The sequence below is a fragment of the Erpetoichthys calabaricus genome, chromosome 18 (assembly GCF_900747795.2).
Source record: "Erpetoichthys calabaricus chromosome 18, fErpCal1.3, whole genome shotgun sequence".
NCBI classification, from domain to species: Eukaryota; Metazoa; Chordata; class Cladistia; order Polypteriformes; family Polypteridae; genus Erpetoichthys; species Erpetoichthys calabaricus.
Window position 1 is genome coordinate 7,833,815 of NC_041411.2, and position 123,202 is coordinate 7,957,016.

At 40.4% G+C, this 123,202-nt stretch overlaps 4 protein-coding genes and 1 long non-coding RNA gene across 5 annotated transcripts; all 5 read right to left on the reverse strand.

Moving 5' to 3' along the window:
* Nucleotides 1-726: 726 nt before the first annotated feature.
* LOC114668311 (glutathione S-transferase theta-3-like) lies at nt 727-24,335 on the reverse strand. The gene is made up of 5 exons (XM_028823985.2): nt 24,022-24,335; nt 15,587-15,674; nt 8,456-8,606; nt 7,452-7,628; nt 727-1,558 (listed from the first exon to the last, which is right to left on the reverse strand). Exons 1-5 carry the CDS (start codon nt 24,131-24,133, stop codon nt 1,358-1,360), a joined length of 729 nt encoding a protein of 242 aa, XP_028679818.1. The 5' UTR covers nt 24,134-24,335; the 3' UTR covers nt 727-1,357.
* A 9,139-nt stretch (nt 24,336-33,474) lies between these two features.
* LOC127526247 (uncharacterized) lies at nt 33,475-36,713 on the reverse strand. The gene is made up of 3 exons (XR_007933902.1): nt 36,473-36,713; nt 34,283-34,501; nt 33,475-33,994 (listed from the first exon to the last, which is right to left on the reverse strand). It is a non-coding gene; the product is annotated as an uncharacterized LOC127526247 (long non-coding RNA).
* A 2,544-nt stretch (nt 36,714-39,257) lies between these two features.
* On the reverse strand, nt 39,258-50,507 carry LOC114668557 (glutathione S-transferase theta-1-like). The gene is made up of 5 exons (XM_028824353.2): nt 50,325-50,507; nt 45,989-46,076; nt 41,439-41,589; nt 40,998-41,174; nt 39,258-39,947 (listed from the first exon to the last, which is right to left on the reverse strand). The coding sequence occupies exons 1-5, from the start codon at nt 50,434-50,436 to the stop codon at nt 39,747-39,749; spliced, it is 729 nt and encodes a 242-aa protein (XP_028680186.2). The 5' UTR covers nt 50,437-50,507; the 3' UTR covers nt 39,258-39,746.
* Nucleotides 50,508-54,437: 3,930 nt separating this feature from the next.
* Nucleotides 54,438-88,016, reverse strand: ddx51 (DEAD (Asp-Glu-Ala-Asp) box polypeptide 51). Its single transcript, XM_028824040.2, has 16 exons — nt 87,689-88,016; nt 84,839-85,233; nt 84,172-84,437; nt 80,038-80,188; nt 78,648-78,793; nt 78,167-78,238; nt 76,257-76,363; nt 73,733-73,841; nt 69,457-69,602; nt 67,546-67,756; nt 63,042-63,157; nt 62,090-62,206; nt 59,246-59,347; nt 55,348-55,411; nt 54,796-54,930; nt 54,438-54,638 (listed from the first exon to the last, which is right to left on the reverse strand). Exons 1-16 carry the CDS (start codon nt 87,709-87,711, stop codon nt 54,612-54,614), a joined length of 2,187 nt encoding a protein of 728 aa, XP_028679873.2. The 5' UTR covers nt 87,712-88,016; the 3' UTR covers nt 54,438-54,611.
* Nucleotides 88,017-91,770: 3,754 nt separating this feature from the next.
* On the reverse strand, nt 91,771-113,745 carry slc2a11a (solute carrier family 2 member 11a). The gene is made up of 12 exons (XM_028824041.2): nt 113,408-113,745; nt 109,779-109,877; nt 107,622-107,782; nt 106,692-106,816; nt 106,244-106,373; nt 104,856-105,004; nt 103,210-103,397; nt 101,769-101,879; nt 98,337-98,438; nt 96,566-96,641; nt 96,326-96,453; nt 91,771-94,002 (listed from the first exon to the last, which is right to left on the reverse strand). Exons 1-12 carry the CDS (start codon nt 113,453-113,455, stop codon nt 93,799-93,801), a joined length of 1,521 nt encoding a protein of 506 aa, XP_028679874.2. The 5' UTR covers nt 113,456-113,745; the 3' UTR covers nt 91,771-93,798.
* Between the last annotated feature and the right edge of the window lie 9,457 nt (nt 113,746-123,202).

Sequence of the window (123,202 nt, forward strand, 5' to 3'; positions counted from 1 at the left end):
AGTAAGACGTTGGGGACTTTCAAAACTCGACTTGATGTTTTTTTGGAAGAAATAAGTGGATAGGACTGGCGAGCTTTGTTGGGCTGAATGGCCTGTTCTCGTCTAGAGTGTTCTAATTCTAATTCACTACTTTTCAAATCTAAACTTAAAACTAATCTATTTAAGACAGCTTTTCATCTCTCTGATTACAATTGCTCTTTCTGATTTTAAATTTTGTATTTTAGTTTTGTTTATAATGTGTGTTTGATCTACTGTTCAGTGTCCTTGAGCATTTAGAAAGGCGCATACAAATAAATAAAATGTATTATTATTATTAATTAGGTTGTTTTTTTTTTATCGCAATACTGGTGCAGCACACTAGATGGCAGCATTTCCAAGCAGAATGCTGACGTCAGTACAAAACAACCCACCTGGATTGTGTCTCACTCCGCTGCACCTGCCTACCCGTCGAGTCCTGGCACAATTACAGGATTCTGCAAAGGGGTGAAAAAAAAACAAACAGTCGCATATACTGGGCCCTACAAGGACACTGTATCTCCATTGTAACCAGTTATCATAAATTGGGATTTTGAATTCAGTAACAAAGAGTTACAAAAATATTCACCTTACTTTACTGGAACATTTGGATGACCAGAGTTAAATTAAAATGCCTTATAAACAATCAGAGCTCCAGCTATTCAGAGGTAAATTTTATAAGTTCAGTTACAAGATGGCAAAAGTACTACATTTTAATATTTGTGAACTACAATAGGTTTATTTCTCTTTTTGTGAACTACAGGGTGTTTATTACTCATTTTGTTTTATATTTGAAGTAATGTAGTAGACAGCAAAGGGAAGGATTAAATAATTAGAATGGAAAACGTAAGCTCTAATCATCACTTATGCCATTACAAATAAAAAACTGCTTAAACCTCAACAGGCAGTTCTACGACACCACAGTTGACACCCATATAACCAAAGTCTTAATTTCTTCACCAAAAAAGTCTCAAATCCCGGGCTAAATGGTATGCTGTATTTATAAAGCCTGCATATAATATCTTAGAACATCTTTAATTACTGTACATGCATGGTATTTTAGATTCATGCATTTAACTTATAATCTATATAGCCATATAACAACTAGTAGTAAATATAATTTTCATTTACATAAGTAAAAACCAAAAAACCTTTATACTTCGAGGTATGTATGCTATTCAATGTATATTTTTGTCAAATAGCTTTTTTTTTTTTTTTTCCAAAAGGCACTTATTTCTGAATTAACAGTCAAAATGCACACTTAGCTGAGAACTCTCTCTATCACAAAGGATAATGAACATTTTTACTTTTTAAAAAAAAAAAATAAAAGGATAACCAAATCTCAATTGAAAAGCTTGTGAATCTTGGGCTTCAGAAAATCCAGCATGCCATTCTTTTCAAAAGTGTCGGGAAGATTTCTGGCATTCAGGATGTCATTGTGGGCCTCGTCAAACAGTTTGGGGCCAATCTTGTTTCTGACTCTGTCCCGCCATGCAGCTACCTTTGGCCTGCCTTCAAAGACATCCAGACCAGAGCCAAGTGGCTAGAAAGATTAAAAAAGAAATAAAGACAAAATTACCAAATAAGACAGTACATCAAAAGTGGCAACAATGAAACGTGGTTTTGAAATTAAATGTTAGTAGAATCTAAAAACTTACAGTACTTGCTAGAAAACTAGATACATAGAAAAGTAATTCCAACCAACTCCTCAGAGTCGTTTCATGTATAACCTTTTGGTTTTATAATATCCTCTGAACAGATAAAAAGTCACAACGTACACCAGTGAACTTTCCATCAAGCCTATTACTTGAAGGAATATACAGATCAGAGACTGTGATTTTATTTCTAAGCCGAGATCTGCACAGTACAACTTACCATTTTTTGGAATGAGAAACGTAATAAAAAATGAAAATAAAAAAAAATACACAATCACTAATAAACAGTACAGTACAAAAATCAGAATGGTATTACTTCATGTTTAACTGCAGTTATTTTCTTCTGTGTTATTGTGACAAATGAACTATTATTTAACAATTTCTAGCCGAGTGGTGCTAATTCAAACCCTTTAATAGGGTGCTATAAAAACATCTTAGGGCACTATTATGGGCATGACATTTATTTTCCACATAACCACCCAGCTGCCTCTAGGCCTTTTCATGTTTCTAAGTCAAACTCGCCAGTTCATTTGTACTCCTTGTGGGCTTTTACAATTATGTTAGTGAAGTAATCCACTAAACTACTCGATAAACACACAGTACCACTGTAATCTCCGTGAACAGCTGCCTAATGTCTATTTAAGGGCTGTTTGGTATGTTTTCAATGTTTATTTAATGTGCAAACTGAATGCCAAGTATGTTAAATATACACTCTGTACTGCTCCACCATTATTATGTCCAGGGCAATGGCATAACATATATGTATCTCTTAATGGGCGCTTAGAGATGCTATATACCATCAATCCATAAAAAATTGTTAATTTACTATCACTTTCAAGAAAATGTTGATGCATCTGCACAGGTAATGCTGTGAGGGGATGTGTTGTGATGTGATATTTTGCATACAAGTTGATAAATATTTTGTATGTCTTTATTTGTAACTTAGACAAAACTGCGTCAGGAAAATGAATTTTTCGACAGAGTTGAGGGAAGTACATGAAACAAGTTTGGGACATGTTCCTCTGAAGTCTCTCAACCCCTATAGGAAAGCCAGGCTGCCTAACTGCCAAGCTTTACCTTAACATATGGTGTGGAGGGTGGCAGGTGTGAAGGTGTTCTATTCCCACATTGGTCAGAAGCCTTTAAGTACCACAACGTCCTTTTGGCTCTAGGGGTTGGACAGAACATCTATAAATTTGCTCAGATCTCACTCTCTCTCTCTCTTACCAAACTGATGCATGAAATGAAAAGGACACCACAATGAAGAGCACAGCTCGGCAGCCATATTGAGACAGGCATGTGGCCTGTTCTGAAGAAAGCTGACCACAAAATGAGGCCTTAACTAGAGACATTTTAATTAACTACAAGTCTGTGTGCCGCCTGAAACTACACATCAGCATTTATCAGGTTGTATGGTTGCCAATATTCAAATGAACTTTGCATATTGTTAGTATTTATGAATATTATCAATAATACATTATTTAAAGTGTAACTTAACTCCTGCTTGTCTTTTACTACACCTAATTCCCTGAGGTTATAGATGTAGGAGGGAAGGTGGGGAGAAATTATATGGTACAATACCTTAGAAACAGTGGTAAGTCTGTGAGATTTGAGGCGTTCTGACAGAGGCTACATATTAATAATACAATAGGGGAAAGAGAGTATTATAATAATAATAATTCATTACATTTATATAGCGCTTTTCTCAGTGCTCAAAGCGCTATCCACACAGGGAGGAACCGGGAAATAAACCCACAATCTTCCACGGTCTCCTTACTGCAAAGCAGCAGCACTACCACTGCGCCTCCTGTGAAAATATAATACTCAACCAAGACAAAACAGGCTGCCAACTGTTATTTTGGATATTCAAGTTTCACTCAGCAAGTGAATGTCAGTGCCAGTTTTTAAAACACATTAGGGGGCTTCACTCACCAACCCCTTTCCCCATCCCACCCCGCCAGCGGCCGATTCTCCAAAACCCCCTCTTAAAACGGTGATACAATGAGAAACAAATACTTTTTTGTTTTTTACTCCTCTTTGCTCGAGCAGCTGCTACCCTCATGCATGATCTATAATTCACTCGCCTACCTCTCCAACCCGCCAGCGGTAGGCGCCGTTGTGAAGAGGGGGGGGCTGAGCGCACCCCAAGGAGACGTGGCCGCTCCTCTGAAACCCCTCTTAAACGGTGATACACTGGGAAACAAGTAACAGGTGTTTTTTTCACCTCCACTTTGATTGAGAAGCTGCTGGCTTGCTGCCGTGCCACGTGATCTGCATTTCGTGCGGAGCTTCGAACATTTACAAGCCTGTACAGCACCTGAATATTCAATCTCTTTTCGCTGTTTCCGTTATTTCCCCCTGAGTAATAGTTTCACTTTGTTTACGCTAATGTGATCTTTACTCTCATTTTTGGAGACTTTCGAATTTTCCTGCTTCCATTCTCTCTAACCTGCTCTGCCTGTGTATCACGGGACTTGCGTCTGAAGGTTGTAAGAATGATGTGACTTGTCCGTCTCGCGGGGAAGTGAAAGTGTGTCTCCATCCATCCATTTTCCAACTCGCTGAATCCGAACACAGGGTCACGGGGGTCTGCTGGAGCCAATCCCAGCCAACACAGGGCACAAGGCAGGAACCAATCCCGGGCAGGGTGCCAACCCACTGCAGGACACACACAAACACACCCACACACCAAGCACACACTAGGGCCAATTTAGAATCTCTCTCTGAAAGATCTCTCTTCAAAAGATCAGGAAAAAGTCTTGACTCGGCGCAAGTTTTTTTGTTATAATAGAGTGATTTGTGCTGTTAAGGATCCGGCCTTTACTATGGCAAATATCCAGAGGTGAATGCATTGGCTGTCATTTACAATAAAACCATTCATCAAATGTTTGTATCCACACAACGGATGTTAAGAGAGGATGCACACCATTCACAAACTAATCTTTTGTTCCATACAATGCAAGACAAAGACAGCTGACAAGTAGATGGAGGATTAATTTAATCCCGTGTTTATTTTCTACATATAACACAAAGAGCCACCTCATCTCAATTGTGAAGATTGCCTTTGGTGTGGTCTACTGTAGCCCCTGTTCTACATCTGCAAACAGTTTTCTGCAAAGGGACAGAAAATCCAAAACGTCGTCATATTAAGTGAATTATTAACAGCCTACATTTTACTGTCTGCTTTAGTGTTTATCTGATCGAGTTCTAGAACACTTTAATGCGCAAAGAATTATGGGATAAACTGTCACAATGTGAAACCATTACAAAAATAACACAAACCTAGCTTGTTGTGCTGTACAGTATATTATGGCACCTTTTTCAAAACTCTTAGGAAAATCATATTGGTGGTCGTACTACACGACAGACCCAAAGTAATCATCTCGTTACAAAGGTCTGGTTATAGCGGAAAGTATTTTTGTCCTTACGACCCACAGCCTGATTGAAGTTATTAAAACATTTAAAAAGAGCCTAACATGCCCTGTAACCACCCTTATTATAAACTGACACCGATTTTACCCTTGCTTTTATTTAAACTTACAAATCACGTGAGAGAGCTCCTTAATAGGCTTCACTTCTAACTGAAATAATTGAACTCTGTCAGAATATCAGTGAGGTTTTAAAAAAGCTATCAAATGAGGGTACCCTCGTGAATAACAAGTATTAAAACAGACTTTGATATTATAGATCTTCGGACACTTTGGTAACTTTAAATTATCTATCTGCAAGACAAGAACTTAAGCTAAATATAAAGAAAGTTTAAAGCCGGTATTAACAAGACAGCCAAATTGCTACTGTTATGGAGACACTGCGAAAAAATGCTGGCCTGGCCAGGCCTTGGCATAAAGAAGAGAGGTAAGATACAAAGAAGAAGTGGTTGGTGGTACCAATACTCGGGTGGCATTGCAGTGGTAGTGCTGCTGCTTTACAGTAAGGAGATTGTGGGTTTGCTTCTCGGGTCCTCCCTGTGTGAAAAGCGCTTTGAGTAGTGAGAAAAGCGCTATATAAATGTAAAGTTATCCTCACAGGTGGCGCAGTGGTAGTGCTGCTGCTTTGCAGTAAGGAGACTGTGAAAGATTGTGGGTTCGCTTCCCGGTTCCTCCCTGTGTGGATAGCGCTTTGAGTACTGAGAAAAGCGCTATATAAATGTAATGAATTATTAGTAAAGAACTATTATTATTAATACTGTCTATTTTGGTTATGGTAACCCTCTGGAATGGTAATGTGGCTTAGAGGCTGCTGATGGCCACACAAGCTCCCTATGCAAGAGCTAAACAGTCCAGAATGGTTTATCTTAACCCCCGAGATGACAGTCATGCAGGCTAACAGTCTAACTAGAGTCCTGCTTTGCTCCTGAGATTCTATATGGAGCCTCAGAGATGCAAGAAAACCCGTGGCCACCAGAGGGAGCTCTGCCAGAGAGGCTACAGGACAGCAGGAAGGGGTTTCAGACTCCAGTTGCCATTCTTGAAACTACAGAGTTACATAAAAGTCCTGACTTTGGAGACAGAACGTCACATTGATCAATAAATATGTTTGGAGTTTTGTCTGTCCTCGTTTTTCCTTTGTATTAAATGTAAAGATCTGAAAGCATAGTCTCCTTTAAGACAAGCACTACACAGATGAGACAAGGATTCTTCTCACCTCATGTGTAAGGAGGTAATGGATAAATGCAGACTTCAGCTCAGACAGAAGTCAAGAACACTTAACTAATCCAGAATCTGAATGTGAGCAGAACTTCAAACCAAAAACATTGCACAGCAAAGAATTAAGCCATATATTTATGTCCCTTAATTTAAATATGCTTTAAAAGAAGATTCAATTATTATCAATCAAATTTCATACACTAACCATATCATGCTTTCTATACCACAGTTTCATAAATGTAAATGGGGGGAAAGGATGTGTTTAGCATTCAACATTCTAATAGGTTTTAGCCTTTAGTTCTTTTAAAAGGGTGGCGCAGTGGTAGCGCAGTAAGGAGACCTGGGTTCGCTTCCCGGGTCCTCCCTGTGTCTGCATGGGTTTCCTCCCACAGTCCAAAGACATGCAGGTTAGGTGCATTGGGGATTCTAAATTGTCCTTAGTGTGTGTGTGTGTGTCCTGTGGTGGGCTGGCGCCCTGCCCAGGGTTTGTTTCCTGCCTTGTGCCCTGTGTTGGCTGGGATTGGCTCCAGCAGACCCCCCTTCCCCTGTAGTTAGGATATAGCGGGTTGGATAATGGTTGGATGGATGGATAAGATATTTAAAAATACACATAGTGAATAGGGTGGCATGGGGGCACAGTGGTAACGCTGCTGCCTCGCAGCAACCTGGGTTCGCTTCCCGGGTCCTCCCTGCGTGGAGTTTGCATGTTCTCCCCATGTCTGCGTGGGTTTCCTCCCACAGTCCAAAGACATGCAGGTTAGGTGCATTGGCGATCCGAAATTGTCCCTATCTATCTATCTATCTATCCATCTATTTATCTATCTATCTCTCTATCTAGTGGTGTGTGTGTCCTGCGGTGGGCTGGCACCCTGCCCAGGGTTTGTTCCTGCCTTGTGCCCTGTGCTGGCTGGGATTGGCTCCAGCAGACCCCCGTGACCCAGTGTTGGGAAATGACTGACTGACTTTTTTTTAAAAATACATCACTGTGGTTAACAGATTACAAAAGAGGGACAGATTATGAAGTAACGAGTGACAGAGTTTCAATATATGCCACCAATTTCAATGATAAAACACACAGATTTTGTAGTTGCTGAAATCATCAATCAGGACTTCATTCTCACAAGCGTTCACATACCTGCATTATTTCCACAATTGCCACAACATCTGCCAGGGAGATTTCGTCACCCACAATGAAAGGGTGGTCCTGAAGGAATTTGTCTTCAAACAATTGCAGGGTGTTGTTCAAGTCTTCCATTGCTGAATCCATCTTGGGTTTGGGGACATCTTCACCGGTTATAACAGGAATCATCAGCTGTGGGCAGGATGTTCATTTTTAATTGCAGTTTCAGCCATTGCTCATAAAATAAGTAACAAAAGTGAATTCTTATGTTCATTAAAATTTCTTTACATTTCACTTAAGCAACTGAACCCATAATGCCAAAAAAATAAAAAAGTTAAATGCGTTCTTTTTATGTGCATTTATTTAGAGGTTATAACATTAAAACATTGGCAAACACGGGCAAAACAAAACAACTCAATTTCATAAAAAAAATACATTAAGCTTTTATCTTGCATTTACAAAAGTACAATATTAAAAGATCTTAGCATAACAAGACAAGCAGATAACGTGCTTCTTTTGGTATTCATTAGAAATAAAACTCCTACTGCATTCAGAACACACACTGGAAAAATTCCATCCATCCATCATGTAACCCACTTGCCAATAAAGGATTGTGGGCAGCCTGTGGTTTTCCCAGTAGCTTTGGCCAAGATGCCACTCTTTACATAATCTGAACAGCAGCAACTCCAGATTTTCTATACAGTTCAACAGCAAACAATGTACAGCAAAGAAAAGTAACCTTGTCTAACAAGTGAAGTTGATTTAGATTTGATTTATACAACTTATTTCTTCTTTTGTTACTCTATAAGCATGGTGTTACGGAGCACCATTGCACTAAAGTAGTTGTTCTTCACATTGGAATCACAGGGCAGTCTCTACAATGTGTGTGTGTGTGGAAAATATCAAAAATATGTCATTATTTTTAAAAAAAAAAGGTGAACTTTTGTACTACAAATAGTGTATTAAAAAACAAAAACAGCCACTAAGAGCACTTGACTCGAGTGACTCCATTTACATACCCTGAACCAGAACATCTTGGCTGCATGTGCCCGCATTGCTGAGTGCTGCCAGGACAGATATTCATCCACTCTTGCTCGTTTTATGGGATCTTCCGGGTACCAGTGATCTGGAGTCTGGTATTTTCGACACAAATACAAGAGAATTGCAATGCTGCAGTGAGGGGGGCAAAACAAAAAAATCTTAGTTAGAGTGAGAATAGTGCTGTTTATACTTCTTGTCCATACTAACAAGTCTAGCCCTGAAATGCTAAAATCTACAGATCGTAATTGGGTGTTTTTGTGTTTAACCAAACTCTTTATAACTAAAGATGCGCAATACCATGACTGCCCTGTATTATGGCCACAACTCTTTTACATTCCAACTTTTCCTATTCCACCCACATAAACCACATTAAGAAACCTCCTTACTTTCACCTTTGTAATATATTCCGTGTTCGCTCATTCCTCTCCTTTTCTAATGCTGAGAAACCTGTCGATGTGAATTTCCCCTTGGGATTAATAAAGTATCTATCTATCTATCGATTATTGTAACTCCATAATGGCAGGTGCTGATTCTAATCTTGTATCACAGCTGCAGTTGTTTCCAAACTCTGCTGTAAGAGTCCTTACACAGACCAGCAACAGTGAGCACATCACAGCCCTCCTGTTTCGTCTCCACTGGCTTCCTGTGTCTTACAGGATCGGATATAAAAATCTATAATTAATCTACAAAGCTTTAAATGGCCTTGCACTGGACTACAACAGTGACCTTCTCCATCCCTCTGCTCCTGTTAGCCCACTAAGGTCCTCTGATTCTAGCAATCTTGTTGTGCCCCACACTAACCTGCACTGTATGACCGGGCCTTCAGCTGTATAGCGCCCAGACTTTAGAATGACAGATCAGCTGACTCCATTCATTCTTTTAAAAAAAAACTAGCCCACCATAGGTTTGGTTAACCGGATATACAATCTAAAGAGATTGTTATTTTCTTGAGAATTGTTACATATACGATATCCACTTTTACTTTAAAACTTCTGTAAAAACAATACTGTACTTGTCCTTTATTTCCGGTCCCCGGGCGTGGTTAAATCTCTTTCTTGCAGGACGTATAACGATGCTCGTATTGGCGGGGGGATGGGAGTGGGGATTGGCTGTACGCACGCTAAGGAGAAGCGGTCGAATAATCTGCTGGCTTTCTGCTGCTGGTGAGCTGTGTGTTTTGCTCGTCACTTGTAGTTGTTTTAAGAGCTGGGACCACATGAAGCGTGTCTGCCAAAAGCATTCCAACAACTGCTAGGTTAGATGTCCGTGGACTTGTTTTAACTGATGTCTCACTGCCTTGTCTCGTGTGACGTTGTAACAACAATACTTGTCCTTTATTTCCGGCCCCGGACGTGGTTACATCTCTTTCTCACAGGACGTATAACGCTGCTCACGTTGTGATGGAGGGGGGTGTTTAAGAGATGCCGTCGGATCATCTGCTGTCTTTCTGCTGCTGCTGTCACGCTGCCCGTCGATCATTTTAAAGCTTGTACAGCTGCTGTCCTTTTGCCACTTTGCATCTCTGCCACTCGCGTTGTGAAGGGTTGTTTGGCTGTACGCATGCTAAGGAGAAGCGGTTGGATCATCTGCTGGCTTTCTGATGCTGGCGAGCTGTGTGTTCTGCTTGTCGTTGTTTTAAGAGCTGGGAGCACATGAAGTGCGTCTGCCAAAAGCATTCCAACAACTGCTTGACTAGATGTCCGTAAGGTTGTTTTAAGTGTTGTCTCACGGCCTTGTCTCACGGGACGTTAAAGTGTCTCTCGCGGGACATCAAATTGTCTTCCGAGAAGATCACGTCTCGTCTCCCTAGTCTCCCTTCCAAGAGAGAGACAACTAAAAACTCATCTGTTCAGGAAGGCCTTCAACTTAATGTGACATTTTACCCCTTCTATCAGTTTACCACTCCATCCAAATGCTCAGGATAATTTGAGTGTGTGTGTGGTATATTATAAATAATGCTATATGTTAGGCTTTTCTTTTAATATTAAATTTAGTAGTTTACTCATGTTTATTGTCTTTTATTCTTTTTAATGCTTTGTATATCCAGTATATATCTGTTTTAGTGTTCTATACAGAAAACATTTGAATCCAATGTTACATATACCTGCTGTTGTTTCGGAGACTCTGTGAAGCAAAATGAGCATGGGAATGCCAATACATAAATAAAATGTATTATTAGTAGTAGTAGTTAGCAAGGGTTTATAGTTGGAAAACACAAAAGTGATCACACATCCCTAATGGAAATTTCATGTTAACCTGTCTTGGTCTACTTAGTGCCGATGGGCTCCTTGTTCATTGGTTTTTTGATGCCGCTCTTACAAAGGTGACGTTGTGAGATTTGTGTAGCACCTGCACAATCAGGGCCGAGAAGTTGGAAGCAATTTTTGGGTTATAGGAGTTGGAATCAGAAAACATGCTGACTTACTAAATGTAAATATTAATATAATGTTTTAAAATGTCCAATTTCACTTATATTAACTGTGGTGGGCTGGCACCCTGCGTGGGGATTTGTTCCTGCCTTTTGCACCCTGTATTAGCTGGGATTGGCTCCGGTAGACCCCCGTGACTCTGTGTTAGGATATAGCGGGTTGGATCATGACTGACTGACTTATATTAATTCAACTATTTTTTTCTTCTATCCTTTTGTAAAAATATAGTCTCTTTTCTGTAATTTTTTAAGTATTTAATAAATAATATAAAAAAAAGCCACAGTGGCTTAACTTTAACTAGATAGGGTGCTAAACAGTAGCCCCATGATTCACAATGGCAGTGATGAACTGCTTTGTACCTTGTATGTTGTGTGCTTCCAATCAGCATAGTAAATACATTAGTCTGAATACCAACAGGGGCGGCACGATGGCGCAGTGGGTAGCGCTGCTGCCTCGCAGTTAGGAGACCTGGGTTCGCTTCCTGGGTCCTCCCTGCATGGATTTTGCATGTTCTCCCCGTGGGTTTCCTCCCACAGTCCAAACACATGCAGGTTAGGTGCATTGGTGATCCTAAATTGTCCCTAGTGTGTGCTTGGTGTTTGTGTGACCTGCGGTGGGCTGGTGCCCTGCCCGGGATTTGTTTCCTGCCTTGCGCCCTGTGTTGGCTGGGATTGGCTCCAGCAGACCCCGGTGACCCTGTAGTAAGGATATAGCAGGTTGGATAATGGATGGATGATTACAAACAGAGGAGTCGGAGCAGAGGTATCATAAATTGAGGAGTTGGAGTCAGAGCATTTTATGTACAGACTCCGCATCCCTGTGCACAATAGTAATGGATCTGAATTGGGTGTCTGCTAGGTCTAATATCTTTCCATATTACCAGTTTGGGTTCTTGTTTTTCTAGAACATATCTTACTGAAGTTCTAGATGGGAATGTAAACTAACAATACACATGTAGTGTTTTTAGCAGAAGCCAATCTGGGAGAGTGAAATAGATACAAGTGACCAATTAAGTATCTTAAATAAATCGGAATAATTTTTGAATGATTAATACACATTGAATAACTCCATGAATCTCAAAAAACACAGAACAACAGGCACCAGGACAGTAGTGCAAAATGTACGCACATCAGCAGTAGCTGCGCCCAAAGTAATCAGATCAGACCTAGTAACAGACAAGGACGATGACCAAAGACAGCAGGCACTGGAATAAAATTAACATTTCATAACCCACTAGCAATGGCTCAGGATTTCAAAAGAAGAAAGGGAAGCATTGCTATCAAATGGGTGGCAGGAACAACGATCCTAAAGAAAATCTGGTGGATTTGGGGAACAACAGCTTGGTTGTAGAAGTCTGATTGGCCAAAAAGGACTTGGAAGGACACAAAAGGTTTGGAATTATCCATTTTAAAAGGACATGTAAAATAAATAATAGAGCTAAACTCTACACAGTAATGCCAAAGTGCTGGCATAGGAGGAGAAGGAATACGTGGCAGGAGAAAAACTGTATGAGAGTACGACCAAGAGCGCTGTAACATGGACGCATTTCAAAATGCCATTTTTCTAAAAGTTTCCTATTTGGCTCGCGCAGTTTCTCAGTCAGGAGAACAGCTTGTTTACAGAACAAATTCAAGGTTACCTGAAACACAGAAAGAACGAGGAAAACGGCAATCCATCAAAACATAAAGCCGAGGCAGTCAAGGATTTACTTAAAACAGATCTTTGCAAAAATATGAAAAGGTTCCAGTACTCAACCAGCAACCATTAACCGATTTTGAAATTTTCTTTACACATGTTTTAGTATCTTTCTTCCGTTTTAAGTACAGTACAGCAAGTCAGCCACGTCACCACCAGATGTCACTTAGTGGGTCAAATGTGTCACAGTGATGTATCCAGATTGTAAAGGAGTGCATGTAGACTTTAATTTCTGTGCCAGAATAAAAAACAATGCAAATGTCACTCTATCTGCAAAGCATTCAAGTGGAGAAATTGGATTTGGAGACGTGAAACTGCAAGCATGTTTTTAGGGGGGTAAGGTTAGTTTAACTGCATTAGAGGATATAAATTCAGCAGAACAGCCTACCCTAACTTCTGCACAGCACTTACCACACAGGATCGTTCTTCTGCTCCTAGTGGCACCGCTTCAGGGCTGGGCTGGCGCTGGATGTGGAAACTCCACCAACACTACAGAGCCTTTCAATTTTAAGTAACCCCTAGTGCAGCAAATAGGGAGTTCCAAGTGTGACTCAGCACTCAGCTATTGTGAAAAACAAGGGTGTTTTACAGGACAACCAACATGTAAACTACAAATATTTAGCTAATCTAACAACAAAGGGCAACTCTAAACATCCATTCAGAATATTTAAAGAAAAAGTAGGTGAGACTGGTAACACTGGTCTACAAAAAATATTTTTTGTTTGCTACTGGGAACTTCAGAGAGGCTCTTTATTAATTTTTTTACACTGATCTCAAATATGAAATTGGAATTAAAGTAGCACGTCAGGTTTTTGAGAAACACATCATTGATGTTTTGACACTTTTGAATATCAATATAATATCCATCCATCCATTATCCAACCCGCTACTACAGGGTCACGGGGGTCTGCTGGAGGCAATCCCAGCCAACACAGGGTGCAAGGCAGGAAACAAAGCCCACCGCAATCAATATAATAAATCAGCACAATATCTGGAGCTTGGACTCTGTCCCACCAAAATTGTTTTGATGTGTTTATTCGGAAAACAAACCAGAAGACAATACCAGAGACACGCGAAAGCATATTTATGTCAATTTACCTCAATATAAAAGTGAGGTCAGCGTGCACAAAAATGTTGGAGGCACTCACTTCTGCGTTTGTACTGCACATCTGTCTCTCTTTGTAAGAACCAACAGTAGTCACCCATCATGCTCGGAGTGAATTTTCCCCGATATCAGTTTTCCGTCACCTTTATATCTTTATGACATCTTTCCCCATGCTCATCTCTGACGTCGCTTAGATTTGGTGGAAAAAAGTCGAGATGAGAATGTAAAAAATGCGTCTTCAGTGACATTCAGGCTCCCGTAAGCTAATATACTTTCAGCATATTCTCCATAAGCTCAGCATAATTCTCTGCTCTATGCCTGTCAAGAAAATTCTAGACAACCTGCACGAATGAGGGTGCTGATTCAGTTGGCTTCAGTTTCTTTTCAAACTCATCGTCAAGCATCAGTTCACGGATTTCAGGACCAACAAAAACACCTTCCTTAATTTTGGCTTCACTTTTCTCGAGACCAAACTTATTTCTTAAATGCTGAAATGCATCGCCTTTACTGTCCAGTCTCCCTAGTTGTCCAAGAGCTGGAACATCCATCCATTCATCCATTTTCCAACCCGCTGAATCCGAACACAGGGTCACAGGGGTCTGCTGGAGCCAATCCCAGCCAACACAGGGCACAAGGCAGGAAACAATCCTGGGCAGGGTGCCAACCCACCGCAGGACACACACAAACACACCCACACACCAAGCACACACTAGGGCCAATTTAGAATCGCCAATCCACCTAACCTGCATGTCTTTGGACTGTGGGAGGAAACCGGAGCGCCAGGAGGAAACCCACGCAGACACGGGGAGAACATGCAAACTCCACGCAGGGAGGACCCGGGAATCGAACCCAGGTCCTCAGATCTCCCAACTGCGAGGCAACATCATAACTAAAAAAAGAGACGTGCTGCTAGACGAAAACGGTTTTCAGATTTGAAGTCAGCAAGTAAAATTTGTTACAAGTGCAGGTGAAAGAATCCCAGTAGCAAAATGCTTGTTGACCAGTGAGATTCAGCAAAATAACTGCAACTTCTACACTAGGTCAAGAGTTTCCCCCTTATTGATGTTTGTGTCTTTTCCCAGTTGCTTTTTCTTCCATTTTGTTTAATTAATTAAAAAAAAAAATCGTTTTCCAAAACAAGAAAGATACACTCTGAAATTGTCTATTCTAGAGAAGAAGAAAAAATTAATTAAAAATTACATTAGTCCTATTCTGTCCGACTTTACCATTAGCTGTTGAACACATTAAGCCTCACAGTTAGGAGACTTGGGTTCGCTTCCCGGGTCCTCCTTGTGTGTATGGATGGATAGATAGATAGATACTTTATTAATCCCAAAGGGAAACTCACAAATGGAGTTTGCATCTTCTCCCCGTGTCTAAGTGGGTTTCCTCCCACAGTCCAAAGACATGCAGGTTAGGTGTATTGGCGATTCTAAATTGTTCCTAGTGTGTGTGCTTGGTGTGTGTGTGTGCCCTGCGTTGGGCTGGCGCCCTGCCCGGGGTTTGTTTCCTACGTTGTGCCCTGTCTTGGCTGGGATTGGCTCCAGCAGAACCCCGTGACCCTGCATTAGGATATAGCGGGTTGGACAATTGGACAATGACTGACACCTTAAGCTGAATAAACTACAGAAAGAAACTGAAATAATCTCAATGATTTACCCTGTTGAAATACAAGGGTAATGTAACTAAGTTAAAAGCCTAATGGCCCGCGTGTGAGCAGTTCAGTTAGTCTCATGGTCTTCTTTAACGTACACATTTTATTGATTGCCCGATTCTGTGCACCATATGGTGTCCCATATCACTCCACTAATTCTAAAGGATATGAATAACTGGACAACATTCCGCTATTATTACCAAACAAAAAACAAAAAAAAAAAAACCTTTCCGCAAGGGTGAAATCCCCATCTTTCATGGCAGGTACTTTTCTCAATAGATTAATCTTGCCGAATTCTTCTCCATATTGCTGACCTGGACCATATTTAAAAAAAGAGAAAAATTATTTTTATTACAACAACATTTATTTATATAGCACATTTTCATATAAACAATAGCTCAAAGTTATATGAAAAAAAAACATGAGATTAGCCAATAATATTAACGACTAAGTAACAAAGAAAATGGTAAGGCAGGTATTATAATATTTATATTGGAAATGTACACAAATCCCACTCCTGGGAACCCGCATTTCAACATCAGGTAACTGAGAGCACAATAGAATTAAAAAACTTCTTTATGTGAACAAAAAGTGAGAATATTAGAGAAGTGAATGTGCACTATGATGGTTTAGATCTCTCCCAGAGCTTGTTTTTGTCATACGCTCAACAGAAAGAGCTTTGACTTCCTACAATCTTGAATTGGACTAAGTCCATCCATCCATCCAACCCACTATATCCTAACTACAGGGTCATGGGGTCTGCTGGAGCCAATCCCAGCCAACACAGGGCGCAAAGCAGGAAACAAACCCCGGGCAGGGTGCCAGCCCACCACAGGACACACACACACACGCACACACACACTAAGGACAAATTAGGATCACCAATGCACCTAACCTGCATGTCTTTGGAATGTGGTCAGCTCAGAAAATGTAAGAATGGAGGCATGAATCCTCACAATATGCCTGACAAAATACATGTATTACAGCGGCGAAGGAGTAAGTCACACAGTACCAATATCACAGACTGTTGCGAGTGGTGTTTACTGAGACCATAATGTATTGATTTACAATCTTTGTTATTTTTTGGGAAGTGTACGAAACAAGTGAATAAAAAAAATTAAATAAAATCGGGAGTGGTCTCCCGTAGACTTTTTCGTATACTCAGATATGGGGATGGATATTGAAGGATTAAACCACAAGACAATGATTATATTTTATGCACATTGAAGAAACATCAACAACAAAGTAAAATCAAATTTATAACATATTGAACAATTATTATAAAAGTACAGTTGAATAAATCAGACTCTGTAGCTGCCTGAATAAAAGGTTACGTACTACTTCTGGTTAGTGGATATAGCACAAAAGTTGATAGAAACCTACGTTTTGTACCTAATACTTGTATGCAAAATTTGGTTGACCCACACAGAGACAGACACAGAGGCAGACGAACAGACAGAATTTTTAAAAAAATGGTACTTTTGGACTCAGTACATTGAGATTCACCAAAACGTCGAAATGGGATTTTTAGAGAATTCCAAAACTTGCCCTATACTTCGTGTACGAGAAAGTCAGGGAGGTCTAAAACGTTGAGATTCATCAAAATCTCGACATCAAATCTTTGGACGATTACAATACTTTCTCTACACGAGAAAGTAAAAATGCAAAATATACAGAACACAAATTAAAAATACGGGGACAAAGACTCTTCTCCTTCTTTCGGCTGCTCCCGTTAGGGGTTGCCACAGCGGATCATCTTCTTCCATATCTTTCTGTCCTCTCCATCTTGTTCTGTTACACCCATCACCTGCATGTCCTCTCTCACCACATCCATAAACCTTCTCTTAGGCCTTCCTCTTCTCCTCTTGCCTGGCAGCTCTATCCTTAGCACCCTTCACTCTTTATACCCCTCATCTCTCCTCTGCACATGTCCAAACCAACGCAATCTCACCTCTCTGACTTTGGCTCCCAACCGTCCAACTTGATCTGACCCTCTAATGTCCTCATTTCTAATCCTGTCCATCCTAGTCATACCCAATGCAAATCTTAGCATCTTTAACTCTGCCACCTCTAGCTCTGTCTCCCGTGCCACTGTCTCCAGCCCATATAACATAGCTGGTCTCACTACCGTCCTGTAGACTTTCCCTGTCACTCTTGCTGATTCCCATCTGTCACAAATCACTCCTGACACTCTTCTCTACCCATTCCACCCTGCCTGCACTCTCTTTTTCACTTCTCTTTCACAATTCCCGTTACTCTGTACTGTTGATCCCAAATATTTAAACTCATCCACCTTCGCCAACTCTACTCCCTGCATCCTCACCATTCCACTGACCTCCCTCTCATTTACACACATGTATTCTGTCTTGTTCCTACTGACCTTCATTCTTCTCCTTTCTAGAGCAGATCTCCACCTCTCCAGGGTCTCGTCAACCTGCTCTCTACTATCGATACAGATCACAATGTCATCAGCAAACATCACAGTCCAAGGGGACACTGGGACAAAGACTGGTTATGTTTTTTTTTCAGTGCCCCTTATGGTGTTAAGGTACCTGGAAAGCATTCACCATGATAGTCATCATTCATAATTAACAAATATGTCACAGATAGATAGGATATGAAAGGCACTATATAATAGATAGACAGACAGACACTATACGATAGATAGATAGATAGATAGATAGATAGATAGATAGATAGATAGATAGATAGATAGATAGATAGATATGAAAGGCACTGTATAATAGATAGATAGACAGATACACAGATAGATACTTTATTAATCCCAAGGGGATATTCCCATACTCCAGCAGCAGTATACTCATAAAGACAATATTAAATTAAAGAGTGATAACAATGCAGGTATACAGACAGACAATAACTTTGAATAATGTTAATGTTAACGTCCCATTTGATGGGACTGCTCATATTATATAACTCTTCTTATATCTCAAAGCCTAACAAAACAACATATGCCATTTACATTATAAATCTGTTTAACTAACAAAAGAGCCAAATTGATGTTTCCCAAGCTGGAAGCCGGCAACCATTTACGTCACCTTGCGTGTCAAGGTCCTAAAATGTAACTCTGTCTATCCCATGTGGCGTCCCCTATGCTTAGACTTGGGCCTTCCTGAATTTAACAATAAAATCACGTCATCTGTTATATAATTTACTTTCCTGTACTTTACTTGCATTCTTCCTTCTTAAACTTTATCCACAATTTACTACGTCCTCCAACCTTCTTACTTCAGCAGATTATAAGATTTGCGTAATTATTGTTCTGTACATATGAATGCTCATATTTCCTTCAATTCAAGTAAAGTTATTTTTATATATGCGTATGTACAGTATGTGTGCGTGAGTGCTTGCGTGCAAGCCCAGGAACACACGGCTACTCCTTTGTGGAGACACCGCTTTCTTGCATAAGTCAGGAGGTTCACTCTGCGATGGACTGGCACAGCTCTCCAAGGACTGTTTCTGCCTTTGGAAAATGGAGGAATGGATGGACAGAACAGAAGAAAAAAAGCACCTGCCAAGAAGAGTTTCAGCTGGGAAACCTGCCATCCTGTCCTAGAAAAGTCACCTCAGGTGTGCCAAACACCCAAAAGATATTTGATAAAATAATTAGCTCTCCAAATTGTTAGTGAGACAGCGTTACATCCCAAGAGAGGCAAACATAGTGTGGAAAATGCTCTAGAGGCCTAGCAGCTGTTAGGTTGGCATACTGTAAAATGATAAAATTATATTTAATTATGAAGGTTGGTCAGAAGAGTTCCTGTTTGACAATCATTTTGAATTGGAAACAATAATAATAAAAAACACACACAACCTTTACCATGAACTGTACCCTACTTATCAACTTTCCTTGTCCAACACAGAAACTGTGCTGTAATTACGTTGGCTTAGGAGTATACAAAGGTTTGTAATTAAGTAATAAATATCAATTTGACTTCCTATTAAATCAAGCATTCATTTTTCAATTATTAATTAAAAAAAAAATCTACAGGGCAAACTGGATTGTTTAGCTGCTTGAGGGGAATCAAAGCAACCACAAGTGAATTACCTGCTGGAATGAAAGAAAGAGAAGTGAGCAGACGCCTCTCACCAAAAGCCACAGCTCCTCAGTTCACGCCATAGTACTGCGGCCCACTATGGAGGAAGCCTCTCATTATCACCCCTGCAAGCAGCTGCTGACAGGCTGATGGAGTTTCTTGCGTCGTGTAACTTCTCATTTTCTAGTTTGTGTACCGTGGCTGTAAATTCCGACTTAACTTGGGGATATGAAACTTGTCAAGGCGGTGTATGCAAGCAAGCCTGTATTCCCATAGTAGTGGTCATGTGTAAGATATATTGATGCAATTTTTATGGCCAAATTTCTGGTGGTGTGCACTAAAGCAACATGGATATGACAATAAGCTGACACTTCAGCAGTCGCACTCATTTCCACATGCTGAAATTGCACAAACCGTTTCACAAAGTGGCAAATACACAGGCAGCGGTTTACTTTATACTGACAGAAAACTCACTCACTCCAGCAGTAATACGTAACAGTGCATAACATTAACAAAATGATCATAACCTAGAATTACGCACACAAGGTAACAATCATAATGATATAAATTATGCATATTTTCCCTGTGCCAGCGTGCCTATTATAAAAGTCTAGTGTGATATTCAGCACAATGGAAGGTGACATTTTATAGTCTGACAGCCTAAGAGCCCCAGCAGCGAGTTATAGAGCATTAAATAGCACTTATGTAGAGATGAAATCAGATAAAGTCTTTTGTGTCCAGTCAAATAACAATTGATGATCACTTGTATAATTTCACCTCTCCAGAGGAAGGTAAAGGAGGATTTTTATAGTCTTTAAAAGATGGGCACTCTGAAGGAAGGGGCAAAGTTGTGTCTATGGTATGCCAATAAGAATGTAAGTACAGTGGACCCTTGACTTACGAACTCAATTTGTTCGCGAGGGTTGGTTGTAACTCAAGTTGGTTATAAGTCAAGACTACTTTTCCCATAAGAAATAATGGAAATACCCATAATGCGTTCCGAACCTCCCACAGCAACACTTACTTAACCTTTTCATAATAAAAAAGGGTTGTATAATGTGCATAATTTACCAAAAACACCAATAATTTTTATAATGTACTAACCGAAAAGTTATAAAAAGTGCCTAGCCTACCAGAAACAACAATTTCATAGTGTACTCACCATTTAATTTGACATCTTTGGGTTGCAGGAAGGGAGGAGGAGGAGAATGAAATTGAAGGCGGTTATTGTTTGGAAGGAGTTTCCTTATACAACTTTTTCTTTGTAAAATTGTCGAGATGGTGGATTTCGACAGGCTGTACATATTAGTGAGATCGGTCACACGAACGCCACTCTCATATTTCCGCACAATTTCCTTCTTTGTTTCGATTGTGATCGCTTTCTTTACCTTCGTTGCCTTCTTTTCCTTCCTTAGCAATTATCGAAATAAATTATATAAATCACTGCACTGACCGAAATTACGTCCACAAACACACGTATCTGGGCTCCGACTGACGCTTATGAACGTTCTCGGCTGTTTGTTTACAATCGCACAAGCGGATACATGTGACCGCATTCGGGTCGTAACGCAAGACGTTGGTCGTAATTCAAAACAAAAATTTTGGTCGTAAACCAAGTTGTTCGCATGTCAGGCCGGTCGTATATCAAGGGTCGACTGTAATATGAGAGAGCTTCATTTAAGGTAGAATGAGCCAGTTCCTACGCAGTGTGGTGTAGTTTGGACTTCAAATTCTGATGTTAAATTCATGTGCGCCTTGTAAATGTACTATTCATCTTCTCCTTCTCTTCCAAAACACAGAGAAAGATGAAACGATCCTGGGACGTCTCTGTCTCAGACCGGTATACTTTGTAGTGCTATGTCTCAATGAAAAAACAGTAGCTGATGACACATTCGCTTAACTACGACCAAAATAAAAAAAGAAGGCGTGTCCTGAGTTGAAGAGAGCGGTGTTTTGACGACGGAAAAATTAGGAGTTTGATATTCTTTGCAACCCACAGCCTCCAGCCTGGAGCTGCAAGTATGTGGAGCTAACTTACTTCATAATATTTGGCATTATTTGATTCATATAAGCCCTCTAAAACACTAATCTTAACCACAGTGTAAAAGGGCGGAGCTCTGGAGGTCTACAGTTTGACTCTATTGGTGCCCGTTGCAGTCAACCCCGCCTACTTGACTGCCCATTGCAGTCAACCCCGCCTACTTGACTGCCCATTGCAGTCAACCCCGCCTACTTGACTGCCCATTGCAGTCAACCCCGCCTACTTGACTGCCCATTGCAGTCAACCCCGCCTACTTGACTGCCCATTGCAGTCAACCCCGCCTATTTGACTGCCCACTGCAGTCAACCCCGCCTACTTGACTGCCCACTGCAGTCAACCCCGCCTACTTGACTGCCCACTGCAGTCAACTCCGCCTACTTGACTGCCCATTGCAGTCAACTCCGCCTACTTGGAGCTCCGGGCTGCAGTTACTTAGAGTAATTGAAAATGATAGAGGATGAGAGGTCAGAGCTGCGACTCCATCAGCATCCACCTTCAAGTAGATACCACTAGACCACTATGGCAATTAAAGTTTGGACTTCAAATTCTGAGGCTATGGGTTCCTTACTAGTAGCACTATGTGGCCATAACAAAAGTCCTTTCACCTGCCTGTGTTCCAACTGGAGAGAAAAAGAAAAAGAAATGTAATCAATTGTATTTCTCAACTGTTGTAAGTCGCCTTGGATAAAAACGTCAGTCAAGTAATAATAACCAGGGAGGTCTTTTGAAATGCTCAGTCCAGGCTGAGTCACTTCTCAGTTCTCATCTCACATAATGGCTTCAACAGAAGTCACCGTCCTCCCAGTGAAAATGGAAACAGGCAACTGCCACCATGCATGGACTGAGAGGAGACTGCCGAGCGTAACTCACAAGTGCTGTGCTTGACCCAAAGTATTTAAGAGGCCCTGAGGCTGAAGCATTCCGCGAGTCTAAAACTCTCTGCTGCTCCATCATCTTTCAGGAAGGAAATGGTTTGTTTGCATTTTCTGTCTGTTAACTGTAATGCTGTTCTTGAAACCTCTTTAAATTCATTCTAAAAATATTAAATCATTTAAAAATCAATTTAAAAAATATTAAGCCTCTCCCACACATAAGAGTACAGTACAATATGTATGCATGCCTGGAAAAATATATTCTTAAGTATATGTGGTATCTGTTGACAACACCATTCTGTCCATTTCGGACTGTTTTAATTGTGTATTGTATGTTGTTGCACAAAATAACTGCACACATTTTTTACTCTGCATTTGCTTTACACAATTTTATAGGTTTATTGGGTCATTCTTGTCACATGCACAGAGTCATATGTTATAGCTGCTATGCCTTTCTTATCTGTCAATGAGAAGACATGGCAAATAAAAACTTTGAACATAAACCCAGTTTAAAGGTCATAGGTGGCTTAAACAAATAAAACTCAGTTAATAAAGTGCTTTTCTCTACCGAATATCATCCCAAGCCACTTTATTGGTACACTACAGCTGCTTACTTGTTATCTTTGTGCGCTTGAAACAAAGGCAAGCCGGCATTGGAGCCAGAAATTGAAAACTGTGCTTTAAAGTCCACACAATGACCAGAGCCTTGTCAACTCCTGACAGTTTACTCTTGTACTGTGCGCTCAGCCCCCCCCAGCCACATCCCCAAAGGCATACATGGTAAGGCTTTTTGGGAGGAAATGGAGTTCCTAGGTACCTCCTTTCATATTTTTACAAACCGAACAAGAATTCCAACTTGTTAATTACCTTCTATACTCCAACCCTATGACAGAGGAAACATTTAACCATTTTTCTGCCCTTCAATTGGACACAGCCTATAATATCTACAGACACTTAAGTATTGAAATGTAAAAATGTAAAGACTGAGTGTTCAAGTATGATTTCAATTCATTCCAGCACAATTAATGCTTCTCATAATTAACCTCCACGTCAAAAGGTACAACAAGCACAAACTGTAAGGCAAAGAGGATATGTGTTTAATAAACAAGTCCTGCGTGAAGGTGCTAAAAACACTACTAGGGAGTGTTAGACTGATTAACTTTTATCAAATAATGCTTATTCTGTACAAAGAAATACAGGCAAACACAACTTGGTGTTTACTTTGTTGAATCAACGCGGTGAGGCGCACCCAAAAATCTGAATATAGCGAGTCAGTCATGAAGTCCACCGGCCCACTACAAAGCAGCAGGTGACAGTTCACCTCCCGTTTATTAAACTGAGCCAAAAGGATCTCGCATTCAAGTGGTGTACATGTAACGGTGTACCGGGAGTTTTCAGACCGGCGCGGGGTCCACGTTTGCAGTCTGCCGATCCACCTTGATTAATCATAACGCCCAAGTATTGTCAAGTATACGCTAATCTTAGTTCCGTCTACTACCGCTTTTGTTATTTTCAATCGATACATACAAATAACTTCTACTTGCCCTTATCAAGACATCTAAATTGTAGCTGCGCCGCACTTGGCACACTTACAAGGTTGTGAACACAGAAGAAAAGAGCAGGCTGAAAGTGCACGGACAGGTCAAGTGAAGGGGGCAGCGGTGGGGTCCCCTCTCGCAGGACGCGGACTTACCCTCTGCTAAGGCCACCTTCTTGAAGTCGAATTGTATCGAATTAGCCTTTGCGAAGATGTAAACGGATCTGCAGGGTTGGGAGAGTAGATCAAGGTACAACTCGAGCCCCATTTTGTCAGCGGTCCCCGGCTCTCGTGCGGCTCTCTTCCAAACCAGACTCACTCGCTCGCGTCTTCACTTACGCCTTCTGAGGCTATGAAGACTATTCGTCTTCTTCTCGTTCTCTTTCAAAGCACAGTGAAGGATGAAAGGTTCCTGGGACGTCTCTATCTCAGACCGGCATACTTTGTTGTGCTGATGACACATTGGCTTAACTACAACCAAAAAAAAAAGGAGGGCGTGTCCTGGGTTGAAGAGGGCGGTGTTTTGAGGGCGGAAAAATTACGAGTGTGGTATTCTTTGCAGCCCATAGCCTGCAGGCTGGAGCTGTAGCTATGTGGAGCTAACTTACTTCACAATATCTGGCATTATTTGATCCATATACGCCCCCTAAACCAGTGGCGTAGCTGGGGAGGGCAAGGCGGACATCTGTCCCCGGGCGCAGCATCCAGGGGGCGCCAAATTGATACACTATTATTTTAAATACATTTTTAAAATTTTTCTTTCCCTTCCTCATTGCAATTTTGCATCTGCCTAAAACAGTAATCTTAACCACTGTGTAAAAGGGCGGAGCTCTGGAGCTCAACAGTTTGACTCTATTGGTGCCCATTGCAGTCAACTCCGCCCACTTGACTGCCCTTTGCAATCAACCCCGCCTACTTGGAGCTCCGGGCTGCAGAGTTACTTAGTAATTGAAAGAGAATGAGAGGACAGAGCTGCGTCTCCATCAGCATCCACCTTCAAGTAGATACCAGTAGACCACTATGGCAATTAAAAAAAAATGACTACTGCGTAATGGAAATAACCCAAAATATTCTTCTGTCGCAATATGGGCTGTAAATAACTAGATATTAAAACTAATAATTCTAATAATAATAATAATAATAATTCTTTGCATTTATATAGCGCTTTTCTCATTACTCAAAGCGCTCAGCAATTGCAGGTTAAGGGCCTTGCTGAAGGGCCCAACAGAGCAGAGTACCTTTTGGCATTTACGGGATTCGAACCGGCAACCTTCCGATTGCCAGGGCATATCCCTAGCCTCAGAGCCACCACTCCAATTACAGTACACAAGGAAATGACTTAATGTTTATATTGACATTCTTCCATCCATATCCTGAAAGCATAAATCCACCACAGGACAACTACTTCTGCTTTCTTGCATCCATCCATTCATCATCCAACCCGCTATATCCTAACTACAGGGTCTGCTGGAGCCAATCCTAGCCAACACAGGGCGCAAGGCAGGAAACAAAACCAGGCAGGGTGCCAGCCCACCACAGGGCACACACACACGCCCATACACCAAGCACACACTAGGGACAATTTAGAAGCCAATGCACCTAACCTGCATGTCTTTGGACTGTGGGAAGAAACCCATGCAGACACGGGGAGAACAGGCAAACTCCATGCAGGGAGGACCCGGGAAGCGAACCCGGGTCTCCTAACTGCGAGGCAGCAGCGCTACCCACTGCGCCGCATTGTTCCTCTATTTGCAGATCTCCATCCCAACTACTGGCCGAAGCCACACCACTGTGAGACATTTAAATCTAAACCAAGGATTGAACCCAGCATGTCCATGCAGTCGTCGCCTGAATGCCTCTCAACTACTGCCATGTCCGATGGAGACACTGGCCTTCCACCTTTCTCTTTCCCTTGCCTTACGAAAAATTTCACTGCAATTGATGTTGTGCCCAAACCAACATCTCACAACATTCCTACTGATGGCATTTCTCTGCCTCTCCTTTGCTTTTGTCCCATTGATTTTCCCCAACAATGCAAAAGTTTCAGCGCCTTCAGCTCTGATGATGTGTCCATAATATTTTTATATTGTCTATTCTTCACTTCACTTAGTCTTTTGACCTCTGATCTCTTTAATACTCTTTTTCATTTGTTACCTTATTTGTTGGCAAAACGTTATAGCATTCTTCAAAAACATACATCTCACAGCTGTCTAGTCTACCAAACGTCTAGAATGTCCATCCTTGTTTTCTTTGTCATGTGTTGGTTTATAACGAAGTGATTTTGCTACATAAAAGCTGCTTTTGCCATAAAAGTCCTTTCTGTTGGTTTTTCAGATCACTTTTGTGCTACCTCGGTAACAAAAGTGAGCCACTTGCATGACATTTTCAATTTTACTTTGAATTGGCATTCTGGCACTAGTTCTCCTTTGTAAACACCGCACTGTTTTCGTAACGTTCCATGTTAGTCCCTTCTCTTTACTGTCTTTTACTCCCACATTTAACATTTCCAGTACTGCAGTATCATTTATTAATGACACACTGGTAACACTGGCATCTCCTACTACCCTTATTTTTTTTCCTATGCCTCTTAAAAATGATGAATGTACAGTAAAGCAAATTATTAAATAATCCCCCAAGCAGGACTCCCACATGAGCACTCTGTCTAGATAAGCCGCTGACACAAATTAGTGGCCGTCATGAAGCCAAGATATTCCGTACAATAAAGGAATACAAACTTCCATCTTCTTCTTCTTCTGGCTGCTCCCGTTAGGGGCTGCCACAGCGGCCATCAAACGTAGAATTCCTAGATGCGAGTATAGCCCTAGGACTACCGCCTTCCAGGATGCAGCTGCAAGATAAGCTTTAACCTCAGAGCCTACTACTTGATCTTAGTCTTTGCAATTTTAGCAATTGTGTAATCCTGTTTTGTTATTTTGTTTGCGGATTCCGTATGTTTTATTTTTTTGTCCTGAACTAGTAAGGTGTCATAGAGCTTCGGAGAGACTCCTAATGTCTATCCATTTGTTGGCCTTGTGTCTGTGTGAGCGTATTTTGCATCCAACAAACATTTAAGTTAGACACATATTTATGAGTTGTGCATTGGCGTCTAACTCGATTTGTAAAATACATTAAGAATATGCTGTGTGAAGATTCTTCAGCTTGCATACAACATTCTCAGATCTGTCTGACCCAATTCAGAGTCACAGTGGACCTGACCCTATCGCAGGAACTTGTCATGGATAAAGTGACAGTCCACCGCAGGACCTTTTTATGCACACCCCCACACTCACACAACGCCAGTACAGAACTGTCAGTCAACCCAGGAACTCTAAAGAACACTTTGGGGATGGGGGAGCAAAAGCAAACTACACAGAATGTTGGTTCAGTGTTTTATTTGGTGCTTTGAATCTACTTTTCTGCTATATGGAAATGTAACATTCTGCCTGTGAAATAACATATTTTCAGAGCAGGAATGTTCTCCTTTTTATGACTAACAAAATAAAACACGTATTCTTGTATTCCTCGGGCAAATGTCTGCCATCAGGAAAGGGAAATGAATGGTTTCACTTAAGATGAAAACACGCAAAGCAGTAATTGATGTCAAATAGCCGCTCAGGGCGCCTCGGACCAAATGTAAATAGTTTTAATAAACATATTGTCCCTATAAAGGCACTTAAGCAATTGTCAATGTTTTGTATTTTTGATAGAAAGAAAGAAAAAAAAAATCTATTAAAGAATTATTTGTATTTAGTTAAGGTGTTAAGAATATGTAGAACTCATGTGGTGCAGGACTGGATACACATCATGTGTTGTTTGCTTGACTTTTTTTTCCTTTAGTTCACAAAATATGTCCAGATAAGGGGGCTCTTTAACAAAAAAGACTAGTTAGCTTTTAGCTTAAAGCATAAAGAGCATCTTGGAGCCCGCGCTCTGTGGCAGTTACACCACTAAACCTTCTACTTTTAAGATTAACAGATGGCTTCAGGGCTTATTTTTGTCCAAGTTAACTACATCGGGTCGCTAACATCCTTCACATGCTCTATAACTCTGTGATGGCCGGCGCTCATAGGACAGCTTTCAACACCCAATGAACTTGTACTGGATAAAATGGATTAGGACCTGAGAATTCCAGTACATAAAATTGCAAAATCAAATATTAAGACACAATTTGTGACGATGTGGCCTAGAAATGGTCCCCCTTTATCCATTATGGGGTTAGGGGGTCCAAGCCAAACCTAATAGAATAGGGAGTGGAGAACCAATAATGGACAGGACACCTGTCCATCACTGGACACTCACATACATGCAGAAGACAGATAGATATGAAAGGCACTACATAAGATAGATAGATATTTTCTATATTATATACTAGACAAAGAGCCCGTTTCGACAACGTAAGATGAAACGGGCACGAGTGGAATAGTAATAAGTATAAGCACCACAAACCTGATATACAGTACGTGTATTAAATTAATGCGTAATTGAATCAGAATACGTAATTAGGCCTCGAGCTGTAGTCGAAATCGCCTTTCAGGCCTCTAGAGCTTTAATCGAAGTCGCCTTTCTCTTTGAATTTTCGCGGCCGTAAATCCGCCACCTGCCGCAATGTCGGTCTTGTAAGGTTTTTCGTGCAGCTGCGCATTCGGCTTAGGACAGACGTGAGTAAGTGAGTGAGTGAGTGAGTGAGTGAGTGAGGAGGCTGGCAAATTACCGGTATGTATTAAGATTAGTAAACCTTCAAAATAATGTGCAGTTATATACTCAGCAGCATTTTCAGCATTTCTGGAGCTAACCAGAGCCAGATAACTAAGAACCTTCACCAAGCAGCTCTAATAATAATAATTCATTACATTTATATAGCGCTTTTCTCAGTACTCAAAGGGCTATCCACACAGGGAGGAACCGGGAAGCGAACCCACAATCTTCCACAGTCTCCTTACTGCCAAGCAGCACCTGCTCTGAAAATGTCTCCTTTGTTTGGGTCTCCATACCTCTGTGAGTCTGACATGAATGTCATGAAATCAAAGTTCAGAACAAGACTGACAGATGAACATTGAAACGACTCCAGCAGAGTGAACATCTCAGGGGCTCCACTCCACCATACACCTCAGTGCCAGTCATGTGACTAACTAAAAAACACATCACACGTGCGACTAGACCGGTGAATAAAGTGACACAGTGACATGTGACAAAATGACAAATGAAGAAGTCATATCTGTGGATTTGGAATTGCATTATTTTGTTTTGACAGCATTCCTTTGTTAATTCAATAGTGTGAGATACACTAGAAAATGCATACAGACATACAAAATACACTTGCAGGTGAACTAAATATTTTTGGGGATGTTTTAATGCAAAATGTGAGTTGTGGACACCGATATTTTGTAAATGTTCAGGCAAAACAAGCTTATTCAGTTTGTTTGGGTTGAAATAAGCTATGAGAATAAATGTTAGAAAACACAAAGAGCTCTCGGCCATTTTCATTATTGTAAAAGTAGCTCTCAGGGGGGAAAAAAGGTTGGGGACCCCTAGTCTATACAATAAAGAGTAGAAAGAGAAGAAAAACATAATACTTGGTGGAATCACGTCTTGGACGTAATTCTGTTTAAATAGTACTTAAACTAGATTTGCCATTACAATCCCAAAATTGTCTGTGACCAATCAGGTTATGAGGAAGCCCGCATTTGCCAAGTCATTGTGCAGATTTTCAGCGAGGTCAGAGCTGACCGGATCACTAAACAGCTGCTGTGTACTTAGGGTTAAGGCCATACTGATCCTTCCTTATTTCAGGTTTCCTGCGGAGATTCCCTTTCTGTGCTTTGGCCCATCCAGTTTCCCTTAAACGCACGCTGAAAAGGTGCCATTCCATGGGGTGGGGAAACACATGGGGAAAGAAAAAGCTACATTCATCATATTTACAGTAGCGACTCAATTAAAACCTATTTTAAAAAAAAAATAGTCCATAAAGCTTTTTATAGTAAAGAACACCATATTCAGCTCAGCCTAACAAAGATGGACGTTCTTGTTATCCCAGGTCATCCAACTATTTAACACCCCATTGCTGTTCTGCTTGGCTCATTATCACCAACATTTGCTGTCTCGAGGTGGTGACTCTCTTGGTCACACGGATTCACTCTATACTGTGTTCGCCAAACCAGACCATATCTTACAGAGTATGCAGCGCAGATCTTGGTCCAGTCTTTGGTCCTGTCAAGTCTGTACCACTGCAACACTTTGCTACATATGTCAAGAAGCCACTGCAGTTGATTCAAAATGCAGCTGCACATCTGTGTGCACATATCACTCCTCTTTTCAGATCACTGCATTAGCTTCCTGTAGTGGCACATATTAAGATCAAATCAGTAGTCAATGGACCAGACCAAACTGGATGTGAGGTTCAACGTTTCTTCTCAACATCTCACGTCTGTTAAAGCAACACCTCTGGGTTGTATCAAATCTCAGTCCAGACTCTATTCATGTGTAGCACCTGGCTAGTGGAACAATCCACCCACCGCCTTTCTTAATGTTGACTCTCTCAAAGTGTTTGGAGAATTTCTGTCTAATCAATATGTTTAATTTTGCAAGCTAGGAATTATAACTTACTCGTTTTGTTCGGAGTGCTTCACTTGTGATGATCAATTTGGTAACCTTCTCCTGGAACACTTGTTCCTACACAGACCCCCAAAGACTGATGTTAACTTGATTATGTTTACCTATTTTGAAAGTTGCTTTGGATAAAAGCGTCCATTAAGCAAATAAATGTAAATGTAGATATGAACCAGGTGGTCCAAATATCTCAGATGTCTCCAAGAGCCATAAAAGTCCAGTAGTACAGGATTCGGCACTGAGCTTCAGATTCCTATATTCTCACACAAGGTCAGTGCGGTTCACATACTCTCAATTTGATGTCCTCAAGGAGAAGTGCAACGCTTATATCTGCTGTCTGACAGACACATGAACCCAAAGTTGTGCTATTCATGCAAATGTCATGTATATGGAGTAAATTAAAAATAAATTTACATGTCCTTCCACTCTCCAGCATCATAACAAACAAGGATTTTACTTGATAGAAAACACAAATCAGCGTTTAAAGAATTATTATATTGTAAGAGCCAATCTTAGAAAGTTCTTGCTTTAGAGAGATAGATAGATAGATAGAGAGATAGATAGTGTAGTTGGCAGGATTAGATAGATAGATAGAGAGATAGATAGTGTAGTTGGCAGGATTAGATAGATAGATAGAGAGATAGATAGTGTAGTTGGCAGGATTAGATAGATAGATAGATAGATAGATAGATAGATAGATAGATAGATAGATAGATAGATAGATAGATAGATAGATAGATAGATAGATAGATAGATAGATAGATCCCCAAGGGGAAATTCACAAGTTAAGTTAAACTCTTATTAGTGTTTGCTTAATTTGAATAGAATATAATTTTCTTTCATAGCTAGAGATTATGGTATAGTTTTTAGCCCCTGTAGTTAACATGAAATAGAACTTTCTTGGCTATACTTGTAATACAGAGTGTTAATGAAGTCAGTTTTGGAAGGCACAGTTGCTGTTAAACCCAGCAGGTCTGGCAGGCCAAGAAAAATACAGGAGGGGCATATGGGCAGGATTGTGAGCATGGTGACAGACAACCCACAGATCACCTCCAAAGACCTGCAAGAACATCTTGCTGCAGATGGTGTTTCTGTACATTGTTCTACAATTCAGCGCAATTTGCACAAAGAACATCTGTATGGCAGGGTGATGAGTAAGAAGCCCTTTCTGCACTCACGCCACAAACAGTCGCTTGTCGTATGCAAATGCTCATTTAGACAAGCCAGATTCATTTTGGAACAAAGTGCTTTGGACTGAGGAGACAAAAATTGAGTTATTTGGTCAGAACAAAAAGCGCTTTGCATGGCGGAAGAAGAACACCACATTCCAAGAAAAACACCTGCTACCTACTGTCACATTTGGTGGAGGTTCCATCATGCTGTGTGGCTAGTTCAGGGACTGGGGCCCTTGTTAAAGTCAAGGGTTGGATGAATTCAACCCAATATCAACCAATTCTTCAGGATAATGTCAAGCATCAATCACAAAGTTGAAGTTACGCAGGGGTTGGATATTCCAACAAGACAATGACTCAAAACACAGTTCGAAATCTACAAAGGCATTCATGCAGAGGGAGAAGTTCAATGTTCTGGAATGGCCGTCACAGTCCCCCGAATTGAATATCATCGAAAATCTATGGGATGATTTGAAGCAGGCTGTCCATCAAATTGAACTGAACTGGAGAGATTATGTATGGAAGAATGGTTGACAATACCTCCATCCGGAATCCAGACCCTCGTCAAAGGCTATAGCAGGACAGCGTCTAGAGGCAAAAGGAGGCTCAACTAAGTATTGATGTCATATCTCTGTTGGGGTGCCCAAATTTGCACACCTGTCTAATTTTGTTATGATGCATATTGCATATTTTCTGTTAATCCAATAAACTTAATGTCACTGCTGAAATCCTACTGTTTCCATAAGGCATGTCAGATTTTAAAAGGAAGTTGCTACTTTGAAAGCTCAGCCAATGAGAAACAAAAATCCAAAGAATTAAGAGGGGTTCCCAAAGTTTTTCATATGGCTGTATGTGCCTGATGGACCATCACTATTATTTTTGAGTGGTAGAGGTGAACCACTAGGTACAATTGTGGTGAAAATAAAACAAAAGTCCATTAACAGGAAATCCTTTACCCACATCAATATGTTTACAAGTTGAATTCAAGGTTTGCAAAGGCAGAACCAAAAGTCAGTCATAAACGCAGTCACGCACATACTGTACTTTTATAAAAAAAAAAAAAAAAAAAAAAAAAAATTTTAAACTTTACTGTTAATACTGAACATCTCGGAATAAAGTTGCATGGGTGGAACAGCAGCATAGTGGCTCTGCCATTGCTTCACACGTCCAGCCTCACCTGTTTGGAGTTGGCACATTCTACTCATATATTTGTGCCTCCCCCTTTTGACACCAAGTTGCGAGTGTGTTTGTCCTGCAATGTACTGGCACCCTGCTCAGGTCTGTCTCTTGCTTATGCCCATGCTACAGGGGTTGACGTGGTCCCTCCAAACTCTAAGCAGGTTTGACAGTGTTGCCATATTGCTAAATATCTTTGTTCAGTGTCATAGCGCCCCACCCATTTTTCTATGACCCCTATAATTCTTCTTAAACTGATAGATTTAATTCTTCACAAGTATTGATCTGTTTTGTAGTATTTCTTTTTCGCACAAACAGCAGCTAGTATCTCTGTGAATCTCAGCCCATGTGAGTTACTGCAGCCTCCTGGTTTCCAAATGTGTGACCCCGAGGTGGGTAAACTTTCCATGGAAGGGGGTTTTGAAAGGAAAACCACCACTTTACTGCTGACCACAGAGCCTTGGTTCATCATAATGAAAGAATTTGTGCAGTGGAAAAAAACAAAGGCATTGCTGGAGTAAGTAAATAACGTTTAGCAGACAATGAGGTAAAGCAATAATGTGACATTGCGAGGGGACAATGATAATAATGATGTCATGTTGTGCAACTGTGTGTACAAGAGACGGGCGGTGAGTGTTCTTTAAAGGCCACTCACAATTCAAACAATTAAGTGGGACATAAGTGCCTTTACATCGGGCGATTCCTTAGCAAGAGGCTTAATGCCAGTCTGATATACAGACACACGTACATCTGACTGCACACCTATACACACACACACACGTTAGTGAAGAGATTTACTGAAAGTCAAACCAAAAAACGTCAGTTCAACCCAAACCCATCTGTACCCGTGACCGTTTGTACTTGTATGTTAACTATAACTACACCCAGTTTACACTTCCTCATGCTGTGCAAGTTTCTTTTTACTTAATATTTAATAAATTCCCAGTCCTTAGGAAAGGATAGATGATTTTTCCACAAGGATTTTATTTGCAGCAACTTGAGAGTCATGTGTTGACATTCCAGCCCAGTGACTCACTAGATTTAGAAATACCTTTCACTGAATTTAATCCCACAACCTACAGATGTACATGTCGGGGTGAATGTGCCCTGCAGACTGGTACCCCGTCTAGACTTGCTTCTTACCTGATGCCTCTTGCCCTCTGCCTCCTGTATACCTGTAAGAGAAGAAATGGGTGGATATGAAGAAAAACAGAACCAAATATAAAATTGACCACACATAGCCCCTTTCAAAGAGTACACCAGTGTCATACATTGTCCGGAAATCCATCCCTGGAATAGCTATTTTAGGGCGGAGTGGTGACTCTGAGACTAAGGATCTGTGCTGGTATCCGGAAGGTTGCCAGTTTGAATCCTGTTACTCTGCTGGGCCCATGAGATAACCTTTTGTTTTCTCTGCTTGTTGCATTTTATACCTTTACGATTAGAAAAATCATTTAACTTACCTGCAACAACACGACATCTTGATGAGTCAGATGCTGGTGCAGTGTTTCTCCTCTTTTTGGATGCACACTGACGAAAAGACTTCATAAAGCACAAACAACTTGCTGATATTGAGGTTTCCTTGTGTGTGCCCATTTACACTTGGTGATGGAGGATTGCCATCCCACGCATGTGCAAACCACCAGGGACCGTGACTTTCGTCCCACACAAGCAGTCTGCAGCTATCGGGGGTGAAAAAAATGGAAACTGTACAAAATCTACAAGTGGGGGAACCGAAATCAAAAGAAATACTTAATTAAAATGCTTTTACGATAGATGAGTTCGTCAATGCTTTTCAATGGAACACTTTGAAATTTTAAAACTGTGTATAGCGCAATCTGTTCAAGGTATCTAAGACACAAATTGTACTGTCTTGACAGATTTTCTTGAAGAATAAGTGTGCCACTTTTCAACAAGTTTAGTTCACAGGGGGTCGAGTTGTTGCATGCCAGCAGACATGGGCTACCGCAACAGGTGCTTTATGCAATATACATTATATGCATGCCAACGCACCTAAAAAGGAAATAGTAAAAGATTAAACAGCAGACTTTCATTTGAAATCTACACTTCTCTCATTTAACTTCCATCCATCCATTTTCCAACCCGCTGAATCCGAACACAGGGTCACGGGGGTCTGCTGGAGCCAATCCCAGCCAACACAGGGCACAAGGCAGGAAACAATCCTGGGCAGGGTGCCAACCCACCGCAGGACACACACACAAACACACCCACACACCAAGCACACACTAGGGCCAATTTAGAATCGCCAATCCATCTAACCTGCATGTCTTTGGATCGTGGGAGGAAACCGGAGCCCCCGGAGGAAACCCACGCAGACACGGGGAGAACATGCAAACTCCACGCAGGGAGGACCCGGGAAACGAACCCAGGTCCCCAGATCTCCCAACTGCGAGGCAGCAGCGCTACCCACTGCGCCACCGTGCCGCCCCTCATTTAACTTGTGTACTTTAATTTAAAAAACACACACTGCACCTTGCCTTATGTCCCCGGCACGCCATTTATCAGCTCGTTTTATCAATAGTCAAACGGTTGGCTTCTGGCGTATGATAAAGAACTTCATGCAAGTGATGCCACACAGCTATCCTGATTTGTCTGTAGGCTGTACCTACCTTTTTAAGATTTCCGCTTTATGACGTTGTTACACAGGGAACACTTCATCAAGCCTTTTAAAGTCTTGTCTGGAGTAGATCCACACTTCACTAGTCGCTTTGCTGCGCTTTCTTTCAAATGACAGGCATATCTGTTTCATTCATAAAGAGACACTTCCACTTTTTTAAGCGACAAGTCAGAGCTGCACCAACATGAATTTGCGTCTCTCACTATCTCGCAAGAGTTTAATGACCCACATGTTAAGCCACCACACATTAAATTAATGAAGTATTGCACAGGATACTTTCCATTAAAATGCATAAAGATTACACTTTCTACTATAATGTTCTGTTAGTCTCTCCAATTTTATTATCTCGGCTGTAAGATAAATTCTTCAGCTCGTAACTGCAGGGTACCATCAATATTTTCTTAAACCCGTTATGACCACAGGTGTCCAGGAATTGTCCCTGCCTTGCATTCTGTGTTGCTGGGTTAGGCTCCCACTCCCCTGTGACCCTGCTCAGACTATGTTACAGTATATCTCCATCGGGATTAATAAAGTATCTATCTATCTATCTATCTATCTCAGCCCCAGCTGCTTTGTAATCCTTACATGTCCCACGGCCATTCAAGCATGAACCCAAATATTTCTGTAAAGGGCTCTTGTTTGTCTTCTAGATTTAGTCACTTTTTCTTGTTGTGGTTGTCCTTGGAAAAGAATCTCAAATCTTTGTTTAAATAAAGATGTCTTTCTCATGGCCTGCAGCTCCTCCTACGCTGCAACTTTTCATAAGACTGTCATTTAATTACAAAGGGGGTCCTCGGGTTACAACACAGTTCCGTTCCTACGACAGTGAGGTAACCCGATTTTTGGTGTAAGTCGAAACACACCCTAGCCGAAGTCACTTACCTATCCTAACACATTTGTGAAATCATAATCTAGAACATAAAAACACAACTAAGCCAAAAGAAAAGGACATAGATATACTGTACTCTACACTGTACTGTAGTAACAGAAAAAAATGACAAAAAACCTTCCTTACCTTTATTCCTTCTGATCTCTTTACAATGTCTAATTTTACTTCCATCGTGATGGCTTTCCTCTTCTTCGAAGCACTACCATCTGAAGACTCTGACTTTCATTTAGGAGCCATGATAAGGGCCACAATGTCGCCAAACAAAGCAACACAAATGGAACACTTGTGACGAGCGCAACCAAACTAGTTCGCCAACTCCCTCACTCATACACCACGTTACTGCGTATTCTTTTGCTGCGCGCAACCAAACTAGTTCGCCCACATAGTCTAAGTACGACGCTAACGGTGTAAGCCGAAACACTCACGTCTCAATTTTTTTACATTTTTTATGGGAGTGAGAGTTGTAAACTCAAAACGTCGTATGTCGAGACGTTGTAACCCGAGGACCCCCTGTATAAGAGTTTAAAAACAAATTAAACACATACATGGGGTTGATGCTAATGGAACTGAATATAAGCCTGCACAGTCAGACGCTTTGGAAACAAAGAACAATTGTCATTGATTGTTGGTGAGGAATTTGCACAATTTCCCAATTTCAATGAGACTTTTCCTCCCAGGTCCTAAAGAGTATACATTTGCAGGACTGGGTCCTACCGGTGGCCATTGCTCCCAGAGTAGACGTCAGCTCCCCGAAGCCCTGAACTAAATTACGCAGTTCATTGCCCCCCTACATACCCCGCCAAGTTCAGTCTAGAGTTTCCGGCCCTGCTCCTCTGGGCTCATGTGGCTGCTGGCTTTCTTATAAGGCAATTATTTATCAAAGGTTGCACAGTTCATTAACAGCATATATTATGATAAAAAACACTCTGTTTCTGGTCTGCTGCTTTAGTAACAAGGCCATAGATAGGTGGTGACACTAAGCTCTGTGACATATCCCACCACTAATTTGGCTGTTTAAGACCCCATTAAGATCTTTGCGATAATAAATCACTGTTTAGCATTGGAAATTAAATCTGTCATCCAAGGAATCTGGATAGAAATCTGCCAAGACGCTTCCACTGACCTCCATGATTGTTTTTCTATGATTGCTTCAGGATGATGCTGATTATGTGTTATTCAAGTTATCCATTAAGTGCATGTGAAAAATTAACCTCCCTCTGGTAAAGGAATGACAGACTTCACTATGAGGAATAAATGAACAATTTAGTTCAGCAGGTTGCGCATCCCTCATGCTATTTCTTTTCGTATGTAGTGAAAATTTTATTAGAATTAAAGACAAATTGAGCAAAAGTGGCAAGGTTATAACCAGTGGAAGCTGTGGTGGACAGCCGGGTCCCAGGCTTCACTGGTCTCTACACACGTGACAATTCCTTACCATTACTGTAACGACTAATACTGAATCAAAGTGCCATGCATACCACATCACTACCCCTCAGTTGTGACCTTCAGCAACATCCACCAGAGCTGGCACACTTCAAATAAGACAGTATTTGCACTACAAAGTATCTATAAGGCACACTGAGGTACTAGTCACCATAGAAAGGCAGATCTGAAGACCCATGAATTCTCAGGTATCTAGCTAGTGCCGTCCTACTGTTGACACCAGGCAGTCATAATCTAGCGGAACAATGTCCTGGGGTACACAGGCCCTGGTCCAATGGTACCTAAGAATGACAGTCCTAAGGCTTTCACTGTGAAGGTTGTCTCATTATGTTGGGGAAACACTAGATCAGGGGTCGCTGGAGGACCAGCGTGGCTGCAGGTTTTCATTCCAACCCTTTTCTTAATTAGAAACCTGTTTTTGCTGCTAGTTAACTTCTTTTGAACTCATTTTAATTAACTTGTTCTTGAAGACTCAGACCCCTTAATGGTTTTGTTTTCCTTAATTAGCAGCCAAACAATAATGAGATACAAAATGAGCTAAAACAACTGGCGTCCATCATACAATATCTGAAAATAAAGAAAGATGAAGGTCTCAGGAATATTGATCTACTCAAGTATACAAAACATTTTAACAGTGCTCTTAGAAAAGAGTAAATCGACAATTTCAGAAATGTCTGCTAATGCACAATGAGATTAAAGAACGTGTTTAATTAATGACAACAATCGGCGCCTAATGAAGCAGTTTGAGGTCCTGACTTAGTTGGTCTTCTGTTGGCTCACTCACTTCACATTTCACTTCTGTTTGTGTGCCATTTAAGGAAAGAAATGAAGCAATTCAGAGGAACGATTGAGAAATTCAGGCGACCAAATCTTAAAAAAGCAATTCAATTAAAATTAATTCACGAGAAGTTAATTAGCAGCACAAACAGGGCACTCATTAAAAAACAGGGTTAGAATGAAAACCTGCAGCCATGGTGGTCCTCCAGGACTGGAGTTGGGGACCCCTGCACTAGATAGTCAAGTAGGCCCACTCCAATGGAGAAATTGTTTAGTTTTCCTGTTCAAATACATTATGTTGTGGGTTAAGTCAGTTATTTCCATTTTTGTAATGCAATTTTTTTTTTTTTAACAATTTCATTATGATAAAGTCCTAAATTTCTCAGATCTGGCCACAATCCATTTATTAGTTTTTCAAACCCAATTACTTGGCCAGTACCTACCCCAGACTGGATGCCAGGGCATACACATCCACACTTGGCTACTTATCTTGCACATTTCTGGGATGTTGGGAGGAACCTGGAGTGCCGGAAGAACACTGAAGACTGTAATATTGATTGCAATGAAATATTTCATGGGTGACGTTTCATGCATTTTGAGTCCATTATTTGGCTACTTAACTTGCAAAAGTTCTGGGATGCTGGAGGAACCAGGAGTACGTAGATGCTTTGAGTTACCATGTGCTTTTCCCTTCCTCTTAAGCAAAGGCTCCTCGAGGACATTAGCAGGAAACGGCTTGAACTTCTTACAAGCATAAGCAAACTACATGAAGCTGGCTTCTGAAATATGACCTTCGCACCTTGTGACCACAACTAGCAAATAGAAAAATGGAAACTGTAAGGTGTACTGTATTTCCATTTAATAAACATCTAATGGTACTGAAATGTAAATCAATTACATAACAAAAGGTCAAATAAGGGCTGAGAACATGACAGTGCTCACAAAGTTGCTACACACTAAAGCAATGTGCTTTGAAATTTTATACACACATGCCTTGATTAGCAGTCGCATTTTCTTATATAAAATGCTAGATTTAAGGTCTCGATTTGCTACATACACTTCAAATTGGCGTACATCATCTTGCAGTACATTAAAATGTAAGCTTGGAGGACTACATAACATGTTCAAGGGCAGCTCCATTATACCCTTAACAGAAATCCAGTGCCCAAAGTAAGACCACTTAGCTTGAGACTCCACAGAGTTTTTCACAAAATGCTATCAGGTGACTCGGACGTTGAATGGGGGGCTGCAGGTCCTTGAAGGAGAAGATTACTCTGTGAGTGTCTTCAAACAGCTGCCTTCCCAAATGGTCCACAACTCTTCTTTTCCACTCATTTAATCGAGAGCGCTTCACTAGGACATCTCGACCAGCTCCTAGGGGCTACCACATTAACAGACATAATACAAATTGATTCAAAGTGAGGTCCAGACAGAAAACATTTATCACATTTAAAGATTTGGGTACAACCTGCAAAGTTAGTTGTGCTCCACTTGAGATCTGAAAGTTACCTATTGAGACTCAGTATGCATTCATATGCAGTGTTTTTGAATTTTTACATTGTATTTAATTTCTGCATTTAATAAATTAGCCTGATTTTTCCTTTACACACTTGTAATGACTGCACTACTTCCACCTAGTGGCCTGGAGGAGCCGTGCAGGCCTCCTCTGCCAGACTCTCAAGGCTATTTTTTCTTTCTTGCTTGTGTCCCCTCAGAATTTACCTTACATTGACGGCTGTCACCAGCAATTAACTGCTCAATGCCCTGACCCTCTGAAGTCTACATCCTCATGAGGGGAGGATGGCCACAAAGCCGGGGCTCGAAGTCAAAAGACACCTTAGCCAGCTGCACTAAAGGAGAACTCCCTTGGCACAGTGGTAGAGAAAGCTGCCCAGTAATCTAAAGGCCCAGTGGCTGAAAGAGGGCATGGCACCTTGAGCAAATGTACCTGATGGAGAGTGTCAGGGGTTTTGGCATTCAGAAACCCAACTGGACGTTTAGCCGACAAAATTTTTCTTTAACACAAATGTGTGGAAATGCTGTTCTCTAATCTAAAGGCCTTCTACTTCACATCCAAAGGGGATGAGCCGACGATAGGGGTGGACTGCCTCAAAATAAATTCCTGAGCAGTGACAACTTGTCATACCACCCTGGCGAAGGCACTGTCACATTGAGGGGTTAGATTCACTCCTGCATAGTCTTCTTGTGCTCTCTGGTATCAAATATTGTCCTGCTATACCCTATCCTGTAACAGACCTTAAATGAGCCACCTGATTCTGACAGTTCATTCATGCACTTAACATAATTTGTCCAGCACATCACTTTTTATGGCTTCATTTTGCAGGTGGCACAGCACGACAGGGCATGTTTGGTGCTTGTAACCTTAATAAAGCAATACCAAAAGCCTGGACCTCAAACCTTCTCTCCTTACCTGCATGAGCTCACAGATGGCCATTATGTCCGCGATGGAGATGTCATCTGCACACAGAAACTTCTTACCCTTCAGAAACATGTTTTCTAGCAGGTCCAAGGTCTCCTCCAGCTCTCTGAGCGCACGTGACAAAAGGACTTCTTTCACTGGCTGCCCAGTCAGCTTTGGCAGGAGGCCCTAAAAGTGAGGAAAATTTCAGAAGTTATTACTTATAGCCGCAGCATGATGAGTAGAACACTGAGGCTGTGCAGTTGAGTCTTACTTGGTAAAGTGGAAAAAGCCTATTTCAGTGAAAAAGACTAAAAGTTTAGTCAAAACCCAATTCGTGTTTGTTGACAGCACTACCGACATCAACGAGCATTGAGTGAACAGCGGTAATGGTCACTCTGAGGATGTCCCAGCCTGTATTATGCCACATTAAGTTACATGCACCCCACATACCTCAAGGTGGAAGACCTTCATTGCGTGTGGCCGTGTGTGAAAATGCTGCCATGCAAGGTACTCGTCCACCTTAGCACGTCGTTGGATGTCTGCTGGATACCAGTGGTCTGCTGCTTTGTATCGGGCAGCTAAATACTTCATGATGGCAACACTTTGAAAGAAAAATGCAGATTACTTAGTATACCCACAGTGTCAGGACTCATTTGGAACATTCTGTTCTGTCCGTTTACTGGACCCACTTATTGCAATCCAGGATGGTGGGAGGCTGTCAGCATCAAACCCCGGATGGAATGCTAGATTTCTTCATAAGGCATACATGTACACACACACACACACACGCACACTTAAAAGTCATCATTCATTATAGACTGTATGTCTTCACGCAATGAGGATACAAGTTGTCAGGCCTGGGAACGGACCTGAGACCCAGGAGAAGAAAGGAACTGCTATATTTCTGAGTGTCTGAGACAGAACCAAATACAAACAGGATCAGAAATGTTTAATTTGACACCGTGGTTTTGGGTGGCATTTTTTAGTGTAGGATTTATTTTGTAAACCCACCTCATCAAGGACAGGGCCTAAAAGAGGCAGGGCCACCCATCCGAGTAGCTTTAGATGTTTGGACAGAAGACACCATCCCACTACATGGCCTTTCGCACACCAATGCTTAATCACACTGCTAGTTTTCATGGACTGTGGGAGGAAGCCACAAGTCTCCCTGGACCAAAGCCCATTGGCATAACTCATGAAGGGGCAGGACACTTTCAAAGGAATGGATAATAAGGAAATTTTGCATTTTAATGATGTAGCAGTGAACAACTAGAAATACAGTTCATATAAGAACGTTTTGAAGAAGCGATCACAATGTAAGGAGCTTAACAAACTGATTAATGAGCTGATGTTTTGTTACTTATTTCTTAGGAAATTCTACAGTCCTGAAACAAACGAAAAGATGAAGTTTGGCTATTAGGTTACGTTATCTTTAGGGACATGCAGGCTAACAGGTTCACCAGATATGTGCGCCAGAAAGGACAACACACTCACATATTTACATTAAACTGAGTCTGCTCTTGCAGGGTGTGGTTTAAAGCTTCATGAGAAGAATGTCAGTTTTGATGTCTTGTCACATTGTATATTTTTGGTCACTACATTCATGTTGCCTTTACTTACGCTTTGCTTACAAAATGAATTGGTATTCCTAAAAGGGCAAATTTCCTTCTTGTTTTCAAATCCAACAGACCTGATAGTTTATACTAGCATTGAGAAGTTTCAAATTCAAAGCCCTGCGACAGCCTGGATGTGTGACATAATGTCAAATATGACCTCAGGGTCCACACACAAAGGCATATGTTGAGATCAAGAATTCTTCCTCAAATTATAGTCAGTCAGTCTGTTTCCAACCCGCTGCATCCTAACACAGGGTCACGGTGGTCTGCTGGAGCCAATCCCAACAAACACAGGGCACAAGGCAGGAAACCAGCCCCGGACAGGGCGCCAGCCCACCGCAGGGCACACACACCACTAGGGACAATTTAGGATTGCCAATGCACCTAACCTGCATGTCTTTAGACTGTGGGAGACAACTCCTCAAATTATATCTCATTTCAATTGTGAATTTCAATTTGGATTAAAAGGTTCAAAGCATTACAATGCAATACAATAAAATTTATTTTTGTATAGCCCAAAATCACACAAGAAGTGCCACAATGAGCTTTAACAGGCCCTGCCTCTCGACAGCCCCAAAAGCCTCGACTCTCTAAGAAGACAAAGAAAAACCCCCCAAAACAACCCATGTAGGGAAAAAATGGAAGAAACCTTGGGAAAGGCAGTTCAAAGAGAGACCCCTTTCCAGGTAGGTTGGGTGTGCAGTGGGTATCAAAAAGAAGGAGGTCAATACAATACAATACACAGAACAGAACACAAGTCATCCTCAATGCAAATATACAGTGCATCCAGAAAGTATTCACAGCGCATCATTTTTTCCACATTTTGTTATGTTACAGCCTTATTCCGAAATGGATTAAATTCATTTTTTTCCTCAGAATTCTACACACAACACCCCATAATGACAACGTGAAAAAAGTTTACTTGAGGTTTTGGCAAATTCATTAAAAATAAAAAAACTGAGAAATCCTATGTATATAAGTATTCACAGCCTTTGCCATGAAGCTCAAAATTGATCTCAGGTGCATCCTGTTTCCCCTGATCATCCTTGGGATGTTTCTGCAGCTTCATTGGAGTCCACCTGTGGTAAATTCAGTTGACTGGACATGATTTGGAAAGGCACACACCTGTCTATATAAGGTCCTAGAGTTGACAGTTCATGTCAGAGCACAAACCAAGCATGAAGTCAAAGGAATTGTCTGTAGACCTCCGAGACAGGATTGTCTCGAGGCACAAATCTGGGGAAGGTTACAGAAAAATTTCTGCTGCTTTGAAGGTCTCAATGAGCACAGTGGCCTCCATCATCCGTAAGTGGAAGAAGTTGGAAACCACCAGGACTCTTCCTAGAGCTGGCCGGCCATCTAAACTGAGCGATCAGGGGAGAAGGGCCTTAGTCAGAGAGGTGACCAAGAACCCGATAGTCACTCTGTCAGAGTTCCAGAGGTCCTCTGTGGAGAGAGGAGAACCTTCCAGAAGGACAACCATCTTTGCAGCAATCCACCAATCAGGCCTGTATGGTAGAGTGGCCAGACGGAAGCCACTCCTTAGTAAAAGGCACATGGCAGCCCGCCTGGAGTTTGCCAAAAGGCATTTGAAGGACTCTCAAACCATGAGAAAGAAAATTCTCTGGTCTGATGAGACAAAGATTGAACTCTGGTGTGAATGCCAGGCGTCACGTTTGGAGGAAACCAGGCACCGCTCATCACCAGGCCAATACCATCCCTACAGTGAAGCATGGTGGTGGCAGCATCATGCTGTGGGGGACTGGGAGACTAGTCAGGATAAAGGGAAAGTTGACTGCAGCAATGTACAGAGACATCCTGGATGAAAACCTGCTCCAGAGCACTCTGGACTTCCGACTGGGGCGACGGTTCATCTTTCAGCAGGACAACGACCCTAAGCACACAGCCAAGATATCAAAGGAGTGGCTTCAGGACAACTCTGTGAATGTCCTTGAGTGGCCCAGTCAGAGCCCAGACTTGAATCCGATTGAACATCTCTGGAGAGATCTTAAAATGGCTGTGCACCAACGCTTCCCATCCAACCTGATGGACATTGAGAGGTGCTGCAAAGAGGAATGGGCCAAACTGGCCAAGGATCGGTGTGCCAAGCTTGTGGCATCATATTCAAAAAGACTTGAGGCTGGAATTGCTGCTAAAGGTGCATCGACAAAGTATTGAGCAAAGGCTGTGAATACTTATGGACATGGGATTTCTCAGTTTTTTTTTAAGTTTTTTTTTTATAAATTTGCAAAAATCTCATGTAAAACTTTTTTCACGTTGTCATTATGGGGTGTTGTGTGTAGAATTCTAAGGAAAAAAATGAATTTAATCCATTGTGGAATAAGGCTGTAACATAACAAAATGTACAAAAAGTGATGCACTGTGAATACTTTCCGGATGCACTGTAAATATTACAAGTACAGAGCAGAATTTAACAGTAGATGATATGACATATGATTTGGATTTGTTTAGAGTCCTGGAGACCTCAGCCATCAAGCTGCCTCCCCCATTTGGCCATTCCACAGCTGAAACAGCGCTGGGCCAGCCAATCCGATGAAAGGACCCCTCTAACCCAACGATTCCTGCGATCCTCCATTACTGTACAACATGGCAGTAGAGAGTTGAACTAAATGTAATGAAAACGGTGTGATAAGCTGCCCGGACACAGACAGACGGACACCATGTTTAAGTCCACCACACGTTTATTGTACATTATAAATAAAGTGCACAAACCCAGTGCCAAAGCACCAATCTCCCCAAAGTCCAGGCTCTCACTCAGTCTCTGCCTGCTCGTCAGGCCGCCTCCTCTCTCCTGCCTCGCAACCTTGTCCACTCCTCACCCGACTCCAGTCCTTCTCTGCAGGGAGGCGGCCCCTTTTATAAGTGCCCGGATGGGCTCCAGGTGATCCCTGACACTCCCTAGACACTCCCTTGTGTGGCGGAAGTGCCGGCTGTGTTCCCGGAAGCCCTCCGGGTGTTCCCAAACTTCTTCCCCCCAGTACTTCCTGGTGTAGCGGAAGTGTTGGGGTTCCGGGTCCTTCAGGCATGGGGGCGCCCCCTGGCGGAGACCACGGGCCCCTACAGGGTTGGGCTTCCAAGCCCTGCACCCGTGGCCCTCAAAGGAACCAGGGCGGCCGCCCCCTCGTGGTCCGGAGGAGGAATGAGCCCTCCTCCTGTCCTCCTGGGCGTCCCGGCTGGGCACCACCCCCAGCCGCGTGCCACAACGGATAAACAGTGTAGAGTACAATAAATGCCCTGGCTGCTCAAATGATTCACAGACAAACAGGCCAAACTGACAGCACCTTAGCCACTAGGGGTTACACCGCTTGCTGTGTTATAATGTGTCTAAGTAAATGTTGAGCTTCAACTTAAAGAAAAAGTTACCTTTCGGTGAGAACAAAACCATCATCAACAATCACTGGGACCATCATCTTGGGATTTAGACTGGAAAATTGTTCTGTCCTGTTGTCACCTATCAGTGGCAGAGAAAATTCATGATTACCTATCATGAACGAGATCCACATGATTAAAAAAGTGAGGATCCAATGCAGGAGATGCTGCTTTATGATGAAGTTTCCCTTAAAATATTTAATATTGTACTTACACATCCTTGCCTCACACTATGCACCAGATATGGGCTCAGGCAGAGAGAATGGGTTTATTTCAGCCCAAAACACAATGAAGAAGGGTAACACATGGGAGGAAAAAAGCACACAACACATGTAGGTGGTTTTACCATGCAAAGCACATTTATGTACAGATTTACTCTTCCATTCCACTTAATGATCGAACTATTATACTCACATTATTTCTTCCAATGAAGGTAACACCAAGTCATTGTTTTCACTGCTTAATAATATTTACCTTCTCACTTTTATTCAACTGATTTTTGCAATTCCCTTATATCCTTTTGTAATGAAAAAATCCAGAGGATACATCAGTCTTTCTGTACAGATTCTTCCAGTATTTCATTTGAACTTCACCCACCTACTCACCCATTTTCTTCTTTTCAGTTTCCTACTTTCTCAGAAATCTCAGATCTCGTCTGTAAGTCTAAGCCATCCACGTGTCGACTGGACCCCCTCCTTACAGTTCTGGTCAAAGCCCGCCTCCCCTCTCTGGTCCCCCTTATTTCTATTATAATCCACTCTTCTCTCACTACTGGTACTGTTCCTTCATCTTTTAAAACTGCTGCAATAACCCCAATACTGGAAAAACCTGGTGCCGATCCGACTAATTTCAGTAATTTTCGTCCTATTTCTAATCTACCCTTCATTTCCAAAATTCTTGAAAAAATAGTCAGCATTCAACTTCACTCTCATTTATCTCAAAGTAATCTTTATGAACAGTTCCAGTCTGGTTTTCGTCCCCTTCACAGTATAGAAACGGCACTTATAAAAATGACTAATGACCTCCTTATGGCAGCTTACTCTGGTTTAATTCCAACTATCATCCTTCTTGATCTGAGTGTCTGAGTGCAGCCTTTGACACGATTTGTCACACTACACTTCTCAATAGATTATCTTCGACTGGCATTACCCACACTCCACTAGATTGGTTCAGATCCTACCTCTCAGGCCGCACTCAGTTTGTTCAGCTTAAAACTTTCACATTCCAACCCACCTCTGTTACTTCAGGTGGGCTCTGTCCTGGGGCCCCTCCTCTTCATTATTTACCTCTGTCCCCTTGGTAATATCTTTCGTAAATATAAGATTAGCTTCCACAGTTAAGCTGATGACACCCAGCTCTATCTCACTAGCAGACCTACTGCTTCCTTTCCACCCTGCTCACTTATTGATTGCATAGCAGAAATCAAATCCTGGTTTTCTTCAAATTTCCTTAAATTAAATAACAAGTGACAAAACTGAGGGTCTCCTCATTGGTACAAAATCAACACTATCCAAAACTGATTATTTTTCGTTTGTTTTTGATAATTCCTCTGTCTCCCCTTCCCCACAGGTGTCATCCTTGACAGTACTTTTATCCTTTCAGTCCCACATCTCCCGGTCTCCATATTTCCACTTGTGTAACATTAATCGTATTCGCCCCTCCCTCACTCCCCACACCACTGCTCTTTTTGTTCATAGTCTTTGTCGCTTCTCGTCTGGATTATTGCAATTCCCTTTTCTTTGGTCTTTCTCACAAATCTCTTTATAAGCTTCAACTGGTCCAGAATTCAGCTGCCCTCATCATTACTAGAACCCCCTCTACTCACCATATCACTCCTGTCGTGGAGCAGATTCATTGGCTTCCAGTTAAGTTCCGCATTCAATTCAAAATTCTTCTGTTAACTTTTAAGGCTCTCCACAACCTCGCCCCTCCGTATCTGTCTGACCTCCTCCATGTTGCTATTCCCTCCCGTACCCTCAGATCCTCTTCCTCCATCCACTTGACTGTCCCCTTCGACCGTCTTACTACCACATCAATTGCTCTGTTCCCCAGTTCTGGAACTCGCTACCATCTGACTCACTTTTCAAATCTAAACTTAAAACTCATCTGTTTAAGACAGCTTTTCCTCTTTGACTACAATTGTTCTGTCGGATTTTAAATTTTGTATTTTAGTTTTGTTATAATGTTTGTTTTATCTTGTTTGGTGTCCTTGACTGTTTAGAAAGGCGCCTATGAATAAATAAAATCTATTAATTAATTATTATTATTATTATGATGATGGATTACTTCTTGCCTGAAGGCTGTGGCCTCCCAGCTCTCAGGTCACTGCAACACTAACATGTAGAGAGGCCTTCAAAAGCACATCTACAAATCAAGCAAAAAAAAATCAAATCAAATCAAATGATGTCTAGTGACAAATCGGTTCCTAGGGCACTGCACGGTTCCTTCTAGAATGTTCACATGGTCAACAAGCTTTCATCTTCTTTTTTCGGCTGCTCCCGTTAGGGGTCACCACAGCGGATCATCTTCTTCCATATCTTTCTGTCCTCTGCATCTTGCTCTGTTACACCCATCACCTTCATGTCCTCTCTCACCACATCCATAAACCTTCTCTCCGTCATATCTGCTAACTCTCTTCCCTTACCAGTCATACTGCCAACATTCAAAGTTCCTACCCTCAGTAGGACTCCAATATTTCTCTCTGGGGTTTTTTAACTCTTTTTGTTATGGACAGATAACACATACCTTTAACTCTTTGGAGCTCCCTTGTTGATTTCTTCAATAGAAATTCCCTCCACATGCTAACTGCAGCCCCCTGTTCTCATCTCTCTTTTGCTACTTTCCACACTTCATACCAATTCATACACTTGAATGTTCTTTATTGTGGCCTCAAACTGGTTAAAAAAAAAAAAAAAAAAAAACTTGAGAAGCAACCCACAGATTCATCCATCCATTCATCACCCAACCCGCTATATCCTAACTACAGGGTCACGGGGGTCTGCAATCGACAGATTCATACCCTTCAATTCAAGTTGGAGAACAAATCTACCAATGTCCACAGATTCACCCATGTGATCATGCTAGGGTCCAAATAAAACACGATCTGGACAAGACCTCAATGTGAGATCACAATGCAGTGATCTGTACTGGCCTGCATGTGTGACATCTAATCTTCATGTGTAAGTTAGCACCTTGGAAGACCATGGCCATGTCACTAGTGGAAAACACACCTTTTAGTGACTTTGGTTCCTGAAGAATGCTAGCAGAGGTTAAGATTCTTTCACTACAAACACACAATTTCCAACATGTACAATACAAGTATGAATATGCTGTTATAGAGCTGTTAACTCTCAACACCTTCAAGGAATGAAGTTGCCTGTGGCATGAAGTGTGCACTTGTACAGCTTCAGGGGCATCGCAAGACCAGGAAGTCTCTATTCCCTTCTGAAGTATAACTAATGATTTTATCCCATTTATTATGGTCTCCTTAAAACCTCAAATTGTCACCCAAATTAACACGTACATCATAAATTTTGTTTCTTTTCTCGGATGAAATGTAAATACGATGCCGCAATTCTTACATGTCAATAAGTGAAGAAAACACAGCGGCCAAAAAGTGTGAAGTGGGTGTAAAAGCAATGCAGGTCTTGAAGCCCAATGGTTTCCAACAACCTACAAGAAAAAGCCACGTCAACTCCTGCTTATTTTTCCGATCCTCTGATGAACATGACCACATCTGTCGCAAATTAAGAAACATCTGGTAAGTGGCATGAGGGAGGAAAAAGCACAATCGGGAGATTCTGCTATGGTTTTAGAGCTCTTGTTTGTTTTTTGTTTTTGTACAACAGTTTCAAGTCCCATCCAGCAATTTTAGGTATCACAATCCTAATGAGAATACAAGAAGGCGCTTTACAAACACCACACTCCTTATTGACAAGAACCTACGTCCGAGTCACAGGTAGGAAACTGAACTGGCAGCCATGCGATGTCAAGTCCAACACCCCAGGCACTAGGCTACACTGCTCAGTTGCTGCAAAATTAAACATAAAATCCCAATAAAAATATAACATACATTATTTCTGCCAATAGTTGGCATTTGGAGAAGTCATTTTAATTAGTTTTTGATGCGTTTAAATTAGCATTTCTTGTATACAAAAAACTGAAGCACAGAATGCGTCAGCAAGCAGCACCTTGTCAAATTACATTTATTTAGGTATTTATCTTTAAATACTGCATATGATGTAGTCCCCCAACGTATCAGCTGCTTTGAGAAAAACGCTCAGTTTGACACCCTCAAGCCAGCTAAGCCTTCAGGAGCTGTCAGCTTTACCTGTCAACAGGCTGATCTCCATGGTGGAGAACGGCACCTCCAGGGACCTGAGGAAGAGTATGATGGCTCTGCAGGGCTGAGACAGTAGATCACAGTAGACTTCCAAAGCCATGTTTCTCGGCTCAGTGATCACCACAACATCTGCGCAGAGGAAATCTTTCACATTCCTTTCGGGTCAGCAGAGGTGCTGCATACACAAACACACAAATGGGCATGAGAGAAGAATAAAATGACAGCAAGAGTGCTATTTCAGATGTTTTAAATCTTACTGTGAACAAAATTGTTATTTACTTAAAAGCATTACATACAATGCAAAAAAAAAAAAAAAAAAAAATGCTTACTAAAATCTATCTGATGTCCCAGCTGGGATTTCAAATATTATGCCATTTCTGCCAGAAACAGGAAAACAGGGCCTCTTAGGTTGTGGGAGGAAGCTCTGTAAAAAATGTTCTGCTTCAGAGGGAACATTTGTTGCAAATACATTTTCCAAGGCAGTTCCTTTAAGCTACAGTATAATATTAAGACAAAACACATACACACCAGAATAAGAACCCGTCAGTGCTGTTGAGAACAGTGACCTTAGCCTTTCTTTTTTTAAAGAGAACAACACAAGAACCCAGCTTTATATAAAAAAAAAAAAAAGACGTAAATTGTTACTTTTTTCAAATTCGAGCTCATTTTCCTTATCTGTAGTAACATTTCATAAAGTTTAACACATTAAGAATACATTCAATCAATTAAATCCTGATCAATTATTTGTTGTCTCATTTTATTCTGTCAGTCAATTCCTCCTTTTCCAGAGAAGGGATGTGAAGAGCTCTTTTAGGTGATGCCTCAAAAATCAGCCTCACAAAAACCGCACTGGAACGGATACCAGTCCGTCACAAGGCCCAGTCTATATCCTCGTCTAACTTGGACTAGTCCAGTGGTTCTCAATCTGTGGGGTGGGCCGCCCTAGGGGGGCACGAAGATGTAAAAAAAAGAAAACAAGAATCAAAAATATGAAAAATACATCTATTGAAACCAAAACAAATAAACTTAAACTACATTCTGATACTAGAAAAATAAATATAGAGTTAGATAAATGTCAATAAACATAGATAGAATAAAATATGCATCTATGATATATCATTAATTAAAAAAAGAACAAATTGGTATTAGTGGGCTCCTTTCAAAAAAACATTAGGGGGGGCATGATTAAAACTTATGAAAACTCGGGTCGCAAATACTTAAAGGTTGAGAAACACTGGACTAGTCAAACAACATATATTAAAAGCAGAGTCTTCGCAATAAAGCATTTACAGAATTGAACAAAGACTCAAAGAAGAAGTAGTAAGACATGACTGTTGTCTGCTGTGTCACTCTGCTGTCAACCATTCAGGACATAAAAGAGATGTTAATACACAAGAGTAGAAAATAAATATAGAAACAAAAACCTTTGTGTCCAACATGTTTTCCCTTTGTACAGCTGGGATTTTAGAAGTCAAATCTTATAAGACAATAATCATCACCCTCATTAGAAGGGGAAAACCTACTTGAGCAATTCTGTCGAGAGTCAATAGGCTTCTAATTTTGCTCTGCTTCTTACTGTGTCAAGATTCATTCTAACCGAGAAGTTAATTTTTAGTTGTCATGTTCATAAATTCACATCTTGATAAACAAACATAATTGTCATGATGCCAAATGGGGTCCAGTTCTGCTCATGAATGTATTAACTATGTAATTCAGTGGTGAGCTTGTTACAACAGCTTTCCTGAGCTATAGTATAAATTGTCAAATGTGCCTTATAGAGGGACCAACATCAATGGAGTGTGACACAGCCTTTTGCTTTGTGCCCTCCCTCGCTATAACTTATTGTCTATGGAGGAGGAGCAAAAGCTTTAAATTTGTCCAAATTTTTGATCTCCAGTTTGCGATGTTTTAGGGTCCCCCCGATACCAAAACCTTCACTATCTCAACAATGGGTGTGTGTCCATCTGTGTGTCACAGTTTCTTAAGGACGATCTAGAGCTAAAACGTCCAGATGGAAAAATCCCAACCTCGAAACTCAAGCCTGTTATTGAGAGGATGACATGCCAATTAGTGTTTGAGCAAAATCGTGCAAGAGAAAGAGGCACCCTAGAGCCTGGAGGGCCGCAGTGGTGGCAGGTTTTCATTCTAATCACCTTCTTAATTAGTGACCTGTTTTTGCTGGTCACTGATTAGGAAAAGGGTTAGAATGAAAACCTGCAGCCACTGTGGCCCTCCAGGCCTGGAGTTCGACACCTGTGCCCTAGAGGAACCCTCAAACAGCATAACTCTGCAATATTAATTATGAATTCTTCTTGTCAATTGCTATTATAAAGACCTATTTTATGATTGGAAAGATTAGCATCAGAGCTGTAAATAATTACTGAAATGTTATAGAGTAGTTCGGGTAACCTGTTTCCTAGGGCACAAAGCCTACTGATGCTCACGTCTGAATTTTTTTGTTATTATTTCACCACCGGCCTTGCCAAAGACACAAACCATTTTCCCTGCCTCTTCCAGGTTTCACAACTTCAATTTCCCTCTTCAAAAGAATTCTGGCTCATTTGATGCTCCGCCATGGAGAAGGCACACTGGTGATTTCGGATTCTGTGAAGTTTCCTTTTTATCTTTATTTCAACATTCCAACACCAGTGGCTATTAAAAAATAGTCACCTGCTGTTACCCACAATTCTTTTTATGCATTTATCTTTTCTCCTACACAAACCCTGATACACAGTACACACGAAGACTGAAAAAACGTGCAATATTATTAATTACAATCATTATGAAAAAGTACAGTTACCTGCTTGAGTGCACCAAGGACATAAATTATAAAGCCACCTTAACCAACAACTGGGAGCAAAGAGGAGAAACGGGCATAACCTACTCCGGCTTGGCAATGCCAAATAGAAAAGAAACCATTTTTAGCTGACAAATGGAAAAAAAAGCCTTACTCAGGTGAGTTGCTAGTTGAATACTGTATTACAAAAACTAATAAAATATTTAACACCTTTTTAAAACATTTACAGCACCCATCACTGGAACCATTATTTTGTTGTCTCCCTTTTGTGCTGGTCTGTAGTGGAGAATTAATAGCACAAAAGAAACATGATTAATGAAACAGCACCATCTTAAGAATAAGATTAAAGCAGTCCAGGTGCATGACATGAAAGAGAAATATAAACATTATAGAGATTATTTTTCACAGACTGTGTTAAAGAATTAAACACAATGGACGAGGGCATTTACACACCTCACATTCTAAATGATATCAACTTAAGGGCCGTAGCCTAATAGATTTGGCTCAAGAACTGTAAACTAAAGCACCATTCTAAAAATTTTAAATGAATATTGGGTATCATACTGGGAAACTTAATAAAATTCTAAACATTTGTAAGCGATTCTTGAGTTTATAATTCCATCCATCCATTTTCCAACACACTGAATCCGAACACAGGGTCACGGGGGTCTGCTGGAGCCAATCCCAGCCAGCACAGGGCGCAAGGCAGGAACAAATCCCGGGCAGGGTGCCAGCCCACCGCAGGACAGACACACCACTAGGGACAATTTAGGATCGCCAATGCACCTTACCTGCACGTCTTTGGACTGTGGGAGGCAACTCCTCAAATTATATCTCATTTCAATTGTGAATTTCAATTTGGATTAAAGGTTCCAAGGATTACAATACAATTTATTTTTGTATAGCCCACCGCAGGACACACACACACACCAAGCATGCACTGGGGACAATTTAGGATCGCCAATGCACCTAACCTGCACGTCTTTGGACTGTGGGAGGCAACCCTCGCAGATATGGGGAGAACATGCAAACTCCACACAGGGAGGACCCGGGAAGCGAACCCAAGTCTCCTTACTGCAAGACAGCAGTACTTCCCACTGCACCACCGTGCTGCCCGTTTATAATTCCATTCACAGTAAATGACTTAATCGTACGAATAATATATCAGGTTCAAATAAAGTTGCAATACTATACACTACATTCCTATTACATCTTAACTTACATAATTTTAGAGGAACTTCTTACAGGTACCTCCAACCACATTTATACATACCACCCATTAAATGACAAAGTTAATGCCAAAGTAAAAATGGATAAACAAATAAGGTGCTCTTTATTTTTTTTTTTTATCAGTCATATATACAAAGAGGTCAAAAAGCTTAAAAATGAGTACAGCAGCACCAGTGCGTTTTGATGAATCGAGGAGTACAAATCTTTTGCATCTGATCTTCTTACATATCCTGCTCAGCTTCACCAAGTCACACTCGCTTCTGAGCCTTTTCTTCCTGTTAATGAAATAAGCAGGCGAGTCACAAAACGGCTAACTGCAGTTTTGACTTAAGCTTACATCCTGTCTTAAAAATAAATGTTCATTTGTCGATGTTCACTTTTAGCAGACACAAAAAGAAGCATTTCCTCTGCCAGTGTTGCATAACCACATACCTTAATAATACTTTGCAGCTCAGCCAAAGCCACTTGGTATTGAGGGATGAGTGGCTTCAAGTTTTGTGCATCAACAAACTGCTTCTCTATACCAGGGCTTCCAGCATCTTGTAACATTTTAATAAAATTGTGTTCCTGAAAAAAAAAAAAAAAAGTATATGGAAAGGATAATACAGTAAGAAAGAAAATTTCAGAGATGTAAATGTCAGTCAGTCATTATCCAACCTGCTATATCCTAACACAGGGTCACAGGGGTCTGCTGGAGCCAATCCCAGCCAGCACAGGCTGCAAGGCAGGAAACAAACCCCGGGTAGGGCGCTAGCCCACCACAGGGCACACACACACCAAGCACACACTAGGGACAATTTTAGGATTGTCAATCCACCTAACCTGCATGTCTTTGGACTGTAAATGTAAATCATCAAAATTATATTTCAGCAGCTTTCTTTTGTAAAATCATGGCAGTACATGATTATTTAAAATAACAACCGAACTGAACTTGAATGCCAATTACCAGCTGCACCCCACTGTTTTTTTTTCCCTTTTACTCACCTGTACTCTGAGCAGAAGAGTAAAGGCAAGGCCAGCTTTGCCTGCACGTGCTGTTCTTCCAACTCTAAAAATAAGACAAAAGACACCCATCAGCATTCCTGTTTGCCATTCAGCATCACTTCAGTTTGGTTACTTTCACACGAGAAAATCCCTGTCTGAACTTTAAATGACCTCCTAATGCCAGTATGGTGGCACGAACAACTCAGAAACATGACACTTGAGACTCATTAGATAGCATTTTACCTTTAAATAAAATACAGTCATATGAAAAAGTATGGAAACCCCTCTCAGCCTGCATAATAATCGACTCTCCTTTCAACAATAAAGATAACAGTGGTATGTCTTTCACTTCCTAGGAACATCTGAGTCCTGGGGTGTTTTCCAAATAAAGATTTATAGTGACGCAGTACTTAGTTTTATGAAATTAAATCAAATGCGAAAAACTGGCTGTGCACAAATGTGGGTCCCCTTGTCATTGTGCTGATTTGAATGCCTGTCACTGCTCAATGCTGATTGGTTGGATGAGCTCATTAAGCCTTGAACTTCATAGACAGGTGTGTCCAATCATGAGATATAAAGGTATTAAGGTGGTCGATTACAAGTTGTGCTTCCTTCCCTTTGACTCTCCTCTGAAGAGTGACAGCATGGGATCCTCAAAGCAACTCTCCAAAGATCTGAAAACAAAGATTGTGGAGTCTCCCGGTTTAGGGGAAGGCTACAAAAAGCCATCTCAGAGGTCTAAACTGTCAATTTCAACTGTAAGGAATGGAATCAGGAAATGGAAGGCCACAGGCACAGTTGCTGTTAAACACAGCAGGTCTGGCAGGCCAAGAAAAATACAGGAGTGTCATATGAGCAGGATTGTGAGAATGGTTACAGACAACCCACAGATCACCTCCAAAGACCTGCAAGAACATCTTGCTACCGATGGTGTTTCTGTACATCGTTCTACAATTCAGCGCAATTTGCACAAAGAATATTTGTATAGCAGGGTGATGAGAAAGAAGCCCTTTCTGCACTCCCGCCATAAACAGAGTCGCTTGTCGTATGCCAATGCTCATTTAGACAAGCCGGATTCATTTTGGAACAAAGTGCTTTGGACTGATAAGACAAAAATTGAGTTATTTGGTCAAAACAAAAAGCGCTTTGCATGGCGGAAGAAGAACACCACATTCCAAGAAAAACACCTGCTACCTACTGTCAAATTTGGTGGAGGTTCCATCATGCTGTGGGGCTGTGTGGCTAGTTCAGGGACTGGGGCCCTTGTTAAAGTCGAGGGTCGGATGAATTCAACCCAATATCAACAAATTCTTCAGGATAATGTTCAAGTATCAGTCACAAAGTTGAAGTTACGCAGGGGTTGGATATTCCAACAAGACAATGACCCAAAACACAGTTCGAAATCTACAAAGGCATTCATGCAGATGGAGAAGTACAATGTTCTGGAATGGCCGTCACAGTCCCCTGACTTGAATATCATCAAAAATCTATGGGATGATTTGAAGCAGGCTGTCCATCAAATTGAGCTGAACTGGAGAGATTTTGTATGAAGAATGGTGAACAATACCTCCATCCAGAATCCAGACACTCATCAAGGGCTATAGGAGGACAGCGTCTAGAGGCTGTTAGATTTACAAAAGGAGGCTCAACTAAGTATTGATGTCATATCTCTGTTGGGGTGCCCAAATTTGCACACCTGTCTAATTTTGTTATGATGCATATTGCATATTTTCTGTTAATCCAATAAACTTAATGTCACTGCTGAAATCCTACTGTTTCCATAAGGCATGTCATATATTAAAAGGAAGTTGCTACTTTGAAAGCTCAGTCAATGAGAAACAAAAATCTAAAAAACTAAGAGGGGTTTCCAAACTTTTTCATATGACTGTACCCTAGAAACAGTGGTAAGTCTGGGAATGTATAGCTTGTAACCTTTGTAGAGCTAATCAACAGAAAATAACAGAAGGAAGGAACACAAACAAAAAAAAGAAGGATGTAAAAATGCAAATTAATAGTATGAAGTGGGTCAGAAAATGTTATCTTTTGTTACCACTAATGTGCTACATTTATCACAAAAAATACAATACAGTCACTACTTCAACTACCTCACACAACTGTATTTGACTTGTCCATCACACACCTACCTGCACAATTACACTTTATACTTTTATTCTGTTTTTATGCTGCCTCTGTTACTTACTATCTATCTACTACTTATTATTTAGGTTTATCATTTTACGTTGGTTTTCGCATTTGGTGGGGACAGCAAAGAAAGAATTTCATTGTACAGGGTGTGGAACATGACCCGGACACAGACAGGCAGACACGTTCAAATCACCCCACACACGTTTATTTAGAGTCCATATTTACAATCAAGTGCACACAAGCCCAAAGTTGCCAAAAGTAAAGGACCACCATCAAATGCCTCACTTCTTCAAGCCGCCTCCTTGCCTCCTCCTAGACCTTGTCCTTCTTCCACCCGACTCAAGTCCCTGAATGAAGGGAGGCGGCCCCTTTTATCATCACCCAGATGTGCTCCAGGTGCCTCCCAACAATCTTCCACCGGCACTCCTCAGTGTGGCGGAAGTGCCGGCTGCGCACCCAGAAACACTCCGGGTGTCCCCAATCCTCTTCCCCCCCAGCACTTCCGGGTGTGGCGGAAGTGCTGAGGTCCAGGGCACCCAAGGCATTGGGGCGCCTCCTGGCAGTGACCACGGGCACCTACAGGGTTGAGCTTCAAAGCTCTGTACCTGTGGTCCCCACAGCTGCCAGGGCGGTTGCCCCCACGTGGTCTGGGGGAGGCGTAAGCCCTCCTCTGGACCTCCAGGGCGTCCTGGCCGGGTCACCCCCCCCAGCCACCTGTGACAAGGAAAATGTGTTTCCTTATTGTGCACATGACAATAAACTTTGAACTTGAACTACATTTATTATAGTACAGTATGCATTGCTTTGAACAATTGCCAAAAAAAGTCATAAAACATACATGCCAGGCAGCTAAACTTACCTGTTCAGACATTTCCTACAGCTTGGATGAACTCTCCATCAGTTAGTTGTCCTTGTTGGCTTTTAAGATACCAACAGGAGATCTGAAACATGAGCCAGTTGACAATTCCTAGTAAAAACACTACTCTAGTTTAGGTTTGAAAATGGATAAGGCTTTCAGATGGGTTTGATACAGATGGAATGAGGAAACTGTCTGATAAGGTTGGCTGCTTGGCTGGTATGAGTTTCTGCACCACTAAAAAATGCTTAAGCCTTTTTGCAGCATAGGCATTTCTGGGCAACAACTATGGGCAAAAGTAAAGACAGGAATAGAAGACGTGCACTAGGAGCACTTTTTAGGAAGATTAACTGTACTGTTCTGTTCAGTCATGGCCAATCACGTGGCAATGCCACAGAGATATGTGCGCAACTCATTTCAGTTGTTAGCACTCAAAAAGCATGAATTACTATGTAGGAAATGCCTGTATTAATAGGAGGGTGATGCCGGATTTATAAAAGCAGGAGAGGGTAAATACAGACACACACAAAGATATTCAGAAATTCCTAACTGTTAGTACCAATTTAAAGGAATAACTAAATTAGAAAAAAATATATAGGGAAGTTGGACAAAGAAAGAAGGATTTGCAGAAAGTGACAAAGTTCTGCAGATGAAGGCTTGTGTTGTCCATCTCCTGCCAGCAGTCTGAGCACAACAAAGTACAAGTGATGTGAGATTTAGCTCAAGCTGCTAATACATACAATAAAAATGACCATTCATTGTAACCGGACAATGAGTTTTGACTTTGATACAAATAAAAATGGAATTTTACAGCATATTCCAGTGAAAGATAAGGAAAAAATCCAGGCTATCCACGACAACTGTCCACTTTTACTTACATACAAGCAGAACTCATACCTGTGAACATAGGTTCTGATGAACTGTGGGGCATCATAGTTAATAACACATTTTACTCCTTGGATATCAATTCCTCTAGCCATAGCATCAGTGCTGATTAACCTGTTTAAAAGATATGAATTAAAACAAGAAAGGAAAAAAGACAAGATGAGAGAAGAACCAAACTTTAAGGTATTTTCACTTCAATGCTCAGAAGCAATTCTTGATCATATCATAAATCAATCATCTACTAGATTCCTCTCCTCAAGTAGAAAGTTAAAATAGAATTTTGATTTGCACACAGATTATCATCTCAGAATCCATTCAGTTTATGTAGTTTAAATGTTAAAATGGAGGAGAGCTCTGTATAATTATAAAGATAAAGCCAATGCTATCTTAATTGCAAAAAAATAATGAAAGCTAATTTGACTTCTGACAATAACTAAAAAAACTACGGTTATTATTCTTCCTGATGCTAAGTAGACATAATTAAGTGTATAGTGGAACCTCGGTTTGCGAGCATAATTTGTTCCAGAAATGTGCTTGTAATCCAAAGCACTCGTATATCAAAGCAAATTTCCCCATAAGAGATAATGGAAACTCAGATGATTCGTTCTACAACCCACAAATATTTATATAAAAAAAGATTAATACAAAATCTTCACTCTAACGAACGGAATCCCTGCTATCTGTTGGCTCACTGGAATCTTTTTCTTTTTGCGCGACATTAACAAGGAGCCTCTCCACTGACAGTTGCTTTTGCCTGAAGAGTCGCTACACTTGGTCACAAAATAAAAAAAAATGCTTTACGCACTGTAAGGTTTCTAAACTCTTTTGGGATTCCCCCCCAACGGGACAACATGTGGAAGTGCATCCCAAAGCAACTGCAGGCTCTCAGCGTTGTAGCAGTTCGCCACAAAAGCAAATCCAAAAAGATCGCAGTCAGGCTATAAGTGCCTGCCATCGATGGGTGATGCAAGGAACATTAAACATGCAGGGCACAGTATTACTTAGCCACTAACCTGGCCATAACCCTGCCTGACTGCTGTGTCTGTGTATAGGAGAGAGTGGCAGATCCAGCTACAATAAATAACCGTGCTGTTCCTGTTTCAATCTGAATAAAGCTGGTGTTGCTAAAGTACTGAGACTCAGCCTCGTGTTTTGGGGTGCAAGACAGGGACTCACACATTACAACACACACACACACACACACACACACGTGGTCACCATGCTATAGTAAACAGCATACGCTCATACGGATGTTGACTATATGAGTGAGGCACGCCAACTATGAATGAGCATGGGAGACGATTACCCAAAATCCCCATGTGCCGCTCAGCGGACAAAGCGTATACGTACTACTTGTATTACAAGACCTCACTCGTTTATCAAGTTAAACTTTATTAAAAATTTTAGCTCGTCTTGCAAAACACTCGCAAACCAAATTACTCGCAATCCAAGGCTTCACTGTACTGCATATATTTGTTCATAATAGTCTATGTAGCTAAAGAAGCCCAACACATGTTCATCTGCTTCAGTTAATAATAATTCTTTGCATTTATATTGCGCTTTTCTCATTACTCAAAGCGCTCAGCAATTGCAGGCTAAGGGCCCAACGGAGCAGAGTCCCTATTGGCATTTACAGGATTCGAACAGGCAACCTTCTGACTGCCAGTGCAGATCCCTAGCCTCAGAGCCACCACTCCGCCTGTTAGTTAGAGCAATACTGACATTTTCTAACAACCCTCTCTAATTTCTACTCATTGTCAACTGCTGGATTAGATACATGACTCAATGTTCTCAGCAGTGGGAAATAAATACTAGTGATTACAGAATGACTGCAGACCCCAAATGCCTAACTAAAACAAGAACAATCAATTAGGGAGAGAGGAAATTTAAATCACATCCACTTCACAAACAGAATTTATTAACAAGGATGACAAACGACTCCTGAGCCCTGAAACAGACTCTTAACGTCTTCTTCACTCACCTAACACTCGGTTCATTACCTAACTTCCTCAGTAGATTCTACACGGTCTGATTAAATGGGTTTCTCTGTTCCATGCACAGGGAAGCACAGGGGTGCATTGAAGATTCAGCATCTTGGTTTCGAATCTCATGCCTAGTCATTGCCTGTGCAGAGTCTGTACATTCCTACCATGTTCAAGTGTGTCAGGTTGATAGAAAATTCTAAACTGATTCAGCGACAGGGAGATTGGATGCGTGCATGGAGTGAACCCAAGTCTGGTTTTTGCAGTGTTTCCTCCTACAGTTATTTTTGAATGGCTTTTCACTAGTCAATCCACTTTTATTTCAAACATTCAAGGTTTTAATTATTTAATTGGTGGTTATAAAGTGTAACACTATGAGTAAACACGGGAATGTAAATATGTCTAGTCCCATGAAATGGATGGGGTTTAAGCTTCATTCATCCATTACCCAACCCGCTATATCCTTGTTACAGGGTCACGGGGGTCTGCTGGAACCAATCCTAAAAGTTAATGCCAAAGTAAAGTAAAGGCGCAAGGCAGGAAACAAACCCCGGGCAGGGTGCCAGCCCACCGCAGGGCACACACACATACCCACACACCAAGCACACACTAGGGACAATTTAGAATCGCCAATGTACCTAACCTGCATGTCTTTGGGCTGTGGGAGGAAACCGACGCAGACACTTTATGAAGGGAGGACCCGGGAAGCGAACCCAACTCTCCTTACTGCAAGGCAGCAGCGCTACCCACTGCGCCACCTTGCCGCCCTGGTTTAAGCTTTTATTGATTTTTTTTGGAAGAATCCATCACTGAACCTCATCAAATTGGAAAACACACAAATTTCCGATTCGAAAAATATTATGCACATACTTACAGCTGTATTTTTCCTTTTTCAAACATTTTGAGTGTTTTTTTCCTCTCACCAGGGCTTAATCTTGATGAGAACTCTGCCACTTTGACACCTCCAAATTCACGTACCAGCAAATACAATCTGTGCAAGTAGAAACAAGTTACAAAGGTTTTGAGAAGAATACAGAAAATGTACTTATGGCCAACTAGTGTACCGTGACAGACATAAAAATACAATTAAAAAGAAAATTAATTAAACTGTGGGTTTACAGTGTTATGCAAGTCCAACCACTGCCTGCTTAGAGTTCATGGTTTTCTCCAGGTACTACAGTACCCTGTACTCCAAACAAATGGCTGTCAATTTAATTGGTGACATTATGATGGCCCTGTGAGAGACAATGGTGTGGCATGTGGAGTGTACCTTGTTATAAGAAAGGCTGTTTCCCTCTTGGCTGCAAGTTGCACAGGTAATGAGAAGATTAATTAAATTATGAAAGACATAAACATTAATAGTACCATGTCACTGCTCTGGAGACCTGGGTTTAAATCATACGCATTATCTGCATGGAGTTTGCACAAACTCCCATAGTGTGTTGTCCTACATCCCCAGGATGTGCGGGGCAGGATCAGTTCTAACTCGACTGGCCTGGTATTAAAGTGTCAGGATGTTAATTCTGCAAGGAACTAGCATTCCATCCTGGGCTAGTGCTGGCCATGATACAGCCAAGATAGGCTATTGCCCGAGTGCAACCTTGGGCAGGTTTGAAGAACAACATAATTGTTTTCTGATATGTTTGTAATAAAACCTGACTGAATTAAATCAGAGTAACTCGTTGATTGTACCGCTTAACTGTACAATATTTAGAAATAAGTATTTCTAATGGATAAAGGCCATTTTTAAAGTTGGAAATCATTAGTACTGTGTCACTATCTTCAAAATCTGTACCACATATTTACTTTTATTTGGCACTTCTTACCTGTGAGAAGCTTCTCTGGAGTTTGTGAAGCAAAGGACAGGATTGAATTTTAACCTTAGCATGAAATCCAGAATAATCAAAGGCTTATTGTTTAAGGTGCATGGTACATAGTATTCCTGAGAAGACGAAGAAAAACGGAGAAAAGTACATTTACATTTCAGTATTAATCTCTCATACTGGGAGTTGTCAAAACAGTCAGTTTAAGCATCATGTCTTAGAAAATAAAATGACAAGACATACATCAAGTCTGAGGGCAGAAAGAAATTCTTAAATTATAATAAGATATTAAAACAGACAAAATTAAAAAAAAAAACTACTCAATTTTATTGAATACATGTTACCATAAACCTCACTCAAGCAGAAGGAAAGGCTTTACAAGACATAACTATAACTGAGATAATGAAATTGGGGAAAAAAATAGGCGTAAAACTTAAAATCTTTGTATAATATTAAGAGTGTTTTTAACTAGAGTGAAAGTAAGGATCAAAAATGAGATCTAATTACAATTAAATGTTACATTTCATGGTTAAATAGCGATACAAATCACACAGCTGTTGCACGACAGACAAATATGTCTTCTCAACTGAAAAATCCAACACCTGCTGACATATTTGAAATCCAAAGTTCAGAGTAGCAATATAGTGTCTCAAGCATTACAAGAACATACAGATATGCAGTTGAACATTTCATTAGGACGGCACTGGATAAAACCAAGGGGTGCGGTGACTGTGGTTTTTATATCCGATCTAGATTTCAGAGATCAGAAAATTGCCCTGTTTGGAATTCACTTTCAGATTTCAAAGTGTCTTACTGTCTGCAGAGATGTAGATCAGTAATTATTTTTATGCTATGATTAAAGTAACAAACTGTCAAAAGGGCATCTACTTTCTTAATCACTAGGCATCCGGGTGAAATCCATTCCATAGCTCATCTGCAAGGCTGCCATTTGTGATATGGCAAGGAGTAAAACAAGCAGACCGTGCACAAGCACAACTGTATCTTCCAATATTAAACATTAACCATTCACACATGCAGCACAACAATTCAGTCCCAGGCTTGATATAATTAGAATTTGGAAAGCTGGAAATGTGAAACTTATTATTAAAATGCAGCAGTAATCCATGTTTAAAATACAATTTTGCACTTAATAAAAATTCTAGCCTCACAGCTAGAAATCATGCTGTAATAAATATTAATGCTTCATTTTATTTAGTGTATACACACACAGTTCACAACTGCGTTCATGCTAGTTTTACACCAGTTCATTAACTGCCAACTTAAATATTCTGTTTAAAAAGAGCACAGCAGTGTAATAAGTGGTTTTAAAAACAAATGCTGCTAATTTCTTATGAGGGTCTAGCCTGTCCCACACAGCTCCACTCAATCACTTAACCCCACCAAATTCAAACAGTAGGTGCTCATGTATGAAGTAGGCTTGCAGCATTTCAGTCTTAGCGTATGAATTTCATTGTGCTCTGTACATGTGGTGATAATGACCCTACAAAACTGGCAATACAATCAGCCAAGTATAAAGAAGCACAAGAATGGCCAATTACAAACTCTGGCTGATACGTTCTGTATATCAATAATTAGTATATATTAATTTATTAAAATATCTTATATATAAACGTCTATGTGTGGAAGCGTGTCTGTCTGTCTGTCCGACCCAGAAGTGAGACGTGGAGTCGGGGTAAGAGCTCCTCCTCAGAGGAAACGGAAAACTCGCTTATCCGCTAATCACAAAAGCGGGGTGAGCACGTCAGCAAAACGAAACCTCAGAAGAAAGACAAAGTCGCTTAGCCGCTAATGTTGGCAAAACAGTATCCCTTTTACTTTTCCTCCCGCCACTAATACACAAGCAATGCAAGCACGTCAGCAAAACGAATCCTCCTAGGGGAGAGATGCCCAGAGTAGTTCCTTTCAATTACCTGACATCTCTACATTTCATTTTTTTTTCTGATAATTTCAATAGTTTCTAGGACCCTGGGCTTTTTACAGCACGGGCTTACACAGCTACTTCAAATATAAAGTCTTTAGCATAGTGGTTAGTACTGTTACTTCACAAATTCAGTTTTCACTTTTTTTTCTGTTCATCCTTCTCTTTTCAAAGTCAAAGTCAAAGCGAACTTTACTGTCATCTCAACCATATACAAGTATACAGAGAGACGAAATTGCGAAGTTCAGGGTCCACAGTGTAAAAACATGAAGTGCAAATAATAAATTAAAAATAGAATTAATATTAAAATTTAAAATTTTATTAAAATTTAAAATTGTGCAAAGACAAGACAAAGTAGCAGCAATATTGATGTGTAGTAAACAATATGAACATAGATGCAATGTGTGGTATTTGCAATCTACATAAATATAGTCAATAGATATGTAATACAATAAATAAATAAATAAATAAATAGTAAATAATAGATATAGATAATACAGAAATGATCAGTGTATGATAATAGTTGTTTAAGATGTGTAAACAATGACAGGTCAGAATGTTTCACAGCAGAAGGATATCAAGAATGTCAAAATCCTTAAAGGTCAGTAGGAGATTTTCAGTTCTTTTCTACCTGCACACTCGTCTTTACAGGACAGTGGTTCGCATGTATAAAAGTTCTGTTTTTCGAGGTGGTTGAGGCCGTGTGGAAGATCCCAGGGGGCAGCCTGGTGTTAAGGAGTCTAACAGCTTGGGGGTAAAAACTCTCCTGCAGCCTGGCAGATCTGGCTGTGATGCTGCAGTATCTTCTCTTGGATGGCAGAAGTGTGAAATGTCCATGTGAGGGGTGTAAGGGGTCCTGCACAATGCTGACACTGCATTTGTAAAATATGTCCTGTAGTGGAGGGAGAGGCACCCCAATAATGTTCTCTGCTGTCTTCACTATCCTTTGTAGGCGCTTGTGTTCGGATATGTTGCAGTTGCCATACCAGACCGTGATTTAGCTGGTCAGAACACTCTCAATGGTGCCTCTGTAGAACATGGTGAGTATAGAAGGGGGAAGACTTGCTCGCTTCAGTCGCCTCAGGAAGTGTCATCTCTGCTGAGCTTTCTTGATTAGTGATGAGGTGTTATGTGTTCACGTAAGTTCCTCAGTTATGTGCACACCAAGCAACTTGGTACTCCTAACAGTCTCCACATCTAAACTGTTAATCTTGAGTGGGATGTGGGCAGGATGTGATTTTCTGAATCGACATTGAGAGATAAATTGTTGTCTTCACACCATGCAAACAGCCGTTCCACCTCATCTCTGCATGCTTTTTCATCATCCCTGCTTATCAGTCCCAGCACCGTCGTATCATCCACAAACTTGATGATGTGGTTGGTGTTGTGCATGGCTGTGCAGTCATGAGTCAGCAGGGTGAAGAGCAGAGGACTAAGCACACAGCCCTGCGGCGCTCCAGTGCTCAGTGTGATGTTAACATCCAGACTCTATCCAATTTGCTCTACGAAAATTGGATTGTTGCTCTTTAAATAAAATTCTCAATTACATTATCAAGTTCTACATAAAACACATTTCTGGGTGGCATGTTGATGCAGCAGCTAAATGAGACAGCCTCATGGACCTACCCTACTGTTTTCAATTTCCACAACCTTCCAGTCTGCATGACCTTCCTTTGTCTGCATTATTTTTTCTTTGGATACACTTTCACAAAGACAAGTTGATGTTATTTCTTCACCATCATGATATACTGTATATGTATTTGTCAATGCTGCTTTAAAATGGGGGGTATGAGGCATTGAGGAAATGCTTACACTAAAACCACACAGCCCGCTTAATAAAAGTCACTTCGGATTTTCTGATCAATAAAATCGGAAATGGCAGAAATGCCTTCCAAAATGTACACTCAAAATAAGTTGGCAGTGTGCTTTTAGTGGTTAAGGCACTGGACTTCACTACATACTTTTATGCTTAAATTCCTACTACACTGTGGGAATGTCATGAATCTATAATTCTTTTCCAAGGAGGTAAACCCTTATAAATGAAGAAAGCAAGAAAAGCTCTCGTGATGTGCAGCTGCAGTGTTTATTTGAAATCAAAGTTCAAAAACACTGTTTCCTGTATTCTCTGAACCAGACAGGAAACACCTTCACGTCACCCCTTTTCTTGGGGTGGGTTTGCTGGGCGTTGGTGGTGTGAAAAGGGGCTAGTTGCTTTTCTGACAAAACATTTTCCATTTTAGCACCCCCGCCACAAAAATGTCTATTATTTTCTTCCAGAATAACCTTGATAATAATATCAAAAATTACAAAAATAGCTGTGCAGTTGTTCATAATACAGAACTATATAAAACTACAGAGAATGAGATGCATCTTCTTTGACACAAACTGTTAGAACTTACCAAAAAAGAAAAAAAGCTTCAAAAACATAAACCAATTATCATCTTTCACTAGAATTAAAAGGATCACTTGGGATTGTAGTTATCAAAGTTGTAAGCTGACATTCAATTCCAGCAGTTCCCCTTTTCCTTAAACAACCAAAAAATAAATAAATAAAAATATCACACTTACCGTGAGACCCTTGGGGAAGTTAATTTTTTCTTCTGACTTCACAGCATCACTTTCCTTGGTGCTGGCGTTCAGCTCTGAATTTTCCTTTCTGCTGTAGTTTGAGGTAAACAGACGAGGCAGATAAAGCCCCAGTTTCTGCAGTTTCTCTGGATTATGGCTTAGAGTAGCAGAAAACAGAAGCTTCTGAAGAGGCATCTGCAGCTGGGAAAAACTGTGAAAGCAGAAATTTAAGTAATTTTCAACACAACCAAAAAAACATGACATAGACTGTCAGATGAATTTTTTCTAATTCCTCCGAATCATTGAGAAAAATCCTAAGGAGACAGCATGAACAGCAACCCGCAGTTCTGTGCCATGTTGCGGTTTCTCCAGCAGTAAAAAGGGTGAAATGATTCTGTATGGCATTATCTTAACAGCTTTTTTTCCCCTAAATCAACTGTATACCATGTGACAGAAACAAACGTATTTTATTTCAATAACTGTCATATAACAAGACAAAAAGAAACTATTGTAAAACTTGTTCCTATTTATTACACAAAACATTAATAACTACTGAATTAAATGTGATTTTTTTATTTCCTTTTGGAAGGATGGGCATTATTAACCATCTATATATATTATTCACTAAGTCATGGCAAGCAAGATGCACGCAAGACAGAGCCCCGCCCACCAACAATTCACTAAGCAGCCGACCATGGCATGCAAGACAGAGACCATGGGATACGCACGACAGAGCCACGCCCGCCAACACACAGAGCCCCGCCCACCAACTCTAAGACCATGGGATACGAACGACAGAGCCCCGCCCACCAACTCTAACCCTCCTCCCGAGTCCACCCTCGCTCTTGAGGCACGCAGCACCTCACCAAACACCGCCTCAGTCACTTTCGTCTCTACTACAGTCCACATGCACCTCCGAGCCATGTTGACTTTTCATTGTTCTTTTCGGTTTTATTTCTGATCCTGTTCAACAATGATGTGGCAACATCGACTTCTCAACTGTGACTCCGGAACAACTCAGTATGCGAGCTATATTAAGCGTCACCAACGAAGACTCGTTACACCTTAATGAACAGGTACTGAAACTTATCCCTACCGACGAAGTAACTTTCACCAGCGTTGACTCCATCGTCACAAACGATCCCGCACATCAACTTTCATTCCCCGAAGAATTTCTTAGCAGTCTTACTCCCACTGGCATGCCTCCGCATAAACTCAAAATTAAAATTGGTTCAGTAATCATGCTTCTCAGAAACCTCATGCCAGCAAGAAATCTCTGTAATGGCACTAGACTGACTGTTACCAGCATTCACCGCAATGTACTGGAGTGTAAAACACTTGCAGCTGCTACCTCACAAACTGTCCATATTCCCCGGATTTCCCTGACCCCATCAGATTCAAATTTGCCTTTTACTTTTACACGCAGACAATTTCCTGTTAGATTGGCCTTTGCAATGACAATTAATAAGGCGCAGGGACAAACTTTCAAAAAAGATATGCCTGTATCAGCCAAAACCAGTTTTCAGTCATGGACAATTGTATGTTGCTCTCTCCAGAGTTCCATCTTTTCATTCACTCACAGTCGTATCCTCAAACCCACCCCATTTGGACAACTGTGCCTTTCAGGAAGTGTTCACCCATCAATAAATAATTATGCGGCGTATGCTACGCCGCGGGTTGGCTAGTTTTACTTGATTACTTATTTGGAGCTCTTCAACTAAGTAAGTTGTGAGTGAAAGGCTTTAAAGTTAGCAGTAAATGAGAGTGACAGTGGTAGTTTATCTACAGGCTACACATGAAGAAACCTAAGTTGCAAAGTTTGTTTATTTATAGGAAATAAGAATACAATCACGAAAGTTCAAGAAAAAATAAAACAGACATTGTTATGGAAGCTAAACTGTACCGACTCACCTATTTGCAGTGACTGGACCGGGATCCATCCTTCTAAACAAGGAGCCAGGCTGGACATTTGAATCTCCTTGGTAAACAGCCTTCATTACCTGTCTCAACCAGTCTTGATGCATACTGTCGATCATACGGTCAGCTTCATCAATTATCTGAGGAGGCACAGTGATTTTATCTGCAGCTTACCCCATGCATTTCAGTCTTTTACAGCCCGAATTCTAACAAAGGCTGAAGGCTGACTAACACTCTCAGAAGATTAACATCATTCTGAAATTATAATTGCCACAGACCTGCCAATTATTTATTCAGTCAGTCAGTCATTGTCCAACCCGCTATATCCTAACACAGGGTCACAGGGATCTGCTGGAGCCAACACGGGATGCAAGGCAGGAACAAACCCCGGGCAGGGTGCCAGCCCACCGCAGCAATTATTTATTGATACTCTGAATTATAGTCAACCATTGAAAAATAATCACAAAGCATGCTGTTGTATATTCTTTAGTGCTTTTTAAAATGTCAACACAAATAAGCTTGAGGTTTATACATGTAAAATCTTTTTTCATTAATAACTTATTTTATTAAAAGCATTTCCCTATAAAAAGCAACAAACTGCACACACATTTTAAATACTGTACATAAATTTCAAAAAGAAACACAACATAAAACACAAAACATAATTTCTTACGTATCCCAATGTAAATACAAATAAGGGAAACAAATTCCACTCTACATGGAGTACAGATACACCAATCTCTCTTGTTGTTTCATTAGGAAAACGCAAAGTCACTCTGACTGACCCTGACCAATTCTAACCACAAATTAGTGGCATTCTATAACATATTCTGATGCAAGCCAGTGTCATGATTTAGATGGAATATGGCTCAGGTTTTTCACTGGGTCTGTTAATACATACTGTATATACCTCCCTGACGCTTCAAGTTACCATCTCTCGTGGGCCATATACAGTACGCTAAACTGTTTTGTATTTTATTTAACACTAGAATTACCAAAGCCTACGAAAAAACTCATAAATCCGTCCCACCTTAAATCCCTTCGCACCTCTCCATCAGCGTCTTTTGTCTTGTAAATGTGCCGATCAAGACAAGCAGACTGCTATCACATCCCCCCACTTGATATCTGGACTTCAGGCTTCACACATTATACACTTCACTAGACAAAAAGCCCGTTTCGACAACGTAAGATGAAACGGGCACGAGTTTGTGTCAGCAGTGTATGAAGAACAAATGATAAGTAAGAAATAAATCAGAAAGTGATGTAAGTAATGATAATTAACTAAGAGGTTTGGGATATGTATGACGTTATCATGGCGAAAAATACTATACACTAAAAAATACATGCTATTTATGACAACGTTTTTTGTTTGTATACTGGAGGCCTGTCAGTATGCAACTAAAGTTGTAAAATCTCTCTGTAGACTACATTTTTTGTGAAGACACTCTCACTGTTTGGTAGTAATTTCCCTTGATGTGGCCCATCTTTAACTTGCACCTTCACATCACTCGCCCTTCTGACTCTTGAAAAAGCCACATACAATTGACCATGGCTGAAAACGGGTTCGGCAAGGAATATTCCTACCATGTCAAATGTTTGTCCTTGTGACTTGTTTATAGTCATGGCGAATGCTAGTTTGACAGGGAATGCCCATTGAATTTGGAAACACATGTAGTCTTTAAGCTTAATTTATTTTGTGTCATGTGCATAAAAATTGCCATATTTTATAATTTTGTAGGCCTATGGCAGTAAAAGGGAAAAAATGAGAAATTCAAATCAACGAAAAGAAGAAGAAGAAACGAAGAAGTTTTTTTGTAATGATTTTAGTCCGCTTTACTCATTACTGTACAGGCTTGTACTGTTAGTTGATTAATGTTCCAGGCCTATAGTATAATATTGAATGATGAATGTTCCAGTAAAATATGGAATAGTAATAAGTATAAGCACCACAAACCTGATATAGGTGTATTGAATGAATGCGTAATTGAATCAGAATGCGTAATTAGGCCTCGAGCTGTAGTCGAAATCGCCTTTCAAGCCTCTAGAGCTTTAATCGAAGTCGCCTTTCTCTTTGAATGTTTGTGGCCGTTGGCACCAAGTTGCGAGAATAAGCAGTTTTGAAAGGGCGAGGATGCAAGGGGCATTAAAATTACTCCAGATGGTGTGGTGAACATTCAGTGCTTGGTGCAAATAGGCCAGCAGCGTTTTATTTTACTCAGATCTCAGCAGCAGCGCACGACAATGCGTACGGCACCACCTGTGGAGATTTGTGTGCGGCTTAGAATGTGTACCTCGCTTCGCACACATCAACATCTGCGGACGACGGTAGTGTAATGATTGTGATAGCTGTGGAGTTGTTCCTGCCGCTGAAAGTACTTAATAATAGTATGTTCTTATGTATTATTTTGAGTGTGAGGGTTGGCTGTGATCGGGGCTAATATCCTACGCCTGGGCAGAAGGATTTGGGATTTCAGCATAATAATCCCGAAATGCGTAGGCTAAATCCGCCGCCTGCCACGATGTTGGGGTTGGATTTTGGTCTCGTAAGTTTTTTCGGGCAGCTGCGCAGAAGGCAACTGCGCATTCGGCTTCGGACGGACGTGAGTGAGTGAGTGAGTGAGTGAGTGAGGAGGCAGGCGAATTATGTATTAAGATGTCTACATTTTGTCAATTATTACTAAAACATGAAAAACGTTTCTGTTTTAACAATGTGTTTACATAGATTGTTGTAGACACGGAACACACATGAAATGCAAGTGTTCCAAATAACGATATAGTATTTATAAAAGGTGTCATTTTGCATGACTTCTCGCTCTATACAACTCTAAGCAACTGACATGCAGGTAAACAGACTTGAGCGGAGAAAACTGTGGTGGGGGATGTGATAGCAGGCTGCTTGCTGCTCGTCTTGATCGGCATACTTACAAGACAAAAGACGCCAACAGAGAGGTGCGAAGGGATTTAAGGTGGGACGGATTTATGAGTTGTTTCGTAGGCTTTGGTAATTCTAGTGTTAAAGGATTATTGTGCACTAGGGTAGAGCAGAGGTCTGTGCCTCATCTCTGGTTGTTGTCAGTTTGCAGCTGGCATGTTCTCCCCATTGGCTGTAACCTAGGGGGAAGCCTGTGGCCATGTCTTTGTATAGTGATCTAGTATGAATATAAACCGGCAATGATTACGCATTAAGAGTAGGCACAAATTGTCAGATGAAATGCAAGCAGGCGTGGAGTAAACAAAAAAACAGCGATTATTTGGTGGGGAAACAAAAAAAAAATAAACACACATGAAATAAATCATGAATACATTGCCCACAACCACCTGAAAAGTGGCATTACTGTGACTCATGTTTAGACTCGGGCGGCACGGTGGCGCAGTGGGTAGCACTGCTGCCTCGCAGTTGGGAGACCTGGGGACCCGGGTTCGCTTCCCGGGTCCTCCCTGCGTGGAGTTTGCATGTTCTCCCCGTGTCTGCGTGGGTTTCCTCCGGGCGCTCCGGTTTCCTCCCACAGTCCAAAGACATGCAGGTTAGGTGGATTGGCGATTCTAAATTGGCCCTAGTGTGTGCTTGGTGTGTGGGTGTGTTTGTGTGTCCTGCGGTGGGTTGGCACCCTGCCCAGGATTGTTTCCTGCCTTGTGCCCTGTATTGGCTGGGATTTACTCCAGCAGACCCCGTGACCCTGTGTTCGGATTCAGCGGGTTGGAAAATGGATGGATGGATGGATGTTTAGACTCCTGTAACATATTATGGAGGATAGGCTACTTATGTGTTCCTAGGAGTATCTGGTCCTATTAAATGATGAAGGAACACAGAAGAGCAGGGTATACAAAGACAAGCTCTGGCCAGAAGACTATAGAATTTCCAGAAGGGACTGCTCCTTAAAAATCACTCATACATGTTATTTCTGAAAGAGATAGCAAGACCAGAGTTGGGAGGTACAACTATGTAGGTAGGCCAAGAAGGGCAATACATTTATTTATTTATTTTTTAGTCTTTTCCATTTGGTTTAACTTAATAAATGCACTATGCTTATATACCTGGCCTCCTTGGCACCATTCTGGGAATGATACTTGCCAAAAACGCAACCCCCTGTTTCTTGCAGTAGGTGCGGCTTGAATCTACATTACAAAGTTCAGATGACCAAGGAGTGGGATTTCTAAAAAGGTGGCATTTCAAGTTACCAGACAGTTTCTGATTATTCAATCTTTTCAAAGTCACAAATACAAAGCTATAAACTTCAGGATTTTACTGTTTCACTTATTGTTTTCTTACCAGGTAGCGAAGATGCTGTAGGTTGAATCCTGGTGTTTTACAAATATGATCAACCAGTCTTCCTGGTGTTGCTACTACAATATCAGCAAGACTTTGACAGCCAAAGATCCTAGATGAACATACACAAAAATTATAATTTGATCTTGAAAATATCTTAAAACTAGTAATAAGAGCACTACTAAAAATAATACTAATATAAATATTATGAATTGAGATTTCATAGATAGAGAGATAGATAGAATACTTTATTAATCCCAAGGGGAAATTCACATACTCCAGCAGCAGCATACTGATAAAAAACAATATTAAATTAAACAGTGATAAAAACGCAGGTATAACAGACAGTAACTTTGTATAATGGTAACGTTTACCCCCCCCAGGTGGAACTGAAGAGTCACATAGTGTGGGGGAGGAACGATCTCCTCAGTCTGTCAGTGGAGCAGGACGGTGACAGTAGTCTGTCACTGAAGCTGCTCCTCTGTATAGAGATGATCCTGTTCAGTGGATGCAGTGGAATCTCCATGATTGACAGGAGCCTGCTCAGCGCCCGTCGCTCTGCCATCGATGTCAAACTGTCCACCTCCGTGCCTACAATAGAGCCTGCCTTCTTCACCAGTTTGTCCAGGCGTGAGACGTCCCTCTTCTTTATGCTGCCTCCCCAGCACACCACCGTGTAGAAAAGGGCGCTCGCCACAACTGTCTGATAGAACATCTGCAGCATCTTATTGAAGATGTTGAAGGACGCCAGCCTTCTAAGGAAGTATAGTCGGCTCTGTCCTCTCCTTACACAGAGCATCAGTATTGGCAGTCCAGTCCAGTTTATCATCCAGCTGCACTCCCACGTATTTATAGGTCTGTACCCTCTGCACACAGTCACCTCTGATGATCATGGGGTCTATGAGGGGCCTGGGCCTCCTAAAATCCACCACCAGCTCTTTGGTTTTGCTGGTGTTCAGTTGTAGGTGGTTTGAGTCGCACCACTTAACAAAGTCCTTGATTAGGTTCCTATACTCCTCCTCCTCCTTCCCACTCCTGATGCAGCCCATGATAGCAGTGTCGTCAGCGAACTTTTGTATGTGGTAGGACTCCGAGTTGTACTGGAAGTCCGATGTATGTTCGCTGAACAGGAGCGGAAAAAGTACAGTCCCCTGCGGCGCTCCTGTGCTGCTGACCACAATGTCAGACCTGCAGTTCCTGAGATGCACATACTGATGTCTGTCTGTAAGATAGTCCTCTTCTGTATAACTGTTTCCGTAGGCTTTGAAAACAAATTATGCAAACTAAGGCATGGCTGCACTTTACATGACTTTTAGTCATGGGTGGTGTGTCCGACTTGACGACTTCAACTGCTAATTTTGACACCTTGAGGACGTCAGGTTAGATAACTAGGGATTGATAAATGACACTAATCCGTGACAATTTTGCAGTACCATTTCAAATTTCCAAAATATCAGAAGCTCTCCAGTGCATGGTATACCAGTACTGGAAAAGTACCAAAAAAACCCAAAATTGCAAAACGGTATGATACCAGCTTTTTTGGATTTTCGGTACTGCAAGTAAATGTCTGCCTTCCTCTCAATCCCCCACTTCACTCGACACTCTCTACTGCAGATGTTGAACAACGTCAGTTTTGTAGACTTCAGGAAAGCAACTACAAGCTTTGACGCGATCAGGACTTCATGGGGGACTCTACTATTGCTGATACTAAATCTGAACTTCACAAGGAAGCCCCCTATATTGCTTCATGAGGATCTCCTTTAATTTCTTCAACATGACCGCGGCTTCACAGCTATCAAGTAGTAAAGCACGATGCACGACGGAGTAAGACAGGGGTTTGTAGAATTACCCATTACTTGTTTTGGAACTGTGTTGGTACCGGTACTGAAAGCTGCCAGACAAGAGGAAAAGAGGAAGGCCTAAGAGAAGGTTTATGATGTGGTGAGTGAGGACATGCAGGTGATGGATGTAACAGAGCAAGATGCAGAAGACAGAAAGATATGGAAGAAGATGATCCGCTGTGGCAACTCCTAACGGGAGCAGCCGAAAAAAGGAGATGACAACGGAGGTCGAAAAAAATGGTATTGATACTGAAGTCAAAATTTTAATTCCCATGCTGCTGTACAATTCATGTGGTGCATACGCCTTTTTCAAGGCCCTAGAGGTATAGCCAGCTTAGCTGTAACCTTGGTCGTATTGTTATCCTTTTTTTATTCTGCTGCGGTATGACAAACAAACAGAAGACTTCAGCTCTGATTTGTAAAAATGTTTGTTGTCAAAAATCCCCAAGTACCAACAGAGTAAAACCCCTCATACAGTATATTCATAATCATTCACAATGTTAGCTTTTAAAGTCTAGTCCTTGAACACAACGTCAAGCCTGGAATAAAATTACACATCATTACCAGGCCACATGTATTCCAATGAGTCTACATTTCCACTACAGGGTGAGAAGACAGAAGTTTACTTTTCAAATAAGTACTGAAATATTTTAATAAGTTTTTTTTTTTTCATAAATATGCCTTACTTGTTTTGGACGAGAGAAGCTTGCTCTATCTCAAAAGGTTTCTGGCCGGCAACCATGACAACTTTTAAGTTAGTGCCTTCGATGTAAGTATTGAAAACTTTGTACACCTGCAAAAACAGCAGTTTGTAATGTTTAGGATTGAGCAAAGACACTCATAATGAAAAAACAAATAAAATTGTACATATCTTCAAATATATGTATATTTTTTATATATTCTTTTTTATGTTTTTTGCTTCCCATCCTGTGTGGTGGCCACCCACATCTGCTCAAAGCGCTCTATTCTGCAGTCACCAGGGGTACTGAAGGAAATGAGGAGGACTTGGTAACCTTATTATCAACTGTGCTAACTGTATCAACTGTGCCCAGTGTGGCCTCGGTCATTCTGAACTTCACGATGCAGAATTTAATTACCATCAGAAATAACTATTTGATTTGCTCATTTCTGTCTTCCGACCGTGGCCCTCCAGAGGTTTAATTTTTCTCCTATGGCCCATTGCAGGAGATTTTTGTTTTCCTCTCCTCCATGTCAGCTGGTCAAACAATCACATTCAGGAGTCAAGCTCTTCATCTACATCCTAAATCAACTGAAAACGCTATGGACTGTTTTATTTGCTTATGTATCTTTTTATTAACTTTAATAGCATCAAACTGTTTCTACATATGCCTACTGTATATTTATGTTTATATATGTTAATTATATCTGGTTGTTCTGTTGTCAACCTTAATGTATAAATATTTTAATTAGAAAACCTTTTTCCTGATAAGAGTGAAGGTTTCTTTTGCACTTTCGTGGTTACATTTTGCTTACCTAGTATTGATTTTGCATTTAATATACTTATTATATTACTAGTCATTTAGCTCATTACAATAACGGGCGCTAGAACAGTAGTGCATAAACATTAGTAGGAACAGTCTATATTAAATGGCAAGGGACTTTGACCTCATTCTTTTTGTTGGTCGTAATTTTCTTTCTTTCAGCCTTTCTTTTGTTGATGTTTACTTGCTGAGCTGACCGTTCTTCGTGGGCTGCTGCCGTGTATTGTGTGTCTTTAATTTTCTGTGACAGTAATACTGTCTTGTACGGCTCTATTCAATAAGGGCGCGCACAAAAAGGCGAGCTTCAAAAGGGCAACCTCAATTGAGCGCGGCGAGTAAGGGCTCGCCTTTTTGCACGCGCCCTTATTGAAGGATACCGTCTTGTACGTCCGCTGGCTTATACATCCGTAATATACCTTTAATTTTCTCTGGCGGTAATACAGGCGTGCGCGTCGGTAATATGCCTTTAAACTCCTCTGACAGTAATACTGGCTTGTATGTGGCTGTAATATGCGTCACTGTATTATGTACCTTTAATTTTCACTCGCAGTAATACTGGTTTGTATTTCCGTAAAACGCCTCTAACTTTCTCTGACAGTAATATCGCACATCGCACCGTGCCCCGCGCATGCACACTTCACCAGAAGACACCCATACACGGACACCTGGACGCACATAGGGATTTTATATATATATATATATATATATATAGATGATATGAAGTCTTCAGGAATTCATATTTAGGCTTTTAATTTTCTTGTACCTGCTTGGTATTGTGGTGTTACTTAGTTTCATAACAACTAATGTACGATGTGAACTATGACAGAACCTGGGTACAAAAGCAGTGAGTAATAAACTCTTCTACCTTCAGAACACAAACAGATCAACATGGCCGTTTAGAACTTGAAGCGGTGACCAGTGTACGTTTTTGACATGCTCTCTATGGCACGATTCTCTTTAACTAACCACCTTTAAGAGTTTTTGTGTTGGTTGGACTCTGAAACACTCTCATACTTTTCTCTGACAAAGATTGAGACTGTAGATACAGATTTATACTTTTCAGTTTACTTTTTGAAATGAAGTCTGAAGTTTACCTGCTGTGCCAACTCTTTGGTGGGTAACACAACTAAACAACGTATATTACAAACAACTCGCTGCATCAGCACCTGCAAACAAACAAAAAAAACAACAAAACAACAAAAAATGGTTTTTACCTATGGTCACACTCAATATCCTTATGTGTTCTCTTAGTAATATTTAAATGAAATGCTGCAATGCAGATTTAACACTATTTATTTAATTCATCATATCTTGTCTGAAGAAGGGGCCTGAGTTGCCTCGACAGCTTGCATACTGTAATCTTTTTTAGTTCACCAATAAAAGGTGTCATTTTGCTTAACTTCTCACCACATTGATAATGGCTAACATGGTACAACACCCTAGTAGTTAATTCATCAAAAAATCATTTTGTGTTAGCAATCATTGACTGAATAAACTTCACACTGTTAAGTATACAAGAAGAAGAAGGTTACCAAAAGCGTACTTTACTTAACATTAACACGGGTGAGAATCTACCTGAACAACAGGGATAACAAATGCCAGAGTCTTGCCACTTCCAGTTGGAGCCGATACACAGATATCATTAGGTCTGTAGCCACCTTTTCCAATCAACAGACCATTACTTGCCCCATCCAAAATAGCTGGAATCACCTCCTTCTGAACTGCAAGCAAAATAAAGAAATAAGATAAAAATTAATGTGACATACACTTCCTGTCACACATCCAAATATAAAATGGAATAAAATTCCTGGGAGAAGGCCACGGGGCAGACCGAGGACACGCTGGAGGGATTATATCTCCCTGGGGCCTGAGGTGGCCGGGGAGAAGGAGGTCTGGGCTTCCCGGCTTAGGCTGATGCCCCCCACGACCCAACCTCGTATAAGCGGTGGATAATCGATGGATGAATGGATGGAAATATAAAATATTTGCATACATAAATCTGCCATTCAAAGAATAATAGAGGACTGGTGTAAGCTAGGTTCTAGAGATTGGAGGACTTGTTCCTGCAAATTCCGTCCAACAATTATGTAAATTTTAGGAGGTACATATTTAAACTCTAGGGTGAAAAAGCAGATACCCCTTGACCCTCTGGATGTGGAGATCTGCTCTAGAGAGGAGAAGAATGAAGGTCAATAGGACCACCAAGACAGAATACATGTGTGTGAATGAGAGGGAGGTCAGTGGAATGGTGAGGATGCAGGGAGTAGAGTTGGCGAAGGTGGATGAGTTTAAATACTTGGGATCAACAGTACAGAATAATGGGGATTGTGGGAGAGAAGTGAAAAAGGAGGGAATGAGTGGAGAAGAGTGTCAGGAGTGATTTGTGACAGACGGATATCAGCAAGAGTGAAAGGGAAGGTCTACAGGACAGTAGTGAGACCAGCTATGTTATATGGGCTGGAGACGGTGGTACAGGAGACAGAGCTGGAGGTGGCAGAGTTAAAGATGTTAAGATTTGAATTGGATGTGACGAGGATGGACAGGATTAGAAATGAGGACATTAGAGGGTCAGCTCAAGTTGGACAGTTGAGAGACAAAGTCAGAGAGGCGAGATTGTGTTGGTTTAGACATGTGCAGAGGAGAGATGCTGGGAATAAAGAGTGAAGGGTACTAAGGATAGAGCTGATAGGCAAGAGGAGAAGAGGAAGGCCCAAGAGAAGGTTTATGGATGTGGTGAGAGAGGACAGGCAGGTGATGGGTGTGACAGAACAAGATGCAGAGGGCAGAAAGATATGGAAGAAGATGATTCATTATGGCGACCCCTAACGGGAGCAGCCGACAGAAGAAGAAGAAGATCTTCAAACATATTTTATTCAGTGATATTTCAAGTGATCCAAGAGTGTAGGATGTCTCTAGAATTTATACACTGTAGAGATGAGCTATTTAAAAAAATGGAGTTTGTCACCTGGAAAAAAGTGCTTTACGCCATGATGCTGCAGCTTCCTCAGCAGCTTTGGACATATTCCAGGAACCTCTTCAATGGGAATAAGGTTGCTTTTGATGTCCTTTTCAACCAGGCTGGGCTGAGCTAGCCAATGAGGTAGAACTCGATGAACCTTTTAATAATCACAGTCAAAATAGCTTTTTTAAAAGGTAGTACCAAAGAGATAATTATCATATTTAATGCTATGAGACACTTTTGCCTAAATAATATTAGCATTCAACCCATTTTGTAATTTTAGGAAGGCTAAGGAAATCAATAATTCTTCCTGTTACTCAAGTAATAGACCACGGGTGGGCAGATTCAGTCCTGGAGGGCTGCAGTGGTTGCTTAATTAAAAACTAATCCTTGTCAATTATTTAATTTCATGGCTGGCTAGTGCTTTAACTCTGCCATGTCAGCTCATTGTCATATCCAAGATTTTTTTCCTTTCTAAGGATATCATCCAAATGATTTGAAGTCTAAAACAGGCGAGTTATTCTCAGTGCTTCACTTTTTTTCCCCCCCAAGTATTTATATAAACCCAATAGTGCACGATAAATACACACAGAGGTGTAAATGGTAATAAGCTAAATGGAAAATGCTGCTCTCTTTTGTCATTGGCATGTTATTGCTAATAAGGAGCAATTAAAAACCAACACTACAGCTGTTTAAGACTAAAATAAGCAGTAAGGGTTCGAAATCTTAACAAGCGAAACAACTAAAGTGAAGCAGAAGTGTTACTTGAGCAATAAGGGCTTCTTATTGAGCAATTGGGTAGGAACAAAAACCTGCAGCCACTGCGGACCTCCAGGACTGAATCTGCCCACCCCTGTAATACACAGTATTTTATTTTAAAATGTACGTCAAATCAAGGAGACCCGGGTTCGCTTCCTGGGTCCTCCCTGCGTGGAGTTTGCATTTTCTCCCCGTGTCTGCGTGGGTTTCCTCCCACAGTCCAAAGACATGCAGGTTAGGTGCATTGGCGATCCTGAATTGTCCTTGGTGTCTGCTTGGTGTGTGTGTGCCCTGTGGTAGGCTGGCGCCCTGCCCAGGGGTTTTTCTGCCTGCCTTGCGCCCTGTGCTGGCTGGGATTGGCTCCAGCAGATCACCGTGACCCTGTGTTAGGATATAGCGGGTTGGAAAATGACTGACGTCAAACCAATCTTCCTGAATTTCATACTGAAAGTTTGTTTATATACTGTGCCTAAAAGCTCACCAGAAAGTCATTGTGCTGCTCCACACAAAAGTCACAGCGGCACTCACTAAACCCCTGTGCCCATAAAACATTCATGATTACCAGTTAAGTTACGTGTCACGTGTGCACAGTACAATGTTTTTCAAGGACTACAGAGAGCAGTGCAATACTAAGAGTATGCATTACACAGAAAAACCAGCAGCAGTTAAGTTCAAGCAGTTGTCAGTGTCTACATCAGAGCGAAGGCGGCTCAGCAGTGACTTTATTTCCTGAGAGTCCTCTGGAAAAATAACATCCCCCAAAAACTGCTGATGTCCTTCTATCGCTGCTCTATTGAGAGTATCCTGTGCTACTGCCTCTGCGTGGGGTTTTCCAGCTGCACAACAGCACAGCAACAACACCAGCGCAACGGCCCAGCAGATCATCGGCTGCTCTTTACCCTCTCTGGATGAACTGCACAGCTCTCACTGCCTCAGGAAAGCAGAAAACATCTTGAAAGACTCCTCAAACCCCGCTCATGACATCAGGCAAAAGATAGAAGAGCATGAAAACAAAGACTAACAGACTGAATAACAGTTTCTACCCTGTTGCTATCAGGGCACAATGCCACTTCATCACCTCCAATGCAGCAGTGCAATAGAGGATATCTTGTGCATTAGTGTTCTACCTTATTTCTTCTTATCCTTTTTTTTTTATTATATTTTATTTATATTTTGACACCACAGGGACTGCACCTAATTTCATTGTATTTGTTACAATGACAATAAAGATATTCTGATTCTGAGGATAGCCTTGTGCATAAATATTGTCGTTATATCTGGTGGTATAAGTGCTACTGATCCTGTACCAATTGTCAGAGAAGAAAAAGAAGAAATGTTTGTGCAGAATGGCCAAAAACTAGTAATAATAATAATAATAATAATAACTAGCCATGTGCGCCCAACTACGTTGAGCGTGTTAAAGTTGTCTGTGAAGGGCTCCCTGTTTAAATGCGGCTGCCAGTCGTGAACTGGGCCCTTCGTCGCACAGCATTATGATTTTTTATAAGGGAAACAAAATTACAAAACAAAACCCTTGGACATTGATTCGATAGGAACGGCCTACTCGGAATCACTGTCCGAATAGTAATTATGTGGTGGTGGAGGAGCATTTCTGCTTCTCTCCGTTCACAGTCTGTCTCGTTTTCACGACGCTGTCGTTTCCTCTCACGATCTCTTCTCAACCTTTCTCCAATCTTGCAGGTTGCTTTGTGGCAATCCAAAGAGTAAGGAAGAACCAATGCTTCTTTCTTGAACTCCAAACGCCGACTGATGGAAAATCACAGAAGTGTGCCCAACTTATATACTCTGACTGTCGACTCCAAGAAGTGGGTGAACATTCGATTTTGACGAAGTGCTGCCAACGACGGTCGATAGAAACACAAAAAACCACAGTTTCGACAACGAAGCAGGTGTCGACGCCAGATCTAAACACAAAGCACGGTGTTGATGCCAGATCTATACACAAAGAGTGATGTCGACAGTGTTTGTAAACAAAAGTAACAACCAAGGTGTTGTGTATTCAGCCACTACAAACAGCACGTAGTCTCCTTTAGTTCAATCCTCTTTAATCACCACACTCCAACCTCATCCAACAATCCTCCCCTTCACTTCCTCTCCTCCTCCATCACTACTGCCCTCTACTGAACACACCAGGAACACCACACAAGGCAGTGAATTCGCGGACAAACAAAGATCAAGATCCAAATGAAGATTATATATAAAGATAATGTGGCTGGCTGTTCTTAGGCAGTAGACTTTCTATAATACGCTACCGTGGCTGTTCGTTTTTCTGTCCATGATTTTAAATCACCTGCAGCACGCAAACCTTTTGACCGATTGACCTGAAATTTGGTACACATATACTACGTGATGTCTACTGTCTGCTTTCGGGGCAAAGATTGATCTCCACGGTTATTCCTCTTTTTATTTTTTTTTTATTTTATTGTAGAATCAACTCTTGGCAGTGCAGCGCATGCATACATACGCCGTTCTCATTCCCTACCACCTTCGCCGTCACTTCCCCTACCTCTTCATATCTTAAATCATTCTTGAGGCAGATTGGAGACTTAAGTGAAAAACTAAATAAAACGTACTAAGTAATTGCAACACAAACACCGACTTAATCAGTTTTAACACGAAAAGATGCCGACGAAAGAAGAGAAGAAGTGGGCTGCTAGGGTGGAGAAGCAGGAAGCAGCAAGCGCATCAACCTCTGAGCAAACGAATGATAAACGTACAGAGAAGGAGCTGGAAAACTATAAGTCAAGTGTATTCACTGCATGTTATCCTACAGTGTGCCGTTACTGGTATTATACATGTCTTGATCAGAAGGGATCTATGTGTCAGTAATATTATGTGCCAATTCCATCACCCATTAGTCTATGCAAAGGAATTTACAAAGGGCAATGCATCCCCGTAAGTAGGTGTTTCGTGATATCAAGTCCCCGAGTTTGAGTTCTGCTTGTCCTACTGGGTTACACTTAGAATGATAACTTCAACAAAAACAATTAAGTTCTTCTTGAAGAGAGAGGTGCAAACCACACATAAAGATCAAGTCACAAATGTTTTTGGTGCCAATTTATTTTAATCTACTAAAAAATCTTAACTGCAGTGTAAGCTTTTCTAAAAATAATAAAGTAACATTCGCTGCTGGTGAAAATAAAAAGAAAACAAATGACAGCTGTGTCTATTTTGGCTTACCAGCCACATTCCAAAGACATTTGTGTTAGATAAACGGTAATATTAAATTGCCTTTGTGAGAGTTTGAGTGTTGGTGTGTGTTTGCAGGAGTGGGGCAGGGTTGAGTCCTGTCCCACGCTGCCAGGACCTAAAATAATGAATCCCGGTGGGTTTGAAAATATTAATGTTGTCGATGCCTACCTTCTGCTGAATCGTATTCTTCTTGAAGTCCCCCAGAATAGTGACAGAGGCTGGAACTTCAGTTTGCACATTCTCTCCAATCAAACTCTTTTGCTCTGGTTCCCTGATGTCCATCTCTACGTCCGTCTCCATCTCTGAATCAGTAGCACTGCTATCAACACTGCGCGGAGTCGAGGACTTCGGCAGACTTTGTCTCTTTTTCTTTGAGAGATGTTTTTCTTCTGCTATTTTTTCTACACCATTATCAAGTTCACTGCTGAAAATTTCTAAAAATCAATAGTGAATGTGACAAGTTTATTTTCATTTCAAATATGTTACTACAGAATTATAAGTTTAATATAAAAAAAATATGGTATAAAGATGTTCAGTTTGTTTTTTTACACAAACAGGCAAAAAAATAAAATGCCATTCCAATATTTTGCAGTAACTGTGCAACTTTTCCCATTTTACAGCTGTGACTTTATTTTATTATTTCAGCTCTCACTTTTTATAATTATATGGTTGGGAGGCTAAGTGATTTGCTCAGAACTGCACAATAAGGCCGAGATCAACGTGACAGTATTGAGATTTAAGGTGCAACGTCAATCACTACACCATACTGTTTAAATCACTTTTTAGAATTTAAACTTAATTACATTTTTTTCTGAACTTGAAAAAGTAAACACACCTGCCGGTTTCTGGAATTCAAATCTGTTGGTTGTTTTTTCTTTCCGTTTTCCTTTCTTCTTAATAATTTCTTTATGTCCATCCTCATCAACTTCTTCTTCTTCTCTCTTGGTGTCCAGCTCAACACTACTCACTTGAGACATTTTTTTTCTTTTTTTTACGGTCACATTTTTCAGATCCTTGACTTCGTTGCTTTCCTCTTCCCCAAATTTGGGCTTCGGCTTTTTCTTCTTCTTCTTGATGCCAGGCTCCTCATCATCACAAAGTGCTGCTTTTGTGCTGGCATTTTTCATTTGCTTCTCTCTGGCTTTTGCTTTCTCTTGGAGCCTCTCCAGCAAAGCATTTGTATGATCCTCTCCAGCATCTTCCTGGAGATTTTCGTCATCGCCTAAATATCTTTATACAAAAGAACAATTAAAAAAAAAAAAGACTTTATTAGCAAAATCAGTATGCAGATTTAATGCTCATCAGATTCTATCTTTATACATGCGAGGAGTACCCTCACATTTCTGAAATTTGTGAATTTCCCCTTGGGATTAATAAAGTATCTATCTATCTCTACCAACAATTGATCTCCAAATTAATCTTTTAAGAGAGCGTGTGGGATTGTCAAGGAGTGCCAGATGTGATGAACGGCTGTCCCATGGAGAGACTGTCTTACTCTTGCACAGGAAAAGCGACTCGATAGATAGATAGATAGATAGATAGATAGATAGATAGATAGATAGATAGATAGATAGATAGATAGATAGATAGATAGATAGATAGATAGATACTTTATTAATCCCAAGGGGAAATTCCCATACTCCAGCAGCAGCATACTGATAAAGACACAATATTAAATTAAGGAGTGATAAAAATGCAGGTATAACAGACAAAAACTTTGTATAATGTTAACGTTTAGCCCCCCCCCCCGGGTGGAATTGAAGAGTTGCATAGTTTGGGGGAGGAACGATCTCCTCAGTCTGTCAGTGGAGCAGGACGGTGACAGTAGTCTGTCGCTGAAGCTGCTCCTCTGTCTGGAGATGATCCTGTTCAGTGGATGCAGTGGATTCTCCATGATTGACAGGAGTCTGCTCAGCGCCCGTCGCTCTGCCACCGATGTCAGACTGTCCAGCTCCGTGCCTACAATAGAGCCTGCCTTCCTCACCAGTTTGTCCAGGCGTGAGGTGTCCTTCTTCTTAATGCTGCCTCCCCAGCACACCACCGCGTAGAAGAGGGCGCTCGCCACAACCGTCTAATAGAACATCTGCAGCATCTTATTGCAGATGTTGAAGGATGCCAGCCTCACAGGTGGCGCAGTGGTAGTGCTGCTGCTTTGCAGTAAGGAGACTGTGGAAGATTGTGGGTTCGCTTCCCAGTTCCTCCCTGTGTGGATAGCGCTTTGAGTACTGAGAAAAGCACTATATAAATGTAATGAATTATTATTATTATTATTAGCCTTCAAAGAAAGTATAGTCAGCTCTGTCCTCTCTTGCACAGAGGATCAGTATCAGAGCCGGCCCTAGACAATTTCGGGCCCGAAGCAAACTGATACCGAGGGTGCAGTAGGCCCCCTCCAGCTGTGGGCCTGAAGCGGTCGCTTCGTTCACTTCGCCCTAAGGCCGGCTCTGTCAGTATTGGCAGTCCAATGGACGGATTTCCATACGTAGTGTAAAGTTTAAAACAGCTCAAGGGTATTTTCTTCATCTGTGATAACTGATAAATAATAATTAATAAAAGGTGGAATGTCGCTGTCGTTCCAAGACGTGTCAAAAACATCTGCAGCAGTAAAATGCATTGCATTTGTTATTCCAATAGATGGCGCCCCACAAACATTCACACTGCTTTTACATACCCCATACCAAATGGTATATAACTAAAAAATATATTGCATGGTGTACTGCAAATTTTAATCGCTGAGGTCTACATTAATTACTAAGATTTTAAACCACTTTAGACAGTTGTTACTCTCAGTGTGTGTGTATATATATTTATATACATACATACATACATACATATACACACACTATCACAAGTAAATAAAATGGGGACTCATTCATCCCTGAACCCTCATGCACAAAAAAGTAACGAAAGAAGTTGGTTTTATTAATAACGTGGGATAAACAATCAAAGCAAATATCCCTTAAATGCATATTGGCTTATAAATAAATAAAAAAAAAAACCTACGCCTTCTGAAATTCCTATTTACCCCTCAAATACAACCTCTAGCCTCTTTGGCTTGTCCAGCAACTTTGCAGTGGCTCCCCTCCTTAAGGAATGCACCTTTTAAACTATGACCGGGAAACCCTTCTGGGTAAGACAAATGTGTGTGGCTTGGTTTGCCTTGCAGGGGCTCACAGATCTGTAGATACCTCAGAGGAGCTCCTCCTAGCACCACTGGGTTTCTGCACCAGCCTTCTCAGATCAGAGTGTGATTTATTTTCCTCTAACCCTAAAGTGCGCTGATGTGGCCTGGGAGACAACAAATAGGTTGTTACCGGTCCCACTTTCCATATATACAGTACTCTCCTCATTCCATTGCTTTATTTACACTGAATCAACCCCGCAACCCTGGCCTACCTTAAAGGTGCTCAAGATTTAAGAATTAAGTGCAGAGCAATAGGGTCTACTTGAGGAGCCGCAACACAACGATTTATAAAACCTTTTTGAAAGGCAAAAACAACTTCTATTTCTGAATAGGCAGATACTGCAAAAATTCTACGTGAAATAACTAGAAGCTAAAAAATACACACACAAAAAAAGAGTGAGCATACCACGAATTATATTTCTACAAACATGCCACTTTAGGTAATCTTAACGAAAAATCGATAAACTCGTTGCCATTTAATAGTCTACTTTTGAGAGTTACCTGTTAATAACGAACAGCGCCATCTGTCAGTCAAACACTAAATCCCAGCTTCGGACGATCCTCTTAAAGAAGTTCTCAACTCAGTAATGCGTTTTCAGTTTACTGGCACCGTTATAGTACAACTAGAAAAATACACGTCCTTCATCGCACAGTTATACTGTTAAACGGTAGAATGGGCACGCAGACAGCATACTTAAAAGTAATGACACGTGCAATAATAAATCGGAAGTTCAAAAATGTGCAACGATAAACACTAAATTATTTATGAAAGCCTTCCGATACTACTACACGAAAAGAACTCATCAAAGCAAAAGAAACACATGTATTTTTTGGCGCACTAATATGACGTATAAGGCTGTGGCCAATCAGACAACTTATTCCCACCCACAGCCTTACACTAAAACAGACAATAGGGCATTCAGAATGCTTATCAGGGGAACTTGTGTTTGCCACGCCCCTTCCTCTTCGCATGACAGGCTTCGTCCTCCAAAATGCTTCAGTAGCAGAAAAGATGTGCCGTCCAGCAGATGGCAGCAATGGATTACTATAATTCGTGAACCAAGTCTACCACAATCCAAAAGAAAATTAAGGTGTACCAGCTTCTGTTATTTGTCTGTTCCTTTACTTATACCTGAAGCCAAGATTGGAACATCAGTTTAATGTTAATGAAATGGACGCGTTACGGGTATACAGGTGTATTTCTGTTTCTATGCCAATTATTATCTATGTAGCTTATACGACAAATTCAAATGTCTTGTAGACTGAAGCAGTTCAGTTGTTTTTCGGACCCACTTTCCCCGCAAATGTTTTATTGAAACAAGTTAAAAATACACAGACATGGGATCAGGTTAGCAGGTGATGTTTTGGTACTTTCAGAAGTTGCATTAACGGATAAACTGAGAGCGTACTAACTAAACATAACATCACCATTTTAGGGTGGCAAGAGAATGTACTGTCAGGACATGGTACCAGTGCAACGTTATTCAATTAAAAACTGTGAAAGTTATTTAGTGTTTTAGAAAATTAAAATTCAGAATCTTAAAATGAACTGGGTGAAATAATAATCTAAAAATGCATGGTTTATTAGCAATAATAAATTTCTTGTAAATTAAGAAACTGACAGGACTGAAAAAAATCTGTCACTGTTTGTGCCTCTTAGAAGCGGACGAGAGTCCCCAGCATATTGTTTCTCCATGCTGATGAAATTAGGGATCACTGAAAACTTAACAAACTAAAATTGTTAAAAATATTTTTTATTGTGTCTACATTTAAATGTCAAATTTTTATAAACTATAAATCTTAAAATAGAGCAAACAGATAACTCTAAACTCACGTGTGGCTGCTCTGTGACATTTGCATTCAAAATTCACATTTCAAGTGTTATATTGCAACTATAATTGCATATTAGGAGATCAACTTTCCATTGCTTAACCTTTTTCCCCCTATCATACCGTTGCAGCAAGTTAGAGTCACTAACCCGTTGTATTGAACATGAAGCTGCACCATCACTGGATGGGACTACAGCCATCACGGTCCATATTAATAATTAAAACTCACTCCAACTGGAATGATTCAGACACCATTCAAAACATACATGCACATTTACTGAATGTGGAAGGAACCAGGAATTTACAGAGAAAACACATGCGGATAGATAGATAGATAGATAGATAGATAGATAGATAGATAGATAGATAGATAGATAGATAGATAGATAGATAGATAGATAGATAGATAGATAGATGAAAGGCACTATATGATAGATTGATTTTTCTTCCCATATGAGTCTGAGTGTGATAGATAGATAGATAGATAGATAGATAGATAGATAGATAGATAGATAGATAGATAGATAGATAGATGAAAGGCACTATATGATAGATTGATTTTTCTTCCCATATGAGTCTGAGTGTGATAGATAGATAGATAGATAGATAGATAGATAGATAGATAGATAGATAGATAGATAGATAGATAGGAAAGGCACTATATGATAGATAGATAGATAGATAGATAGATAGATAGATAGATAGATAGATAGATAGATAGATAGATAGATAGATAGATAGGAAAGGCATTATATGACAGATAGATAGATAGATAGATAGATAGATAGATAGATAGATAGATAGATAGATAGATTTTTTTTTTTTTAAACAAACTTTATTGACAAAAAAAAACCATCAGTCAACTATACAACATCTTACACATTATATTATTATAAATACATTTTCATGTTAAATATTTTTGGAAAAACACAATTGAACCCACAAAACTCCCCTAAAAAACAAACCGCAGTTCTTCATTAATACAGTCACATAATATACTTTTCACACACCATATTGCTTTAAACTTGTCAAGATTCTTTGTGGATTTATAAAAATTAAAATCTATCAAAATGCGACTGATGCACAGTATTTTAAAAACTACAATTGGATCTTGTAAACCACTCTGTACAATTTTGTACTTTCTGGTTTTCCAAATGGCTAATTTACTTTGCCCCAAAATAAAGTTTGCCAAATTTACATTGTTTACATTTCTTTTTGTTTTTTTAAACCCGAACAGAAAGCCCACCCTAGTGTACACCATTTCCAATCCCCCAACAAGCCTCTCTATTAAATTAAACAAAGGCTCCAGCCTTGTACAGATCATAAAGCAGTGAAACACAGTTTCTCTTTCCCCACAGAAACAACAACTGTCAGACACCCCTGGCATAATAATTGACAAGAAGGAGTTCACAGCTAAAATCCCATGTAAGACCCTCCACTGTAAATTGCCCACCCTACTGGTCAATGGTGGCTTGTATAGCAACCTCCAGGCTGGCTCTGAGAATTCTGTGCATCTGATCTGTCTCCTCCATGGAGTGTCTGGTATCGTCCTCAGGGAGTCTTGGTGTCTCACCTTTACACACAACCAGTACATTTGTTTCCCTGTAGCCGTTGGCAAAGTCAAGTCCATCAGCCTCTGCACTGAAAGAAAGATAGATAGATAGATAGATAGATAGATAGATAGATAGATAGATAGATAGATAGATAGATAGATAGATAGATAGATAGATAGATAGATAGATAGATAGATAGATAGATAGATAGATAGATAGATAGATAGGAAAGGCACTATATAATAGATAGATAGATAGATAGATAGATAGATAGATAGATAGATAGATAGATAGATAGATAGATAGATAGATAGATAGATAGATAGATAGATAGATAGGAAAGGCACTATATAATAGATAGATAGATAGATAGATAGATAGATAGATAGATAGATAGATAGATAGATAGATAGATAGATAGATAGATAGATAGATAGGAAAGGCAATATATGACTGACTGACTGACAGACAGACAGACAGACAGACAGATAGATAGATAGATAGATAGATAGATAGATAGATAGATAGATAGATAGATAGATAGATAGATAGATAGATAGATAAGATACTTTATTAATCCTGAAGGGGAAATTCACAGTACAGGGATACAGGGAGGTTGTACAAGCCACCACAGTTACATGTCCAGACCAGCATTGGAACCAAGGCTGCTGGTTCTTTAAGGCAGGACTGCCAGCTGCCAAGTTCCATGCTAACTATGCCTACTGTTTTCAATGACAGAATTTGCAGTGTCTGGAGTCTGTCTTGGCAACAACAAGGCAGAAACCAGTATTGGACAGGACACCAGTCCACCTCAGGATGATGTGCTTACATACATATCCACACTATATAATATCAGGCAAACTTAGAGATGACACTTAACAAATACTACACATTCAACTTTGGATGAAAAAAAATCAAAGCGCCCAGCATCCATAAAAACACAAGGAAAACATGCAAAATACACACATCCAACAGTTGAACCTGTGATTCGCCTCAAAGGTACTGGGTGCCTGAGGAAGAAGCACTAACCACGGTGCCACTGTGCTACCACACTGCAGCATACTTTGCTGTAATGTATGCTAAAGTAAATTCTCTTGATATGCCAAAGCAGATTTTCTATTGCATTAGAGCAAAGTAAGCAAAAATTCTATAGTAAGAATGGAAAGAAGAAAACAAATGAGACAAGTGTAATAAAACAATATCCAAAAATATGTAGCATATTTATTGTTTGAATTGCATATTTTGCAGATTATAATTTAAACAATAAAACTACAGTATACAGTGCAACTTTATAATGTACAAAAGTAAATGCATTCAAAGTGCCTTATGCCAAACAAGAATTGTTTGAGGAGCTCTCTGCTAGTAAATCATATTGAATATACAATATATTAAACAAAACCTTCTATTGACCTTACAAATGTATTTTTCTTATAAAAAGCTGTATAAGGATACTAACATATGGTAGATTGCACCTCAGCCTTTAAATATTACAGCTGTTTCTAAAACATGTCTGACGACTTTACTTTAACACAATTCACATTTAATCTAATGTTTTTATGACCTATTTTAATTTCTCAGTAGTCCATGCGTGCACAAATGCCTATATATTTTGTTTTAGCCACCAAGAGACACCTGGTTGTTTATTTTAAGTTTCACAGCAAATATTTTCTCAGCATGCAATGCCATGAGAAAGGCCCAGAACATGCTCAGACCACATGAACAGAGGTATAGAGTCAATCAAGTACAAAGTGCTGTGCTTAGGCACAGTCTGGTCAAGTGTTTAAATTGAAAGCATTATTCAGATAACAACCCAGGTTAGCTAATGAGGCAGAATTCTTGCCACATGGAGTCACAGGTCCTGAATAAGCCCTCCACATAACCTTTCACATAAAGTGCAATTTTGGAGCTGGTGGTAATTCTGAAAAGTACGATATAAATTTAATTCTAACTAATCCTGATAAATATTTTTTAACAACTCATACATGGGAAATGGCCTAGTTTAATAAGCAGTTTCCAGTTTTGTTAAAGCAAATTTGTGTCTCCAGTTTAATTCACTGATTTTTATTTTATGCGCCTGCTTCTCTCCATTAGATTGTATTTCCCAGCCGGCAACAAGTACCAGCAGAAGTAACAAAAATGTTCAGAGTGTGGACAGGCTAAATTTTCACTGCAAATGCAGCAGATCAATTATCTCATCAACTAACTCTCCCTGTTATTGCTTTTATTCCACAGCAAACATTTCACCTGCTCTTCTCTTGCCCGTCACGCTGCCTTCACTTTTCGCTTTATGGGCCGAGAGCACACATTTCAGTTCCATTTAGCTTCTTTAAACTGAGCCTGACCAGGCTATGAAGGTCACCTGGCCAAAAGGTGCTTGCAGTAAAATAACAAAATTTATAAAATACAGGGGGATTTAAAAAGAAAAGAAAATTTTTACTGCGGTGGGCTGGCACCCTGCCCGGGGTTTGTTTCCTGCCTTGTGCCCTGTGTTGGCTGGGATTGGCTCCAGCAGACCCCCGTGACCCTGTAGTTAGGATATAGCGGGTTGGATAATGGATGGATGGATGAAGAAAACTTTCAAACATGTTATTATTCAGTAACCGAGTATCATATGAACATGTAGTATGCACCATGTTTTTGAGTTACCCTTCATTTTTTTCTAGATTTTGGGGCTTGAGGAACTGAAGAAACATAATGTTTACCACGTCGGTCATCAATTACATAATACAAAGGATATGAGATGAATCAAAACGGATATGTGTTGCATGACAAAATGGGGCATATATTAAGCATTAGTAAAATTTCAAAAACAGAGTTCTGTTACACGTTGGTTTACACCAAATGTTCATAAACTTAGCTGCTAGGGACAGGGAGAAGTTTAGTTTAGGAACTGAAATGCTTCAATGCAAAAGAGTGCACAAAGTTTCTATCACGGAGGTACGGATTAAATAAATACAGTCATTCTTGCTTAAACGGTACCATAATTTTTTGTTTTTATATACAACATGTGCATATATTAGCATCTATACTTGGATATACAGTAGAAACCTACTACTATGTCCATTTGGTTATACATTCTGTCTCTATGTTGGATTTTAATAATGAAAAAAAAAAACATCCATTGGAAAACCTGAAAAATCTTTTGAGATTATAAACAAAAATGTAACTAATGATATATAGTGCATATATACTCCCGATACCCCTGGAGTATAAAATTCTGAGGAGCATACTATAACTTGGTAGAGATGGACATCTCACCCAGCTGATAGTGAGTGTTTTGAGATTTCTTTCCTTTAAAATTGAGTTCATTATACTCTTGGGATATCTCCAATAGAGACTTGCCCTTTGTCTCAGGTAGGAAAAAGGCAACAAAAACAGCAGCCAGAATGCACACAATGCCAAACGGAACGTAGCAGAATACTCCCAGGCCACCCTGCAATGCAAGATAGGAGAAAGCAATCATCAGTTTTAAAGTGAAGATTATTTTGTTACGTTTCACACATTCATCACTCGTAATCAATCATCCTGTTGCCTTGAGGCTGAGCCTTTCCTGACATGTAGGTGCGACAAAGTCTAAAAAAGCTACTGATAGACTGTGTAGCTTGTTTTTGAAGTTCCTCTGACAGGATGTGTTTATGATGTTTTGACATCTTCACTCATGCGAATATCTGATGACTGTTTTCACATCGCAGTCCAAACTGAGGTTGAGAGGACCCCACCATACAGATTGCCAGTACTACAACAATCACGTCTCCCCAAATAATCTCATCTTCTTTACTTGCTCAGTCCAATACAAGATCTCAGGGTCCCCAAATGATCACTGCATAAATATTAAGAAATAATTTTAAGTGGGTTGTTGGATGGACATTCATCTCAGGGTTCATGGAACTAATAAATAAAACATGTTGAATTTCGAACTTTTACTGGGGGATTAATAAAGCATATTTAATCTAATCTAATGTAAAGTGAAGAGTATTTTAAACATTTAAGTTAAGCTTGTCGCTTCATGTTACCATATCAGCACACTAGTAGTGCTGCCTTATTACAACTTCGGGGACCCGGTCATTGTTTACATCACATTCTCACCATGTTCACATTTTCTGGCTCCCAATACCATTCTAATTACATGCATGTTTGTTTGGTTCACTGGCTACTTGAATGTTGCACAATGTGTTTTTTTTTCTTCATATGCCTAGAAATGTTCTGTTAGGTGGCATGGTGGCGCAGTGGGTAGCGTTGCTGCCTCACAGTTAGGAGACCCAGGTTCGCTTTCCGGGTCCTCCCTGCATGGAGTTTGCATGTTCTCCCCGTGTCTGCGTGGCTTTCCTCTGGGTGCTCCGGTTTCCTCGCACAGTCCAAAGACATGCAGGTTAGGTGCGTTGGTGTGTGTGTGTGTGCCCTGCAGTGGGCTGGCATCCTGCCCGGGGGTTTGTTCCTGCCTTGCGCCCTGTGTTGGCTGGGATTGGCTCCAGCAGACCCCTGTAGTAAGGATATAGCAGGTTGGATAATGGATGGATGATTACAAACAGAGGAGTCGGAGCAGAGGTATCATAAATTGAGGAGTTGGAGTCAGAGCATTTTATGTACAGACTCCGCATCCCTGTGCACAATAGTAATGGATCTGAATTGGGTGTCTGCTAGGTCTAATATCTTTCCATATTACCAGTTTGGGTTCTTGTTTTTCTAGAACATACCTTACCGAAGTTCTAGATGGGAATGTAAACTAACAATACACATGTAGTGTTTTTAGCAGAAGCCAATCTGGGAGAGTGAAATAGATACGAGTGACCAATTAAGTATCTTAAATAAATCTGAATAATTTTTGAATGATTAATACACATTGAATAACTCCATGAATCTCAAAAAACACAGAACAACAGGCACCAGGAAAGTAGTGCAAAATGTGCTAAATTGTAGTTAGGATATAGCGGGTTGGATAATGGATGGATGGATATCTGTCTATAAGGTGCAAAGTGTCCTGCCTCAGCTTCTGAAATGTTATTTATTTGAAAAGCTCAATAAAGAAAGGATAAAGCTAAATTATCCCTAGTGTGTGCTTGGTGTATGTGTGCCCTGTGGTGGGCTGGCACCCTGCCTGGGATTTGTTCCTGCCTTGCACCCTGTGTTGGCTGGGATTGTCTCCAGCAGACCCCCGTGACCCTGTAGTTAGGATATAGCAGGTTGGATAATGGATGGATGGATGTTCTGTTATCTTTGTACCTACCATGCATCCAGTTCTGCTTGTTCAAAGTAAAAGAGGGTGAAGAAAATGGTTGTTTTGTTTAGTTAAGATATATAAAGTTAAATGTATTGGGCATATATTATTACTATATACTTATGTAAATTAAAAGTATTGAAGAAAGAATGATATTTGAGGCACAAAAGTAGTTCAACAGATCTCTGAAAAGAACTGCAAAGTCTATGCCTTAACACTCTTCCTGCTACTTAAATTTAAAAGAATTTCCATTTGGCTGGATTAACAAAAATATCATGGCTGGTCACAATAAAAGTAAAAACTTTGCTCAGTGGGGGACCAGTAATTTAGATTGTAACCTCATTACTAGTCTCAGACCATTTTTTTCAGGCTAAAGTAACATTTTCTTTATTGATTTGTGCTTGCTTCTCTTTGGTTTAGTTAGCTTTCCTTGTGTACACCTTTTGAAATCTTCAAAAGATCTGCCACCCTTATACACCCCATATTAAAAGCCCTATTCCACATTCAGAGGAGACAATCAGATATATCAGAACACACTTACCACAATAAAAGGGAAACCCATTCCAATTACAAAGAGCATTGACCAGATCAGGGAGCCACTAATCATATATGCTGCAGGTCGAGCTGCCTGGTCAAAAATCTCTGTAGGTAAGATTCCTGTTACTCCAGCTAAAAGAAAAAAAAGGAATAAAGAAATGGCAGAATGATGTCTCTTGAAGATTTTGGACTCATTTCATTATCCCCTTACTACCAAGATCTCCTTAAAGAATAGTCCTCCTACCTGGTCCAATCCCAAAACTTAAAATGTAGGCAAAAATACACACCATACTCATATATGGCATCCAACTGACTTTGTCCTTTAAAATGCAAAAATAAACCAGTATTAGTAACTAAATGACAAAAGACTGCAATATATAAGAATATACATAGATACATAAATTACACACGGAAAATATACACATATATACTATACAAGTTGTAGGACTGACTAGAATTACCCACTTTGTATTGCTTTGGGACACAAGTTCTTTGCCTGAGAGGAGGCTGTCAGAGCCTCTTAACTTTAGCTCAAGTGTCAGTTCTCCTCTCCGTGGAATACAGTAGTTTCTGGGTCTCATCTGGTAAGACTGATCACTCACAGGGAAATGATATCCAGAGATGTCTCCATGATGCACCCTTTAAACACTTGACCACTAAACAGAAAACCATAACTAAACCATTGGTAACCCTGATGGGCTGTTCACCAACTGTCAACCAAAATGTTGGGCTTATGTGCACCCAAGAAACTAATGGCAAAACATCACTTGTTACCTCTACAATCCATTGCAAGCACAAGATCCAAGCTCTCTTTGCTCTTGACCATAACTTCTACTCTATAACAAGGCCCCTGTTGCCTAGGGTGTTACTGTAAGAAAGGCTATAATAACCCATTGTACTTCAAAAAGTAACATATCGTTGGAATGTAAGAATGGAAGACCACCTGTAACAGAGTTGGATGCGGGTGCCATGCAAAGTATGATCTTGCTAAAAATAAGGTGCACACAGAATATAGAGAACATACGTAAAGCAAAGCAACAGATTCATCTTGGTGAAGACAGGAGTTGACTGATTATGGACAGCGCAGCAATGCTAGGAAAAAAAGGCCCACTTTGTGTGAAACCTTGAAGACAAACTGCAGTACTGCCCGCATCCATAAGGTGTGACCAAAGCAAAGGAGAATAGCTTCTGAACCAAGAAAGAAAATGCATGTGGAAAATCCTTCCATGTGTGTCAGAGAAGGCCAAAAACTGAAGGAACTGGAACAAAGCACGGCCTACACGTGCAATCAACAAGAGACAAACCATACGTATACCTACTTTGATTCTAAGAATTATTGACTGCAACTTGGTAGTTAGAGTTAGCTAATGTATTCTGGTTGTTGGTATTACTGTAACTGAAAAGTAAGAACCTCTGTGAAAGATACAAGTTTCTCTTTTTAAATTCACTAGGGAAGTTTACACCACAGAAGAGCTGTGTGTGGAGGGCTAACCAGTGCAGACCAGCTGTGAAGAACTCAATGCCACCGTCACTGTGCAGGCACTAGAAACTTTAGAAGCAGCTGAGAACTTATCGATTTAAATGAGTGTAAGACCATAATTAGGACTAAGGCCTTTTAAAACTCATATGGAAACAAATTAGGTTCCCTGGGTACTTCTTTAGGTAAGAATTTAGGTAATAGAATTCATAAGTTATGCGCCATTTTCCATACAAAAGTAAGGATCAAACTAAACTGTTCTAGATTTATGTTTTGTGTTGTTTGTTATTGCCCTTCATTGTATATACTTGCCTATACCCCTCTATTATTATTCCTATACAAGTTAAGTTTGGGTTAATTGTTGAATTATAGCCTATTATAACATCAAAACCACATACACAGAAAAAGAAGTTTTCTTTATGTGGAAATTTCATAAATAGCACGGATATTTTCATAGTCCCGGTGACCTGACTGAAAGGTGAAGCAGAGATCTCACATACACAACAAGGCTTACAGACAGAAACTTTGAAACACACACCTGGAGTGAGAGAGCAACTGTAAAAATAACTGCCCATACTGTCATCATAGTATATCCTAAAAGCATCAGCAGACGACGTCCCAGTCTCTCAATAAACAAGTTCTGAAAGAGGAAGAACAATAAAATTAAACGTGAAGCCTTTATTTCTTAATGGTAAACACAGCATTTATAAAAAAAAAAAGATTTAATTGCAAAATAGAAAGCAAAAGACAATCAGAAAACAGTCAAAACTTCGGCTCTTATTACAGAACACCAATGCTCATTTTTCTTTTAACCAGTTGCTTGTTGTTTGAATTTTCTCCCCTTACTACAGAGTCACAAGCCAGATCCTATCCTAGTGTCAACTGCCCCAATACAGTATAGGAGAAGGTGGGCATTACCAATTTTTCACAGGGTTATAATGGCACACAAGGCTTTTTTTGCTAAAAGAGATACAGAAAATAATACAGAAAATCAGGAGCCCTTTCACCATCTGCACTAAAATAAGACACTTATTTGACCAGCTGTGGTGTTCTTCATATCTACTAGCAGACAACATTAGGTCAGCTATGTGTGGTGAGCGGCTGGGGGCAGTACCCAGCCGGGACGCCTGGAAGGACCGGAAGAGGGATTACGCCTACTCTGGACCACGATGGTGCAGCCGCCCTGGTTGGTATGGGGACCATGGGAACAGAGCATGGAAGCTCAACCCTATAGGGGCCCATGGTCAACTCCAGGGGGTGCCGAGATGCCTGAAGAGCCCTGGCCCTCAGCACTTCTGCCACACCCGGAAGTGCTGGGTGGAAGAAGACCAGAAACACCTGGAGTGCTTCCAGGTGCGCAGCTGGTATTTCCGCTACACTTGGGAGTGCCGGCGGAAGATTATCGGGAGGCACCTGGAGCACGTCCAGGTGGGGATAAAAGGACGTGCTCCAGGTGCTCCATTTGTTTGCTTGAGTCGAGAGGAAGAGAGACGGAGCTCGGGAGGAGAGGAGAGGAGAGGAGTGGAGGTGGACCTGAGAGGAAGACATTAGTGAAAGGCCTGGACTTTGGGGGAGTTTTGGGGTTGTGTGTGCACCTTGTAAATAGTGATTGTGAATAAACGTGTGTTGGGTGATTTAAAACTGCCTGTCTGTGTCTGGGCCATGTTCCACAAGGTATGGAAGAAGAATAAAAAATCACTCTTTAACCTTGTTGCTTTTTTTGCTCACATTTTCTGAAGTGCAGGTAAGTTGTCCATTATGCTTGTTTCTCAGGCTCTAATACACAGACACTGAAGGACTTTATTGGAGGCAAATGGTACATAGTCTCAGGTAGTGCCAAGCCTGAATCACAAAAAACAGTTGTGCACTAGTCACAACTTTTACACTCTTCATGTTTTTGTATTTGCATAAATTTCTAACCAACAGTAAAAGAGGAAGGAGGAAAAGGAAACCTGGGGGTGGAATGAGGAAATACAGGAGAGTATACAGAGGAAGAGGATGGCAAAGAAGAAGTGAGATAGTCAGAGAGATGCAGAAAGTAGATGAGTACAAGGAGATAAGGCACAAGGTGAAGAGAGAGGTGGCGAAGGCTAAAGAAAAGGTTGTATGAGGAGCTGTATGAGAGTCTGGACAGTAAGGAGGGAGAAAAGGACCGGTGGGCTAAAGAGAGGGGCCGAGCTGGGAAAGATGAGCAGCAGGTTAGGGTGATAAAGAATAAAGATGGAAACGTACTCACAAGTGAGGAGAGTGTGTTAAGCAGATGGAGAGAGTACTTTGAGAGGCTTATGAATGAAGAGAACGAGAGAGAGAAGAGGTTGGGTGATGTGGAGATAGTGAATCAGGAAGTGCAACGGATTAGCAAGGAGGAAGTAAGGACAGCTATGAAGAGGATGAAAAATGGAAAAGCCTTTGATCCTGATGATAACTGTGGAAGCATGGAGGTGTTTAGGAGAGATGGCAGTGGAGTTTTTTAACCAGATTGTTTAATGGAATCTTGGAAAGTGAGAGGATGCCTGAGGAGTGGAGAAGAAGTGTACTGGTGCCGATATTTAAGAATAAGGGGGATGTGCAGGACTGCAGTAACTACAGGGGGATATAATTGATGAGCCACAGCATGAAGTTATGGGAAAGAGTAGCGGAAGCTCGGTTAAGAAGTGATGTGATGATTAGTGAGCAGCAGTATGGTTTCATGCCAAGAAAGAGCACCACAGATGCGATGTTTGCTCTGAGGATGTTGATGGAGAAGATTAGAGAAGACCAGAAGGAATTGCATTGCGTCTTTGTGGACCTGGAGAAAGCATATGACAGGGTGACAAGAGAGGAGCTGTGGTATTGTATGAGGAAGTCAAGAGTGGCAGAGAAGTACATAAGAGTTGTACAGGATATGTACGAGGGAAGTGTGACAGTGGTGAGGTCTGTGGTAGGAGTGACAGAGGTGGGATTACATCAGGGATCGGCTCTGAGCCCTTTCTTATTTGCAATGGTGATGGACAGGTTGACAGACGAGATTAGACAGGAGTCCCCGTGGACTATGATGTTTGCTGATGACATTGTGATCTGTAGCGATAGTAGGGAGCAGGTTGAGGAGACCCTGGAGAGGTGGAGATATGCTCTAGAGAGGAGAGGAATGAAGGTCAGCAGGAACAAGACAGAGTACATGTGTGTAAATGAGAGGGAGGTCAGTGGAATGGTGAGGATGCAGGGAGTAGAGATGGGTGAAGGTGGATGAGATTAAATACTTGGGATCAACAGTACAGAGTAATGGGGATTGTGGAAGAGAGGTGAAGACGAGAGTGCAGGCAGGGTGGAATGGGTGGAGAAGAGTGTCAGGAGTAATTTGTGACAGACGGGTATCAGCAAGAGTGAAAGGGAAGGTCTACAGGACGGTAGTGAGACCAGCTATGTTATATGGGCTGGAGACGGTGGCACTGACCAGAAAGCAGGAGACAGAGCTGGAGGTGGCACAGTTAAAGATGCTAAGATTTGCATTGGGTGTGACGAGGATGGACAGGATTAGAAATGAGGACATTAGAGGGACAGCTCAAGTTGGACGGTTGAGAGGCAAAGTCAGAGAGGCGAGATTGTGTTGGTTTGGACATGTGCAGAGGAGAGATGCTGGGTATATTGGGAGAAGGATGCTAAGGATAGAGCTGCCAGGCAAGAGGAGAAGAGGAAGGCCTAAGTGAAGGTTTATGGATGTGGTGAGAGAGGACATGCAGGTGATGGGTGTAACAGAGCAAGATGACAAGGACAGAAAGATATGGAAGAAGATGATCCGCTGTGGCAACCCCTAACGGAAGCAGCCGAAAGAAGAAGTAAAAGTATTTCTACAAATAAAAACTGGTTTAAGAAAGTTTGAGAATATGAATTATTTGCTTGTTATGAGTGAATATATAGTTTTAGAACAATATATAATATTTAGCATGAATATAAAGGAGCTCAGGTTAAGGGATCAGCTTAAAGCTCTTACCGCAGTGACTGCCATTAAGAGCTCACAGCCTCCAGTAATCAAGATGTAATACTGAATCTTGTCGCCGGGTATTCCTGCTTCCTGGAATACATAGGATGCATAGAAGTACATCTGAAAAACAAATGTTCAACTTATTTCTCAAATCTTATAAACTAAAAAAAACAATCGACAAAGCAAGAGTTTTAATCATCATTCTTACTGTCCTTTGCCTAGCTTTTTAATGACACTATCAAAAATACTGTATGTCATGCAAAATAAGAAAAATTGTGAGTTTATTCATGAAACACTTAGAGTTACTGTTGTCCCTGCACATACAATGGTAATTTAAAAAGATTAAGCTATCAGGATGGATTACGCATGAATGCATCCATATAACTGGCCATATAGTCATGCAACTTTTCCAGCAGCAAATAATGCCTGCAGAGTTATGAGTGAGCAACTTTTAAGGGGAAGAACACGTAACCATTAAAGATTAAACAAAGAAACAAAACAAAAAAAAAATACAAAAATAAAAATCAGAATGGAAATTTAAAAGCTTGTTGTTAACAATAAATGTTAGTGACAAGCAAATTCGCATAGCAGGTTTAGAGAGTGTGACGCTGCTGGGAGTTGGATGTGGCCTAACAAGAGTATACAAGAGAAATGAAAATACATACTAGCAAGTATATGTAAAGTTATTCTTTATGTCATTGTCAACAAACAAGAAATGGCAGGCCCTGTGAATGTAGGATGGTATCTTGCAAGAGCAACCATAAGGGAGTTGGGTCAAGGCACCATGGAAGGAAACATGCAATATTCCACCAAGATACAAGAGGCTAGACAAACTAATCCACATGGAGAATGCTCTTACCCCCTGACATAGTCCTCATGTTACGGAGGAACAGCAGAAGGCAAGTACATCTTCTTCAGGTTAACAAATGGAAAGAGACAGTCAAACTGGAAGGTGAAAGTCTCCAACCACCTTGTACGAACTGCTGTGAACAAGCAACCAAATATAGAAATTATATAAAGCACACTTAATCCATTTAATGACTCAAGGGGGCTTAGCCCAAAAATGAATCATGGCATGAGGTTTTAAGTTTACCTCAGCCATTGGAATATTGACTTTAGGGCCAGGAAGTAAGATCACTTGACGCTCAGCAGCAGTAGAAGGAGAGCCAGAGAAATCAGAGGTGAAATAAAGTACAATGGAGAGGCCATCCCACCAGAAAAGACAATAGGCAGTGTAATGAAAGCCTAGAAAGAAAGCATGATTTTGGTTCTCTTCTGTCTTGTTTCTTTATTACTGTTTGCTCTCGTTTCATATTTTATTCATCCCTACCTGCATGTTTTGGTTTGGATGTTCTGTGTCATTGTTATGGGTGTAGAGGGACATCAAACAAAGCTCTAGTATAAGAAAATCAAAATGTGCTCCCACCATCACTTTATTAGAGCAACTCACAGAATCATTGCCACAGAGCTGCATGGCACTGCTGATCACAATCACTGTAATGAGCTGATAGCGAACGGTGCGGTCTCTGAACAGCTCCCATGGCCTCTTAGCCCGCTCTACTGTAATAGCAGCCTGCTCTTGTTGCATCTCTTCCATCTCCTTGTCTATGTCATTTGTACCTCTCAGCATCTGTAGGGCTACAGAAAGAATATGAGTTTGCCAAAATCAGAAAACAAAGGAAATACAGTATTTAACCATCACATGCAATTTTCACTTCACACAACCATTGGCAGAATTCATCCATCCATTTTCCAACCCGCTGAATCCGAACACAGGGTCACAGAGGTCTGCTGGAGCCAATCCCAGCCAACACAGGGCACAAGGCAGGAACCAATCCCGGGCAGGGTGCCAACCCACCGCAGGACACACACAAACACACCAAGCACACACTAAGGCCAATTTAGAATCGCCAATCCACCAAACCTGCATGTCTTTGGACTGTGGGAGGACACCGGAGCGCCCGGAGGAAACCCACGCAGACACGGGGAGAACATGCATACTCCACGCAGGGAGGACCCGGGAAGCGAACCCGGGTCTCCTAACTGCGAGGCAGCAGCACTACCACTGCGCCACCGTGCCGCCCGCTGGCAGAATTTCTTTAGGGTAATTCCTTGCCATCTTTAAATATTGCATGCCATTATCTGCTTGCTCTTCTCATAATTGCCCAGTGGGACTATATCTGTGAAAAGCAAATTTCCACTCATGCCACAATTACTTGAATATTCATCACTTACAGTATAACTGGTGTGGATGACGACCCAACGCGTTTGGAAATGCAGGTAATGACGAAGAGTTTTGGGTAGGAGTCAGATAGAAATCACCCACTTAAAGACTCCACTGACAATAACTGCTATAATCACAACCAAGTAATCAAGGCAGTAACATAAGAAAGGCATTAGAGGGTGGTGAGAGACATGGAAAAATGGAAAAGAAGTTCTGCAGTGCACTAGTGGGCAGTAAGAAGGATCATTAAATTGCATTTGGCACCCTGCCACCTAATGCATTGGGCAGATGCATTTCATTTTCTACAGTCTGTTTACAATTACTATAGGCCCTGACGCTTCTTCATCACAGAGACATGCAAGTTAGAGTTATTGATGACTTAACCTCAAGAAACTAGCTAAGGAAATTAAAAGCTGCAGTTAACCCCAATTTTTTAACTCAAAGTTAAAATATTCTGCTCACTGTATGTCCTTCTTTTTGTGCAGTTGTTAGCACTACTGCTTCAATGATCGTTGGTCTAAAGCCTGTACCTGTCTGTTCAGAGTAGGCCCTTTCCTTCCATGTCTACGTGGGTTTATCTTCTATATTCCAAAAAATGTGTGTGTTAGATTACTTCTTGAAATTTGCACTTTTGTGAGACTAGACTCTGTTATGAATGGACAACCCACATTTGCTTCCTGCAATGCCTCTAAAGCTCCCAGTGTAGGCTCTGGCCCTTCATGACCTTGCATTGGATTAAGTAGGCATAAGAATATGACGGTTTCTTGTTCTACCGTATTCTACAAAATGAAGATAGCTAGTGGGGCTTGCATTATAGAATTTGAATATGCTGGAAGTGGTTACTGTAAAATGGATGTTTGTCTTAATCTCACCTTTTCTGCATGAGCGTTTGTCACCCTTGTCAATGAGAAGGTAACGAGGACTTTCAGGTAGCCAAGGCAATGTGGCAAGCTGAAGCAAAGCTGGAATTACATTACTAGAAAGCAGGAAAGGCCAACAGGCTTCACTTCCTAGGATCTCCCTGAAACAGAGAAAAAATAAATGAGTACAAATGTAGCAAATCTGCAGTGATTTTCTTAGATAGATAGATAGATAGATAGATAGATAGATAGATAGATAGATAGATAGATAGATAGATAGATAGATAGATAGATAGATAGATAGATAGATAGATAGATAGATAGATAGATAGATAGATGTGAAAGGCACTATATGATAGATAGATAGATAGATAGATAGATAGATAGATAGATAGATAGATAGATAGATAGATAGATAGATAGATAGATAGATAGATAGATAGATAGATAGATAGATAGATAGATAGATACTTTATTACTCCCAAGGGGAAATTCACAGGACGTGTTCTACCTTAAAACTAACATGCATAGCGTTCATTTCAATCTAACAGAAAAAAATGAGTAAAATTATTTTCAAATGACACGCACTTTATTTTCTATTAAAGAGCAAGCAGTGATGTCCTCCGGAAATTAAATCCAGAATAATGTGGTGGATAACGTGTTGAACTACAAAGTAAAATGTTTGCCAATTCGGTACCAATCACTCATAGAGTGATTCCAAGTAAAAATACTTATGATTTGTAACTTATAGATAAACACTTGATATAATAAATTAAACAGAAGATCTTTTTATGCATTGTTATACGCACAGTATATTAATTAGTCTCTGTAAAAGCCATGACATATTTGCATAATATTCCACACATAAAAGAGATTCTTCATTTATTAAATCATACTAACAGCTTCCTAAAAATCCAGAAAATATGTTAACAATAAATTAACCTTTACAATGGTCCTTATTCCATATTGTACATCCGGCGCCGCCGAGAGTGGCAGCCTTTTCAGCAGCTCCGTGTATGACTGTATGTGTATGTGTACTTTTCTACTTTTATTTTTCTATTTTTATTTATTGATCACTTTTTTATGTGAATTTCCCATTGGGATTAATAAAGTATCTATCTATCTATCTATCTATCTATCTATCTATCTATCTATCTATCTATCTATCTATCTATCTATCTATCTATCTATCTATCTATCTATCTATGTATTGAATAAAGTGAATTAAAATAGTAAATGCTGAGAGAGCAGAAATAGGACGATCCGAATATCCTTGCATCTTAAGCTAGTTTTTCAAGACCTATTCTCCAGTAAATGTTTACATGCTAGACAGAACATGTTTTTTAATTTCTTTTGCAGAATGGCACTGAAGGATATGCATGAAGATAACGATCTTTTACCTAAGCCCAATGATCTGTCCTAACAAGATGCCTAAAGCAGCAAATGGAGCAGAAGACAAAGCTGCAGCACCACGCAGCTTCATTGGTGCACTTTCACCCAGATACATGGGCTGAATATTCATACCAACACCTAAATGGGGAAAAATGGGTTTTAAAATAAGATTCCAAATCAATAAAAATTAAACATTTAATATCAATAAGTAACTCAGAAAGTGAGATGATTAAGTAATGACAAATAATTATAGTACAAAAAAATCAACATTTTTCCAGTTATGAAAAGATTCAACCTCATAGATTAAGACAATTTAATTTTCTGCGCAGAACATCTATACTTTAAAAGCATCGTTTTCAAATCATGCACAAATATTCAAGAATGGATCATGGGTAAGTTTAGTCATGAGACACCCGATTTGGGATACAAAAATGGGATGCCTGTCTCGTACAGTACCTGCATTGATTCCACCAAAGAGTCGGGAAATCATAATCATTTCAAATGATTGGGCTTCCTTGCTCATAATCACCAGTGAAGCTGAAATGATTATAAACACGTTGTTGACTAGGAGTGATTTTTTCCTGAAATATACAAAACAAGAAAGTCAAATGTATTTTGAGAAGTGATCAGCTTTATTTCTTCATTATGGACTAACATGGTGACATAAAGAATACTACTACTACGACATGAACATAATACAGGGATTTCCAGGTTCAAATAATGCTTAATTTAGTAAAAACAGCACAGCACTTTATCTTGGATAAAGGTAAACATATTTTGAACAAAATTAACATCCATTCATCCACCCATTCATTTTCTAATTTACTGAATCAATTCACAGATGGTCACAACAACACTATTCACAAGACTTGAACAAACCCTGGGTGGAGGCGCCTGTCCATCACAAGGCACATTCACAAAGAAATCCAGCAGGACAGCTTATCTGGCTATTAGCCTAGCATGCAGCCAGAGGATAAAACCTGTACAGAGCAGGGTGACTGTGCATACTGCACAGAAAAGTCACTAGACTAAGACTGAAACCATGATGCAAGAGGTGTGAGGCAGCACTGCTAACCACTGCATCACCATGCTGTCCAAAAACATTACAGAGGACAATTTAATAGTGAAGAGCAGAAAACATTTTTTTGGTTTGCCACTTATAAACAGTATTTAACTCGGCCATCTGGCTTCATTCCATTTGTTCTACTTTACATGACACAACATTCTCAAACCTGCTTAAAGCACAGTCTTCCTCTACTTTAGTGCAGAATCATAAATTACAATCGCCTTGGCAAATGCAAAAGTGTTTCTTTAGAGTGTGCTGTACTCACACGTCTGGGTCTTATGTTTACGCTTCATTATTGTCCTGGATACAAGCATACCTACCTTCCAAACTGAACTGCCATTGGCCCAGCAATCAGTGCGCCTAAAAGACCTCCCAAGGAATATATTGACACAATGAAGGACCAAATGATCAGAATCAAGTTGCTTTCCAGTGGAGTGCCCCAGCGCTCAAGCCACGTTTCATTAATAAATGTCTGAATATACTGTCACAAAAAGAGAAAGACAAATTAAGCATGGAAAATCATTCAGAGTGGTGGCTCTGAGGATAGGGATCTGAACTGGCAGTCGGAAGGTTGCCGGTTCGATTCCCGTAAATGCCAGTAGGGACTCTGCTCTGTTGGGCCCTTAACCTGCAATGGCTGAGCGCTTTGAGTAGTGAGAAAAAACGCAATATAAATGCGAAGAATTATTATTTAATTCAATTCAGCTTTCTTACTCTCTCTTACTACCACAGGTATGGGAATAGGTGTACAAATGGAAATACTGGACTCACTGCAATGGTGCTAACCTACAGGAAGCTGAGCAGTTCAAGTACTGCAATACCATGGGATTGGTACAGCAGTCTTAGCACTCCTGACTAATATTATAACATACTTGATAATAATTTTGAATAATAACATACTGTACTTCAGCCCTACAACACAACGGAGCCCACTCCAAGCTGAAACCAAAAATAAATCCTGTTTATAAGCATATCCCAGCAGCACTGGGCACATGGCAAGAAGCCATGGGAGATAGGCCACTAGTCCATCACAAATTTCACTCATTTAAACACTCGCACTCAAAAAGGACCAGTTTAGAATTACCCATGAGCCTAATCAGAATAACTCTGGGATGTGGGAAGACTTGAAGTAAAACCAATACAGACATGAGAACATGAAAACTCCACATAGACAATGACCAGGTGCAGGATTCACACCCAGAGAGCTGGGCCACCATGCTACTATAAATAATACAGTAAATCATTTTAACAAATCAGTTATTTTTACGATTGGGATACAAATCTGTTTACTTATACAATATATGCACCAAAGAAATAAAAATACAACAAACAGGCAGGACTACCCAAACATCCCTTATAGCAGAATAGGTTGCCGCATAGTTGTAGACCAGGGGTGGGCAATGTCAGTCCTGGAGAGCCATAGTGGGTGCAGGTTTTCATTCCAACCCAATTGTTTAATTAGAAACCAATACTTGCCAATGTCTGACATTAATTATTTTTATGGCTTGTTAGTCTGCAATGTAAGGCTCTTATATTGTAGATTTTTTCCTTTCCAAGGATATCATTCAAATGATTTGAAGCCTAAAATGGATAATTTTCAGTCTGAATGTAAATGGAAACAAGCTAGATGGAGAACTATTGGCTGTTTTGTCATTTACATCTTATTACTAATAAGGAGCTATTAAAACAGTGAGTTCAGCTGTTTAAGATTGAAATAAGCAATTGGGGGGGGGGGGGGGGGACCTTAACAAGCAAGACCACTAAAATGAAATATCACAATGTCACTTAAGCAATAAGTGTTTCATCAGCAGTAATTGACTTCTCATTAAGAAATTGGGTTGGAACAAAAACCTGCAGCCACTGCGGCTCTCCAGGACCGACATTGCCCACACCTGTTGTAGACCATATACTATACAAAATGTAAAACATGTATATAACCTGTTATTAAAGAAATAAGCTATACCAATAATTAAAGCCAAATGAAAAATATAAAATGTGTAATGCTTGCAAGTATTGAAATATCTTATCTTCTAGCCTTGTATTATTTACATAATGTATACTTTACAAGACTGTAAAGCACATGAGACATACATTACAAATATTTACCAAGATGTGTGTAAACACATAAGGGATTTGTTTAAAAAAATGAGACAGAAGTCAGAAAATTTATCATTGGCAGTAAAGATTGAAGGTAAATTTATGGTGATACAGAAACATGCTGATACCATAATATACTCTCCTAGTCCACAAGGATGGATGAACAGTCTGTTAAAAAGTTCACTAAACGTTTAAACAAAAAAAAAAAAAGAAACTTTATTTCATTCAAATTTACACAGAGCCATGAATAAAAGGGGTTTCCTTCTGTAAAACTGCAAGAGGGAAATATAGAGTAATAAGGCACTTCAATGATCGTTTGTTATCTCACTGTCTATTTGAGTCATGATACACATTAAGAGAACAGGATTATTTTGTCTTACAGTGGTTGGTGCATTGATAGTTGAAAGGTTGTAGCCGTACTGGAATGTCCCACCAATTCCTGCCGCAAAGATGATAAAGATGAGGATTTTACCTTGAAACTGTTAAACAAAGAAGAAGTTGATCTAGAGTTAGATTTATGCAACAAATAAAAACATGTGCAAAAAACAGACTTAATCACTACCTTTGGAATTTCACTTGAATGGTGAAAACCTGTCTCTGAATGTAGACAAAACAAAGGAGAAGATTGTTGACTTTAGGAAGACTAAGAGTGACCATCTGCCACTGAACATTGATGGCTCAACTGTGGAGGTCATCAACAGCACCAAATTCCTGGGTGTCCACCTGCCAGAGAACCTCACCTGGTCCCACAACACCAGCTCTTCAGCCAAGAAAGCCCAGCAGCTCTACTTTCTGCATAGGCTGAGGAAAGCCCATCTTCCACCAGCTACTCTAACAACATCCTACAGAGGAACCATAGAGAGCATCCTGAGCAACTGCATCACTGTCTGGTTTGGAAATTGCATGGTCAGGGATCGCAAAGCCCTACAACAGATAGTGAAGACGGCTGAGAAGATCGTCGGTGTCTCTCTTCCCTCCATCATGGACATTTATACCACACGCTGCATCCACAAAGCCACCAGCATTGTGAATGATCCAACACACCCCTCACATTTACTGTTTACACTCCTGCAATTGGGAAAAAGGTACTGAAGCATTCGGGCCCTCACCACCAGAATGTGCCACAGTTTCTTCCCCCAAGCAGTCAGACTCCTGAACACTCATGGACCGGAGTGATATCTCGTATGTGTTCTGTTCTGCAATGTTGCACATGTTTGCACATTTGACTCACATGCGCCATGTTATATAGTATGTGTCTTTATGTTATGTGTCGTGGATTCTTCGTTGTCCTGTGTTTTATGTAGCACCATGGTCCTGGAGGAATGTTGTTTCGTTTCACTGTATGCTGTACTACTGTATATGGATGAAATGAGAATAAATACTCTTGACTTGACTTGCTTCTAACATTGAGGATGAGAAACAGCTTGCTACGTGAGCTGCTGTTCCATACATTAATTCTTGTTGGTTAAAATGTCGTTTTTTAAGAAATGTGCCTTTTTTAATCTAGACTTTAAACAAATGACCTTAGTACTAGGGTGTTGTACCGTGTTAGCCATTATGAATGTTGAGAAAAGCCAAGCAAAATGACACCTTTTATTGGGTAACTAAAAAGATTACAATATGCAAGCTTTCGAGGCAACTCAGGCACCTTCTTCACATTCTTCTTCTTTACATCTTGCCTGAAGAAGGGGCCTGAGTTGCATATTGTAATCTTTTTAGTTAGCCAATAAAAGGTGTCATTTTGCTTGGCTTTTCTCAACATTCATAACAAGGTCATTCAAGTGCATGAGAGATATAAAGTATAAAGAGAGAGATAGACTCAGAAAGGCCAAGAGAAGTGGTTAATTATTTCTTAAACAGTCACCGGTTCTTACACTTCGGACATTATAGCACCTTTTGCAGGTTGGATTTAGGTTAGGCTGTCTCAGGAAGGGCTCTGAACGAACCAGGGGGGCACTTCAACCAGAGGAGGCTCAACATTGAGAGACAGAAATCTGACTTTTCTAGTGATTTAACTCTGAAAGAAAATAAAATGGGATAGAAAAGACATGGGGGTATTTTGCCTTACAGTGACCACAAGTAACCAAATTCTGCCAGACAGGCTGATCATGGCTATTTATTGCATATAAAAGAAAGCTACTGCACTAATTAGGGACAGACATATAAAGAGGGAGAATTTAATATTTGTGAAGATGAAAGGAGTAAAAATAAAACTTCCAGGCACCTCTGAGTTGATATTTGAGTGGCCCAGTCTCCAGGTTTATTGAGTGTTAACACACACATATACACAGTATGTGGGTATCACACTTATGTTATCATGTACTGGAATATTAAGTATAGAAACACCAAGTAAATAAAGGTTTACAAAGCAAAAGCTAAATTTTGCAAAAAATATATGCACTTGTTAGTTTTTATAATTGTATATTTAAAAAAAATCAAACTCATTTAAAATACTGGGAGACCCCATTTATACATATAAAGCAGTTTGCCAATACACTGAGGTTACTAAGTGTAGAGTGAGAATAACACCATTATGATGCATGTAAAAAGCTTTACTTTCATTTCATTTTTGGATATAGGCCACTTTTGAAATAGTGTATATTACTGTTGGTAAAGGGCACAAATATTGGAGGAAAACTGGAGGAATAGCAGACACTGAGCTGGAATTGGCCAAAAGAAATCAAAAGATCTGTACAGGCAACATGAATGATAATTATCAGTAGAAGATGGGAGACGATGTACTACAGGAAGCAAACGCTGAAAAGGATTTAGAGGTTTATGTGGACAAAAACTTCTATGTGCTGAAGAAATTTAAAGGCAAAATGTTAGGTTATACGGCAAAAACAGCAGAAAATAAATTGAGCTATGTTATTCTTAGACTACATAATAAACTAGTGAGACCACATCTGGAGGCCTGTGTGCAGTTCTGGTCCCTGTGCTCTGAGAAAGGCATAGCAGCACTTGAAGCTGTGCAGAGAGCAGCAGCCAGGTGCATCATGGGACCCAAGTACAGTACATTTATTCTGAAAGACTCAGGGACTTAAACCTGCTTAGTCTGAAGCCGTGGAGACGGCGAGGGGACTTAATCCAAGTCTTCAAAATCCTCAAAGGAATTCATAAAGTAGATCCAAAAGAATTCTTTCAGTTTAGGGATGAATCATCAAGGACATTAGTGGAAATTCAAGGGAAGTGCTCTTAAGACGGAAGCTAGAAACACTTCTTTACACAAGTGTTGTGGAACTCTGGAACAAACCACTGAGACATAGAATTGAAGCAGAAACCTTTCACAACAAGTATATAGATAGATACAGAAATTGGGGTAGGTTAGCTATTAGCTAAACAAACAAGCTTGACGAAGTGAATGGTCTCCTCTAATTTTTCAAGATTTTTATGGTCTTATGTCCTCAATATGCCGGAAGAACATGTTAATCTTGTACATATTAAAGTGTAACTTTATAAACACATCAGAGGTGCAAGTATTGTTAAGGATTTACGGATAAATCAGTGTATGTTGTTTTCGAAAGGAACGTCAAGCATATAGTGCATTTTAAGCAGGAATACTTACTTTGGTCATAGACCTTTTAAAGTATATATACTACATTACTATGTATACGGATGTTTAAGAATTCAATTAATAGACAATACTTGATAAAAAAATTACAAAAGGTCGCCATAGATCTTGAGCAGTGGCAATGAAAGGGTTAAAGAAAATAGCCGCATCTTTAACAGTGACGTCATAGCACCGCCTAGGGATGACACATAAGTATATTAGGGAGGAAACACTAAGCGAGGGAGACTGAGACTGAGAAATGAAATAGAGTTGCACTGATTATTACTGGTACTGTACATAATTCAAGCGAAGCCTCTATCTTCCACTATTTTGGACTTTAACGTAAATATTCCTACATATAGACATTCCAGCAAACATACAATACACCCAAAAAAAAATAATGTTTGAAAAATTATGTTAAAAGTAGGAAGCGTACATCCTCGGTCTTTTCCCCTGTACCTCTGAATTCGGTATGTCGTCCGTCCAGTTATCTTCAATGTCTTCCATCGTGCTTTAGAACGTGCGAAGCTCTCCATATCTGAGTACACCACTTATAAAAAGAGACCTCGTTGCATTGTTAGAACTCGGGGTGCGAATATGACGCACGTCTTTGGACCGGCACTGTATTCATAAATAGTCGCGGCTTTATATTTCTGGAATGCGGATATCCATTTTCCAACCGGCCTCCAATGAGAGTATCTACCCCTGCTTTCGATGCCCGTGGCACTGAAATTGGACGCCGCCGCAGTAATGCACGACAGAGCAGCGCCACCTGTGCCCATTAGTCGGAGCTTGTGGATGTGCTCGAGTGTGTATCGAGGTATTTCAAACCAACTGATAAAGATCCACAGAAACTCCACACAGCTCACCAAAAATCACACTCCTCTGTGCACTTACGCTCACTGCCGTCTAGTATATTTTGTCACATGCCTCCCCTATAATATACAGTACATATCTTTGAACCACAGAAATATTCACTGAGAAATTCGACAGACAAGGAGAATTCGGAACGCTACAGCGTGAAATTATTGTATTTATTCTGCGAAAATACGATCAATTTACTTTTAATCCAAAGAATACAATCTTAAAATATTGATAGACAGAACTTCATTTGTCCCTGGTGGATATTTGTTTTTTTTTACAGAAGCACAAGAAACAAATTATAGTATATTATGACGAACAAAAACCCTTCTACACCAGAATGAATAAAAATAAAGAAAACATCTGATTTGGCAGTTAAAGTCGCAGTGAGGGATTATAAAGGCGCATTGCACAAATATAATCATATGTTGACTGAACTACAATGTACAAATAATTATTTGTACTACTATTTAATCTACACATTTACCACAGTTCGTTAACAACATGAGGGAGCAAACAACATATTGAATGTATTATTCAGTTAGCTGATAATTGAGAATAATTAAAAAGAGACTCGTACCATATGCCTCATGTTTGCAGTCCACCAAAACTCTCTTCACTTCAGTGCCTCAAGTGTAATATGAAATGTGCAAGTCAATCAGTAATTCAGTTCTTAGAAATCACTGAAGATCAACCATGTATATGCAATAAAAAAACTTATTAACCCAATTTATTTCATTCTAGCCATGAGGAGTTTTTTTTTTTTTTGTATGTTATCATTTAACATTTTTCATTACATTAAAAAATACTGTATATAAAAATCAAATGAAAACCCTTAAAGCGAGACCTGGGTTCGCTTCCCGGGTCCTCCCTGCGTGGAGTTTGCATGTTCTCCCTATGTCTGTGTGGGATTTCTCCGGTTTCCTCCTACAGTCCAAAGGCATACAGGTTAGGTGCATTGGCGATACTAAATTGTCCCTAGTGTGTGCTTGGTGTGTGTGTGTGTGCCCTGCGGTGGGCTGGCGCTCTGCCCAGGGTTTGTTCCTGCCTTGTGTTGGCTGGGATTGGCCCCAGCAGACCCCTGTGACCCTGTGTTAGGATATAGTGGGTTGCAAGATGACTGACTGACTGACTGATCCTTACAGCATTTAGTCTCTCAATGATTCCCAGCTTGGGATGTTTTTGTGGGCATTATTTTCAATAGTATGATAGATGTTTAATGCAACTTTTTGTAACCTAATGGTTTTAGCTAAGTCCCTGAGTCTCAAGACCCTAAACTCCGCCTGTTAATTTTTATTCAAATATTCATATGGTCTTATGCTAATAACGATCCACTGTTTTACTGAACCATGTTCAAAGTACTATGTAAAATACCTCCGCGTTGCAGTGGTAGTGCTGCTGCTTTGTAGTAAGGAGACTGTGGGTTTGCTTCCCATGAGGAGAGCACTTTGAGGAGTGAGAAAAGAATTATTATTAATACATTACCTGCTTAGGCTGCATTTGGCTTAAACACCAAGGGATTTTTAGGTTTCAAATTTTAAGGCAATGTACTCACTGCAAAGGCTGGTGTCATTAAGACGAAGTGAAAAGCAAGCTTTAAAGTTTTGAAAAGACTATACATGTGAAAAAAAGAAACCAGTTACATACTGTAAGTAATTTATTAATGAAATATAAACAACCCTTTAATATTTTTGAACATTTTTTGTAATCAGCTTAAAGTACTAAATAGTTTGTGTGTATCTATCACTGCTCTTGTCCAGAGTATTGAACAGTTTTTAATTATTGCTGGATTCCAAATATTTACACATTTTGTTCCATTCTATATTTTTTCAAACCCACATAATAAAAAAATAAAAACTGCAAGGGATATTTTTTAGTCAGCAGATTTTTTGTAAAGTTATAAGTACTTAAGTTTTCAGTCCCCTACACAAATCTGGATAGGTTGCCTTTTGTCTTCAAAAAAGCTGCCAGGCTTTTGACGTCGGTGTTCTACCTGCTTGTTGGGTTTGCCCATCCCTCGTGGCACATTTGCTCCAAATGTATTTTGTGCTACAGATTCTTTTTTCTCACCACTGCTGCTTTGGTCTTGGGATCTTGCAAACAGTTAAATTCTTCTTTAAGCTTACCTTCTTATTTGACTGAATCAAACCCCTTTCAATATTTTTACAGCACCATACTCCATCTATTTCTGCTTTCAATCTAAACAGTTGCTCAGACCCACATTATAATGCTGCCAACCACCATAATTCACTGAAGGGACTGAGTTTGGCAATGGTGGTGTTGGTTTGCCCCACAATACCCTTCATCAAGTTACCTGGTACATATTTCAATTTCTAGCAAACTTAATTTGGGTCTGGAGGTTATTATGCTTCATTATTAGCTTCTCTCACAAAGGCTGGTATTTTGCTGAGCTAGCTGCCCTGTGCACCATTACTCTATTACACTCTTTATTCAGTACTAGGGTGTTGTACCGTGTTAGCCATTATAAATGTAGAGAAAAGCCAAGCAAAATGACACCTTTTATTGGCTAACTAAAAAGATTACAATATGCGAGCTTTCGAGGCAACTCAAACAACTCCACACAAACAAAAGAAACACAGACTCAGTCGTGCCTCTCTTAAAGTTTTTCAGGTAAGGAAAACAGATGTTTCTTGAGGTAAGGAAGACAGACACTTCATTGTACTCACTAATCAGGGTGACGTGTTTCACACGGATTAACACATTCCTGTCAGAATTTTGCTGGACTATGTAATGACATTATAAATATATTAGGTTGACTGATGACTCTAAACTTGCCTGAAGAAGGGGCCTGAGTTGCCTTGAAAGCTTGCATATTGTAATTTTTTTAGTTAGCCAATAAAAGGTGTCATTGTGCTTGGCTTTTCTCTACTCTTTATTCAGATACCTAAATCTGACAGACAATTCCTCTGAAGGCTGTACCTCTCCAGATGGAGACCCAAACTCTCTAATTTACTTTTCCACTCTCTTTTCACTCTTCAACTATTTTTAAATGTCTTATTTTAACACAACTGAGGCTAATAGAATGGCAATGATTTTATCCATAGGGTGATATTTTTTTACTTGTGATTGATTGATTGATTATCCAACATCCTTGCTTAAATCATACAGCTTTGCAAGACCACCAAGATCCTACAATACCAGCCTTCTAAGCATTACAAAGACTAATTTTTTCCAATTCAGGATGAATATTCATTTTTAACTTTTGCGTCCTGCTCTCTTTCTTCCCAAGTCTGTTTGTCAACTTCAACTACTGGAATCATTCAAAGCATGCGTAAGTAGACTAATTAGATGCATTTTAATCTTTTTAACTTGGAAGTGTAGTGTATTCTCTGTTTTCCCTGTGTTGTTCTGTAACAACATAATGTGACATATTTCAATTTCAATTCAATGCAATTTATTTTCATCGTACTTTAGGTACAATGTGAAGTATTTGTTACTTCTGTCACTGGTGCATAAACATACATTGACAATGCATGTACATGTGGCAACAACACAGGACATTCACTTAATTATTAATTACTTACTATTTGAATTATTAAATTACTTATTATTTCAGCTATATCATCATTTTATATATGTTTTATTGTTTAATTTTGTTTCCTCTTAATTAATCATTAATTTATTGATTCTACTTTACACAATCAGAATACAACTGTTTACAGATAACTTTTTCCAGTCTGAGCACAGGCAGGCCAATTTCTTTCTTGGGGTTACACAGGAAGACAGAGGTGATAACTATATTAAGCAGGTTATCCTGCAACGGACTGGTGTCCCATTTGAGACCGGATCCTACCTTATACCCACCAAAGCCGGAACTGGCATCCTGCAGCACTGTATGTCAAAAATTTGGCTGATAAAATAGATTTATGATGTCTATTGGACTGGCGATTCTAAATTGGCTCTAGTGTGTGTCCTGCGGTGGGTTGGCACCCTGCCCGGGATTGGTTCCTGCCTTGTGCCCTGTGTTGGCTGGGATTGGCTCCAGCAAACCCCCGTGACCCTGTGTTCAGATTCAGTGGGTTGGAAAATGGATGGATGGATGGATGGATGTCTGTATGTTTTATGTATCTGTTAATAAGTGGATTTTAGAACTCACCTTTTCATACACAACTTTAGTGACTGTTTTCTTTGGCTGGTAGGTAATTTTTGCCTGCAACTCTACAAGCATAACAATATGTGTGGTGGGGGGGCAACGGACCAGAACGACTTGTAATCATTAAAAAATATATCACAAAAATAACAAAAGTGTCTTCAGATCTACTGCATTAGAAAAAAAAAACATAGTCATGATTTTACACCTCTGAAAGATATGCATTTTTATTGTATATCCTCACATGGACAGGCTGGCCATGAACTCTGGATCTCTGAGTCAGGAACTAGTTCTGCTAAACTAGATGTTCTTGGGCTCAACAGCCAATTGTGCTTCTGTTTGTAAGGATGCCAAATATGCAACAGTGGTTGCTGTCTCTGAGCCTTGTTCCTATAACAGTCAACCTTTCTCTTAAATTAATCTGGATCATATCACTATTTGTCTCATCTTCTCCTGAGACAGAAATAGCTGTGAGATTGTACAACAACCCTCCCAGCAAATGATATAGTGACAAAGAAGGTTGACGGAGCAACACTGGGATTTCCCACGCAAGCAAAAGAAACACAGATTCAGTCGTGACTCTCTTAAAGTTTTTCAGGTAAGGAAAACAGATGTTTCAAGGTAAGACAGTTTCTTGAGGTAAGGAAGACAGACACTTCATTGTACTCACTAATCAGGGTGACGTGTTTCACACGGATTAACGCATTCCTGTCAGAATTTTGCTAGACTATGTAATGACATTATAAATATATTAGGCTGACTGATGACTCTAAACTGCCTTGGTGTATGTTCTGTAACACAGTGACGTCTTGAGCCCAAGCTTGGTGATGGCTTCCTTGTACCCCATTTATTAGACTAAGAAATTCATTCCCTTTCCATATCACCTGATTCATATAAGGTACATCTTTGAGTCTGTCTGTAAATAAATTACAAATCACACAGATATTAATGATTTACCTCTAAATAGTCTTTTAAGCATCTTTGTTCACTCATCCTGGGAAGTGGGCCTCATAAAACGTCAACTTTACTGAAAAGAAATGATAGAAATAATAGAGGAAACTCTAACCTCTAACACTTCTTAATTCTTAATGCACTGAACACTAACCCATATGTGTTGATAGTGGTGTTTTACAGTGTCTTGCAAATGGGAATATAAGACCGCTTTCCTGACAGCTCAGTAAGTATTGGGAATTATAAAATTACAAAGAGAAGCCAAGTAACATTACACATTAAGGCATCTGAGTTAGTTGCATTATATTGGTTAAACACAGGACAGAAAAATAATTTGCAGAGTGGAAGTGATTTGCCTGGAGACTGTAACATGATATTGAGTGCCATTTAACTGAAAAATACCAAATGTTCTCATTTCCATTGTCTGGATACTGTCATTGCCACCCTATGATAATATTCCCAGTGCCGATTTACTGTGCTTATTACAGTCAGTTAAAGGTTTTGGATTTAGACAGGAAATACAAAAGTGAATACAACTCTGAAGATTTATGACATCAAGGTTGGGCTATGTTAAAAAAATATCTGCAGACTTACAGTTTGATAAATTAGAACAGTTACTTCCTTTCCAGAAGACTTTGGTATTTGAAAGGTTGCAGGTTAACCTTTTAATATAAAAAAAAACCTCTTTGAAAACTGCACCCTTTCATTAAATGGAGTCAAAGCCTGAAATAATGTTAAAAAAAATAGAGCCACGTATTAAGTTGTTGGATAACAGTTTAAGTGTCGTTTAAGGCCTTTGATTACCTTCCTGAACAAAATGTCAAGAAAAATAAAAGCATAAGACCATGTACTGTAAATAACATATCTGAGTAAGACACGGCTTTTCTTTATTCTTACAGTTTACAAAGGAGCCTTCCCTGGTGCTCTCACATGAGAAAAATGAATGATAAGGTTTCTTGCATTTACTTTAGCCGGCTATACGGCAAGTCTTGGTAATGTAAACTGAAAGAGCCTCCCTGTCTCAGAACCTCTGATCGCCATGTAGAGCTAACAAAGAGGACTAAAGCTCCACTGCTTGAGACTTTATTTTAAGAATCCTGACATTCTGTCTCCTATGATAAATCCATCCATCCATCCATTATCCAACCCGCTATATCCTAACTACAGGGTCACAGGGGTCTGCTGGAGGCAATCCCAGCCACCACAGGGCGCAAGGCAGGAAATAAACCCCGGGCAGGGCGCCAGCCCAACGCAGCCTATGATAAATGTTGGGGTTAAATGTCTACTTGCCTTTTAACCTACTATTTCAGTAATTATGTTGTTTCTTGTATTTTCAGTACCATTTTTAAATTTAATGTTGTGTTATTCATTTGGCCTTTCCTTGCAACACTGAGTGAAAAGTACAGACCAGCCCTGAACAGGATGAAAACTCCATAGCCCACTCACACACAAACACCCACATAGAAGCCAATTTATAATTAACAATTAAACATTCATGTCTTTGGAATGTGGGAGGAAACTGATAGCATCCAGAAAGAAAAAAAAAGTCTCACCCAGCCACAGGGAGAATATGTAAATTCATATAAACAACAAATAAGTGCAGAATTTGAACATAGCATGCTGAATGAGCATTACTCACTAACGCAAGACCATGCAATCATTGCTTTCAGTATATCTGATCAACTAATGATAAAACTAATTACAATGCCACTATAATTAAGAATTAGTAAAATTAATAACACTTTACAGTACAGTAAAACAGACTAATTTTTTTTACAGGTTGGGTCTGTCCGGCTATGGCCACCAGAGGTCCCTATAGTGCTGAACCAGGCTTTAGGTTTTAATCTGTATGAAACGTTCAAGCCTTCCCAAGGACAGGTTTGATCTCCAGACTATAAAAATAAAATAAAAGTGGTAAACAATTTCCCAAGAACAGCTCCACGATTTATTCCAGGAGTCTGTGATATTAACTATGAGGAAAGATCAATCGAGCTGAATCTTTTCAGATTAAGAAAATAGTAATTAGGAGGTGATGTGAGTTTGTGTATGCATGCTCTGTAATGGGCCGGGCACCATTTTGACTCCTGCCTTATCACATGTCTGTATGAAGACGAGTGTTTGAAATATTGAATGGAAAAGGGTGGTTGCAAGGCACCACCTTAAATAAGCATCTTGAACAAGAACATGCGTGCAAAGGGTAACTTTAACACAAATCTAAATACAGTAACTCTCTTTAGATAGAAAACTGTAAATAAGTGGATCAAGTTACCAAGAAGTGCAAGCAAACATTAACACATTTCTGACCTTCCAATCTTAAACTGATAATGTTATACTAATTTCAATTGATTAGGAAAAAGAAAGCTGTGCTAGGATGTTTGGCACATTTTAAGAAAAAAAAAGGTTTCACTCTTACCATGAAGAGCCATTATGCAGTGGTGCTGTAAGAATTATGTTTCTGGACTTCTCTGACACCTTCAACACCATCCAACCTCTGCTCCTTAGGGACAAGCTGACAGAAATGGGAGTAGACTCATACCTGGTGGCATGGATCGTGGACTATCTTACAAACAGACCTCGGGATGTGCGTCTCGGGAACTTCAGGTCTGACATTGTGGTCAGCAGCACAGGAGCGCCGCAGGGGACTGTACTTTCCCCGGTCCTGTTCAGCCTATATACATCGGACTTCCAATACAACTCGGAGTCCTGCCACGTGCAGACGTTCGCTGACGACACTGCTATCATGGGCTGCATCAGGAGTGGGCAGGAGGAGGAGTATAGGAACCTCATCAAGGACTTTGTTAAATGGTGCGACTCAAACCACCTACACCTGAACACCAGCAAAACCAAGGACCTGGTGGTGGATTTTAGGAGGCCCAGGCCCCTCACGGACCCCGTGATCATCAGAGGTGACTGTGTGCAGAGGGTACAGACCTATAAATACCTGGGAGTGCAGCTGGATGATAAATTGGAATGGACTGCCAATAATGATGCTCTGTGCAAGAAAGGACAGAGCCGACTATACTTTCTTAGAAGGCTGGCGTCCTTCAACATCTGCAATAAGATGCTGCAGATGTTCTATCAGATGGTTGTGGTGATCGTCCTCTTCTACGTGGTGGTGTACTGGGGAGGCAACATAAAGAAGAGGGATGCCTGATGCTTGGAAATACTGGTGATGAAGGCAGGCTCTATTGTAGGCACGGAGCTGGACAGTTTGACAGACTGCTGTCACAATCCTGCTCCACTGACAGACTGAGGAGATCGTTCCTCCCCCACACTATGCGACTCTTCAATTCCACCTGGGGGGGGGGGGGGTAAACTTTAACGTTATACAAAGTTACTGTCTGTTATACCTGCATTGTTACCATTCTTTAATTTAATATTGTGTTTATCAGTATGCTGCTGCTGGAGTATGTGAATTTCCCCTTGTGGATTAATAAAGTATCTATCTATCTATCTATTTATCTATCTATCTATTATATCTAACCAGTCTCTGAACTTTCTAGTGGTTTTCTAACATGCAGAAAGGGCAACCATATTCCTATGTAACTAAAGCAAGCAAAAAAAAATGCTAGTACTTTATTATAAAAGCCTGAAGCTGGGCATAGCTACGCCCTGCAGTTCTACTTAATATAAAAATGTCATTACATTTTGAGTCAGAAAAGTATTTCAGAATGCACAACACAAACTGTGCAGCGGATGGGCTACAAAAGCAGAAGACCGTGTTGGGTTCCACTCCTGTCAGCTAAGAAAAGAAAGATAAGGCTTCAGTGGGCACAGACTCACCAAAACTGGACAGCGGAAAAACAGAGCCTAGCCTGAAGACTCTTGATTTCTGAGGCACACAGACGAAAGGGTGAGATTTTTGCCTGGTGGTGGTGGTGCAATAATGTGGGGTATGTTTTTTGGCACACGTCAATCAGTCTTCATTAAATGCAATGGCCTACTTGAGTATTGTTGCTCACCATGTACATACTGTCATGGCCACAGTTTACCTAACTTCTAAGCGCAACTTCCAGCATGGTAATGTACCATGTCACAAACTAGTTTCATGAACATGATACAAGTCCAGTGTTCTTTAGTGGCCTGTACTCTTCTGTGCTATGGTCTCCTGGGAAAGCAATGTGAGCTCCAAAGACACACAATGCCTGAACAAACTTATCAGGAAAGCCTGCTCCATCACTGACTTAACCTTGGAAACACTGGAAGGTGTGGTGGTAAAGAGAATGGTTGCAACTTTGGATGCAATCAGGAAAAAATCCCTTCTGAGAGGGCAACTATAGCTACAGGTTTATTCCGCTAAGATGTGCCAAGAAGACCCTCTGGGGATTTCT

Bases quoted from the DNA above. Each gene is read 5' to 3' on its own strand.
- LOC114668311 (XM_028823985.2), bottom strand. From the start codon at position 24,133: ATGGGGCTCGAGTTGTACCTTGATCTACTCTCCCAACCCTGCAGATCC. The intron at 15,675-24,021 runs GTAAGTCCGCGT...AATATGGTCCAG, and splicing joins GAAGGTGGCCTTAGCAGAGG to GTCAGCAATATGGAGAAGAA. The intron at 1,559-7,451 runs GTATGTGAACGC...TAATCTTTCTAG, and splicing joins CAATTGTGGAAATAATGCAG to CCACTTGGCTCTGGTCTGGA.
- LOC114668557 (XM_028824353.2), bottom strand. From the start codon at position 50,436: ATGGCTTTGGAAGTCTACTGTGATCTACTGTCTCAGCCCTGCAGAGCC. The intron at 41,175-41,438 runs GTATGTGGGGTG...CCTCACTTTTAG, and splicing joins TGAAGGTCTTCCACCTTGAG to GGCCTCCTGCCAAAGCTGAC. The intron at 39,948-40,997 runs GTAAGGAGAGAA...TTAATGTGGTAG, and splicing joins CCATCTGTGAGCTCATGCAG to CCCCTAGGAGCTGGTCGAGA.
- ddx51 (XM_028824040.2), bottom strand. From the start codon at position 87,711: ATGGCGCTGTTCGTTATTAACAG. The intron at 84,438-84,838 runs GTGTGTTTACTT...ATTGATTTTTAG, and splicing joins TGAATTCCAGAAACCGGCAG to AAATTTTCAGCAGTGAACTT. The intron at 59,348-62,089 runs GTAAGTATGTGC...TCTTTTAAACAG, and splicing joins GAAAAAGGAAAAATACAGCT to GTTAATCAGCACTGATGCTA.
- slc2a11a (XM_028824041.2), bottom strand. From the start codon at position 113,455: ATGGAAGACATTGAAGATAACTGGACGGACGACATACCGAATTCAGAG. The intron at 107,783-109,778 runs GTAAGACAAAAT...TTTTTGTGACAG, and splicing joins CTATCAATGCACCAACCACT to TATATTCAGACATTTATTAA. The intron at 106,374-106,691 runs GTACTGTACGAG...TTCCCCATTTAG, and splicing joins CTTTGGTGGAATCAATGCAG to GTGTTGGTATGAATATTCAG.